The sequence below is a fragment of the Pinus tabuliformis genome, chromosome J (genome assembly GCF_031772625.1).
Source record: "Pinus tabuliformis cultivar Carrire ecotype Pingquan chromosome J, CPIR1, whole genome shotgun sequence".
Classification (NCBI taxonomy): Eukaryota; Viridiplantae; Streptophyta; class Pinopsida; order Pinales; family Pinaceae; genus Pinus; species Pinus tabuliformis.
Genome location: NC_142295.1, coordinates 524,140,367 through 524,284,545, shown reverse-complemented (window position 1 = coordinate 524,284,545; position 144,179 = coordinate 524,140,367).

Sequence of the window (144,179 nt, the reverse complement as noted above, 5' to 3'; positions counted from 1 at the left end):
AGTCGATGTCATTTTCATTGTAAACATAACAATTAATTATTATTCCTAATATCTCTGGTGGGTTTCCATCTATTGATCCAAATAGATACATATCAGGAAACATATTCATGGGAGCTTCTATTTAGATGTACCAATCTTGCACAAACTCATATTTATTATATGTATTGTATTTTTTAATCATTTCAAAAGTAGAAGTAGAAGGTGTTATTGATATTGCCTTTTGAGTTGAATAACTTTTCTTTTTCTTAAGTGATGGTTGTAACATTTCATTTGCTTTTGGACCAACCAATTCTACAAATAACAACAAAAAAATATTTGCATTAATCAAAATGAAAATATAATTTCAAATATTGTCACATAATTTTCTTATAGATATTGAAAAACCACCTAATCTAACCATTTCTAAGAGAGTGTAAATGAAATATAAAACCACCATACGAGTTGGAGGCAATGTTTGTATATCACCTTTTTTTGTTTCTTCTTCACTACTTTACTTCGAATTTCAGGCACACCAAATTCCGTAGTTTCTAGAAAAAAAATTATGGAATACATGAAATACCAAATATTATTAAACAACCTTATAATACACGATTTCTATTTACATGCACAATAATAAATGAGTACATATGCTATGCAAGTTTTACTATATGACACCAAAAGTTATCACGTGGGTAAAATTGCTAAGAAAAGAAACCACCGAATCCAACCATTTCTAAAAGAGTACATAAAATATAAAACCCCCATACCAGTTGAAGGGGGCATCATTTGTATATCACTTGTTTTTCTTTCTCTCTTTGCTACTTTACTTTGAATTTCACGCCCAACAATTTCCATGGTTTCTAGAAAGAAAAATATTATGGAAGACATGAAATAACAAATAGTATTAAACAACCTTATAATACATGATTTCCATTTACACGCACAATAATAAATGAGTACATATGTTATGCAAGTCTAGTATATGACACCAAAAGTTATCACATAGTTAAAATTTCTTGGAAAAAAAATACCCATGTTAGCATGGGTTATCCTCATTAAAGCCCCATAGGTTTTATTAATCAACAATGAGTTATTAACAAAATGTCTAACGATTGTAACAAAGCATAAACTAAAATTGTCATACCATTTAAAGAATTTGGTGTTGTGTTTCTTGAACTTCCTTTTTCCTTGGATGCTTCCTTTGAATTCTCACTAGCTTCATAGTCCATGGTATCTGAAAATAAAGTAAAAAATTGTTATCACAGTTTCGAATTATTGAAGAAAATATGAGTTTATAAATACTATAACTACTTGCATCATTATATGTGTAACAAAATGAACAAGAACAATAACAACTGTAGAACTCACAATAATAGCTAATCAAAGTTAGAAAAAGGGCACCCTCAAATAATTTATTATTTCCTTTTAATCGTGAATATAGGAAAGCAAATATCTACTAGGTTTCCTTCTAGCATGAGCATAAGAACATTTCCAAAAGACATTACATTGTGAATAAATAAAAACAATTGTAGAGACTACAAAAACATCATATATACACAAAATTTATTTCTTATAGTCATGTATTTTCTTAGTTTGCTTTAGAAAAAATAAAAGCAAAACACAATGAAAGAACATTAACTATGGCGATCATTATATTTTCTTCTAGATCTTCGTCTAGCACAAAGACAAACAGATAGCAACTTTGCAAGGTGAAAGAAATATAAATGTGATATAATTACTTCTAACATGAACAAAAGCATATTGCCAACAAGAATCTTGCAAAGCAATAGAAATATTCACATCCTAGATTTATTTCTATTACAAACGCATGGATATTGTTAAAAAAAAACATTGTAAGGTGAAAGAAATCTAGCACGTGCTAGAATTATTTTTAGTACAAACACATTCATATTTCCAAGAAAAACATTGCAAAACAAAATAAATATAGCACAAGCTAGATTTCCTTCTACAACAAACACAAACACATTGTCATTAAAAATATTGCAAGAAAAAGAAAATGTAACCCATGCTAGATTATATTCTATCGCATACAAGAAGATTGCCAACAACAACATTGTATTGTAAAGCAAATCTAGTGGATGTTAAATTTCCTTCTAGCAAAAACATAAACACAATGTCAATAAAAACATTGCAATAATAATATTTCCTGGGACATTTGACCTTGCCTTTTAGAGACGATGAGATTTTAGTCCATGCCTACATAGACTATTGATACAATATAAAAAATGTTAAACCCTAGAATGATTACAAGGCCCTTCATATGGAATATGTGGTCTAATAATGGGATAGTGTACAAAGATTTCCTCCTATAAAAAACACAAGAACGTTGCAAATAACAACATTACAAGGTGAAAGAAATATAATGCATACTATATTTCCTTCTAATGGAAACATAATCACATAACAACATTGTAGGGTGAGAAAATTTAGTCTGTGTTACATTTACTTATAACACAAACATATAAATATTTCCAATGACAACATTACACGACAAAAACAATCTAGCATAAGCTAGATTTCCTTTTAGCATAAACAGAAACATGTTAGCATTCACAACATTGCAATGTAAAATAAAATCTAACATGTGTTAGATTTCCTTTTAGCGCAAACTTGAGCACATAGAAACATTGTAGAGTGAGAAATCTATCAAGTGCTAGAATTATGTCTACCACAAATACAAGCATGTTGCCAACAACAACATTGTAAAGTATAAGAATTCTAGATTGTGTTAAATTTTCTTCCAACACAAACACAAGCACATTTTAATTTGAAAGAAATTTAACACATGTTATATTTCCGTTGAACAGAAACACAAGAACATCACAACATTGTTGGACTAAATAGGTTTAATGTGTGTTAGATTAACAACATTGCAATTTAAAATAAAATCTAACATGTGTTAGATTTCCTTTTAGCGCAAACTCGAGCACATAGAAACATTTTTAGAGTGAGAAATCTAACAAGTGTTATATTTATGTCTACCACAAGTACAAACACATTTCCAACAACAACATTGTAGAGTACAAGTAATCTAGCTTGTGTTAAATTTTCTTCTAACACAAACAGAAGCACATTTAAATTTGAAAGAAATCTAACACATGCTATATTTCCTTCTAACAAAAACACAAGAACATAACAACATTTTAGGACTAAATACATCTAGTGTGTGCCAGATTAACAACATTGCGATGTAAAAGAAAATATAACATGTGTTAGATTTACTTTTAGTGCAAACTCAAGCACATAGAAACATTGTAGAGTGAGAAATCTAGCAAGTGCTAGATTTATGTCTACCACAAATACAAGCATGTTGCCAACAACAACATTGTAGAGTATAAGAACTCTGGCTTGTGTTAAATTTTCTTCCAACACAAACACAAGCAAAATTAAATTTGAAATAAATATAACACATGTTATATTTCCTTCTAGCACAAACACAAGAACATAACAACATTTTAAGACTAAATAAGTCTAATGTCTGCTAGATTAACAACATTGCAATGTAAAAGAAAATCTAACATGTGTTAGATTTCCTTTTAGCGCAAACTCAAGCACATAGAAACATTCAAGAGTGAGAAATATAGCAACTGCTAGATTTATGTCTACCACCAATACAAGCACGTTTCCAACAACAACATTGTACAATATAAGAATTCTAGATTGTGTTAAATTTCTTCCAACACAAACACAAGCACATTTTAATTTGAAAGAAATCTAACACATGCTATATTTCCTTCTAGCACAGACACAACAACATAACAACATTGTAGGACTAAATAAGTCTAATGTGTGCTAGATTAACAACACTGCAATGTAAAAGAAAATCAAACATGTGTTAGATTTCCTTTTAGCTCAAAGTCAAGCACATAGAAACATTGTAGATTGAGAATTCTAGCAAGTGATAGATTTTTGTCTACCACAAATACAACATGTTGCCAACAACAACATTGTAGAGTATAAGAAATCTAACTTGTGTTAAATTTTCTTCCAACATAAAAACAAGCACATTTTAATTTGAAAGAAATCTAACACATGCTATATTTCCTTCTAACACAAACACAAGAACATAACAACATTTTAGGACTAAATAATTCTAATGTGTGCTAGTTTAACAACATTGCAATGTAAAAGAAAATCTAACATGTGTTAGATTTCCTTTTAGCGCAAAGTCAAGCACATAGAAACATTGTAGATTGAGAAATCTAGCAAGTGCTACATTTTTGTCTACCACAAATACAAGCACGTTGCCAACAACAACATTGTAGAGTATAAGAAATCTAGCTTGTGTTAAATTTTCTTCCAACACAAATCCAAGAAAATTTAAATTTGAAAGAAATTTATCACATGTTATATTTCCTTCTAGCACAAACACAAGAACATAATAACATTTTACGACTAAATAAGTCTAATGTGTGCTATATTAACAACATTGAATTGTAAAAGAAAATCTAACATGTGTTAGATTTCCTTTTAGTGCAAACTCGATCACATAGAAACATTGTAGAGTGAGAAATCTAGCAAGTGCTAGATTTATATCTACCACAAATACAAGCACGTTGCCAACAACAACATTGTAGAGTATAAGAAATCTAGCTTCTGTTAAATTTTCTTCCAACCCAAACACAAGCACATTTAAATTTGAAATAAATCTAACACATGCTATATTTTCTTCGAGCACAAACACAAGAACATAACAACATTGTAGGACTAAATAGGTCTAATGTGTGCTAGATTAACAACATTATAATGTAAAATAAAATCTAACATGTGTTAGATTTCTTTTTAGCGCAAATTCGAGCACATAGAAACATTGTAGAGCGAGAAATCTAGCAAGTACTAGATTTATGTCTACCACAAATACATGCATGTTGCCAACAACATTGTAGAGTATATGAAATCTAGCTTGTGTTAAATTTTCTTCCAACACAAACACAAGCATATTTAAATTTGAAAGAAATCTAACACATGCTATATTTCCTTCTATCACAAACACAAGAACTTAACAACATTTTAGGACTAAATAAGTCTAATGTGTGCTAGATTAACAACATTTGAATGTAAAAGAAAATCTAACATGTGTTATATTTCCTTTTAGCACAAACTCAAGCACATAAAAACATTGTAGAGTGAGAAACCTAACAAGTTGTGATGGATTTCTCACACAAAACAATCTCATACTCACCTCCATATCCCTCCACATGCTCCTTCCCATCTAGGAGATGCATATACATGTTTATAAACCACATCAAGTAAATTGTCTCTCTCACTCATGTGAAATCCTGGGTCTTTGTAAGATTTCCCAAACCATGCAAATAGAACAAACTCTAACATTATCATCAAGAAAAAAATTCCCTCTCTATGCTGGCTAAATCTAGAGTTGAGATGGATCTAAAAGAAAAGCTTGCACCTTGAGAAATTTGATCCCTTTGTAAGCTATCTAAATCTAGAGTTAAGATGAATCTAAAATGGTTTAATTATTAATAATTATAATTCTTATTTTATTTTATTTTATATTTATGTAATTTGACTAAATTAACAAGTTTAAATAACATTACATAACCTTAGAACATCTCATTCACTTTGGGCTAAAGTCTCCCATGTTATCATTCTTGATGGACTAAAGCCTCTCCATGCAATTATTTAAATTTGTAGATATTTATTTTTATCTTAATCAATAATATTTAATATAAAGTAGAAATTATAAACTTGGAAAAGCCCATAAATATTATAAATATCAAGTGAATTACAATGAAATTTGAACCATTTAAAATCATAATTTTATATTTTTATTTTGGAAAAATTTCAAACCATAAGATTGATAATAATAAAATTTTTATTAAATATATGGTTATTTTATTTAATTTTATAAATATCATATACAATAATACATGAAAAATGTAATATAATTTCAAAAATTGTAATTTATAATTTTAAAATCACTAATAAAAAATATTAACATACCAAACTCTTTGTTATTATTAAAATTTGTAGATATTTATTTTCATTTTAATGGATAATATTTAATATATGATGGAAAGTATAAATTTGGAAAGGGCTACCCATATTATAAATATTAAGTGCATTATAATGTAATCTGAACCATTTAAATTTATGATTTTATATTTTTAATTTAAAAATAAAATTAAATTAAAACATATAATTAATTAAATTTATGATTTTACATTTCTAATTAAAAAAAAAAAAAATCAAAACGTAGAATTGAAAATATATTGAAAAGAGTGTCCTCTGCATGGAGTTGGTAGAAATGTTCACTGCAAATGAGGTAAGGTGTCCTTGAAATCACATTATACACTTGTCTGATTCATCACTGCAATGAGCCAAGGTATACAAATTTTAGGGATACCCAAAGAGCAGCCAATAGCTAAAATTCTTTATGCCAACACGATGGAACTAGAGGGAAAGGATTCAATGGAGATCAAGACCTTGCGTTGTGTTTTGCTAAGTGGAAGAGGTCCCTATAAATTAAAATTTTCCTGGAGATAGGGACAAGCAACTAATAACAAGCGGAAGCACTAACAATGTATCAAGGAGTTAGGTTCCTCAAGGACATTGTGCAAAGGGATGTAGTTATTGTTGAGGACTCCAACATAATCACAAAATTTACTTCAAGGGAAATACCATTGTACTATGAGGAGCATACAAGAGTATGCTTACATATTACTACTATATTCAATGCTAACCCTAAAATTCATGAATGGTATATGTTGAACTAGTCTTATGATTTATTATCTATGTTGTTTATAATCAAGGTAATAATGAGAACCAACACCTTGCACAAAAAAGAACAATTATCATGAAGTATATGGAAAGTGAACCAAATGGTAGCATACCCTCCTAGTGGAATTATGTCTTTCATAGTTGAATATTACCTTGTAATTGAGTCACAAGTGTAATCACTCAATCAAATGTTGTAAACATACCAATGTCATTTTGGAACTAGATTGGTAAGCCTAATAATAAATGTTATGTTAATTTATAAATAAGATTAAATACTTGTTGAGTAGCAATGACATGGTACACTAATTAGAACCAATCTAGATCCATCTTAATTCTGAATTTATTAAATGCTAAGGGATCAAATTTTTTGGCATGCAAACATTTCTTCAGGTTTTGCACTAAAAAAGAGGTTTTCACTTCAAAAGATTTGACCTCTCTCAATAATTGATAAATGATTTAGGCTAATATGTTAAATGATTTAAATAGCTGAAATTCACATTGTATTAATATAAAAAGTTATTAAATCATTTATAATTCAACTTTATATTTCTTTTAATTTAAAATATATTGATAAATTATACTTGTTAAATAATTTATAATTAAATATATCATTTATATTAAATTTTAAATCTAATTTTTTTAGATTTAATGATAATTTTGTCTAACTTATATTAATTTCATTATTTTTATTAAATATTAAAATTTAATTATTTTTTAAAAAGTTTACTAAAATCACTATTGAAATTTCAAAACTTTAAAGATATTAACATTTATACACAATTCAATTAAAAAACTCAAACTTATATGACTTAGAAGGCTCTCTTATATATAATTTATTTAGTTAAAAAGCATTTAATTTAAACAATTTGTAAAATTATCTATCACTAATACCAATCTAGATCCATTTTAACTCTTTATCTACTCAAAAGGAATTAAATCACCATGGACGATACCATGGGTTCTCATAAACTCAGAGCTCAAAAATTGACTTGACCAAGTAAAATTTACCATAACTACCCAATAAAAATTAATTAAGAAAATAATAACTTTTTATTTTAATATAGGGTTATTTTTATTTTTATTTCAAATTGACCTTAACTACCCAACAAAAATTGATAAAATAAATAATAACTTAGAATTTTTATTTTAATGTTATTTTTATTTTATTTTAAGTAACCAAAATTATAATATAATATATCAAACATTTCACCCAAAAATAATGAAAAAAAATGTAATTAAATTAATTACATTTTACAACATTAATATTATTAAACATTTACCTAATCCATTAATATTATTAAACGTTTACCTAATTACATTGTACACCATTGAACATTTGAAAAAAACTAAGGAGAAAGAAGAGTATCAACATGAACATTAACGACCAGAGCCAACTCTAAATAAAGCCACTCCAGATTTAGTGACATATGTGCAGGTGTGTCGTAGATTTTATTACTCTGCCATATAGTGCATACATCTCGCTCAATGTTGGGAATTGATATGTAATTTGCAACCACCTTGTCTCTTTCATGATAAGCTCCGGGGCAGATATTGTCACAACAGTACAGTTTCCGACACATGAAAATATTAAAACACTCACTATAGTAAACAAATGGAAAAAAAATCTAAGTTATTTTACACTGGTTATTTTTATTTTAATTAGATTTCGAAACTATTTTAAAATTTGACGGACAAAATATTAAATAATTGACATCATTTTTATCAATCAAATTTAAAAATATTCTATATGCAAAAAAATGTACAATCACATTAAATTCAACCACTGTAAATACTTTGCAAGGGAAGTTTCGTTATTTGTTTAAACACTTATATTGGACTTTGATGGAATAAATGAGAACATAAGGAGTCACGATAGGTTCTATGGTGGATGTGCAATAACCATCAAAGTTGGCATCCTTTTCATTGTGCAATTTGTTTATCAAAAATCGAAGATGTTGTACAGCTTGATATCCATTGTTTAGGCATTGAACCATAGAGCTGTCTATTTGATTTCTATTGATGTTTTTAATAAACAGTTAGTTAATACACCATCAACTGCTAGAACAAAGATAAGGAGTGGTGAGATTTTTTTTATCAAATGAGTGAAAAAAGTACCTGGCCTCTTTCCTATTATTATACCTGCCCACTGCTAGGTATATAGCGAACATCGGTGAAAGCCTATTATTTTCTTTCGACTATTTCCAAATGGCTTGATTTAAGCCAATGTTTTCTAGAAATTTTTATTTAAAATTATTTTCATTTTTTTTTTTTTTTTATTGGACAAGCAACTTAGGAGTCTTATTGCAGTTTGTTACGAGCTTTTCACTTTTATATTGGGTTAAAGAGTCAAATTTAGATATAATATATAGAATATGATGGAAACATTTAATTTCAAAAAACTAATCCTAAGTCTCACGTAGCATTAATCTAATAAAAAAATTTGTCTGGAATTTTTTAGCCTAATTACATAGCTTAATATTACATAGCCATCTGGTTCTTTCGTGTTAGTGAGCACTAACTTTCTCTGTCCAACAAATTTCTTGTTTTAAGTCCTCTGCACCCAAACCTGGTCATGCACATTCTCTGTCCTGCAGACTTCCGGTTTTAAGTCCTCTACAAGGATACACATTCTCAATGAATTTCTATGTTTTGAGCACCCTAATTTGTCCCTGCTTCATACGCCTATGGCCTGCATAATGACTCGCCAAACACTAATTAATTAAGGCATAATTTTTCAAGTACTAGATCTTCAGGTACTAGATGACGATTATTACTATTTCGTTTGTTCAGTTCGTCAGTGATTCAAGCCTCGCACTATTCTTATTAAAACAACATATCAATGCTCTCTTCCTCTTCATACATGTTGGGGACATATAACAGGCTGCCCCATATACAATTTGATGGCATAGCTCTGTGGTTTCCTGACATTACCTCTTCGACAACTGGGGTTCAGAAAAGTAGTTTCATGTTCTAACTCTAGCCAGGACACTATGCTTTGCTAATCATAGCACTATGCTTTTATACACCTATAGGGTGTTATAATATATTCTTTAGGTTCTTTGGACTTCTATGGAGAGAAAACCCCGTCTAAAGCTCTTTAGTGCAGTGCGTTACTATCTCCGATCTACTCTCAACATACAGATGGAAACTTCCCTTCTGTAGATTTGCAACTTGAAGTCACATTGTTCTCCATTGTTCTTTATGGTTTTGAGGTGTGAGGGCCTTGCTTTTGAGACAAACTGTGCCAAGATATAGAGTGTAGAGACCCATATGCTTCCGCATGATCAAGAGAAGTAAAACAATTCCACATGCAATTGTTCAGGTAGAGTTTGTGACCCATTCACTCTGGCTTGAGACCATTTTTAGATTGGTCTAGCTGTTGCATCATATTTGCTATATCTTTGACACAATATTTAGTAGGGAGTGTCATCCATACTTCATTTTTTATGCCTATTAGGTCATAGCCTCGAATAGAGACCCATTGATTGGCTTCATCGTTGAAAGCAGACTCGAATAGACCCATTGATTGGCTTCATCATTGATGCTTTCAGAGGTTTCATACCATCGTCAGTCAATTGGCATCTTGGTGGATAGCTTCCACATATACAGGTAGGATGTGTAGGCCTGACTTGACCTACCAAGTAGGTTAAAGGCCAAAATGGCCTTTTTTGTAGAGATTTTTCCCTCATATGGTATGAGGTCTTCAACCTAGATTCTCGATGGATCTGTCAGTCATAGTGTATGGTCTTCCATTGGAGCTACAAGGTCTAGGTCTTTGTTCCGTTGGTAGCTCAAGGGCTGCCCTCCAAAGTTCGCCATGCCAAAAGGAAGCAGTCAGATAGTTTATGCCCCTTTTATTATCGTTTAAAATCCTTGAAGCATCTCTTAAGGGATTGTAGATTTTATAGATCATGCTGGATGTTGGTGCAGGACTGGCATTTTGTTCTGCTTCATGAGCAGCTTGATTCGTGCACACAGCTTCATTAGTATGGTCAACCTACAACATTTCTTTGAGGAGAGACATTGAACATTGCTATCATCCCATTGTATAGAAGTTACGCTGACATCACCCCTGATCAAGGCTCACTGTAAAAAGAGTTGTCTACATCAGCAATCAATGGATGTGTCACAACTACTAGTGCTAGTTACACATAATTGGTGGTCTTCCCTACAAATCTTAGCAGGTTGCCAATCTAGAGGCCACATTACCCCACAACACGACGTACTTTGCACTGATCATAGCGCAGCTACCAACTACCAAATGATCATGATCCATATCCATAATAGGTAGACCAGGAAGGAACTCTATGGTCATAACTCAATCTCAAGTTTTAACATACAAAGTGAAGTGGGTATGGTTTAAAGGCAAATGCAACATGTTGATGTATTGGCAAGAACCCATAACTAGTATAAATCCCTCACACAATCACAATGTGATTATCCGAGAGCCCCAACTCCATTACCAATGTTGACTAACTAAACCGTCTCTAGAATCTAACTTACGAGCCTTATGATTACAAAAGGATTAAATTCCCGCTAGTATGAAGGAATAGTGGCATATGCAACCATTGTTGTTTCCTTCCTAGTTCAAATTTGAAAAACATAAAATTAAAATGACTACAATGCAATACCTGCTGTTGTTTCCCAAGCTACTCTATCAACTTGTTTGCCTGCTTTCTCAGAGCATCCATTGTTTTCCTGTTATCAATCATAAAGAGCCCACATTTCAAAAATCTCTATACAAATCCACATCCATATCCAAGAGCAAACAATCCTTAAAAAATTTGGAATTTGAGGAACAATGTGCCTCTCAATAATTCAAAAATATTTTGGATTCAGATATTCACAGATCCACTATCAAACATGATCAGGTGGGTAAACACAACTAAATGTTGGTTTCAAATCAAGACCTTAATATTAGTCAAACCTTCTGGCTGAGATCCCCCAAGAGCCAATAATGCAATGCAAGTTGCGAAGGGGCTCCGTCAATCATTTAAAATGATTAAATGGATAACTGACATTTATGTTTCGATCACAACAAATCAATCGCAACAAAAGCCTAAAGGCAATTCACAATCTGCAAGGACATCAAATCCGCTCAGTTCTCTCAGAGCCAAGTGAAGGCCAGAAAGGATATGAATGAATAAAATGTCATGCAGGAAGTAAATCATTCAAACACGTAAGGAATTCAAAAGCCCAGATGCTTTTGTTTCATCCGTTGAACTCCCACGCCATTGTGCAAAACTTGGTATGCCCATAAAGAGCAGATAATCAAGAAGGAAACACTGCAATCACAAACTGGAAATCAGGGATGGTGATTATTTTATAACGACTGAATCCACCTTCTAATAAAATATTCTTCCATTCTTTCTCTGTTCTTTCCTTCCCACCAGAGCAGTGCGCCACCATTACCAGATCAAATCCACCCAACCACCCAAAATAACCCCAATTGACTCATATGCTGTGTTTAGTTAAGGGTTTTTTTTCAAATATTAATACATGAAAGTCCTTATATTTCATATGTTGTGTTTAGTTAAGGTTTTTCTTTCAAATATTAAAACATGAAAGGCCTTATATTTCATCAATATTATGTACTCGTGCCAAGAGCATATAAAGAATGTATTTCCATTCTTTCTACTGAATAGAAATTAAGATTTTTTCCATGGAAAAAGGAAAGTTTCATGTCGAAAAGTTTAACTAATGAAAACAATAAATTATGTATGGCAACTTCCCACTGAGAGTGCAGTGTGCACTACATAGCTGGGTATTAGAGAGAGAGAAACAATCATATGGCCACTGGCAAATCAACTTACAGACCATAGCAGAGGATTTTTAGTATCAATTTTTTTTTATTGAAGTAACCTAAACAATCTTGCTCTGGCATCTTACAAGTTATACTCAAAATATTTAAAGATTAAAGAAAATATTAATGAAAAAATTAATTGCAATATTCAAAAGGAGGCCATTCTCATGTCACCCAGTAGACACGATGTAAAGGAAGATAAGCATAGTCACCCGACAGTCATCAGCGAGGTAGACTCTGCCTATTCAAGGTAGACGTCCTCTGGAATTTGAATATAGCTAACGGGCAAAGAAATATTGAAACTAGCAGGTTCTTAGTCAATGAAGTTCACATTACAACGGAAAGTCTTGCTGAAAGACAAGGGGAAAAATGCCCATTTTTTACTCGATGGCTCCAAAACTCAATATAACATCAATTTCATTAGGTAAAGAGACCTGTCAATCCAGTAGTCAATAAAATGACTGGCAAATACTAAATAGAGATCATTGGTGCAAATTACACTGAATCATACATCACCTGGATGGCATAGACTCTAATACGAATAGCTCTCCATGCACTTGAGCTAGCTACAGTGCCTTTCTTGGTTATTTAGTGTAGTTGCTATAGTAAACTAAAGAGGATATGTAAAGTTCCTTTGCATCAATTATTATCCTCAAATCCCACATTTCTTTGAGGAGAGACATTGAACATTGCTATCATCCCATTGTATAGAAGTTATGTTGGCATCACCACTTATCAAGGCTTACTGTAAAAAGAGCTATCTACATCAGCAATCAATGGATGTGTCACAACTACTAGTGCTAGTTACACATAATTGGTGGTCTTCCCCACAAGTCTTAGCAGGCTGCCAATCTAGAGGCCACATTACCCCACAACACAACGTACTTTGCACTAATCATAAAGCAGCTAACAACTACCAAATGATCATGATCCATATACATAATAGGTAGACCAGGAAGGATCTCTATGTTCACAACTCAATCTCAAGTTTTAACATACAAAGTGAAGTGGGTATGGTTTGAAGGCAAATGAAACACGTTGATTTATTGGCAAGAACCCATAACTAATCTAAATCCCTCACACAATCACAAAGTGATTATCTGGGAGCCCTAGCTCCATTACCATTGTTGACTAACTAAATCGTCTCTAGAATCTAACCTAAGAGCCTTATAATTACAGAAGGATTAAATTCCCACTAGTATGAAGGAACAATGGTATATGCATCCATTGTTGTTTCCTTCCTAGTTCAAATTTGAAAAACATAAAATTAAAATGACTACAATGCAAAACCTACTGTTGTTTCTCAACCTGCTCTATCAACTTGTTTTCCTGCTTTCTCAGAGCATCCATTGCTTTCCTGTTATCAATCATAAAAAGCCCACATTTCAGAAATCTCTATACAAATCCACATCCATATCCAAGAGCAAACAATCCTTAAAAGATTGGGAATTTGAGGAACAGTGTGCCTCTCAATAATTCAAAAATATTGCAGATTCAGATATTCACAGGATCCACTGTCAAATATGATCAGGTGGGTAAACACAACTAAATGTTGGATTCAAATCAAGACCTTAATATTAGTCAGACCTTCCATCTGAGATCCCCTAAGAGCCAATAATGCAATGCAAGCTGCGAAGGGGCACCGTCAATCATTTAAAATGATTAAATGGATAACTAACATTTATGTTTCAATCACAGTAGGGAAATTAGGGATGGTGATTACTTTATAACGACTGAATCCACCTTCTAATAAAATCTTCTTCCATTCTTTCTCTGTTCTTTCCTTCCCACTAGAGCAGTGTGCCACCATTACGAGATCAAATCCACACAACCACCCAAAATAACCCCAATTGACTCATATGCTATGTTTAGTTAAGGTTTTTTTTTTTCAAATAATAAAACATGACAGGTCTTATATTTCATCTCATTATGTACTCATGCCAAGAGCATATAAAGAATGTATTTCCATTCTTTCTACTGAATAGAAATTAAGATTTTTTCCATGGAAAAAGGAAAGTTTCATGTCGAAAAGCTTAACTAATGAAAACAATAAATTATGTATGGCAACTTCCCACTGAGAGTGCAGTGTGCACTACATAGCTAGGTATTAGAGAGAGAGAAACAATCATATGGCCATTGGCAAATCAACTTACAGACCATAGCAGAGGATTTTTAGTATCAGAATTTTTTTTAGTGAAGTAACCTAAACAATATTGCTCTGGCATCTTGCAAGTTATACTCAAAATATTTAAAGAAAAAAGAAAATATTAACGAAAAAATTAATTGCAATATTCAAAAGGAGGCCATTCTCATGTCACCCAGTAGACACGATGTAAAGGAAGATAAGCATAGTCACCCGATAGTCATCAACGAGGTAGACTCTGCCTCTTCAAGATAGACGTCCTTTAGAATTTGAATATAGCTAATGGGCAAAGAAATATTGAAACTGGTAGGTTCTTAGTCAGTGATGTTCACATCACAAGGGAAAGTCTTGTTGAAAGACAAGGGGCAGAATGCCCATTTTTTACTCGACGGCTCCAAAACTCAATATAACATCAATTTCATCAGGTAAAGAGACATGTCAGTCCAGTAGTCAATAAAATGACTGGAAAATACTAAATAGAGATCATTGGTGCAAATTACACTGAATCATACATCAGCTGGATGGCATAGACTCTAATACGAATAGCTCTCCATGCACTTGAGCTAGCCACAAGGCCTTTCTTGGTTATTTAGTGTAGTTGTTATAGTAAACTAAAGAGGATACATAAAGTTCCTTTGCATCAATTATTATCCTCAAATCCCACATTTCTTTGAGGAGAGACATTGAACATTGCTATCATCCCATTGTATAGAAGTTACGCTAGCATCACTCCTGATCAAGGCTCATTGTAAAAAGAGTTGTCTACATCAGCAATCAATGGATGTGTCACAACTACTAGTGCTAGTTACACATAATTGGTGGTCTTACTTGCAAGTCTTAGCAGGCTGCCAATCTAAAGGCCACATTACCCCACAACACGACGTACTTTGCACTGATCATAGAGAAGCTGCCAACTACCAAATGATAATGATCCATATCCATAATAGGCAGATCAGGAAGGAACTCTATGGTCATTACTTAATCTCAAGTTTTAACATACAAAGTGAAGTGGGTATGGTTTAAAGGCAAATGCAACACGTTGATGTGTTGGAAAGAACCCATAAGTAATCTAAATCCCTCACACAATCACATCGTGATTATCCGGGAGCCCCAGCTCCATTACCTACGAGCCTTATAATTACAAAAGGATTAAATTCCCGCTAGTATGAAGGAACAGTGGCATATGCATCCATTGTTGTTTCCTTCCTAGTTCAAATTTGAAAAACATAAAATTAAAATGACTACAATGCAATGCCTGCTGCTGTTTCGCAACCTGCTCTATCAAATTGTTTGCCTGCTTTCTCAGAGTGTCCATTGTTTTCCTGTTATCAGTCATAAAGAGCCCACATTTCAGAAATCTCTATACAAATCCACATCCATATCTAAGAGCAAACAATCCTTATAAAATTGGGAATTTGAGGAACAATGTGCCTCTCAATAATTCAAAAATATTGTGGATTCAGATATTCACAGATCCACGAAACTGGAAGTAAGGTATAGCCTTTTTTTAAAAAACAAAGATTAAGGTTTCATAATTATAAGAAAAATATTATTAGGTCAAGCGAAGAAAAAAAAAAGAGATTGTAAAGTAGAGAACCTGCATGAACTTACTCAGTAGGGCTGAGGTTTTTCCATATATTTAAAATAGTAAAAAAAGATTCGATAACATAATTTTAAGAAAAATCGAATCAAAATATTTGGATTTTCACCCAAAACGATTACGGCTATACCAACATCAAAGATGATTTTTCTATTTGAACATTTCATGACCTACTCAAGTCCTATGCATTACTTTGCCTTATATTTATAGGAAATTTGTTATGGCATTATTAAAATATCAATCCATAGTCCAAGCATATTTTACCAAAAAGGGTAAAACATAAACAAAACAAGGGACATGACTACATGGTGAATAGAACAAGAAATAGGACTCAAAGTTTCTGGCGAATAATAAGCGTAAATCACCTCCGTGACAGCGTACATTACCACTATAAAATTGAGTTTTGGAGATACAAAACCTACTTTACTAGAAATAGGAAACATAAACATAACCAGAAACAAAACAAAACTAAAATCGTGACTATAGAATTTTGACAGATAAGCAACTTGAACCCACCCATCTCCCTGAATATATCATGCACATAAAAACTAGTGGTGTTGTAGAAGTGTAATCCCAACAAGGGAATGGAAATGGTAATAGGAACAAGAACTGAATGGAAAAGAGGTATACTAGTCACGCCTCTACTGACATTGATCTGAATAATGTTGCCTGTCATCAAATGGGTATGTAACACAGGGTAGAGAAGTACATCGGTCATGGGTAGATCTAATCTTCCATTCATTGCCCATCATAGTTTTAACAAAAATTTACTTGGGAATATCGACCTCCAACCTAAACCATTCTATTGAATGACATATGGCAAGCTATTAGTTATTTCAAAAGTCAAAATCTCTACATAAGCCACCAATAAGGCATTGGTTCACAAGTGAGGTCAGCAGAGTTTAACCCAACCACCATGCTTCACTATCACTTTTTTCCATGCCACCTAAATGGCATAACAGGAAAGCACCGAGGGATTTTGGTAGAAAAATTACCATCCAGACTTATCACCTAAACCAACGGAATTCACTCATGGACAAGTTTCTTGCATTAATTCTTATAATTAAACAATAAAAATAAAATGTAGTTACCTACCTCTTGAGTGGGTTTAGTATCCTCTAGAAACCTCTCCTCTGGCACAGAGCCTCGATCCTGCTTGTCTCAGTTCACATACATTTCCTCGGCATCTGATTTCATTGCTTCGTAACTCTTGGAACCCTGTGGTGCAGGCAAATCCGAGGCCTTTTTTGTGTCTCTGAAATTTATAGGGACAACTGGATCATCACAATCCACCTATGGCAGAGCATCTAGATGGTGACCTCCTACAGTCTTGGGACATTTTATTTCCTTGTCTTAATCAATGCATTTTTCTCTCTTTTCTGCTTAATTTCTTCACTGATTTCAGGGTCGGAAAGACAACTATCATCTTCTTTGGCACATAACCCATACCTTCGACTCCATCTTCCTCTGTGGAATCTTGTACATATAGCCTCTTGAGTGCCTCTTGCACTTGTCTAGAAGTGTTTTAGAGTTGCAAAGAGTGATGGAGGCTTGGGGATGGGCCATCGCATAGGAGTGTGGGCAACCTTGTGAAGATCCCTTCATAGAATGAAACCACCATGATTGGAGGCACCTAGAATCCAATTTCTTGTAGTCAAACAAATGTATCAAATCAAACCTACGACAACATGGCCGTGACCTTCCTCTTTCTTCCCTAGAAAAACCCTGCAACATGAGGAAAATGAATAGATTTTGATATTTGAGAAACAAAATGGGATGACATGGCGACCTTCCTCCCTGGAATGCGAGGGAAATGAACAAATTTTGATATTTGAAAAACCCTGGAACACGAGGGAAATGAACAAATTTTGATATTTGAAAAGCAGAAATGTCATGAAACTTTGAATGGAACTTAAACGAAATGATTTTGTGTTTTTCAATTGGAATTAAATTCCATTAAATGAAATGTGTAAGTGTTTTATTTGGTTTAATAGGGAGGTATTGCTTATGGTAAAGAATTATTAATCATATGAGGGGATTTTGGTTGATTTTTCAATGTAATCATGTTACATTAAAGGTGAATTATGGTGACATAAAAGTAAGTTGTGTGTGGTTAAAAAGTGTAGTGAAGTCGTAATGTTATAAGATTAATGATTATTTCTAATAAAATATTTGGTTTAGTAAGGCTAACTAATCTATGGTGATGCTCCAGTATTAAATAAGAAATTTCAGATAGAACAGAAAGCAAATGGAAATAAATAATTTGTCTAGAGAAGATCATATGGAAGAATCCAAGAGGAATTTCCATGGCAGTCTAACCCTAGGGTTTTTTCTAGTGTGAAGATGGGTTTTCACCTGCACCCGGGAGTGATAACAGTGTGAGGGAATGGTCACAACACTAGCCAACAAGGGTCAGTGCACCTGGTTTATATTTATCTGTGGATGTTTGGCAGCTTATGGTCTTGCGGGTTTTCTCGGTCAACTGGTAAGGGGATCGAACGGTGGAGGTGAATGTTTCGTTCAGTTGGGCCAATGTCTCTCAGAGGGTGCTGTGCACAACATCACATAGGGATAGTATAACGGAGTACATGTGAACATCATTTTGTATCGACGAGGAACTTGTGGATTATTCTTCTCATTCTATGGAGGCTTCCCAAATTTGGGTTGAGGGGCCACATCAACACCAAACTGGGGTTCCACCGGCAACACACCATGAACCGGAAGTCTAGGTCAACGCATTCACCTCAGAGATGGATGATGTGAAGGTTTCCCTAAATTCCCTAGGGTTTTCCCACCCGGGCTCGACGATAAATCCTAACTTTCTTCAACTACAGGAGACCAAGCTCAATTGGTCCTGAATATCCCATCACCATCGGAGTTACAGTACTAGGAACTCGAACAATAGGGTCTCGCGACAAATGTACAAGGCACGTCTTATGTGGCGATTGGGGGCACGAGCGTTCATGGGACTGATACATATGGCATCGTAAATACTGAGAATAATGTACCATGCTCATCAGGAGTAGACCCCCAAGGCTAGCGACTTGCTCATGCAGCTCGCACTTCAGGACATTTTGATGGCATCACTCGTCAGGAACCTGGTATTGAGGATATTAGAGCATCGGATTTGGATGAGTATGAGTCAGCAGAGGACAAACAACACCTGATAGACCACGCACAGAGAATGAGGGGGGGGAAGAAAAAAACAAAATGCACCAAGGTGCATGAGAAGGGGCGTCTGTTGGTATTCGGAGAAGGTATCAGTATGGCCCAAGATGCATTTACTGAGAGTATTGTGCTTGTTGGAAGGGTTCATGGTCGAAATTATACCCTTGGGCGATTGAAGCATTGGACTGTGGAAATTTGGGGACATTTATTGGACCAGTTGCTGGCGATTATTACCATGACAAGAAGTTGGTTTGCACTCATCTTCACGCAAGTAGACCAAGGAGGAACCATTTTGGTGGAACCTGGCCATAAAAGGGACATCTATATTTGCATAGGCTTTTTAGAGAAAATACACCTAGTGGATTATGATTGTAGGCACATCATTTTAGTATCTAGCCTGATGTGTAAACACTAACCAAAGGGTATTTAGCTAAACCCACAAAATTATAATAGGTGCTTCTAGAGAAGTAGGTGTTCTTGTGCTCTCATTAGTTAGGTATGGACAATGAAGGTAAAGTAAGTGAAGGACTTGGCCACTAGTCTTTCCTATAATTTTGGTCCAATTTTTCAACATCACAATTTTTAAGGTAGTTGTACATTTAGAATTGAGAAGGACAACGTGAAATTGAGATAAGCTTTGATGGATCCTTTTAGTTGAAAAATACGATTGGGAGGAGATATCAACATATTTCGGGAAGAGTATCTAGTAATGTGGCTAAGACGAGGGTTATGATTGCCTAAAGTAGCTATGTTGCACGTGTATATATTTCCCCATGGTTATTCTAGTTATCATTATGTGCAATTGTAATAAAAAATCCACAGGGATATTAGAGATCTACCTATGTATTCTAGTCCTACCATAATAAAGTTACACATGTAAAGGCTTCATAAAGAAAGTTACCTACTTGTGATCATCATAATCCAATATTTAGATAAGGGGAGTTATCATAGGTACAAGCCATACTTACTAGGTGAAAGTTTGATATGTGCCACGCGATTCAAATATTGGTCATAAGAGGAGGACATATATGAAGCATAGAACCCAACTCAACGATGAGTTGGAAGGCATGACCGAGGCATTTTTGTGTATCATCTTTTACTAAGTTTTGGCACAGAGAGAAGCTCAACAAAACTTGAAAAAATATGAATTTGTAGAAGTAAACATGTAGAAGGTTGAATATGTGGATTTATATAAGGAAAAGTACACAAGGCTAATGAGTCATCTCATATATTCTTTGCACCTACTTTTATGGATAATTTGTGTATCTCTCTAAAGAAATAAACTCTTTTGTACTCTTTTTTTTTTGTTAAGTGGCTTATGGTTGGTTGATTCTCTATTATAACTTTGAATCTTTTGCAGTTACTCTAGTTTCCTATATATATGAGGTTTGTAAGGTACTTAAATAGATTCAATATTAGGGATAATTTGTAAGAGGGGTTACATTTTTTTATCAATTTTTGGCGTTCACTCTACATTAGAGTTATGTACCATGCATGTTAGTAGTATAATGAAATACTATTCTACTGACGTGTTTGTATTTGTACTATATTTGGGTGATATATGCATGTTTTTATTCATTTGAATGATGTTAGTTATAATGGTTTAAATTGGCACCAATAATATCATAATGAATGTGATCCCCGCTAAAATATTTGACATTTTGCGCATTACTTAATGGGAATTATTATATGTGCCTCAAGTGAGACCTTCTTGCTCCTAGAAGATGGAATATTTTAGGAGATTAGCCAATAATAGGCCATGTTTGGAAAAATTCCATTAACCTTGAGTGTATCATAGAGCCAACATAAAATAATGGGAAATAATTGTCTAGAATCTTTGAACTATGGTAACTAAGTTAAATTAGGGTTTAGTGATCGAGGGGGTAGGATTAACCTACAAAATGGCTTCAAGTGATTTAAATGATTTTGACCATGGCCCTAAATTTCCCCTGATCTTATTTAAGGATGCTAAATTACTTGGAAATGGGTTGGGAAAGGTAGAAGGTGACTTTAGGGAGAGGTGCTTCAAGAAAAAATCTATTTTAATGGCTTTGGGAAAAAATCGAAATGAAATATTACTTCTAGGAAATTTTTTGGCTATGTTAGTCTACGGAAAAGATGATTTTTTGACTAAGCCATGATGGTAATTGGAGTAGTTAAAGACCTCAAGTATTGTCTAAGTGGATAGAGGAAGATATGGTGTACTTAGTCATAGTGGGGTACTAAGCTTGGCATTTTATTTTGAGATGAAGGTGGTGTTGTAAGCCAAATACCTTATAATTACAAAAGTATTAGCCTTACTTTGATATTAGAACAATTGATGACATTGTAGTGTAGAGTATATTGCTTGAGTGAATCTTTAGGGAGTTAAAACCCTATGTACTAATTGTAAAAAAATCATTTCTTGGATTGAATTGGTCGCTCGGGGTATGGGAGCTACTACAATGTAGTTGTCCAATCTGCCCAGTTACTTCCCAAACCTGCAAGTTCTTTGGTTGCTCGCAAAGTGTTTGAAGAAACACCTGAATGAGCTAAGTGGGGCAGCGCTTGGGGCATTTGGGATATGTTTGTCAAAATGTTTCGCCATGATGAAGATGGTAGGCATGAATCTATCCCTCACTTCTCATGGAAAAAAACTAGTAAAGCATGGATCTTCAAATTCATAACCACCCCTTTTCATAATATTTTTAAAACCTCTCTCACAAGGGATTTCCTGTATCATGATGTTAGTAGATAACTTGGTAGTCATGCTTGCTACCAAACTCCATGAATGTACAATAATTCCAGTTGCACTTTCGATGCTTATGTAGAAAGGTAGGATGCTACAAGAGGGATTCCGTCTAAGCAACTATGGCATTCAAAATGAGGCTTTAATCTCCCTCGTTGCAGAGATGAAAGGGGGAGCTAAGGGAGAGGAGGCTCCTTCTACCACCAAGTCAGAAAGGCTGCAAGCCTGGTCCCAACTCTTTAAATTTTAAGGATTATTCAGGCTTGGTCTTTGTGGTTGAGCACTCTCTAGCCACTCCTAGCCTGGAACTAATAGAGGTTGGCATCAATTTGAGGGCTGCATAGTAACTCAATCAAGCAATCATATGTCGTTTCAATGGTTTTTGACCCTCATCATCTACCCTTAGGGATTGGATCTATCAAAACTAGGCTTATAACCTAGAATTGATATTTTTCTCAAAGTTTTTTTTTGTGGTGATCTTCAAATGTCTTGAGGATAAGCAAAAAATCTTTGACCAAGGTCCATGGTTTTGGGGATGAGTTGGTCTTCCAATGAAGCCATGGTTTCCCAACTACAGTCTTCTCACTAAGTCGTCAATGACTACTCCAGTATGGGTAAGATTGCCTAGTTTTCCCATTCACTTTACCCATCCAGGTCTCTTAGAAAAAGTGGGCAATTTAATTGGAAGATTCGTCAAAGTAGACGGGGAAAGACTTTTGAAAGGATTTCAGCTATGTTTGCATATGTGTTTAGGTAGATCTCAATGAAGGTCTACCAGATAAAATAGAGCTCAAGTGGATGGGCATTGTGTATTCCCAACCCTTGGACTACGAAAATACAACTTTTTTGATGTAGGAATTACCAACAAGCTAGACACCTTCAAACTGTATGTCCCTCTCCGAAAGGGGCTTCCTCCTTACAGTCATCTAAGAACTCTAACCACAGTTGGAGGGATCTTAAGGAAAGAAGGGGATCCAAAAATTCAACTAGACAGGGAAGAGACAACCCACAACATCCTAATACATTGAACAATAAATCTTAATGCATTCAGAGCATATTCTTTTGGATTAAATATTCCTCTACACGTTTCACTATAGAAGTAGATATGTCCCTCTAAAGTTGATCGAGTGTCTACTAGTAGATCTGTGCTTAAGGTTGATTGCTACCTTGTTCTGTGAATTAGGATAAACTTTGGGTCCTTTTTTAGTAGACACTCAAGCAACTTTGGAGGGACATGTTTGCTTCTATAATGAAATTCATAGAGGAATCTTTAATCCAAAACAATATAATCCCAATGCATTAGGATTTATTTCTTAATGCATTTATCTATGCTCAATATCATCTTTCTATTCGTCGTGGTACTCACAACTTTGAGCCCAAGAATTAGCATGAGGATAGGGGATATCGGTTGAGCCATATATAGGGGATATTGGCCCACAACGTGGATAGCATAGGAGGAAGACACCTAGCTATTAGGTCAATTTTGAATAATGGTTTTGGCTTATGACCATTATTAGCTTAGTGAGAATAAATTAGATGATGTGGGAAATGTGTGGGTTAACCCAATGCATTGTGGGCACTAATAAGTCTTGATTATGGTTTGATGATTTGTCATCATGGTTAAGTAGAGATCTATGCTTAAACACAATTGTGGAGCTCAATGCTAGTGTATGAATTATGGTGCATGTACTAAAATAACTCTGGATAGAGAGATAGAAAGAGGGAGTGAGAGGGATAAGGATATGTATAGAGGGAGGGAGAGAGATAAAGATATAAAGAGAGAGTGGGCATGAAAGAGTAGGAGATAAAGAGAGAAGCAAAGGAAGAGATAGAGAGGGAGGAAGTGAGAAGGAGAGAGGGAGTGAGGGAGAGAGAGGGAGAGGGAGGTAGCGAGAAGTGGGAGAGAGAGGGAGAGTGAAAAGGATACGGTTCTCAGATATATTTGAGGTCATTACGTCATATTAGATATATCATATTCTTTAGGCCACTCACATAAGTGTACCTTCCATCTTTGTTTGGCCTCCAATACCTCCAATATACAACAATACCCTTTTCCAAAAGATCCGTGAGAGAATGACCATGGGTAGAAATATCACCGGTCATCCAACCCGTGAAGGGTAGATTTTTAATAACATTAAAATGAAAAAAAATAAAAAATTGATTGCTCGAATAAACTTTGAACCAAAGCCTTATTAATTCCAGCACAATACCCCTTTCCAACCCAAGAGAGAATGACCCTAGGTAGAAATCACCATAGTCATCCAACCCGTAAAGGATAGATTTTTAATAATGTTAAACTATAAAAAACTAAATTAATTGCTCTGATGAACTTTGAACGAAAGTGTTACTAGTTGCAGCAGGTGAACGCTTAATATCTTTTCATCGGTGAAAATCACAGAGTCTTAAAGAAACCACGAAAACAAACTCAAAGGCTTCTATAGATCGCTTACTCGACTTTTTCTCAGTCCGAGACATTGAAGCTTCATTACTATGGAAATTTGTTCAAGTCGTCGGGATTCGGCCATAGCTTTGAGCTAGCCTCCTTCTCCCCTATCTGTCGATCTTTATTTCGCTGGATTTGTTCACAATTTCACTGTCAAACCCTCAGCGTTAGGGTTTTTATTAAATATATTTTTCTTTCAATCCTGAGCTTTACCAGGCTTGTTAAGCTGAAGTGGGTATGCAAAGACCAAAAAATTATTATATTTAGTTATAAGTCGTTGTTCCCAGACCCCGTCTTGTTCGAGGTATCCAGTGATGTTTTTTCCTATGGGAGGAAGAGGGCAGCCACAACAGGGGGCTAGTAGCAATAATACTCATCGCAGTAATAGAAATCACAATGCGAAGGTGCATTAGTCCTGGGGATTTCATGGACCAAGCAATCGGTCCATCAGGCAGACATCCTCAAATATGGGGAGTGAGTGCATGGCCTAGATAGGGAAAAAATGGGACAACAACAAATTTTCTGGAATGGGAGGTAGTGGAAGCGGCCATAATTTTCATCTCAGAAGCCCCCACCAAGCGGCAGTCTCCAGGTAAGAAAAATTTAGAGCCTATCCACATTTGTTAGGATCTTATATGGCGTTCCATATATTTTTTATTTCAATATCTATTTATTTTTGGTTGTTACTAAGTGAATGAAATTTGCTGCCCAATTATTCAGATTTTGCTATATTGAAAGTTATTTTGATTGCTATATCAACGAGCATAATATATCAATTTATACAAAGGCGAGAATCAGTGTAAAACCCTTGAGAACCAACGGATAGAAGAGACATAACAGATAGAAGAGACCCAAAAGACGATCTGAACTATTGCTAACCTAAATATTGACCCTGGCCCAGCAAAAGATCTAAACAATAACTAGCCTAGTTTCTAGCCTTTTGAAAATTTGCAATCACCTAGCCCGCATTCTGTCAATGCAGTAAACAAGAAATTGTAATAGCGCTCTTATACATCCCCGCTGACAAGAAAATGTTGTTTATCAGCTAATAGGTAATAAATCATCAAGTGCCTCTAAGGTGAATGGTTGGCCTAGTGGTGCTCATCGCCAACATCAAGGTTTCTTGTTGGTGGCTAGTGTCCTACTTACTAATGTCTACTACCCAATTTGTGACATTTTGATAGGTTGATGTACCAACAACTAATACATTGCATTAGTGTTGGTTGACCTTGAGGTGTACTTGATACAATTAGCCCGAAATTTGACCTAGACTTGATGGACTATAGTCCCCAACCATGGAGTGAGAGTCCTTGAACCCCCTATCTAGATGAGCTAATGGATAATGTAGGATGATATGCTAATATCGAGGGCAAGTTTGACATGGCATGTAGGTTAGTTGGGGCTTTTTTCACAATTAGGTGATGGGGAGCACTATTTGCCATCATTATAAACCAAAGGAGTATAGATGTTGTATGGCTGTAAATGTGAGGATAATTTTGCCCCTGGACAAGGATGGCTTTGTTTGGGGCCTTGGACATCATCTAAGGAGAAACACCATTATCATCCCAGGGCATACGAGTGGTTTTGGTTGGTTTAGTAATAATAAAGACTATGCACATGGTACAAAACCAACTCCGAGTGCCTCTAAGGTGAATGGTTGGCCTAGTGGTACTCATTACCAACATCAAGGTTTCTTGTTGGTGGCTAGTGTCCTACTTACTAATGTCTACTAACCCATTATTGTGACATTTTGATAGGTAAATGTACCAACAACTAATACATTGCATTAGTTTTGGTTGACCTTGACGTGTCCTTGATACAATTAGCCTGAAATTTGACCTAGACTTGATGGACTAAAGTCCCCAACCATGGAGTGAGAGTCCTTAATCCCTCTATCTCGATGAGCTAATGGATAATGTAGGATGATATGCTAATATCTAGGACAAGCTTGAGATGGCATGTAGGTTAGTTGGGGATTTTTTCACAATTAAGTGATGGGGAGCACTATTTGCCATCATTATAAACCATAGGTATATAGATGTTGCATGGGTGTTAATGTGAGGATAATTTTGCCCCACAAGGATGGCTGTGTTTGGGGCCTTGGACATCATCTAAGGAGAAACACCATTATCATCCCAAGGCATATGTGTGGTTTTGGTTGGTTTAGTAATAAACCCAACACAACTTCCTAAGAATAGTAAATCCTCCTTACTACTGCTGCGTGGTGATCCAGGAAACAAGATCTGAGTTTTTATTGCTTTTTGGAGGGAAATAATTTCTCCACTCAAAGATTTTTCCTCCTATCCACTTGTACAAACAATAGGCTTGATTAGGATAATAGGATTAGAAGAAAATCATAGGAAAACATGTGAATAATACGAGAGGTTTAGATTCCAAGCATTTTTTGTAACTTTGTCATGTACAAAGTTACAAACAACATGTTTGTTAATCGAAGTGATATTTGATTTCAGCTCTTAGTTTAGCTTTCTTCTAAGGTTTTTAAGTTTCCTTGTGTTAACTTGGCCCATTGACCTAGGTGGTCAATATCCCTCTTGTATCATTTATGTTCACACATTTGTTTATGAGCATTTTTTTCTTACAGCTTATCTTAACATTTGTTGATTATAGTTGTAGCACTCTTACATTAGTTATATAGAATTTTTACTCTAAATTTAGTTCATTTCCATTACTATTTTTAATTTTTTGTTCATTATATGTTATTCATTGTTACTTACACTCTACTCTATTTTTCAATTACACTCTACTTTATTTTGCAACTACAAGAAACACTACAACCTTGCATTTGGGTAGATTAACCCTACCACAAGTTGTTTTAATGCATTGGATATGTTCACTTTCCAATTTTCCAACTTCTCATTAGCATCATTGCCATCCAATATCACATTTAGCATATTCACCTTCACATTAGACTGTTTCTTGTAGAAAAATAAGGACACCTATAGCAGTTTGCAACCCGACTTCTAAGCTTGCCCAAATTCACATGAAACACATGATAATCCGTGATTCAACAATTTGGGAAACTTTTGAACAGACAGATAATCATTGATCCGTGTACTTTGATAATCTGTGATCCGTGTGCTTTGAGGAGTGGATGCACACATTATCTCCAATATGGTCGGGGAGTATCCTGTAGCATTAACAGGTGAGGTGCATCTGTCAACAACCCTTTCGGATGGCCAAGACAGTTTTATAAGCTCTGCATTTGATACCATTTTTTTTTTCTGTGAGGCCGATCTTCCATAGTTTTTGCCTAAAACAGGTATCTGTTTAGGCTTTCTGTTTGTTTTATTAAAAAATAGCTCTTTGAATAAATTATTATCATATCATGTTGCTTGTTTAGATTGTTGGGGCTACCTTTAGATTATATCTTTTTGATTTTACAGACTTTAAACACATATCCAACCCATTTCCTTGTAAGCTCTACTAAGCATAGGATGATAATATGTTGCATTTTCTTGGATCGGATTCCAGCTTAGTTATTTCCTCTGCTTTTGGGCATATGTAAAGTTAAGTGCATTTTAATGGAATTTGATTACTTGTTTCTTTATGTTAAGATATTTGCAAATTTCCTTGCTAACACTCTGACATCAATGTAAGTTCATCCATATGGCACCAATAGGATGCTCATCAAACTGAGTCGAACATGGTCAACCCTTGATCCAATACAGCTCCCAAAAACACTGATAACTGCTTGCTGCACTAGCTGTAAGTGCTTTATGAGATATGGCGTCAACATTCAATCCTCTTCCTTCACACAGTTACCGATCCATGACTTAGAGGTGCAGCTCCACCATTATCACGCTTTAAAGTCAATACCTTTGCTACTAGCTATGGCCTGTGGTCTAGCCTAGCAGCAAGTTTGGCCTCTCATCTTCAGTCAACAAATAATATCAATGCAGTAGTATAATTCGTACAAGGACTTGACTCAATCTGAGTGTACTGATTTGAACTTTGGTCTAGGACAGATTTCATTAATATAATATGACTGTAGGTTACCAACCTTATAAACAATCCTCAGGAATAGTTTCAATCACAATGTTGTCATCATCATGTTGCCACTGAAATACTAAGACATGATAGGTCTATTTACTTTAACAACACCTATAACACATCCTTTAGGACTGTGTGTTGAGTCTCTTTCTTATTGTGGATTAGGGATTCATTTAGGCTCCCTTTGATTGTGTCTTAGCTGTGAATAGAAGACTGCAACTAGGGCTCTTTTGGAGCTTCCTTTGATAGCATATGGAAGCCTCCTTGCTGTGATGAAGAACCTTATTTTGGGACAGCGAAGGAGCCTTCATTCATTGTGATTTAGTCCCTGTGAGAGCACCTTTTCTAGGCCCCAAAATTTTCCCTCAGCATTGAATTCATGTGGATTTGTTAGAGGTTTGCTGTCTACATTTCCTTTTAAAAATCTAGTGTGTGAATGATTGTCCACATGTTCATCGAGAAGAGAACATATTTTCATTTGATGTGGTCCAGGGAGAAATTTTTTATTTGATCAAGCATGTAATCTTCATCAATGATTTTCTTAACATCGTTTTCATTCTCAGCACTGTAGTTGTATATGTCATTGAGGGTTTCATTACATGTTTAATCAATTTTTTGGGGTTGTCCAACTTTGTTATTGTCAACAATAAAGCTATCTATAGGTGGAAATGGATTTGTATGACTTAAAGCTTCAATAATTGCGTGTTTATAAAATACTCTTGGTTTGACTACCAAGGAATATCCATCACATATGTCAATAACTTTGTCTTCCAAATGAGTATTTACAGTAAAAGGATGAGACTTCCTTATCCTATCTGGCTTGAGGAATAAATTCAGATCGTAGGCATAAAAAATAGCAGGACTGTCGGATTCCATGATATAGGATCTTTTAGGATTGAACTATAAAATCTTTTAGGATTGAACTAGCAAATCTTCCCACAATCGTATTTAGGGAGTGCTAACCAAATCCATTTGAGTAGTGAATTTCCTTTAAAGCAGTCAAGGTAGTGATTGTACCGTGATTCAAAAAGTTGAAAGACATTTATTTATCATAAGATGTGAATGGAAATGCCTCAGAAATCACTGAAATAATACTATTATTCATGCTATCATAAAGGTGAATCCAATTTACCTCATTGGCCAAGAAAATAATTGTTCTTCTAACAACTAAGTTGAGCCATCTTCACCCAACCTTGTAAGGGCACAGTCTATGGATTCCTATACTTACAACCACGACATGAGCTTTGCATGAATCTGCACAATGAGAAGCAAGAGAGCCAACCAATCAGAGCACAACCAGTTACAAGTTACAACCATGACATGAGCTTTGCATGAATCTACACAATGAGAGCACAATGTCTTAAGAGAACTTTTTTGCAATCCAAGTTATATGATAGGAATAAAATAAATGTACAAGATTGAAAAATACAAGATACTTGACATATCATTCTGATAGGAATAAAATGAATTTACATTTTGTTGTTTCCATATCCCCGTCCTCTTTAAGATTGTTCCAGCTACTTGACATCATTTTGTCTTGCCTTGAAGATCTTTGAAGTACATTGATAAGCAAAAAAACCTTTATCCCTTCTGAAACATTTTCACCATGCACTTTTTGGGTAGAAATGTTAGTACGTCTTATTATTTTCAATGGCATATTACCACAAGAACACTTGAGATGAGGGATACCCAGATTACGTCCAGAAAAGATATAAATTGGTGTATTTTCAATGGCATATTACCACAAGAACGCTTGAGATGAGAGATACCCAGATTACGTCCAGAAAAGATACAAATTGATGGTTCTTTCAGTGACCTATCCATAGCCAGTTTCTCAACAATAACTTTCAGATTTTTCTCAGGAAGACTAATTTGAGAGGCTTCCATCTTTATACAAAACCCTCCTCTTTCTTTTTCATGAATAGAAGATTTTGATATCACTGGTCATGGACTATCTGTTGTAACAAGTCCCAACATAAGTCGTCAAAATGGTCATAGATTTTGTTCAATAGCACAATGCCTGACCTGAAAAACATAAACCTCATTTGTTAATAACATCTTGAGCATTAAAAAACACATTTTCCTTCACAATGAAGCAACATATAAACCCTCAAAATTGAAAATATCCATGCTTACAAGTAGTGGAAAGACTAAACTATAAGTCCCATCATAAGTCATCAAAATGGTCATAGATTTTGTTCAATAGCACAATGCCTGACCCGCAAAACATAAATCCCATTTGTTAATAACATCTGGAGCATTAAAAAACACATTTTCCTTCACAATGAAGCAATATATAAACCCTCAAAATTGAAAATATCCATGCTTACAAGTAGTGGAAGGGCTGAACTGTAAGTCCCATCATAAGTCATCAAAATGGTCATAGATTTTGTTCAATAGCACAATGCCTGACCTACAAAACATAAACCCCGTTTGTTAATAACATCTAGAGCATTAAAAAACACATTTTCTAACCCTCAAAATTGAAAATATCCATGTTTACAAGTAGTGGAAAGACTGACCTGTAAGTTGAAATTTAGTCTAATCATTCTTGGGAGGGCCATCATAATAGCATTTTTATCGACATCATGTTGAAATTGGGGTAGGGCTCACTATGAATTTATTGTTGCATTCTGACTTGCAAAAGTCATCTTGATCATGTGAATGTATTGACTTTGAATTATGAAGGCTTTTGTCAAGAAATTTCAGGCCCCGTCCCCTAGTTTCTTTGAAACAGTGTCTTTGTCAGTTCCACTTTTCATAGTTTGTCTCTATGACCATTGTAACTATCATGAGATAGACAAAGCTCAGCATCTGAGATACCCTTACTACCCTAGTTCTACACACAAACTCCATTTCCATTTACAAATCGAGACATAAGACTAGAATGAAAGAATTCACTGTGTCCTTGTTGTGAAGGTTAACTCAACCATAAGTCCAACATTTTGTTCTTGATGACCTGTTTAGTTGAGGCCACATAGCTTAGGAAAAAACTAACTAGTATTTTCGGAAATTGGACTATATGATGTTATTGATATAGAACAAAAATCCCCACAGCTTTTGTATGGAATACTCGTATGATCTGACTGATCAGGAAATAGAATGTTATTTTCTGTTGAACATGTTTGTATTGTAGGACTCTCTTTGAAGGCTATGATAGCTAATTTTAGGTGCCCATCCAGTAGTTGCATGAATAGTTAAAGAATTCCTCTTCCTCTTTGATCTGCTCCCTATTGATAGTCCATGAAACAATGATGCTGATCATTTAATTGTTGCAAGGTGGAAGAAACAAAATACCAAACCCAGGTAGTGGAATTACTTCCTTGCCATTCTAATTTTTTTCTTGGAGGCCTTTGAGAGATGACATGGTTCCTTTATTGAGAATATCGAAAGTAGAAGAGGTAGACTCTTCTTGACATCATTAACAACATGTGCTATCTATTTTCTAGACTGTAAGTTATCATAGACATTCTTTTGCCTCCCCTCTACCTCCTGGCCAGAAGGTTTTCTTGCTTCTCATAAAGAGACATACACATATAACTAGATAGACAAATAGTTTGAACAGAAACTGCCTCAATGTATTTTGTAAAGTTTAAAGCGAGTTTTCCCATATCTAGCCTTTAGTTTTTACTAGAGATGCATGAAGCATTAAATAAACACAATGCAATGTTTTGGGAAGTCCATTCAAATGTGGAACATTGCTATGGATGAAACAAAATCCCATAGCAATTTAGGAAGAAACAAAATCCATAGCAATTTAGGAAGAAACATATCCATGCTTAGAAGTAGTGGAAAGACTGAACTGTAAGTCCCATCATAAGTCGTCAAAATGGTCATATATTTTGTTCAATAGCACAATGCTTGACCTGCAAAACATAAACCCCGTTTGTTAATAAAATCTGGAGCATTAAAAGACACATTTTCCAACCCTCAAAATTGAAAATATTCGTGTTTCCAAGTAGTGGAAAGACTGAACTCTATGTTGAAATTCAGTCCAATCATTCTTGCCATCATAATAGCATTTTTATCGACATCATGTTGAAATTGGGGTAGGGATCACTGCGAAATTATTGTTGCATTCTAACTTGCAAAAGTCATCTTGATCATGTGAACGTATTGACTTTGAATTATGAAGGCTTTTGTCAAGAAATTTCAGGCCCCATCCTCGGGTTTCTTTCAAACAGTGTCTTCGTCAGTTCCACTGTTCATAGTTTGTCTTTATGACCATTGTAGCTATCTGAGATAGACAAAGCTCAGCATCTGAGATACCTTTACTACCCTAGTTCTCCACACAAATTGCATTTCCATCTACAAATCGAGACATAACACTGGAATGAAAGAATTCACTGTGTCTTTGTTGTGAAGGTTGATTCAACCATGAGTCCAACATTTTGTTCTTGATGACCTGTTTAGTTGAGGCCACATAGCTTAGGACAAAACTAAATAGTATTTTCAGCAATTTTACTAGACAATGTTATTGATATAGAACAAAAATTCCCAAAGTTTTTGTTTGGAATACTCGTATGGTCCGACTGATCAGGAAATAGAATGTTATTTTCTGTTGAACATGTTTGTCTTGTGGGACTCTCTTTGAAGGCTATCATAGCTAATTCTAGGTGCCCATGCAGTAGTTGCATGAATAGACATATGATAGGAATAAAATAAATGTACAGGATTGAAAAATATCCATGCTTACAAGTAGTGGAAAGACTGAACTGTAAGTCCCATCATAAGTCGTCAAAATGGTCATAGATTTTGTTCAATAACACAATGCCTGACCTGCAAAACATAAACCCTGTTTGTTAATAACATATGGAGCATTAAAAAACACATTTTCCAACCCTCAAAATTGAAAATATCCATGTTTACAAGTAGTGGAAAGACTGAACTGTAAGTTGAAATTCAGTCCAATCCTTCTTGGGAGGGCCATCATAATAGCATTTTTATCAACATCATGTTGAAATTGGGGTAGGGCTCACTGTGAAATTATTGTTGCATTCTGACTTGCAAAGGTCATCTTGATCATGTGAATGTATTGACTTTGAATTATGACGGATTTTGTCAAGAAATTTCAGGCCCTGTGCCCTGGTTTCTTTCAAATAGTGTCTTTGTCAGTTCCATCGTACATAGTTTGTCTCTGTGACCATTGTAGCTATCATGAGATAGACAAAGCTCAGCATCTGAGATACCCTTACTACCCTAGTTCTCCACACAAACTGCATTTCCATCTACAAATCGAGACATAAGACTGGAATGAAAGAATTCACTATGTCTTTGTTGTGAAGGTTGATTCAACCATAAGTCCAACATTTTGTTCTTGATGACCTATTTAGTTGAGGCCACATAGCTTAGATCAAAACTAACTAGTATTTTTGGCAATTGGACTAGATGATGTTATTGATAAAGAACAAAAATCCCCACAGTTTTTGTTTGGAATACTCATATGATCTGACTGATCAGGAAATAGAATGTTATTTTCTGTTGAGCATGTTTGTCTTGTAGGAATCTCTTTGAAGGCTATCATAGCTAATTCTAGGTGCCCACGTAGTAGTTGCATGAATAGTTAAAGAATTCCTCTTCCTCTTTGATCTACTCCCGATTGACAGTCCATGAAACAATGATGCTGATTATTTAATTGCTGCAAAGTGGAAGAAACAAAATACCAAACCTAGGTAGTGGAATCATTTCCTTTCCATTCTAATTTTTTTTCTTGGAGGCCTTTGAGAGATGACATGGTTCCTTTATTGAGACTACTGAATGCAGAAGAGGTAGACTCTTCTTGACATCATTAACAACATGTGGTATCTATTTTCTAGACTGTAAGTTATCATAGACATTCTCTTGTCTCCCCTCTACCTCTTGGCCAAAAGGTTTTCTTGCTTCTCATAAAGAGACATACACATATAACTAGATAAACAGATAGTTTGAACAAAAACTACCTTAATGTATTTTGTAAAGTTTAAAGCGAGTTTTCCCATATCTAGCCTTTAGGTTTTACTAGAGATGCATGAAACATTATATAAACACAATGCAATGTTTTGGGAATTCCATTCAAATGTGGAACATTTCTATGGAAGAAACAAAATCCCATAGCAATTTAGGAAGAAACAAAATCCATAGCAATTTAGGAAGAAACAAAATCCCATCTAAATCCCATCTTGAAAATTTAGGGTGCATCTTTATGTGCATTTGTGGCTTCTTCAGCACAAATGTACGGCACAGAGATGATTCAGTTTTGTGCTTGTGCTGAGGTGAGAAATGGCATTTTATGAACAATGTTGTTCAGTGTTCCTTGAACAAAGTTTATATTGTTATAATCCTTGTGCAATTCAATACTATTTTAGAGAATTAATGGCTATTTCATATTTGTACAGGTCATGCTTGGAGGCTATTTTGATTTGAAAAGAGTTGAATATCCATATACAGATTTATTGTATCCATTTCCATCTGGAATCAATAAACCATTAAAAAGCTTTTTCACCGCCTTTGGAAGTAATAAATACCCTATTGATATTCATTTTTATCTCTAGTATATCAACATTATTTATGGAGGAACAGAAAAAGGGACTGATGTAGTATGGTCGGATGTGTGCCAGCATTTGCTTAATTATAATTTATCATTTATATTCTGAGAATGATAGTCTGCAACTTGGTAAAACCCTGAAGTTGGATCTCTGAATTAATTAGGCTGGTGAATTGGGGTCTCTGAATTATTTTTGTTGTCTTCGGAAGCAATTAGCAATCTATTTATTTCGATATTTATCTCTATTATATGAACATCGTATATAGAAAGACAGAAAAATAGGACCCGTCTAATATGTTTGTGGCAGTTTTCAATTATAATTTAGTTTTCAGCATGGCACTACTACTGTGTGTAATTCAGTAATAGTTTGGAGAATTTATGGCTTGGACTTCCTTGATTGGATATGCTATGCCAATAGCAATTTGGCATGTTTTGTGATTATTAAGGTTAGATATATGAATTATTAATTAACCGTATTTCATGCCAAGAAAATCTTCCCACAATTGTATTTAGGGAGGGCTAACCAAATCCATTTGAGTAGTGAATTTCCTTTAAACCCGTCAAGGTAGTGATTGTACCGTGATTCAAATAGTTGAAAGTCATCTCTTTATCATAAGATGTGAATGGAAATGCCTCAGAAATCACTGAAATAATACTAGTATTCATGCTATCATAATGGTGAATCCAATTTACCTCATTGGCAGAGAAAATAATTGTTTTTCTGACAACCAAGTTGAGCCATCTTCACCCAGGCTTTTAAGGGCACAGTCTATGGATACCTATCATAGCTAATTCTAGGTGCCCATGTAGTAGTTGCATGAATAGTTAAAGAATTCCTCTTCCTATTTGATCTTCTCCCTATTGACAGTCCATGAAACAACGATGCTGATCATTTAATTGCTGCAAGGTGGAAGAAACAAAATACCAAACCCAGGTAATGGAATTACTTCCTTTCCATTCTCATTTTTTTCTTGGAGGCCTTTGAGAGATGACATGGTTCCTTTATTGAGACTACCAAATGCATAAGACGTAGACTCTTCTTGACATCATTAACAACATGTGCTATATATTTTCTAGACTCTAAGTCATCATAGACGTTCTCCTGTCTCCCCTCTACCTCCTGTCCAAAATGTTTTCTTGCTTCTCATAAAGAGACATACACATATAACTAGATAGACAAAGAGTTCGAACAGAAGTTGCCTTAATGTATTTTGTAAAGTTTAAAGTGAGTTTTCCCATATCTAGCCTTTAGTTTTTACTAGAGATGCATGAAGCATTATATAAACACAATGCAATGTTTTGGGAAGTCCATTCAAATGTGGAACATTTCTATGGAAGCCAAGTTAAGCATTGATTTTATATGTTGCATGCATATTTCATGGATTGTTGTAGTAGTGACATAAAAATAGACTAGGTCAGTTATATCACACATGTCAAAGATAGTTTAACTCAAAGAATGAAACTGCCTTTTAAGCTATAAACCTGACTAAATGGTCCAAACCTGAAACTGTGACCCTTCCTTGCAAATTGTATGTGCTACCAATTAATCATAGTTAAATGGTTTTAGATTCAATACGAGAGTAATCTTATGGAGGAGCTATTGGGTTTGGAAAGTCACCACAGAACAAAGGCCAGTGGGTTAATATCCTAAAACAAGGTGTTAAAATAGTCTGCTGAGATGTACATTTTTCATCAGGATATCCCCTAGACTGATATCTTTTTATGAGGAAGCAAAAACATGGAAAATGTTTGGTTAGGTAGGAATACAGCTTGTCAATTTGGTCTAGCTTGAGTGATTAAAAGAGAAGGTTGTTAGGCTCTCCACCATTTCATGGATTGATATAGAGATGAGACAAAGGAGGCTCTCTCTTGAGAATATATGAAATACACCATTCTTATCTATGCATTCATAAGCAACATCTGACAAACACATTTGGCAGCTAGCCTTTAGTTTTCACTAGAGATGCATGAAGCATTATATAAACAAAATGCAATGTTTTGGGAAGTCCATTCAAATGTGGAAAATTACTATGGAAGCCAAGTTAATCATTGATTCTAGACCTTGCATGCACATTTCATGGATTTTTGTAGTAGTGACATAAAAATAGACTAGATCAGTTATATCTTATATGTCAAAGATAGTTTAACTCAAAGAATGAAACTGCCATTTAAGCTATAAACCTTACTAAATGGTCCAAACCTGAAACTGTGACCCTTCCTTGCAAATTGTATGTGCTACCAATTAATCATAGTTAAATGGTTTTAGATTCAATACGAGAGTAATCTTATGGAGGAGCTATTGGGTTTGGAAAGTCACCATAGAACAAAGGCCAGTGGGTTAATCTCCTAAAACAAGGTGTTAAAATAGTCTGCTGAGATGTACATTTTGCATCAGGATATCCCCTAGACTGATATCTTTTCATGAGGAAGAAAAAACATAGAAAATGTTTGGTTAGGTAGGAATACAGCTTGTCAAACAAACACATTTGGCATCTAGCCTTTAGTTTTCACTAGAGATGCATGAAGCATTATATAAACACAATGCAATGTTTTAGGAAGTACATTCAAATTTGGAACATTACTATGGAAGCCAAGTTAAGCATTGATTTTAGACCTTGCATGCACATTTCATGGATTGTTTTAGTAGTGACATAAAAATAGACTAGGTCAGTTATATCATATATGTCAAAGATAGTTTAACTCAAAGAATGAAACTGCCATTTAAGCTATAAACCTGACTAAATGGTCGAAACCTAAAACTGTGACCCTTCCTTGCAAATTGTATGTGCTACCAATTAATCATAGTTAAATTGTTTTAGATTCAATACGAGAGTAATCTTATGGAGGAGCTATTGGGTTTGGAAAGTCACCACAGAAGAAAGGCCAACGGTTTAATCTCCTAAAACAAGGTGTTAAAATAGTCTGCTAAGATGTACATTTTGCATCAGGATATCCCATAGACTGATATCTTTTTATGAGGAAACAAAAACATGGAAGATGTTTGGTTAGGTAGGAATATAGCTTGTCAATTTGGTCTAGCTTGAGTGATTAAAAGAGAATGTATTTAGGCTCTCCACCATTTCATGGATTGATATAGAGATGAGACAAAAGAGGTCATCTCTTGAGACTTGACTAGGTTATTCATAACAGTTGTGGTGTTGGTGCCTTAATTTAGCCAGAAAATACCAAAACTCTATTGATGAACAAAATTTATTACTGAATCTACCTCAGAGTATTCCATAGTCACTGAATATGACATGCATGGTTTTACCAAGGAGGCCCTAAACTTTTGAACAATGAAACTTTACATTGGTATGGTCAACCTACATGGGGAGAAATGAAACTTTTTTTAATAAGATGCTAGCAAAACTTGGAAACTGCTGTGTGGGATTATTTCTTGGTACCTGTAGATTGCACAATGACCTTTGTTGGTTGAGCCAGCAGGAATTGATTTCTTCAAGTGGATCTTCCTGGTAGAAATGTTCCTTTCCTTGTAAGACCTTCATAGGGGTTTATAGATTCTTGTCAATAAAATGCATATTTGTCTGTATAGTTGTTTATTACATAATCATCTAAAGGAAAAATGATTACATGAATATGGGTTAGGCTGCCTCATAACTGTATAGTTGCTGAGGCTCAATTGTGAATACGTGATCTTGGAAGATTTTGAGAGTATATAAACTCTTCATGTATTATGATTTATCTGGTAATGTTCTCAAGGAAATTGTTCCAAAAATAACAAAAAAATATCTTTTTTCATTAAACAGAGATTGTTTTCCTTTAGAAACAGAGAGAGATTGTCTTTACGATACCTTCTTTTGTTTGTGGCATGTAAGGAGATCTTGAGAGTAATCTAGAATAGGAAAACTAGTTGGTCGACTTGTGATAAAGGTGAGTAACTACTTGGACACTAACTTTTGAGCCTGCCACATTCTTCTAAGAACATTGGATCTAGAAATCTCGAAGGCTTCAACTACATTAATTATGTCATAGAAGTTGGAAGAACTAGAGATGTCATGGATGTGTAACTGTTAACATTATGAAGATGATAGCACGCGTGTCTTTCAAGGTACATTACCAATCGTAGTGAAAACAACAAATTTTACCACTAATATAGTTCATCGATGTTAATTTAGGTATGTTCTATGCTTAGAGCAATTTATTTCAATTTTCACAGTTAGCTCAATGTCTTTTCCAGATTAGCAATCACATCAGCATTAAAGTAAACTACAGATAGAACATAAACATAAATCGCAGAAGACAAGCCAAGACAAGGGGACACAAGATGTGGTGCTAGCCAGTGACAAACCCCAATGTGGGGAAACCCTTGATCAATTCTTCTTATATGTTCTTCAATAGTTCAACGGAGAGAGAGATAGTACATTTACAAAAAGTCAACATTTTGACTTATCTAGATAAGTGCATATATCATCTCTAAGAAGATGATACATGAGATTAGTTGAAGACATGTTGCTTCAACTGATTCTCCAAGGTGACTCCTTCACCTATCGTTGTGTTGCATTTCGTCATCATGTTGCACCATGCTGCATCCATCATCACTATGCTGCATCTCATCATGCTTCCTTAATCATGACTGTACCCATCATTGTACAGCATTATGTGCCATTATTGCACCATGTTGCCATACTAACCTATGTGCTGGTTGCATCTTGCTTGCTTGTTGTCTCTAGCTTGCTTGTTGTCCTTAGCATGCTTGTTGTTGCATGCTAGCTGTCCCTTGCATGCTAGTTGTAACATTGTATGCTTGATGTATTTGCTGCTAAGTACCATACAACTATCCCAATGTTAGTTAGTTGTCCCTTGCATGCTGCTCTCCTTCGGAGATAGATGCTCTGGCTGTTCCGGTAGTTCCCGACAGTTCCAACAGTTCCTGGCAGTCCCGACAGTTCCGACTGTTCCCGATAGTTCTAGCGATTTCGGCTATTCCCAGCAGTCCCAACAGTTCTGACAAATTCGTTTGTTCTCGAGAGTTCCCGGCAGTTTCAGAAATTTCAGTTGTTCTCGGCAGTTCTGGCAATTCCAGCTATTCCCGGCAGTTTCAACATTTCCAACTTTTCCCGGCAGTTCTGACTTTTACCCTCTGTGTAAGCCTCCCGACTGTTTTGGTAGTTCCAGCTGTTCTCGATAGTTCCGACTATTCATGGTAGTTTCAGTAATTTCGACTATTCCCGTCAGTTTCAGCAGTTCCAACTTTTCTAGATATTCTCGGTAGTTCTGGCAATTCTTGATAATTCCAGCAATTCTGGTAGTTCCGGCAGTTCCGACAATTCTGGCTATTTCCGGTAGTTCTGGCAGTTCCAACCTTTCCGGCTTTTTTGGCTTTTCCAGACAATTCCGGCTTTTCCCGACAGTTCTGGCAGTTTCGGCTTTTGTCCTTTGCGTCAGCTTCCCGGCTATTCCAGCTGTTCTCAACAGTTTCGACTATTCCCGACAGTTTCAAGAGTTTCAGCAATTTCGGCTATTCCTGGCTATTTTGGCTATTCCAGAATTCTGGCAATTCCAATTCTTCTCGGCAATTTCGACTATTCTTGACAGTTCTGACTATTCCCAACAGTTCTGACAATTTTGGCTATTCCTGGTTGTTTCGGCAGTTCCGACTGTTTCTGACAATTCCGACTATTCACGGCAGTTCTGGTAGTTTCGGCTATTCCCGTCAGTTTTGATAGTTCCGACTTTTCTGGCTATTCCTGGCAGTTCTAGCAATTCCTGACAATTCTAGCAGTTCTGGTAGTTCCGACAATTCTGGCTATTTCCGGCTATTCCGACAGTTCTGACCTTTCCGACTTTTCTGGCTTTTCCTGATAGTTCTGACAGTTCCGGCTTTTCCCGGCAGTTCCGGCAGTTCCGTCTTCTGTCCTCTGCGTCATCTTCCCAATTGTTCCAACAGTTCCGGCTGTTCTCGACAATTCCGACTATTTCCGATATTCCTAACAGTTCCGACAATTCCGGCTATTCCCGACAGTTACGGCTTTTTCGGCTATTCCCGGTAGTTTTGGCTTCTGCCCTCTAGATTAGGGCAGCATTATCCCTTAGGATCTCTCCTCCTACTAAAACCCAAAGACAACTAGAGAGGAAGAGATCCCAAGTGTGTTAAAATGACTTGAAGGCCACTTCTATTTATACTAAAACTGAGCACAAGTGGGGTTTATTTGGTTGCTGGCCGACCTTGACGAATTGTCCCATAACACAAATAAATTCATATCTCCATGAATACTTATCGGAATTAGATGATCTTTAGATCAATCCTACACCTCTTGATGAGAGGGATCCAAGAAAAATATCAGCTCTCGACAGTTTCGGCAGTTCCGTGCAGTTCCGACAGTTCCGGCAATTCTGGCTGTTCCCGACAGTTCTGACAATTTCTGTTGTTCCCGACAGTTCCGATGATTCTAGCTTTTGCCCTCTACATTAACTTTCCTGCATGTTTCAACAGTTCCTAGTAGTTTCGGCAATTTCAGCTATTCCCAGCAGTTTCGGCAATTCTGGCTATTCCCGACAATTTTGGCAGTTCCAGCAGTTTTGACTTTTCCTGACAGTTCCAACTTCTGCCATCTGTGTCAGCTTCCTGGATGTTTTGGTAGTTCCCACCAGTAATCAAATTTGAACACGTCAGAGCCCTTCAAAGGGCCTCTGGCACAACGCAGAAGTAGGAAGAAAATTTTGCTATTCAAAAAAAAAAATTAAATTTGAATTTTTCCATTTAAAGAAAAATTAGAATAATATTATAAATTTTTTTAAGAAGGGTTGTTAAGTTGTCAACCTGTCCAATTTATTTTTTTAAATTTCATTTTTTTTCTAAAATCCAGATTTTGGGAATTCCAAATTCCAAACTGTCAGTGCACTGTGGGTCTATCACAAATTACAATGGTTGAACTTGTGAATTTCCTTTCTCAATTGATGTTAAATCCCATTTCAGAAACAATAGTTTCCAACTTCGGAGTTGCTCCCATTTCAAAAACAACAATTTCCTTTTGAATTGCTTTTTCTAATTGTAACTTGTGCATATGATGCAAGTTAGCGGTTGTGCCTGCAGGCTACCCGTAAAGCAAGGTTTGACGACGATTGGAGAGGATCGTAGATTCATCATTCAACAGACGCCTGTCAAGCAAGGTTTAAGCACGATTTATGATTGGAGAGGAGCGCATTCGAGAGACTTAATAAGTTCATAGCATACTAGATTTCACAGAACTTCACATTATGCTTCAATATATACATCTAGGTCCTGTTGTTTATGCGATGTGAAGGAGCAAGACTAAATACAAATAGATCTGTAAGTTACTCATTTTGCTTTGATATCTATATTTTTCACTTACCTCTAAGAATATGCAATTCAAACATCAAGACAAAAATTAAATTTAATGCCTTAATAGCATGAATGAATCAAATAGTAATAAGAATAAATTCCACTGTCTCACCAATACAATTTATAGTTCAATTGAATCAAATAGTAATAAGAATAAATTACATTTTCTCACCAATACAGTTTACAGTTCAATTGAATCAAATAGTAATAAGAATAAATTAAATTCCACTGTCTCACCAATACAGTTTATAGTTCAATTGATCTCTCATCATTAGAAACACCATCCAAATCAAAATCCTAACCAAAGCACGTTCAACTAATCCCTTGTTAGGCCAAAGTCATTAAGTCCCAACTATTTAATATCCAATGAATAAAAAATTAATGAAATATATGAGTAGCATAAGTCATAATTCATAATGTCCCAACAACCTAAATTATAAAAGGAAAGAAGACAAAGTCCTCCCAAGTTATCATGATAAGCAGGAATTGCTGAATAGTAAAGTTCACTCCCACTGCTACAAATTAAAGCATTGAATTCAAGAGGCAATATATTGCAAGAGTTCAACATCCCCAGAGTTTCATCAACTGTTAATGTAGTTGATAGTACAAGACTGAAAAATCTTGTTGTTGTTGCATCAGAACGCACAGCTTTGATTATCTCTTGAATTATTTCCAACATATGGGGATATACATTGCCACTGTAATCATAGCAGTCCACAGCTATAACAAAAAGCTTCTTCTTATTTCTCAGTGCAGGATACTTGTTTGAGACAATCAGGTTATTCGCTGGAGGCCTTGGCTTAGGTTCAGTTTCTTCAATGTTAAAAGATAGCGACACCCTTTTTAGTTTATCCAAAATAAGTTCTGGGTCGCCCTTTGGTGCCAGAAGTTTGTCAACTTTGGTAGAATTATCTAGAGAGCCATTGATGGAATATTTCTCGCCATCGACAGAAAGCTGAAGAGACATGTCCTTCAGGGAATCACCCATCGATTCCTCCCCCATAGTAGTATCCATTACAGTGATAGTCTGCCATTGAGGATGCCTCATCCCGCATATAGTTACCCAAGACAAATATTTTCTACAATGTTCAGGCCATGAGAAAAGGTGAATGTTTCTCAACCCATTACAGCGACATTCATTCCATGGGTTTTTAGCTCTAGCAATACATTTTCTATGGCCTTTTGATCATGGTGTTTGACTAATAGTCCATTGTTCAAAGTCTGCAAAATTTTCAGAAACAGAGAATTTTTTAGAGCTTTGATTTTTTTTCCACATGCTTAAACATCATATTTGAAACTGAAAAATTTTCCTAGAAACTTAGTTTACCCGTCAAAATTATTGCCAGAACCTAATTAACACAAGGTGGAAACTCAAACTAATTCTTTTTTGGATGTTCTTACACCAACCTCTACTTAATATGACAATAATTCAAGGAAAAAGACAGAAAACATAAGATTTGGCGAACATAAATGTTATGATCACAGTTGGCTTATCACGTGTCAGTTACAATGTGTATGAATTGTATGATAAATACTAGACTTGCAGCTGTGTTGGAAGGGGTTATGGTTCTTGATAAACTGAGGAATATTTCGCAGCTTGCAACATTGTAAAGACATCGATAACCAATAGTATGTTGTCTTGGAACTCACAACGTTAGTTCCAACCAAATAGTTACTGATTCACCATGTGTTAAAAAAAATGAAAGCTGAAAATAATTTACTGTTGTCTGTTGAATTTCATTTTTTTTTGTGCTTTTCATTATAGAAGGGTGACCTCAATGTGCGCCCTTCTAAAATAAATTAAGACCTGCCCTTCAAATTTGATCACTGGTTCCCATTGTTCCTGTCAGTTCCGACAATTCCTGGCAGTTCTGGATATTCGCGACAGTTCTGGCTTTTCCGGCAGTTTCGACAGTTCCTGGCGATTCCGCCAATTTTGGCTATTCCCGACAATTTCGGTAGTTTCGTCAATTCCGGCTATTCTCGACAGTTCCAACTTTTTCAGCTTTTCCAGCTATTCCCGGTAGTTCCGGCAGTCAGCCAGTTCCGACTTTTCTCGGCAGTTCGGGCTTCTGCCCTCTGCGTCAGCTTCCCAACTGTTCCGACTATTTCCGGCAATTCCGGATATTCCCGACACTTCTAGCTTTTCCGGCTATTCATGGCAGTTCTGGCAGTTCTCAGCAGTTGTGGCTTTTGCCCTCTAGATTAGGGCAGCATTATCCCTTAGGATCTCTCCTCCTACTAAAACCCAAAGACAAGTGGAGAGCAAGAGATCCCAAGTGTGTTAAAATGAATTGAAGGCCACCTCTATTTATCCTAAAACGTTGAGCACAAGTGGGGCTTATTTGGTTGTTAACTAACCTTGACAAATTGTCCCATAACACAAATAAATTCATATCTCCATGAATACTTATTGGAATCTGACAATCTTTAGATCAATCCTACACCTCTCGATGAGAGGGATCCAAGAAAAATATCATCTTCCATTAATAAGGTGACCTACATGGGTACTGTGATGTGTGGTTTGACGGTAAGTCTACTTGGGTGAAGCCTACGAGACTGCAGTTCAAATCTCATTGAGTACACTGACCTGCTGTGGTGGCGGCTCGAGGAGCAGATTCCCCACCCCCGCCTTGGCGGCGCGAGAGTCTTGTTCTTGCTAAAATCATAGGATCTTATTATGTCAACTTGCAGGTAGTTGGATGTACTCCTAGTGTTATAGAGGCAGCTTTGAGGATTGATCATGGGTCTCCCATAGATTAGGACTAACAGTTACTAATTCACCATGTAGTTAAAAGAAAAAAAGATGACCCACATGGAGTTTGGCCCTAGTTGCCAATTTTAACAATTAGGCATGGATATCAATCAAGACTAGTTAGCCTTACTTTCTTGGTAAGGAGATGAGGCTTCATGTTTTTCACCCTTTTTTCCCCAAAGAAATTTATTCTAGCAGGAAGAATTATTCATTACCTTCCCCTCTTACAAGCAAACACTCGGCAAAAAAAGGATTTCACACCTGGGAGTTTTTTGTAGGATAAAGGGAAAGGTGAGTGGCTATCCTGCAGTAGTTGCATTGGTCTTATTAGCATTACGCCACTTTTCATATGGGTCTTCACAACAGAGAATCACCATTACACTTTGTTGATTTGTTTTAAAAATAAACATAACATGCAATAGATTTCTTTTGGGATGCAATGTTGTTGTTGGTAGTATGATTGTATTTGTGCCACATGTAAAGCTAATATACATTAAATTTCTTTCACCTTGCAATATTTTTATTGGAAATGTGCTTGTGTTTGGGCTAGAAACTATGCTAGATTTCTTTTTCTTTGCAATAGTGTTGTTGTCAATTTGGTTGTTTATGATAAAAGGAAATCTAGCAAGTGTTAGATTTCCATCACTTTGGCAATGTTATTGGAAATGTTGTGCTTGTGTTTGGGCTAGAAGTTGTGCTAGATTTCTTTTGCTATGCAATATTGTTGTTTTCAATTTGGTTGTTTATTATAGAAGGAAATCTAACACGTGTTAGATCTCCTTCACCTTGTTAATGTGCTTTTGTTTGTGTTAGAAGGAAATATAGCATGCACTAGATTTCTTCTGGCATGAAATGTTGTTATTGGTAGTATGCTTGTATTTATGCTACATGTAAAGCTAGCATCTTTTAAATTTATTTTACCTTGCGACGTTGTTATTGGAAATGTGATTGTGTTTGTGATAGAAGTTGTTGGATTTTGTTGGCTTTTGTTTGCCTTACAATGTTATTGTTGGCAATGTGCTTTTGTTTGTGCTAGAAGTAAATCAAGCGTATGCTAGATATCTTTACAATGCAATGTTATTTTTGGCAATGTGATTGTGTTTGTGCTACAATAAACTCTAGAATGTGTAAGATTTATTTTACTTTGAAATGTTTTTGTGAGTAATATGCTTCTATTTATGTTAGAAGAAAGTTTAGCATGTGGTGGATTTCCTTCGCCTTAGAATATTGTTATTGGCAATGTGTTTTTGTTTGTGCTAGAAGGAAATCTAGCATGTGCTAGAATTATTTGACCATCTAATGTTGCTTCTAGCAATATGCTTATGTTTGTAGTAGAAGGAATGATATTGATTGTTAGCTTTCATTTGAGGAAACAATGTTTCATTACATACAACATGATTACCATTCGATTTTTATTTTTGCATCTATATTACTTTTTCATAAGTTGTGTGTTTTTGGGAAAATATAAAGTCGCACATTACACAATTCATTGTTTTAATTACAAGTTATGATGTAATTGTTGTTATAGAATTGATGCAAGCTACAATGGAAAATATAATTCTGGCAAAAGAGAACTATGTTGATCTCCTTATTAATGATCAAGTCATTGGGCTAGCAAGGGTTGAATCTACAAAGTCTGGAACTTATTATGTTGGAGAAAGGGTTAATGCTGGTTATGTTGCAATTTTGATAATTGATGTCATTCAACCACATTTGATTGATGATGATGTTAATGAAGGGGACATACATCCATGGAAGATTGTGGATTTGAGACACCACATAGGTAAATTAAAATATTGAAGCATGTGTTATATATTATTGATACTATAATAAATGTTTTTTTTTTAGTAAATACTAACATTATTTACATTTGTTTATAGGTACAGATGTTTCTTCTACATTTTCTATTGGAGACAAGTTAATCTTCTCCAACATGGAGTGAAGGTGGGCGAGGGCTCCATATTCAATACAGAGCTTGGGCATAAAGTGCATGGAAAGATGGTAAAGAAAGGATGCATAGTGGTTAAAATTGAAAAGGTGTTAAAACATAATGCTCCTCTACCACATCCAATAGGATTTGAGCATACACTTGCGGGTGCATTAGAATCTTATGAACTTTGGCCAGAATCAGATTTGGAGCCTCACTGTCATGATCATGCCATAAATATTCCCCGAGATAGGGTTAAATTCATATGTGCAAAGGTTTCTCTACACATGAATGCATGGGAACAAGCATGTGCATTGCCAAAGGAATGCTAGTTAATGTCCGCGAGGATGACATTGTTGAGGGTGAAACACTAGGTGAAATGGATTTTGGTGTTTTTCTAGAAGAGATAGATGGACATTGTGAGATATGCAAAATTGGTGATAATTCTATATAGTGTTTGGTTATAAGGCCAATAAATAAGTTGTGGACAACAAAGGTGTGATATTAAGGGTCAAGGAAAAGTTCAAGGAACCACCCAAAGAAATGGTGATATGGGATGTTATAGAGGACAAAAATCCCTTAAACAAATGGGATGGGTACCTTTTTAATGAAGAAGATAGAAACGCAATTGATATGAATGTAACAAGGCCATATAAAAGGATTAAACGAGTTATGGCTACAAAAAAAATTGCAAAATGTCAAACAAAAATAGATGAAGAGAAATAAATTCGACTTTTGGCAGCAGATGTATGTTGTAGAAAAGATTGTCTTCAACATGTTGATAGGAAGGCCATTGTAGGTGCTAGAAGGGGTATGAGACAAACAAATACAAATGGTATTAGAGAATTTGTCTTGAATTCACTCATGTCAAACACAGTCATGTCAAGCGCCCATGGCCTACCAGCTATTGCTAGAAATGTAAAGGACACGAGATTTAATGGGAATATTATTTCTAAGAAAGCATGGTATAACATACATAAAATTCCTCAAAGCACATTCTATAACTACCAACATTATTTCCAACATGGACAGATCAAAGCTATTCATGGTAACACTAACATATGCAAAGCACGAGCTCATATAGTGGCAGCCATAGAAATATTACACAAAATTGTAATGGATAATTCAAATTTTTCACCAAACCAAACACGTCAAATTTGAAGAAGATGGAACATCTACTCCTTTAAGACTGCTTCCTTCAACTTACACAGAAAATTATTTGTTAAAAGAGATCAATGAGGCTCTTCAAAATCTCAATTACCCATCAATATCACAGCCAACAATGAGCAAGATCTGGAATACTAAGTTTCAAGATGTGGCATTTTCAAATAACACCAACTTCAGTAAATGCAGTGAATGTATTGTGTTGAAAGCACAAATGAAGTCAGCAACTATAAAAGAGTTGGAAGAAAAGGCATGAGGTAGGTTGACAAAACATAACAAGATTGTTATGTGTGGAAGATATTGCTACTACGCCCATAGAATTATGTCAGAGCGGTTTCCAAAGGAGTATTTGAGCATTATCCATGATAAAATGGACAAAACAAAGACTTCAATCCCAAGGCTATGTGTCAAATCAAAATCTATTGTAGGAACAAATTTGGGTTTGTCATTGATAGATATGCTTACACATGGGCATAAGGCGAGAGGTTTTGTTCATTTCTCCTTACCATCTGTCCATATGGGATCGCAATTTACAATTACATCCCTTGCAAAGTGCTTAAGGGACCTTGAAGACCCACAAATGGATATGTATGGTGATCTACTTTATGAAAGTGGAATTTCAAGAAACCCACTTACAAATGCATTACTTGACACCTCCATTTACTCAAAATGTCAAGGGTACAAAGATGATTTTATATCTCATGGAAGTTCAAAAAGTCAAAATGTTGATTTTAAACCTCTTCCTCCACATTTGTTGTTACTGTTGGACAATGCAGCAAGTGATAATAAGAATCACTATCTTTTCATGTTTCTATCACTTTTAACTACACTTGGTGTCTTCATCATTATTGAGGTTGGGTTCTTGCGTGTGGGGTACACCCATGAAGACATAGATGAAACCTTTGGAAGAATGTATTCCAACCTAAAAAGTAAAGATATTTACTCTTTACCTGAAATGATGGATACATATCGCAGAATTGAAGAAAATATAGTGTTTCCACCTACACTTATTGACAAGGTCTATGACTTCAAAAGTTTCCTTAATGGATACATTAAGGAGGGAAAAAATGCACTAGTTGGACATCTTAATGTCCAATACTTCCAATTTCTTATACTCAATGATGTTCTAGTACTAAGGTATAAAGAATCAATTAGAGATATTGAGTGGTCAGAACCAGTTGAGTTATGGAATATAGATGATGAAGGTCGACCTATAATTCCCATAGGGAAGCCATCTTTCTTAGCTTCCAAATAGAATGATGTCTATTTAAAAGAACTAAAGAAGGGATAACATCATATATAAAAATGTGGAAAGACACTATTGGGAATGAGGATTCACCAATTGTTACAGAGGAATGGAAAAATAAAGTAATGTATTGGGAAAAAGTTCTTGATACATTAGATGGAATCTATAATGATCATAGAATAATAGATGGAAGTGATTCATCTTTTGAGGATTTCTGGCCCAAGACAAGGCACATTGTTGATGTTGATCGTAATGCACTCCAAGTAATCTCAAGTATTATGGATGGAGATTTTGATAATGCGATAAATGAACCAATATATGTTGGACCCAAATGCAACAAGCCAAAGCCAACATTCAATCTGATGACTGACGTTGAGAAAGGAAAGATGTTGTTAGTTAGATCAGGAAATGAGGATGCAGGTGAGATGATTTGGATGGCAAAATCCATCTCAGATATCTTCAGGGATACTGAAAGTGAGAATCTTCATGTAAAGGTTGACTGGTGGAAGCCTATGTCAGGGAAATACAATGGAAAATTTTTAGAGCAACATTGGGTACCAAATCCTGATGACAAAGAACTTGGCTCTATTCCAATAAATACCATAGTGTGGGCATGGATGCCAAAGAAATAGCATTGCAAGAAGACAGATAAATAAATATGGTGTAGAAGCCATTCTTGATCTACTGAGCGAATATCTTAAGAGTAGGTTTATATGATACATGAATGTAATTTTTTTTTGGAGGATCTATTAAGATACATTCAGACACACTTTTCCATATTTGTTGTATAAATATTCTCTTCATATTTTTTTTGAAGGAGTTTTATATTATTTAATATTTCAATGTAATCATGTGTTATACAAATTACATGGCAATGCCATAAAAGATTTAAGTTTTCAAAGCTTTATTTGACCAACATGACTTCTCACCATATCAAATATGCATAATCAAATTCATTAATGCACCTAAAAACATCTTCTAAACTTGGTATATTAAAACAACAGTGGAGTACCTAATTAGTATTCTATTTAATATAAACCATTTAAACACTTAATGAATAAATGCTACACTTGATATAATGTTTGAGGTGAGCTTTCCTTAATTTTCCTTATTATAATTGATATAAATCAAATTCTCTATTTTGTTGCACTCTAATTTATAAAAAAAATATTTTGATCATTGAACAACACAACTAGAATTATAAAATATATCCTCTCATATATTTTGAAGTGGTGCCAACATTATACTAGTATAATTAATTTGTACTCAACTTAGGAAAAGTAGTTATTGTCAATTTAAAATGGTCAATAATAGTAAGAAAAACAATATTAATATATTGTTAAATAACTTTATAGGTAAGATTTTTTTTACACAATCTAGTATTCACGAGTCAAATTTAATACATAAATATAAATGTTAATGATAATAGAAATAATGTAAGGAATCTAAGTTTTAGATGAATGTTAATATGTTCTTTTCAATATAATATCCTTAAACATTTCAGGGATAAAAACTAAACATTTGTAATAAATATCTTAATCATTTTTCTCTCTTTCTTGTTGTATTTGAAAATAATCAAATTGTACTACTTTGTTACTATTCTAATTCATGATTGATTTTGATCATTAAAATGATTAGTAATTGAGACGAGCTCATTTTACAACCCAATATGGGGGGATGTGTAAGTTTGTTTGTCCGTCTATGCCCTTTTAAAATAAAAATTATGTTCTAAATAGAAAAATATTAAAAAAGAATATTTTTTAAAGTAATTAGAAGTAAAAAAAATGTGTGAATTAGATGTTTAAATCTTATACTTTTCAAAAGTAACTATTTGAAGATTTATGTTAACTAATTTATGTCAATATCAACTTCATATATATATAAAAGTTTTTTATGGTTAAAATTATTATTTGTTCGTATATATACTCTATTTAGCATTCAAAAATATAGTTTCAACAATTAAAAATAACACATTGTATCTTTCACACTAAAAATGTTTGCACTTGAAGAAATTTGATCCCTACATCTGCACTTAAAATGGATCTATGATGGTATATATTGGACACATTACTATGATCATTTGTCATTGAATAACTTTATACTTAATATATAGCTTGCATATTAATCTATTATTCATTAAGCAAGCCTCAACCAACTTCGTTTTTTACATAAAAGTACAAATAATAAATAATAAATAAATTATATTCAACATTTATTTTGATCCTAAAAAAATATTTTCTCCTTAAATCTAAAATGGTGCAAACTTCCTACAATAGTATGTAATGATGATGGTGATAATGATGATTATCATCCAATAAGACCAAATATGGTATATAAGAAGGTAAAAAGATATTACTAAAAGTTATTTTGAATTTTATTGTTATGCTAAAAAAGCATTAAAATAAGTGCTTCAAGATCATCATAATTTTGTTTATGTAAACAATCAAGAAGGTTAGTAGCATCACAAATATTTTGAAATTTTATTCCAATATTTTAAATTGTGCCAACATTGTCTTAGTAATAATCGTAACTTAACATATACATGATATTTACTATACCGGATTATAATTAAATCAGTTAATAATAGTTACACACACATCATTATTTTCATAAAATAACCTTAACAAATTTACCTTTTTAATATAAACCATAAAGATATTAAAATAGATAATGTAAGGAATCCAAGATTAATATGTGAAATATTTTCTTTTTTCAAGTTTATATAAATTTGTTTTATAAAGTTTATCATGATAATTTTTACACAAAAAATGGTGAATATCTATATTAAAATTAGTGAACTAAGTGACTTTATAATTCCTCGTTTTGAAAAAATATAATCTAGTTAAGGTTCTAAATAATGCTATATATTGGACACATTACTAAAAATTTCATTTGTCATTAAATAACTTTATACTTAATATATATCTTTCATATTAATTTATTATTCATAAAGCGAGTCTCAATCAACTTCTTTATTAACATAAACGTACAACTAATAAATAAAAATAAATTATGCTACTACTCACATTCAACATTTAATTTGATCATAAATTTATTTTTCTCCTCAACTCTAAAATGGTGCAAACTTTCTACAATAGTATGTAATTATGATGGTGATAATGATGATTATCATCCACTAAGACCAACTATGGTAAATAAGAAGATAAAAAGATATTATTAAAAGTTATTTCGAATTTTATTGTTATGCCGAAAAAGCATTAAAAGAAGTGTTTCAAGATCATCATAATTTTGTTTAGTTAAACAATCAAGAAGGTTGGTAGCGTCACAAATATTTTGAAATTTAATTCCAATACGAGTATAAACTCGATGATCTTTGAGAGTTTTTTAATCTTCAACCATAATATAACTAGTGTTGCAAAGGTGATAGACTTTTAAATTGTGCCAACACTGCCTTAGTAATAATCATGACTTAACACATACATGATATTTACTATATCAGATTATAATTAAATGGATTAATAATAGTAACATACACATCATTATTTTCATAAAATAACCTTAACAAACTCATCTTTTACTATAAACCATAAAAAATATTAAAATAGATAATGTAAGGAATCCAAGATTAAAATGTGAAAGATTTTCTTTAGCAAGTTTATATAAATTTGTTTTATAAAGTTTATCATGATAATTTTTACACAAAAATGGTGAATATCTACATTAAAATTAGTGAACTAAGTGACTTTCTAATTCCTCATTTTGAAAAAACTTAATCTAGTTAAAGTTCTAAATTCTAGATCCACTGAATACTTCCATATTTAATGAAATATGTGTTCTATGCACTTTTTGTCAATTAATGTAATATAATGTGGAAGTCGAAGAGACCCACTTCTTGAAAAAAGAGTCATGTAAGTCGAAAGGTCATGGAAGTCAAATGGTCATGAGGGTAGTTGAGCAGCCACAAGGGTCAGTTTCACCCTTGGCTATAAATACCCCTTCATTTGTACATGGAAAAGACTTTTCACCTTAGTTCCTCCAACATAACCAAGAGCATATGTAATCTTTTCTTTGAGGAGTAAGTAGTGGCTCCAACACCCCGTACTCGGGGTTAGTGATGTATGGTGTAATGATGTGTCTTAGAACTTTCACTTAATTTAGAATATTGCTAACAAGCCAACACATTTTCACACATGTATTATATCTTATGTAAGACTGATCTTTAACACTTGTAATTCATGTTGCTTTAATATGTGTTCTACATCTCAACTGTTTTGTTTGTTTTAATGCATAATCTATTAATGGAAATGTGTTGTATATGCTATTAATGATGTCTCCCCCATATAGACTGCTCTCCTGAACATCAGACTGACAATTTACATGAAGCTTGTTGTAACAACCATTGCACCCATTCAGATTGATGCATGAGTGTTGTACATGTTATCTTACCTTGTATGTTGTGATTTTCACATCCGTGTGGACTACTCCATCAGAAGCTATGTGTGTCTTGTTGTGTTGTGTGTTCCTAGTAGTGTTGGGATTGCTCCCAATCAACCTGGAACTCACTCTCACCCTCTCCCTCGATAGTGAAAGAACCATTGACACAAGTGACACTCACACTCACCAGGCACACTGACCTCACTTCTCAAAGACAAAGCAAACCACTCTGTCGTGCTGAAAAGCAAGAGTTGAGGCAAATCGTTAAGACAATGGAAACCAGGCCATCATACCAGATGGGACTCTCACACCAAGTTGTGTGAGGTCTAATTGGGACTTCATATTGGGGTCATCCCCTAAATGTTGGCGGGTCCAACACCATAAACATTTCTGATGCTAGAATGAGGGCATCCAATTGTACATGGTTGAAATCCCCCTCACACTCACTCAGCAATCATCTGGTCAAGGCAGTAACTCACACTCCCTCTCATGCAACCCTGCAGTTGGTTACTCCTCACCTCCCAGAATTGAACACAACATTTCATATCAACACCTTCACTCCATCTGTCCCATCACTTGACAGTTCGTTAAAGAAGTCAAACTGATCCCAGGTGTACAACATCTTCCACACATATCTAGGAAGCCAAAAGCCACTCCCACAGGAGTTGTTGTATCATCGGTCAAAGAAGCAGTCCTTGCCATGCTTTAAGGTCTAGAGGAACTTATTGAAGATGGAGAAGAACCTCCAATCTTCCTTGAACACGAACAAGGAACTCTTGTGATCTTGGGATCGAACTCCAGTATAGGAGGTGGAGGGCAAGGCACTGGAGGAGGTGGAGATGAAGATGAACTAACAAACTCAGAGTTTAAACCATCAGAATCCAAAGGAGAGGAAGAAGACGAAAAAGACAAAGAGATGGCTGACCCAAATCTTGAATATATGACTCAGGGACCTTTGGCTCTCCCAGATGTTTTGCACAAGATGTCGAAGCAAGCACAGAGAATGAACATCAAGTTCAACCCTGACAATGCAGTGAAGGCACAAAACCACCTAGACAACTTCTACCTATAGCTATACACCCTTGAGGTACATTATGACGATGTAGCATGTAGACTGTTCCCATGTACCTTGGATGGCCACACAGTTGCTTGGTATCACAGTCTTCCACCCAATTCCATACAGAACTGTGGTTCTTTCAAATCTATGTTCCTTGAAAAGTTTGCTAATGACAATACCCCAGCCATGCTGATCAAGGAATTGGGAAGCCTCAGGATGGATAGAAGAGAGAAAGTGAAAGACTTCAATCAGAGGTTTATGCATATTTTGAACAAATTTGCAGTAGACACTAAACCTCATGACTCCATCGTGGTTGACTATTACACGTCTGCACTACTGACCACCATTGCATAGTTCATCAAGTGAGCTATAAAGCCAACACTTTTAGAAAGATGTGAAGAGGCTATTGTTGTTGAAAAATCACTGCATGCAATCGGAGTCATCAAGGATGACGAATCAATGAAAGACTCCAAGGATGCGAGTAGAAAGCCCCAAGAAATGATGAGCAATGGTAGAGACAAGGAAGCAGCTGATATTGAGACCCTCACTCGCCTTGTCAAGAACTTGACCACTGAAATGTCCAAACTCAAGCAACGGAAAATGAACGCATTCGCATGCAGTCATCTGCCCAGACAAAGACAGGGAAAAAATTCATCAAATGCCTCATCAAGCAAAAACTGGTTCACTTCCAAATTTGCGTAGTAGCCTCTATTCCAACTCGATCAATGCGCTAATCCTAACTTTTGTTCCTTCCATGAGGAGTTCCACCTAGAGATCTCTTGTTCAGATTGGAAGTGAGCCGTTACCTGTGTCTACAGTCATACACTTGATGCGGAAGTCGATATGCAGGAGAAGCTAGAAGACACTGATGATAACAAAGAGGTTTCACCTTATGAAACACCAAGTTCTGGGCATGTGGTAAACACGTATCAATTCTCGCAAGTAATCTCAAAGACAAACATCAAGAAGTAGCCCCAAAAGAAAAATGATCGTTACAATATTAGGAGTAAAGGGGCTCCCCTACACTTGGGGAAATGCAAGATAAAGTGAGACAGCTGGTAAAAGAAGGCCATTTCACCGACTATCTCAAAGCAACAAGCACAAAGAGTGTTCGGGATGACAGTAGCGGATAAGAGTACATCCATGAGCAGTAAGATGTAGAACACTCCCACGGATAGCACGAACATCCATTCCACCCTGAACACTCGGTGAATCTACCACCTCTATAGTACAACATAGTCAACGACATGAAGAAAACTTAGGCAAACATTAGTCTTTTCAATCTAGCCAAGGTCTAGAGTCAGCGAGATATCCTGCTACATGTGTTGGGACAAACAGCAGTGGACAATGTAGCCTCTACCATCAAGCTAGCATGCACACCTCCCGGATCACTATCTACTTTTCTCAATACACTCTAGATGGAAGAAGAAAACTCAGGTTACACTCCATTCCTACTTTCATTCAAAGTTTTCAGCTACAATGTTCACAATTGCTTGGTTGATTCTAGCGCGGCAGCCAACATCATGTCGCTCTCTATTGCTAAGAAGATCAATGAATGATGGAGTGAAACATCCACGAGAATCATCCAACTTGACAGAACTTCAATACCAGCCATTCATGAACATTAGGATGTGATCATCTGACTATCCCACGACAGTCAAGTCCACCAATGCATCAACATAGTTGTTGTGGACATATAGGAAACATATGGCCTGCTACTCAGCAGAGACTGTTCCAGCAAGCTAGATGGATATTTTTCTATAGACTGGTCTCACCCGTGGCTTCCATACAAGGGTAGATGAAACCAAATCTGGGTTTTATCTGAAAGGTATATGAAACATAATTTCACTCCCCTTAATGGTGAGAACAAACTATTGGCCTTCGTAGAACTCATGTTTGGCAGCTGCCTCTTGGAAAAGACATTGGAGTGTTATCCTGCATGGCCAACTCCAACCTCATCAGACAAGCAGTTGGGACTCCTTCCTCACCCAACTGATGATAATGAAACTTGTATAGTTTTTTTTTCTGGTAGTAGCTGTAGTAGAAATAATGGTAGTAGAAGCAGTACCAGCAAGCCAAACAATCCATATACAGACAAGTTGTGTGCCATGATTCTTGAAAAAACGGGAACACATGATGGCTCAAGGACCGAGTGTATCTCAGTCATCCAAAACAATGAACAATGCATGATTTCGAGCTTTTTGAAGTTTGAAGGCACAAACAACAATGTTGAGTATGAAGCACTCATGCTGAAATCACAAAGGACCAACACTACGAATGAACAAAGCAACTTGGGAACCTACCACGATCCAAAGATGGCCAATCTCAAAACAAGCTACACACTACAACAACGATAGATTGTTGACCACTTGATCAAAGAGTATCGAGATGAGTTTGCATGAGTAGATGATGACCTGAGTACACACTACACGCGATCAACCCAACATGATATTCCAGGTAAAGGAGGAGATAAGCCATTGTAGCAAGGAACAGGTAACACATACATGTTGTTTGCATTGCTTTCACCAAAAAGATTGACTAACATTTTAAGTGCTTGGATTACTTGCAAAGTTCATCATCATACTTTGCTTTGTAATTTAAATCATGCACATAAGAAATCTGGGAAAATCCTCTTATGCATTGACTTCAGAAACTTGAACCGTTCTTGGAATAAAAACAACTACCCCATGCCATCATTCGAGCCCATGTTGCACATAGTACCTGAAACCGTGGCGTTATCTTCACTTGAAGGTCTTCTCGAATGCTGACAGGTTCCAGTAGCGAAAATCGGTGGACTTGCACTAGTCCAAGAGAAGCTTGGCCAACACACGTATCATTTGCATTCACTGGGCAAGAGGATGGACAACCTCCCTGCCAATGGCCAAGATATCAAATGTTATTTTTGATAGGTTGGTCCATGTCTGTGCCTTGTACATAGTCTGCTTGTTGTTTGTTGTTTTTATCATGTTTTCTTTGCTTATTATCTTTGTCTTTTTTTTGTTTGTTCCTGCTTACTATTTTTATTCACATTCATTTTTTTTGCTTGATATATTACTATTTTTGTTTTTGGAAATAAGTGTTGCCGAATACTACGTTCCAGTTTTTGAATAGAGTATGTGGCTGAAATTGGAAGAAACATGTGGCACTACAACGCTTGGCCAGTCTTGTGTCCACCTTCTTTGTGCTTAGTTGTAACTTTTGGCCGATGAAGTCCTGACAGAAAATATTAATTGTCTCCAAGGGGAGTTTTTGACCAACCATGAACTTGTTTGCATACTTGGAAGAACCGTGCATGTACTCGACTTTCTGTTGTGTGTGTTCAAGCTCATCCAAATAGTAGAAACAAAGAAGGGGAAAATTTAAATGAGCAAACCTATGTCAGAGGTCTTACATGTTTCTCGAAATGAACAACCTCTTCTACTCTCAATAAGTTAGGATCCCACTTCCGCCATGAAAATAAATAAGTGCCTATGCACAGTCCTCTTGAAAAATACAAAGGTGAAACAAGAGAAAGGCTTCTTGCGTAGAGACGTGAAGCGTGTAACTCCATCGGGCCACTGACCAGGCTCGCAGGCAGTGGAGAAATGTATGTGTTCTGTGTGACTCCATCGTGGTACTAACCAAGCCTACTGGCAGTGAAGAAACACCAAAGATGAAAAATTATACTCGAAAAGTCTTCAACTCACGAGCTAAGCTATCCTTCTCGGATTGGAAACATTGAGATCTAAGCTATACTTTTGATTGTGTTTTATTGAATGGCAAAGGGTGAGCCATGTATGTCCATGGGGTAAGTGGGGAAACTGATGTAACCTGCACAATGATTCAATACTCCCCTAAAAGATCAAGGCCATGTGCTATCAATGAACTGAAATAGAGAAGCTGGAGTTCTACTAGTGTGTCACCAAGTGTTGTAGTCGCTACAACCACCCTCCAAAATTTTGGCCTACACCAATTTTGGAGCTTCCCTTTAAGGTTTTCACTTGATGACTGCACACACACTCAAGTTCACTCTGTCAGCTTGTGTGAGTCCCTACATCCACCATGCTTGTTCATTTCATTCAAGTCTCTGCATGCTAATGTCTAATTCATGCTTACAACCATGTTTTGGTTATGCTTAAAGTCTTCTCTTTAAATGTGCTTGGTGTTTTCACTATGAAATTATCCATTGCACCCACACATGGAGTCACATTAAGTGTCGTGCAAGCATCGTCTCAATCAATGAACGATCAATCATGAGTGTCGCGCTTTTCACTTGCATCGTCGGTCAATCATGTTGAACATGTGTGTCTAGATGGTTTGGTCATTTCATCGATGAGTCATGCGAATGTGTGTTCATATGATCACATATGCATCTTTCGATTGTTCACACACTTACCCATTTTTGCTAAAGTTCTGATGACTATACTCCCCTCTGACAGCCAGACCATCACCCTACCATTGACTTGATCGATTGTCAACTAGAATAGAGCAGAAGCACCAAGATAGTCTCTTCAAGCTGCGCTACCAACAAGAATTCAATCAACTCTCATGCTGGCCACTCAAACAAACAGACTTGGCAGTCACCCTGGGACTGACTACCCACAAAATTTGCGCAAAGGCAACTTACCTCACCCACTCCACTAACTAAGGAAATTGCATAGACATGTCGGACAGACATTAAGTCCCTGTCCCTGTCTCCCTGAAAAAATTGCGTAGTTCTCCCAGTCAGTCATCTCGATAGTCAACCAACTATTCATCTTAGAAATTACACAGTGTTCATGAGTAGGCCTTCCACTGTCCATCAGTCAGCTCAACTCAGAAATTGCTTAGAGATGATCAGTAGGCTGGCCTCCCCGCCTTAGTGTGCTTTTACTTGCTAGCATCCCCTAGCAACAGACTGCCAATTCCCTCTAGGAATTTCATAGTTTCTGCTACGAGTGACTCCAGCAGCCAATTGAAATTCCCTCTAGAAATTGTGCAATTTTGGCTACCAGTGACCCCAGTAGCCAACTAGTAGTTCCGTTTGGTAATTGTGCAGTTTTGGTTGCCAGTATCCCACGTAGTTCCCCCAAAAAACTGCACAATCCCTGTCTGCTAACCCTTCATGTAGCCTGACCCATTCCTCTGGAAAATTCCACAAATATGGCTATCCAGCCCCTCTTCCCATTTGTTATGAAAAAGCACAGAGCATGCCTTCCTTGCCTTCCAGTAACCCGGACTGTCCCTCCCAAAATTTGCGCAATTTTGCCTCCCAGCCGAGCCAAGCCTCATAAACAGTCACTGTCGACTCAGATTGCCCATCTCCATCACTCAGCGACTCTTGTGTAGATTTCATCAGCAGTGCCTGGAGCCATCATCCTACATCACAACCTTGCTACCTCTCCCGGTCACCTACATCCGAAATGGTAATGTTTCATGATATACTAGGAGGTTTTGGATTTGATGTCATCTCGTCATGAGTGATTGCAGGTACAGGTACACCAACAAACATGGCAAGACGATGAATGGGATGAATGAAGGGAGCACATGGAGAAGGAAAGGTTCAACAAAGGACAAATGTGACGAACATGCACCTTCGCAAACAGATGAACTTGTCAAGCCTTCCAGCATGCAAGCAAGGAATAACATTCTAAAGCTTCATCAAGTGAACCAAGGACCATCGAAGACTCTGTGCACTTGCAATGTGGAGGTGAAACATGATAAACCATGAAGACATCCATCACCTAGCAGTACTATAGCTCGACATGCACTCTAGTAGCAACACAAATGTACTAGCATTGGCATGTCAAGTCATGTCGAGTCACATCATCGGTCATGTCACCAACGTCTCCACTATCAGCTTGTTGTCAACCAATGTGATGTAACATGGAAGTCGAAGAGATCCATTTGTTGAAGAAAGAGTCATGTAAGTCAAAAAGTCATGGAAGTTAAAGGGTCATGAGGGTATTTGAATAGGCACAAGGGCTAGTTTCACCCTTCACTATAAATACACCATCATTTGTACATGGAAAAGAATTTTCACCTCAACTCCTTCCACGAAGCCAAGAGAGTCTATAATATTTTCTTTGAGGAGTAAGTAGTGGCTCCAACGCCCCACACTTAGGGTTAGTGATGTATGGTGTAATGATGTGTCTTGGAACTTTTGCTTAATTTAGAAGCCTGCTAATAGGCCGGCACATTTTCACACATGTATTGTATTTGTTGTAAGACTAATCTTTAACACTTGTAATGCATATTGCTTTAACCTATGTTCTACATCTAAATTGTTTTGTTTGTTCTAATGAATAATATATTAATGGAAATGTGTTGTATATGATGTTAATGATGTCTCACCCTTGTAGACTGCTCTTTCGAAAATCAGACAAAACATTCACATGAAGCTTGTTGTAACAACTGTTGCACTCGTTGGCACTGATCCGTTAGTGTTGTATTTGTTATCTTACGTTGTATGTTGTGACTGCCACATCCGTGTGGACTGGTCCGCCGGAAGCTGTGCATGTCCTATTGTCTTGTGTGTTCCTAGTAGTGTTCGGACTGCTCCCAATCGACCTGGAACTCACATTCACCCTCTCCCTCGACAGTGAAAGAACCATTTACACAAGTGGCACTTACACTCACTAAGCATGCAAGCCTCACTTCCTGAAGACAAATAAAACCATTCTCTTGTGCTGACAAGCAAGAGTTGAGGCATATCCTTAAGACAATCATAACAAGGCTATCATACTGGATGGGACTCCCACACCAAATGGTGTGAGGTCTATTGGGGACTTCATACCGGGTGATCCTCTGAATGTTGGCAGGTCTAGCACCATCAATAGAAGGCAAGCCAAAGAAAAATACTGGAGAGAAATTTGATAAAAATGTCTAAATAACAGGGTTACCCATCAAAAACTATAGAATTTTCATAAGGAAGGCTATTGTAGAAGGATGGTAGTTGGTCAAAAAAATTTTCTTTAATTTGCAGGATTAATGTCATCTTAAAAGGGATGAATTCTATCCTCCCTAGGTTTTTATAACAGTCCAATTAGTTATGTAATGGGAAGATTAATGTTTGTGAAGCAGAGAGGTTATATTAACAAAACAGATATACGGCGAGAATTTATGAGATAATATTCATTTGGTATTTCGTGAAATTTTTTTAACATTCAATGGGTATATGATGGTGAAGGCAGTGACGTTGCCAAATAGATGGTGGCAGTGGAGTGGCGAGGGGTAATGGGTATGTGGCGAGAGATGACTGGTGAAGGGGGAGACACATGGCAGGAGAGGAGTAATGGAATAGGAGACATATGGTGGGATAGAATTGGACAAGGGATGAGCCGTGGCAAAATATGGAGGCGGTATTTCGATGGGGGTGAGGGGGTGCAGGCAGTAAGCGGTATCAGGAGGGGACCCCCTTGTTACACAACATTTTGTCACTATCCCTGTACTCCCCATTCCTCGATCCTGTAGGACCTCTACAGTGACCCGCATATGTTTCCCTTCCATGAATAACATGTCCCTACATCCCTCTTCATCCACAAAACATTTCCCTCTTTCATCATTTCCCAAGAATCTTCTTTTAAACCTAATTTTCAAGAACGACGTTAGTGCTTAGTTCTTCCCCTATGCTGATTTGTAGAGTTTAAAACTAGGCGTAGCGCTAAACGGTACAACTGAGCCTTTCATCACCCGCACCAACCCTCTTTTGGCAAGTTTTTAAAAATGGAGTTGAAGCTTCTAGGTCTAGAAGCTTCGTGAATGGAAGTCTAGTAAATGGTTGAGCAAGATAGAGCCGAGAGAGACTATTTTGGCTCCTTTCCCCTATTAAAATGGAACAAACCAAAAGAGATAAGGCCTCTCCCACCATAATAGGATCCATTTCCCATCCATCAAAGCCATATAAACTCCCCATTTCACACCCTCAACTAGCTAATGAAAGGGCTGAAATTCTACAAATCGTGAACCTTAGCCTTCTAGTTTGTATGTGAAGGGGGAATAATCTTATTGTGTTTGGTTTGGAGCAAGAGGAAAGAGGCCTTGAACTTCCGTTGTTTTGATGGTGAATCATGAGATGCTTATAGTGGTGTTGGAACCTAGACATGCTAAAGGGAACCTGCAACGTGAAGGCACCGGTTGTACTTCTCTTTGAAGTTTTATTAATACAACTAATGGTTTATTTCCTATATCGTGTGTAATATTACATTTGATAGCTTAAAAACCCATGACATTTTAAGTATATTTAATTTTCTTTTATGTTATCATCTTTGTTGTTGTCTCTTGTATGTTTTGTTTAAGGGATTTGAATCAAAGGAGCAAAACGAAGCTAGAGCAAGGAGGCAAGATCAAGATCAAGTGGATTAGCAATATAAGAGATAGGCCCTCTTATTCGATTCTAATCTAAGGAAGTTTGAATTAGATTGTTCTGTTTATGGTTAGACCCTCTCTTGGGCTAGAGGGATCACCTTTGTCTGCAGAGGAGATTTACCTACTCCACAAATTGACGACTGCACTGGGGAGGCATCCCTCTCTTTGGATTGTTTTCATTTCTTGATTTTTGTTGACTTTTGTCATATCACTCTTTCTAAAAAATTTATTTTTTCCTTGGAATCGTCGATAAGCAATGTTTATTTTTTGGTAGTCACGTCGACCAACGTCATTTACTCTTAAACATTCGCATCGTACCCCCCTGTGGTGCTTGTTTTCAGTTAAGAACTCACGTCGATTCCTGTAGGTTAAGGTCAAGGTTTCTCTTGAATCATTACTAGTGTGTCCTGTCCTCATAAGTTCTGTGTCTTGGCTTGTTTCCCTGTATTCTCCCTGGCTAGAAAGCTTCGCTAGCTTGATTTGTTTGCTTGATTGGTTTGAGTTTCCCTTACCTGTTTTTTTTAGATTTTGGATGGTTTGTGTCCCTAGCGCATCTAGGTCATTGTCCATTCAGATGTTTGTCTACTCATCAAGTTAAGTTGTTGGTTAACTGCCCTATGCATTTCGTGTTTTAGTCCTTGTATTGCTTTCTTTTAGATTGAACAAGTAAAAATTTTGTTTGCTCTTCTCTTGATTGAACATCTCTTTTCAAGCATAGATTACATTGCTTGATTTTTTTGGTCGAGTCTTTTCATACTTGGTTTGAGATAAATTCTTCTTATCTTGGTTGGTATATGATTGATGCTCGTTGTTTGAAAAATTTTCATTGAAATGTTATGTGAAAGATTCATTTTATCATTCCATTGAAAAATACATCATTCTAGTTTGCTAAATTGATATGTTGCATTAAGTAGCATCATTGAAAGCTATAATTGCATCATCATGAGCTTTCGAAATGAAAGGAACTTCTTTTGTTATTAAAAGGATTAGTTGAGGTGCATTTAATAGGGAAGAATAGGAAGTGGAAGGAATTGTCGTTATTTTGTTTTGAAAAGCAAAGTAGTGAAGAGTATTCCTGCTTTCAATTGCTTGTTTGTTGCATTGATTGTTTTTATCTACTCTTAATTATTATAGAGATTCATCGAACTAAAATGGTTTTGTCTCATATAGCTGCATATAGGAGTTTTTCTAGTCATGTCGGTAGGGTCTAAAAACTGAGACATAATTTCAAGGTAAAATTTAAAATGTATTTAATTAACCTAAGGCGCATTTGAAACTAAACACTCACATTTAGAGATCTAGGCTAGAGACGTGTTCCGACGTCTTTAAACCTAGAAGTTGTCATTCGCTTCAGCACTAGACAACGCTAGTATGGACTTGTTCTCCCTGTACTGTCGTGTATATAAATGGAGACCCCACTAGGTTTGCAATCCTTTATCCGTAGGAAGCTGAGTCTGTTGCCTTGTAAACGTGATACACTGAACACAACATTCAAAGAGATTGTCTGCCCATACCTGTTGGTTCACCGAGAGGTATTCTACAGTTCAAAGTTACCTGGTAATCCCTTTTCCTAGATTATCCTGAGTAGTCATTTTGGTATTTTTGACTCTTTAAATTTAAAATAGCATCTAGCACTTGTCCTTTCGTGCTTGTTCAAACCGAATGTGACTAGAGTCATCTTTTCCTTTTTTTCAACTCTTAAAATGTGAAAAGGCATTAATCTGTTTCAGCATCTTAAAGAATTATTTTCCCATGATCACATCACATTCCTGATAGTCTTATTATCGACCACATCGTGAGTTTACCTTTAATATATTTTAAATAATCCCTGAAATTAATCTCTATTCTCTTGTTGTTTGATACAAAGTCATCATGGCAGAACCATCAAGTTTGCCTAGTTCCTCTTCCACTCCTCCATCTGGAAGATCATCTGAGGAGACTCTCCCTGAATTTTCGTAGTCACACGAGGATCAAGGTGTTGAACTTGGAATTGTTTTGAGTATTCAACCTTTGTCATCTCATCCTCCTCCATTAGATACTGGGTCACCTTATGAATCTATCCTGAAATCTCTAGATAATCCTCTCTAGAGTCCTGAGAGTCCGCCTACACCTGAAGTTCAGTAAGGACTTGTTGTTTACCCTCCAAATCCTTTGTTTGATCCTGTTGTGATATCATCATAGCGTCTGTATGATCGATTGGGTATTCCTTTGGAATTATCCCCTCGAACATCTTTGGTATTCCTTCGTCGTTTATTTCCACCCATGGAATGAGAAGGCGAGCTCCCAGTCTCCTCTCCGGGTCACTTAGAGGTTTCTGTTACACACATTCCTCACACAGTTGATGAACAGGGATATCCATTCCCTCCTGAAGGTTTCTCTTACACGGGAAACATTGCGACCAACGTTTACCATGAGTATAGTGGGCCTTCATTGTTGCATGGCTATACCTCTCTAGATTAGTTGGTTTCGTGCACTCCTAGTGCCTCATTTTTCTATCACAACCCTATCTAGTGGTCTGGTGCTATACCTACCTTAGGTCCATTAATTTAGAACCTGACCTCTCAATCGATTGTGCATACTGTAGTCACTTCTATTCCAGTGCAACCCACCATTCTGACTCGATTGGTTTCTTCATTTCAACTGACTCTTTCGGTTCAACTGATAGTCTCGAGTCAAGTCTCTATAAGTTCTTCAACCCCCTCTATTAAGTGGACAGGATGTACCACCACATGGGGGGAAGATGTGAATATCTACATGATGTCTGGAAAAACTAATGTGAGTGGCTCACAAAATCACATAGTTGGAATGAATCATCCCTCTTACGGTGTTATTCTAAACCCTGTTGATCCATCTAGGTAAAGTAACGTCCAGTACTAGCAGCCATATGTGGCTTAGGTTCCATTCCAGCCTCGTTATGTTCCATATGGTTCACAAGTGATAATAAATCTGCCTTACATCCCTCAAGCTGGGCCCTATGTTCTGCCAAGTCCATCCACTATGCCTGCTGGATATGGCCAAATCCAATTTGGGAACTTTCAATACCCTCAGGGTGTCACCCTGGGAACTATCTAGGTACCCTTGTAGTAGTAAGGGAAACCCTTGCAACAACAGGGGAAACCTTCGCGGCAACAAGGGTCATCCTTGCAGCAGCAAGGGTAGGTAGTGTAGTAGCAAGGACAACTGCAACAACCACAGGGGAAACGCTTGCAATAGTCACATCAAACTTTATAGTTGCAGACGTAGTTTGTTCACTCACCAATCATCCCAACCTATGTCTTCTCAAGGTCAACCTCTACAGCCTCAGGGGCAAATTTTACAGTAGCAAGGGCAACCCTTGCCACAACAAGGTCATCCCCGACAATAGTAACCATTGTATTCATACCAGAAAGTTCAGCATTAGTAAGGTCAAGGTCAAGTGTTGTAGTAGCAGGATGAAAACCCTTATGTCCAAGGGAAACACATTCAGAATCCTTATGTCCAGGGGCAGCAGGTGCAAAATTGTTATGTCCAAGGGAAGCAGGTTCAAAGCCCTTATGTCCAAGGGCAATAGGTTTAAAATTTGTGTGTCCAAGGCCAATAGGCTCAACAACCTTTTAACCCATATGATACTTATCAGCAACCTATGGCTGGACAGTATCAAGGCTACCCAGGCCAGAATCCTCCCTACTCACAAGGTCATCTACTGTGGGGGAAAAATCAGAAGCCACATGGACAAAATCCTCCATTATGGGGGAAAAATCCTTATCAACAAGGATGGGTTCTACAGTCCAGGCCCACTTAGAGGCCCCAAATGCCTTTTAATACTCAATTGCCATTCTTGGCCACATTGGAGCTGTCAGATGTTTCTAGATTTACAAATGATCCCATTCTTCATTCACCATGCTAGCCTCTAGTTCTGTCCAATATTTTGAGCGATTGTTCAATGTTTTAGGGAAAAGTGAAGGAGGATCCACAACCCCATGTGATGACATATCACTTCTAGTGATCCTTCAATTTGTACGTTGATGATCCATTCACCTTTGACTCTTTCAACAACTATCACAGGTGTAGAAGACAAATGGTACATCAAATTGCCTCGAGGTACCTACAACGAATTCAACACTCTTGTTATGGCTATCTTCACTCATTTCCAGTTGTTGGTTCGCTAGGAAACTGGCACCCATCTGCTTACGTCACTTAAGCAAGACATTGTGACCCATACCTCGGATCACATCCATGAATGGAGGCATCAGCATCACTTGATCAAGTTTGAAATTGTTGATCAGTTATTGACAAAATGGTTTACCAAATCATTCGTCAGCAAAATTGCTGAGGACATAGCCATGGGTGGGTTTGTTACTAAGGAGAAAGCCATCACTCGTGCCCAATATTTAGACCTCGTCTCCTCGCAATCTAGCACATTATATGATATGTTACCCGATGCTCCAAGACCATCATCTGATCCAACAACATCGAAGTCTCCGGCTACCCCCTGTTGATTGAGTGATTGGTTCCATGTCTCAGACCCCTGCAAAATCTTCTTCCAAGGAGAAGGTGGTCTCGAACACTGGTTCCAATGTTCCCTCAGAAAATTCACCTAGTCCTGGTAAAACCTCTCAGGTTCATACTATCCAGTCTACCGCAGCAGACAAATCCTCTAAAGGTAAAAAAAGTGCAAAGTCAATTCCAAAGACGATGCCCCAAAACAGGGCCCTCCTAAGTTGTCTGTTGGCGATGTTTCACAAATAAAGCCCAAGTATCCATACCTCATCTGTGAGGAGGATCACTATACTAAAGATTGTCCCCGATGATATGAAGTTAGTTGCTTGCCCAAAGGGACCCCGACTGTCCTGAAAGAGCCCTTTCCATCCCAACAAACTCAAATTGTATACCAACCTCAGTCTTTCGCTTCCACAGGTTTCCAAGTGCTTATGATTAATACAACTATGAATGTGGCTACCAGATCAAAAGATTATCAAACACCTAATCCAACGACAGGGAAAGAGAAAGAAGGTACCCCTTCCACCTCTATACCATCTACCTCTGGTCCTCTCCATATAGAGCGACCTAATCCTGATTCCGCTACCACCCTCTTGCGGTGTGCTATGAAATTCCTTGTATAATCCAAGAACTCAAGCCGCTCACCATTATAACATTGTTGACGATTTGGCTCAAGCTCCATTAGCTATGTCTACTCTCGAGTTCCTTCAAAATTTTCCTTCTAAGTAGAAAGCTTTCTTATTGGCTATTAGGTATTGATCCATCTAATCCTAATATCATTTGTTTTGATATGGAAAACCATGTTCCACGCTCACCTCATCAATTCACCTTTCTCATTCAGGTGATCATTAGTGAGAAGACAATTCATCGGACCATCATTAATGATGGTGCTTCCACCTCAATCATCTTTGTCTCTTGTTGGAAGTAAATTGGTTCTCCTACCTTGAACCACTCACCTACCATGTTGGAAGCCTTTGATGGATGCAACTCTCGACCATTCAGTGTCCTTCCTAATCTTGTCATTACCTTGGAAGGAAAGATAGTACATGTTGAAGTAGAAATTATGGATGGAAATCTTAACTATAACCTTCTACTTGGATGGAGTTGGACCCATGCTATGCATGCTATAGTGATCCAAGTCTGGGTGTGACAAAGGACCCTTCCAAGACCTTTTACTTTCATGATGTGTTAAATTGCATTTTTAAAAGAACATCAATCAATACATCTGCATGTTGTAAATAAGAGGAACATGACAATTATCAACACATGAGAACATAAGTCGTTGATAACAGAGTTTGTCCAGGAGGGACTACGTCTCCGGGATCGGGTGTTAAGATTGTGTAGGCCACTGCATTAAGTGTTGTCAATAGTGGTGATGTACATAAGAGATGATGTCCCTATCATACAAGGAAAATGCTCTCACACAGGAGTGGCTCCAAGAGATGTTCCGCTATAGGAAATCTTAGTCAAAAAGGACTCCTATCAGTATGCCACAAATTCATGCATGACAATAATGAGAATCTCACCAACTTGGCATAAGAGGGATCTCAGTTCTAACATACATGGCGACAACATGAGTATCCCATCAACATAAAACAATGGGATCTCAAATAAAACATGATGAATCATGACAACAAGTACATCTCACAAATGATTTCGTGTCACATCAAGCAGGAATCATGAAATCAAGTAAGAAATAGGATCCCACATCAAACATTAAACAGGGATCTGTGCAGTACAATGCATAGCAAAAATAAGTACATGAACACACTACATATACCTCACATCCAGGGGGGATCTGAAGAAAAGGATGTCAAGCTACTGAGGTTGTTCATTCCATCGATCTCACGGCATCAAATTGCATGGACTTGACTGCTCACACATGAAAGTTGACACCTACACTCCACTTAGAAAAGTTGCCGAAAAATGAAATGGGAAAATGGAAAATCTAAACACACCATCAAATTTGTGCGATCGAATAGTGCAAAATCGATTGTCAAATTTCTAAATTTTGAGAAAGTGAAAATCTAGGGCTTAAGGAATCTTTTAGATTCCCCCTAGATTCATTAAAGATTCCCTCCTCCAGGTCATCTGAAGATCTACTACTCAAATCAGCAAACCGAACTCGCCATTGATATCCTTGAAAAATTCTGAGAATAATGAGTATAAAGTTGGCTTCATTCTCAATTTGGGAAATTTTGGCCTCCAAGGAATCTAGAAGATTCCCTCAAGATTCTCAAAGATTCTCCTCCACTGGGAATATGAAAATTTGTTGCTGAAAAGGTGAATCTAACCTCGCCAATGCATTCCCTATGAAAATCTGAGAAAAACCACTGTAAACTTAGTTACATTCTGATAAAATGAATTTTTACCTCCGAGGGAATCTTAAAGATTCCTTAAAGAATCTGCATGAGAATATTCCCTAAAATATTCTCGGAATCTACCTTGAACTTACGTGCCCAGGGCGGACCCCTCTGCGCTACCACAAATCTGTTTCGACTCCATTTCTTCGTTCCTCCATGGTTCGTCCCCCACGTGAATGCATTTGAAAGGCTTATATAAATGTTTGGTGGCATTAGAATTAATGTTGGCCATTTGCACAATTGGCAAATATCAGCGCATTACTTGGCGGCAGGCTGGGTTCAAAACCCACCCAGCCTAATTTTACACACCGCATTATTTTTAACACAAAAAGGTTAATGGTATGTGACACTTGGCATTGAATGTGATGAGTTTTTGTTTTATGAAGTTAGTTTGGTAGGAAATTATATATATATATATATATCAACATAACTTATTAGCCATATATTTTCTTACCCACCATCCTTTAACTAATTCACCAAAGCTTTTGGAAATTCATTAGTTTGTATTTTTATAATTCAAACCAAATGTCCATTCTTTCAGCCTTTAGAAATTTCTTTATGGATTTTGTTTTGTTTGATATAAAACATATTTTTATATGGTTATGTTTTTTTTAATATAAATTTTTTTTTATATGGTTTTTTAATGCCATATTTTTTGTCTTTTGCAGGGTAAAGAAACTAATGAAAGGGTTCCATGTGTTAATGGTTGATGGGCTGCCATGTGGGTCTAACATGCTTATTGGGATGCCATGTGGCACACTGTGGGCCCCTCTTTTCCCCTGTCATGTCAAACTTTGAAGAGCTCTATTTTTCACATATGAGCTCGGTTTAATGAACCGTTTGCACCATTGTGATTAGGATGACAAGATCTACGCTTTGGTATTGGTTCCACAACATTATGATCATTTTGATTTTTGAGCTTCCATAAGCCGTCTTCGTCCTGTGTGTGTCCCTGGAGCTACTTGGATCAATCCTCCCCACAGAGGAGCTTCTGGTCCTCCAAAAGCATGAAAAATAATCTGCAACTTCTTTGTACCTTGTGTGCATCACAAGCGTCCTGAAAAGGTCTCGCTTCCATCTCGTTCACCATTGTTCTTCGGAGCCTTAAGCGATGAGCCGACACCTGCAACCTCTGCCACCTGTAGTACATTATTTTTGCAAATTACATGCTTGTATTACATGACCAACTAATGACCTAAGCATGTCATACTTGCCATGAGTTTATAACACATACTTGGTGGCCAAGTTTACATCAAGATGGACACAATACCCCAACTATGAAAACAAGGCCAACATATCATTGTTACTCCAACAACTGATGGAAAACACATCATCATTGTGACACATGATTTCCAACAATAAGGGAAAACACCATTTTGTTTTGACAAGTGATGGAAACACATCACTTTTAGAGTTTAAATGTGACTCAAAATAATACCAAACATCATTGTTTCTGAACAAATGATGGAAAACACATCATCACTTTTACATTTTAAAATGCAACAAATGATTTACAAAAGCACGACCATGAAATGCTAACATATCTAGAAACCGTTTTTCACTTATCAAGGTGAATGGGTCACCTCCTTGTGACGGTTTTGCTTGTCGAACAACTACTTCATCAGGTTCATGCACCGACACTTTTTCCTTCAGGCACTGCCCTGAATGGAGCCTCCAACATGTGGCTCTTTGATGACCACTTCTGTCACAATGACTGCAATAGGTCTTCTTCCTCCAGATTTGTTTAACATGTTTCTTTGCCTGTTATTGAGAGGGTCTTTCATGCCTCATCCTTCTGTCTGTTTCCATTCTCTTCCAACACTTAGAAAATGTATGGTTATGTAATCCACAAAAGGTACATGTTTTTCGATTCCATGTTTTACGTTCATCTTTAACAACATGACTTTAACCGCAATGAACATTTGAATATCAAAACTTGTTATAACTTTCCTTGTTGTCTCTGGTGTAAGCATGACAATGAGATCTTGCCTCAGAACTTTCCCTACAATGGTTACTGCCATGGAATGATGGGGATGTGTTCCCATAATTCTCTTTCCTTGATGATTTCAACAATGTCTTAGAAGCATATGAAACCTTTGAGCATTCTCCTTCGGTGTATCCAATTCCTGCAAATTGAGGCCTCTACACAACATCCAATGGTTGGTTTATTCCTTGGTTATTAATACCAAGTTCTTTTTCCTCCTCATGCCTCGTCTTGGTAATGAGACTCATGTTTATCCTTGTAATTGGGATCTCCAAATATCCAACAGAAATCATACTATGTGAAGATGAAACCGAAAGGAAATCAATATCTTTTACTTCCTTTGTCGATTTTGAAAGAACTAGTGAATGCCTCCCATCATCTGTTGTTTGTGGTTCGCTAGTTGTCTCGACACATTCCCCAAATTCTTTTCTGACATAACTAAGTCCTGCCTGATGGGTAATTCTTCTACTTTGATGGGGTTGACAATGCCTTGTCCATTAACACCCAATTCCTTTCCTTCATACGTCATTTTCCTCAACAATTTGGAGCCAATACATGTGGTATGATTTTCAAAAACAACGAAATCATCATAAGAACGTATACATGAATTCAGACAAATACATTTTACCTCGCATGGGTCACGCTGCAGATTTTTGAAGGCCTTATCCTTTTCTTACAGCTGTCATAGAAAACTACGTTTATCCTCTTTCTCTTCATATAGAAGCATCTCTAATCCAGCATTATCTGTTTGAAGACTTTGGTTGTTGTGCTTCAATTCTTCCAAGTCCTCTTTCGTGGCTCACAACTGAAGCTACAATTGCTCCTTTTCCTTTGTCTCTCTTTGTAGAGTTTCATACATTATTTCCACCATTTTGGAAATGTTGAGCATGGTCTCATACATCTCTTTTTCATCCTCTGTTGCTGCACATTCCATTGTTCACGCTTGCAATTCACATCCACGCAAATACCGCTCTGATACCACTTGATCCAGGTCCGGGTGTGACAAAGGACCCTTCCAAGACCTTTTACTTTTGTGACGTGTTGAATTTCATTTTTAAAAGAACATCAATGAATACATTTGCATGCTGTAGAGAAGAGGAACATGACAATCATCAACACATGAAAACATAAGCCATTGATAACGAAGTTCGTCCAGGATGGACTATGTCTCTGGGCCCCGGTGTCAAGATGGTGTAGGCCGCTGCATTAAGTGTTATCAATAGTGGTGATGTACATAAGAGGTGATGTCGCTATCAGACAAGGAAAATTCCCTCACGTAGGAGTGGTTCCATGAGATGTTCCTCTACATGAACTCTCAGTCAAAGAGGACTCCTATCCGTATGACACAAACTGATGCATGACGATAATGAGCATCCCGCCAACTTGGCATAAAAGGGATCTCAAAGCTAACATACATGGCGACAACATGAGTATCCCATCAACATACAACAAAGGGATCTCAAATAAAACATGATGAATCATGAAAACAAGTACATCCCACAAATGATTTCACGTCACATCAAGCAGGAATCATGAAAACAAGTAAGAAAAAAAATCTCACATCAAACATCAAACAGGGATCTGTGCAGCACAATGCATAGCAAGAAGAAGTACATCAACACACTACATATACCTCACATCGAGGGGCCATCTGAAGAAAAGGATGTCAAGCTGTTGAGGCTGTTCGTTCCATCGATCTCACTGCATCGAATCGCATGGAAATGACTGCTTGTACATGAATGCTGACACATGCACTCCACTTAGAAAAGTGGTCAAAAAATGAAATGAGCAAGTGGAAAATCTGAACACACCATCAGATTTGTGGCGTCAAATAATGAAAAATTGACTGTCAAATTTCTGAATTCTAAGAAAGTGAAAATCTGTTGCTTAAGGAATCTTTTAGATTCCCCCTAGATTCTTTAAAGATTCCCTCCTTCGGGTCATCTGAAGATCTGCTGCTCAAATCAGCAAATTGATCTCGCCATTGAGATCCTTGCAAAATTTTGAGAAGAATAATTTGGCTTCATTCTGAATCTAGGAAATTTTTCCCTCCAAGGAATCAGGAAGATTCTCTCAAGATTCTCAAAGATTCTCGTCCGCTGGAAATCTGCAAATCTACTGCTCAAAAGGTGAATCTGACCTCGCCAATGTGTTCCCTATAAAAATATGAGAAAAATCATTGTAAACTTGGTTACATTATGATAAAATGAATTTTTACCTCCGAGAGAATCTTAGAGATTCCTTAAAGAATTTGCATGAGAATATTCCTTGAAATATTCTGGGAATCTGCTTCAATTTCCATGCCCAGGGCAGACCCATTTGTGCTGCCACAAATCTGTTCTAACTTTGTTTCTCCATTCCTCCATGGTTCGTCCCACATCTGAATGCGTTTGAAAGGCTTAATTAAATGTTTGGTGGCATTAGAATTAATGTTGGCCATTTTCACAATTGGCAAATATCAGCGCATTACTTGGTGGCGGGCTGGGTTGAAAACCCACCCAACCTACTTTTACACACCGCATTATTTTTAACCAAAAAAGGTTAATGATATGCGACACTTGGCATTGAATGCGATGAGTTTTTGTTATATGAAGTTAGTTTGTTAGGAAATTATATATATATAGCAACATAATTTATTAACCATATATTTTCTTACCCACCATCCTTTAACTAATTCACCAAAGCTTTTGGAAATTCGTTGGTTTGTATTTTTTTAATTCAAACCAAATGTCCATTCTTTGAGCCTTTGGAATTTTCTTTATGGATTTTGTTTTGTTTGATATAAACCATATTTATATATGGTAACGTTTTTTTTTTTATATAAATTTGTTTTATATGGTTTTTTAATATCATATTTTTTTGTCTTTTGCAGGGTAAAGAAGCCAATGAAAGGGTGCCATGTGTTAATGGCTGATGGGCTGCCATGTGGGTCTCACATGCTTACTGTGGTTTTTAATATCATATTTTTTGTCTTTTGTAGGGTAAAGAAACCAGTGAAAGGGTGCCATGTGTTAATGGCTGATGGGTTTCCATGTGGGTCCCACATGCTTACTGGGAAGCCATCTAGCACATAGTGGGCCCCTCTTTTTCCCCTGTCATGTCAAACTTTGAAGAGATCTATTTTTCACATACGAGCTCAATTTGATGAACCATTTTCACCATTGCGATTAGAATGAAAAGATCTACACTATGGTCTTGGTCCAATAACATTCTGATCATTTTTTTTTTTGAGCTTCCATAAGACCTCTTTGTCCTGTGTGTGTCCCTGCAGCCACCTAGATCATGTAGCCTCTTCTCTATTTCGTGTGCTCCGTTTTCCTTATCAAGGGAAAATTGTCACAGTCGACCAATTGTCTTTCTTTTCTTCTTCTTCCTCGGATGGAAATGCTCCTTACGTGAAGCATACCGATGTTCTTTATGAGAGTGTGGGTGTTGTGCTTTTTTAAGATCCCTCCTTGATGGGTATTTTTCCTCTCCCACCTCCCCATGTTTCCTTAGTCAACATGATCTTGGTTAAATTTGATCCTTGGGTCATTCCCTCTCCTGATCTTGTTGATACATCAGGTGATGTCATGCTCTTAAGCCTTGTCGAGGTCAATTATGTGGAGATTGTTTCGATTTCATCTTCGGTACCTACTTATCATACTGCTTCGAGTATGTCGCTTGACGCGTATTCTCAATTCTCATGGCTTGTTTCTTTGGCTTCTCCTGATCCCTTAACTGAGACTTTTCCTTCTGACGGAAGTATCATGGAAATTATGTCTCTAGAGGAAGCACCATGGAATGATACTCATCATCGTTCCTCATTCTTGCTTGGCCTAACAATCATGTCTACTTGTTTTGAGAAGTTGTCCTCTCGTTTCCAAACCCAACCACTTCAGATGCCTATCATGACCCATGAAGTTTGGTTGGAAGGAAACATGGGTAATATTACCCAAATGATGCTTATTGACATTTCTGTTAAACCGGGTATCATTGAAAACATTCATATTGGGGTGACTTGTTCTCCTAATGAGATCAAGCTTTATACTCATCTTTTTCAAGAGTTTCAATATGTTTTTGCATGCTCGTATGAAGAAATTCCTGACATTGACTGAAGTATAGTCATGTAGGAAATTCTGATTTATCCTAACATGAAGCTTTTTCGTCAATGACTTCGTCCAGTGCACCCTAGAAAAGCAGCTGCCATTAAAGGGGAAGTTGAAAAACTTCTTAAAGCTAGATTTATTTATCCTATCCCTCTGATAGATTGGGTGTCACTTAGTGTACCAGTAACTAAGAAACAGGGAACCATTCAGGTCTATGTTGATTACTGTGCCCTTAATCGTGCATGTCCAAAGGATAACTACCCTACTCCTTTTATAGACCAAATCATCAATGAATGTGCTGGGAGTGATATTTTCTCCTTTATGGATGGTTTTTCTGGTTATAACCAGATAAACATTGCACCAGTCGATCAAGATAAGACTGCCTTTATCTATCCGTGGAGGACTTTTGCATATAAAAAGCTCCCTCTTGGAATTAAGAATGTTTGGGCTACTTTTCAAAGAGCAATATCCTATGCTTTCCATGACATTAAAAAGATCGTTCAACCTTATTTGGATGATCTTCCTACTCATTGATGTAAGTGCCCTGACCATTTCGATCATCTTCAACAAATCTTTCTTTGTTGTAGACACTATAACATTCAGCTAAATCCACATAAGTGTGTGTTCTGCGTTGAATCTAGATTATTCCTCAGTTTTGTTGTTTCGAAATACGGAATTTGTCTTGATCCTCTCAAATTTGAGGCTATTGTTAATCTACCCCTCCCTCTTCGTTATATCAATTATAGAGTGCAAGGGAAGGCAAATTTCCTTCGTCGCTTTGTGCCTAACTATGTTGAGTTAGCTTTAGGGTTCACTTAATTTCTTAAGCAAGGAATTCCATTCATTTGGGATGAGGCTGCCCAAAACTCCTTTGATGACTTGAAGGTTGTCCTAATTAATGCTCCTTTGTTGCATCCTTCAAACTATCATCACGGTTATTTCCTTTATCTAGCTACAACTTCTAGCACTATCACCATGGTGCTGGTGCAAGACGATGAATAAGGTCCTGATCATGTCATTTATTACCTCAGTCGCAACCTTCTTGATACTGAGACCCATTATGATCATGTCAAGAAGTTAGCTTTGGCTGTTGTTCAGGCTATTCATCACTTTCGGCATTATATTCTCCTCCGCACTACAATTGTGATTTCTGAGTGTAACCCCATGAATTACACTCTCAATCCCATTTACTTTGGGGAAAGTATTCTAAGTGGATTGTCATCCTTCAAGAATTCAGTTTGGTGTTCACTACTGCCAAATTCAAGAAATAACTTGTAATTGCTGATTTTATTTGCTCTCTTCCCTTTGCTTCTATTCCTACTGGTGCTAATGAGAAGCTCCCTGACTTGACTCTTTTTCTAATTAGCACTCTTGATCCTTGGTATGGTGATATTATCATGTATCTCCAAACTTATACCTTTAGGTCTGTGTTGACCAAGGATGACCTCTGATGCATTCGACATCGATCCCAACATTACCACATCATTGGGGATACTTTATACTGCGTTGGTGTTGATTCAATTATTTGCCGATGTTTAACTCTCGATGAGGTTGAAAGAGTCTTGAATGATTGCTATTCTAGCACATGTGGCATTCATCTGTCTGGCTATGCCGCTACTCAAAAGATCCTCCATGTTGGTTACTTCTGGCCCTCCATCTTCGAGGATTTCATCCTAGCTGTTCGCAAATGCCATGAGTGCCAGATTTATCAGCGCAAAATGTGTGCCCCACCTTATCTCCTTCACCCCATTATCATGGTTGGTCCCTTTTCCAAATGGGGCATTGATTTTATGACCTGTAACCCTCATTCGGCTGGGGGGTATGGTTATATTATCATTTCTGTGGATTACTTCACCAAATGGGCCGAAGAGATGCCTACATATTCAGTTGACGATAAAACAGTGGTGCACAAGCCATTGTCACTGACCATGGCTCCCATTTTCGTGATTACATGATGGTTGAGCTGACTTCTGTGTTGGGCTTGTGTCACGATGGCTCAACTCGATATTACCCTCAGGCCAATGACAAAGTTGAAGCTATAAACAAAGTGTTAGTCACTATGCTTCAGTGCACCATTGGGGTGCACAAATCCAATTGGCATCTCATGCTTTCTTCATCTTTGTGGGCCTACCAAACCTCAACTAAAGACATAACTGGATTCACACCTTTCCATCTTGTCTATAGTCTCGAAGCAACGTTACTGATTAAGTACAAAATTCCCCCACTCAAATTGGTTGTCGAACTACTCCTCGAAACCTTACCTCAAGAAGAGCATCTCCTTTATTTAGAACAACTGGATGATACTCGCCATCTCACTTCTTTAGTCATTGAAGCACAGAAAAAGTGGGTTAAATCCCATTTTGATCACTCAGTCTCTCCTCGTGCTTTTTCTAAGGGTGATCTGGTCTTGCTATATTACCAAGCTAATGATAACTTGGGGGCAGGTAAATTCAAACCCATGTGGCATGGACCATATATTGTAAAACGTGTTACAAAAAGGGGACTATGAGCTGATTTATTATGAGGGAAACCCCTTGGACAAGCCCCATAATAGGTTGTATCTCAAAAAGTACTATGCATGAGTCATCTCGCATGGTTACTTTTGTACATAAGTGTGTTATTAATTTTTGTGCAATTTGGTTTTGTGTGTTTTTCAAGCAAATTTCCTACTTATTATGTCCTCGCCTGCTTTGTAGATGTCTATGACTCCTTATGTTGGTTTTGTTGATCGTGCTTGCGTAGTACCCATAATTTATCCTCCACTGCATGGGATATTTACGCCCCTGATGGTGAGTTGATTGATCTTCAAGGTATTTTTTTGGGTCAAACAACTAATAACATTGTTGAATACAACATAGTTATCGAAATTTTGTGAGAAGCCATTTCTCTTGACATTCAAGAAATGGTTGTTAACCTCGATTCACAACTTGCTGTTCTTCAGCTCAATGGGCAATATTCTGTTAGAAACCCTCAAATATTGAGAATGTATTTTTATATTCATCTATTTGAAATAAATTTTGATTATATCACATATCATCATATTCCTAGGCATATGAATACATTAACAGCTGCATTAGCTAATTATGTGTTAGACATACATTTACGCAATATGTGAAAAAACGAAACATTGTATCATAGTAAATAGGAAATATATATATATATATATATATATATATATATATATATATATATATATATATATATATATATATATATATATATATATATATATATATATATATAGATATATATATATGTTGATAATGTTTGAGTGTCATACATAAAAACCCAAAAAATAATATATGTGTTTCGTACAACTATGGCTCATAGGCCTCAAAACTGTAAATGCTAAAACTACGGATGAATCAATATGGTGCTCATGATAGCATGTCACTTCTCGTACTACTCAAGTCAGTAATTGGTGAATTTGATCTAACACTCCCACTGTGTGTCACTGATATTGGCGTGGAATGTTTTCCATTCAAGCATACGTTGGGATGCCTCTGGTCTGGTTATCGAGATTCCGCACAATTTCTTCCTCATTATCAACTCCTTCATGATAAGGAGCGATCTCAAACTATCGAGAAATACATCTAGTGATCGGGGACATCCCGGATGGTCGCTCTGGTCCTACATCTATAATTACAAAACCAAAGTGTCACGAATGCATATACTTCAAAAACAATAAAAAATTAAAAATTAAAATTGTTTGCTTACCTCCATCATCAAAATTCTCCCCTTCTAGGAGCAACATGTCAGGATCGTCACGAAAGTCAGTACCACTATATGACCAATACCCTACCACAATTAGTTGATGCCTTAGCCATGCAAAGAAAGTGTGATTGTATGACATATGCTAGACCCCGCCAGTTCTGGGCATCAATTCACTCCATTAGACCATCTGTGGATATCGTGGCATTGGGGTACTTACCTCTACCAGTTGATAGTGGAACAACAAGATCCGTTCCAAGAATAGAGTCACCATAACGGAACCATCTCCAGACTGCCTTAAGTTCCCCGCCTTGCATTTTGATAATTGGTGTTGCATAAGACAGTAAGCGTTGTGTAGTCTATGGCATATTGGAATTTGGACTTGCTGGACTCATGCAATGCTTGAGCCCCGACAACTATGTTAATGGTCAAGAGCAGCACCTTCAGTAAAAGGTCATTTATGGTCATAATGTCAACCATGCCACTTTTATATTTCAGAGCTTCAGGACAATGTTTTGCAAGGATCATGTTCACACTCACCCCAATGGGCCTAGCCCCATACAATTGGATTGGTTCCCCTCTGCAGGACAGTCCAGTGATGAAATAAATGTTTGAAGTCTCTAGCTCAAGCTCTTGGTCACAAATCACAAAAACTTCCCAACCAACATCCCACAAATTGATCAAGTATTGTAATAGCGTACGTTGAGCCTGAAGGCCCATTGTAAGAAAGAATTTGAGGAACCCACAGTTCCTCAAAGCATCCAGGCAATTTCAATCTTCCAATGCTAATGAATCAATTGCTCCATGCTCACGTTCTTTCTAATCACCATTGTTTCACTGTAATTTTCCTGCAAACACCATGCATTCATGTCAACATCAGTCTTTGACAAAGAAATTGTGGATTTGAAGCAGTTAATTTCAGAGAAAATGAAAACTTTTCATCTCTTTGCGCTGACGCGACTGTTTTAAAAATAGTAGTGCTGACAATGAAAAGGCTTGTTATATTAACCCCCGATCAGCACAATCTCGTGCCTAGATCTCATGCTGACCGAGGGAATTTTTTTCAACAATACCCTAAAAAATATGGAAAAATGGTTAAAAGCAAGCAAAAAATGTATGAAAACAAAGCTTAGGTTCTCAACTCTTACCTGCAACTAACGGTTAGTCGATCGACCTCTTGGATCTGTCGTAATACGCCCCTGAATATTTAGGGCACAAGTGGGTAAAAATTGCTCCAAATGAGGTAAAAGAGGTAAATGGTAAAAAATCATTTTCTTTCCACCCTTTATAAACTTTTTATGGTATTTTAGGGTTTTAAAAGATTTTTTTCACCTATTTTACCTTAGGAATCAGATAATGCGTTTGCTTCTTGTGTAGTGACAGGTGATGTGATTGTTGATGATGGTACTCGAGTCATGTTTAGGCTCTTTTCTCGACTCGTAAAAACTTAGATGAAAAGATCGTTGAGTATTCTTCCCTTTTTGACTTGTTAAAGAAAATAAAATGGGGGGTCTACTTTCAGCGCTTTTCTAACTGTTACAACACGAAATGATTGTCGAGATCTTGTCATTTTGAACTCGTTAAAGGCTGCCAAACATCTTTTACCCAATATACATTTACCCCTTTTCTGGGCTAGGATAAAATATTTACAAAAAAGGTACTCCTTGGCTGACATGGTCAAGCGATTCTCTCAAGTATTGTTTTCTACCTTTTCGGGCTCGAGAAACACAACTGTACAAAAAGGGACCCTTTTGGAGTTTTCTTTTTAGTGTCATTTTCAACATCTATAAACATGTAAAATATGTTGAGTTACACCTTTTTCAAACTCGTTAAAATATTAAACAACATCAGATTTGTGGCCATGACAAACATGCGCTTCTCCTTCCTAGGGCTAATTAATATTACTAGGTCAGATTCATATGAAGGATGGACCTACAGTGCAAGCACATGCTATCCCCTTCAAGCTTTTAATAAACAATAATTGGGGTATCTTCCAGAAATGGTGGGGGCAATGGGAAATTTCTACCAGTTGTGTCAGCAGCTAGTCACTCTTGAACATGACACTCTTTTGCTTCGTGTCAGGTTCTTATATCCCCACTTCGTCATTGACCTTCCTAGGTTTGGGTTGCCTTTTTTTCCTTTCCATTTGATCTCTACCACGTCATCATGACCTCTGATCATACGGATCCCAAGCCGCCAAACACCGGAGTTGTGTTGTTGATATGATCAAGAGTTAATCCTTCTAAAGTTTACACTCATTCCTGATTCTCTGTATCATTCATAATCATTGCATCCGTTGTCTCATGTCGATGATGTGCGATACATCATGGCCCTCCTTTGACACAGTCACCTCCTATCGACTTCAGCTGATTATCTGGGAAGTTGGCCAAGAGACTCCCTTCAAGTACCTTAGATCTTGCATGCCCTAATGGCAAGTTCTTCGCACTCAACAACAAGTTCACATCATTGGCCTTCAATTGGGTGACTTAACAGGTGTTTGACTTCAGTTCCTTATTCACACTCTGTGAATTATGCTTCTGGTACCTTGAGAGCCATTTTCATTATTGGTGGTTTTTCTCGTGCTTGTTAACATTTCACATCATTGACTGGTAATCAAGCAATTTTCTAGCATGTTCGACATCATCACATCTATTTGCATGCTAGAATTTGTACTTTGGTCGGGTTATGTTGGAGTGGAAGACCCTGGGCTCTTATTACGTGAGTCCAGGTTTCAGGGTGATGTGACATGATCATGCTTACATATACATATCTCTTTTAGATGGATGGTTGCAACCATACCATGAGTTTGTTATATGTGATCCTTCTCATTATTGGATGACTTCGACCATACCTTGGGTTTTATATGATCCTTCTTATTAGATGGTTGCACCCATACCTTGGATCCATTTGCATGATCTTCTTCTGGATGGCTATGTCCATACCATGATTCATGTATCAAAGATTTAAGTGATGTATATGCATCTATGATTTCTTGCAAGCTTTCTAGCGATGACCTCTGGTTCCATGCATCTACTCGTAAAGCATTTCACCCCTCACTCTTGTTCAGCCTTCATGCTTTAGGGGGAATCTGTTACACAACATTTTTTCAGTATCCTTATACTCCCCATTCCTCGATCCTAGAGGACCTCTATAATGACCCTCATATGTTTCCCTACCATGAAGAACATGTCCCTGCATCCCTCCTCATCTGCAAAACATTTCCCTCTTTGGTCATTTCCCAATAATCTTCCTTCAAACCTAGTTCTCAAGGCCGACGCTAGTGCTCATTACTTCCCCTGCACTGATTTGTAGAGTTTAAAACTGGGCCTAGACTCGAACGGCGCAAGTGAGCCTTTCATCACCCGCGATGACCCTCTTTTGGCAAGTCTTTAAAAATGGAGTCAAAGATTCTAGGTCTAGAAGCTTCGTGAATGGAAGTCTTGTAAATGTTGCGCAAGATAGAGCCGAGAGAGACTGTTTGTGCTCCTTTACCCTATTAAAATGGAACAAACCAAAAGGGATAAGGCCCCTACCACCATAATAGGATCCATTTCCCCTCCATAAAAGCTATATAAACTCCCCATTTCACACCCTCGGCCAGCTAATGAAGGCGCTGAAATAATCTCCAAATCTTGAGAGCCATATTGAGAACCTTAGCCTTCTAGTTTGTGTGTGAACGGAGAATAAGCTTGTTGTGTTTGGTTTGGAGGAAAAGGAAAGAGGCCTTGAACTTCCATTGTTTTGAGGGTGAATCATGATATGCTTCTAGTGATGCTGGAACCCGAACATGCCAAAGGGAACCTACAATGTCAAGGCATCGATTGTATTTCTCTTTGAATTTTTATTAATAAAACTAATGGTTTATTTCCTATATCATCTGTAATATTACATTTTATGTCTTAAAACACCTTGACCTTTTAAGTAGATTGAATTCGATTCATGCTATCATCTTTGTTGTTGTCTCCTCTATGTTTTGTTTCAAGTATTTGAATGAATGGAGCAAAAGGAAGCTGGAGCAAGGAGGCAAGATCAACATCAAGTGCATTATTGCTATAACAGGTAGGCCCTCTTATTCGATTATAATCTAAGGAAGTTTGCATTAGATTGTTCTATTTGTAGCTAGACCCACTCTTAGGCTAGAGGGATCACCTCTGTCCTTAGAGGAGATTTACCTATCCACACCCCCAAAATGCCCTAGGCGTTGCCACGTTAGCCCAAGGGGTTTTGGTAGAAACAACTTCACCTCGCCCCCCTCGTGTTAACTATCGGTAGTGCGGGCGGGCATAAACACCCCTCTGTTGTAGATCAAGGCATATTCAATCACGACCATTGATTCTAGTGTGACCTTTATGTATACACAACAAAATAATTTTGTCGTTTTATTACATAGCATAAAATATAAAAACTGAATAAACATTAATAACCAAGGTTTAAAACCTTATAATTTGACATTTTTGGAATTTCGAAAGCAACATTTTGATTGGCTTGCTGTAGCGGCCCACATTTTCTTTATTTTTCTAATTTTTTATTCATTTTCTTTTCACATGTATATCATTTTTTCTTATATCCCCTATTTTATTTTTTCTTTTCTTTCTCTTTTCTTTTTCTATTTTCCCTTTTTCTTTTATATTTCCTCTTTTTCTTTGATGTTTTGAAAATAGTTTGTAGAATAAAATCATCATTTAGAACATCTCCTAGGAGAAAATCAACATAAAATCATCAATCAATCCTATAAATTATAAGACCCTAAAAGTGGCTCCAAAAGGGATGGAATCCACCCTGTGAGGTGTCCAGAACAATGTAGATCAGTAGCCTTATCCCTGGGAACCATATTCTTATTTTGTAGCTAGATTGACTAGCTATTATTATTATAAATATTGTTAGCAACTCATTAGAAGCTTAGGGCCTTCTCTGCAGGCTTCAATTCCTAATTCTAGCCACCCTCATTTGTAGTCAAATAATAAAATGATATTCACAATGACATGTATGAAAAACTTATCTATCCTTGAGTGAAATAGTGCTTGAGTAGTTTGCCATTCACAAATCCTCCTGACAGACCTTCTCTAGTCAAATCTTTCATTAAGAATGCATTGTTACCTAGAAAAGCTTCAATTTTGTAGGGTCCTTTCCATAGATTGTCAAATTTCCCATGCTTACCTTTCTCTTAATTTCTAGAGTCCCATCTTAGAACCAAGTCATTTAGTTGGATATCATTTTCTTTGGTCCTTATTTCATGAATCTTCTTGATTTTTTCTTGAATTATCTAAGTTTTGTTGTACACCTTCTCCTAGGTTTGTTCCAGTTGAATCATTTGATTTATCCTTCTTTGTAAATTATTAGGCCCCACTTGTGATTCCTGCTATAATTTTAGGACTGATATTCCGAGGGAAGTGGTAAAAGCTGAATCCACTCCATATACTAATTGGAAAGGAGGCCTTCCAATAGATTTCTTAGCACTATTTTTTTTGGCCCATGGAGCATTAATCAACTTCTTATGCCAGGATTTATTATTTTCCTACAACAATTTCTTTATAATTTTGAGTAAACTTTTATTATAAGATTCAACTAACCCATACCCTTGAGGATAGTAAGTGGTTGAGTGTCTTTAATTTACGTGATAATTGTGATATAAATCAATTATTTTCTTTGATTTGAAATTATCCACATTGTTAATAATTATTTTATGTGGACATTAAAATCTGGATAGAATATTACCTTCTAAGAACTAGATTATGGCAGAATTTGTAGGTTGTCTGGTTGGGATGGCTTCAATCCATTTAGTAAAGTAGTTAGTAGCTGTTAGGATTCATTTATGTTGAGTTAAAGATATTGGATGGATTTCACCAATAAAATCTAAACCTCATTGTTGAAAAGGAGCCTACATTGAAGTCTTCTTTAAAGGTAAGGGAAAATGTTTTCTCTTGCCTTCAAAGATTTGGCAATGATGGAATGTTGAAACTATCTTATGAACATTTGCAAATAAGGTAGATCAATAAAAACCAACCCTCATGATTTTATTGGTTGTGTCTTTCCAGTATAAATGTCCTCCATAGTCCCCTTAATGAAACTCTTCCATGACTTTGTCTGCTTCATCCTTCAATAAAACTTTTAGCAAAATACCTCCAGTATCCTTCCAATACACAACTTGATCTAAAATGCATAATTTCATAGCTTTTAAGTTGAGGAATCTAGCTTTGGTGTTTGTCAAACTAAGAAGAGATTGTAAATTTTCTAGAACATAGACAACATATGCATACCAAGGAGAGGTAGCACATACTTCTGATACCTCTAGAGTCTCCAACTCTTCATGTTCATCAAGTGCAACTATAAAATTTATGTCCAGTGCATGGAAAGCTAACTCAACCATTAGCTTAGCCAATCCCTAGCCTTTTATGAGTTTAGTAGGCCTTATCTCAATGTCTTATTTTAAAATTATTGCAATCCATTTGCCTCTTTTCCCATCTGGATCAGTCTGAGTGAGGATGTCTCTCACTACAACACTTAGAACAAATGCAATTATGTGGGAATGTAGAATGTACACTCTGAAGGATTTTAGTACCTTTACTAAAGAAAAGGATTGTTTTTACTTAATATTTTATTTTAAGGAGGCATCTCTTAAAGCCCTATGGAATAATCCTATAGGTTTTTCATGTCCCTCCTTGTTTTTCTGTAGAAAAACTGCTGAAATGGTGTGTTCTGATGCAAAAGAGAAAATCATGAAATATTTAGTAAAATCGGGGCTAATTAAAAGAGGAGTACATGCCAAATCTACCTTTACTTCACTGAAATATTTATTAGCCTCAATATTCAATTTTATTTCAGTATCTTTCTTTAGCATGTTTGTGATTTCTCTCAAGATATCAGCTAGGTTTAGAATGAATATTCTTAGGAAATTGATCGTACCAATGAAAGACTGAATTTCCTTTTTCTTCCTCGGAGGACCAATGTTAATTTTTGGTTCAAATCTACTCGGGTCTATTCTGATACCATATTTTGAAATAATGTGATCAAGTATCTTTGCTTCCTCTAAACCAAAAAGAGATTTTTTGGGGTTCAAGGAGATACCATATTTCCTACATTTTTAAGAAAACTTCATTAAGTGTAGTAGGTGATCTTCATATGTGTTGGAGCATACAGTAATGTGATCCAAATAAATTACAATAAATCTATCCCTCTCATCAGCGAAATAAATATCCATTTCTCTCTAGAAAGTGGCCCCTACATTCATAAAGCCAAAGGTCATCTTGACATACATAAATGTCCCCCAAGGTGATGTGAAAGTTGTTTTATGTTGATCATTAGGATGTACCAAAATTTGGTTATATCCTGAAAAACCATCCAGCAAAGAAATTATGTTGGAACCAACTACTTTATGTAAAATACAATCCATTTTAGGTAGACGCTAGTTATCTTTGAGAGAAACTTTGTTAAGATTCCTGAAATCCACAAAGAGCCTTATTTCTCCTACCTTCTTTTTGGTTGGCACAAGATTTGTCACCCATTTTGAAAATCTTAAAGACATAATGATTTTGGAATCAAAAGAATTTTTAGCTTCCTTTTCTATAAAAGGTAGAAGAACTGGATTTGCCTTCCTTAATTTCTGCTTGAAGGGTTTTTGTTCCTCTTTGATGTGGATGGTATGTTGTATTATACTTGTATCATATGCTTTAAGATCTTCATAGTTCCAAGAAAACACATTAGAAAACTATTTTAATAGATCTCTGTACTTTTTTTTCTTTAGGAGGCCAGGACTTGTACAGCTTCACAATCTTAGGATTTTCCTAAGTACCTATATTACAGTCTTCAACCTCAGCTTTTACAGGTTCTATCATTGGATTTTTGGCTACATCATTAAAATCAAACAATTATTCTAATGGTACCAAACCTATTGGTAGCACAATGTCTTTCAATTTTTGTTCATCCAGTTCTTTTGGAATGCCATCAATCTCATTTAAATCTATTTCATTTATATCATCATCTACATAGTTATTTGCATCAATATGTACATTCTCAAGCTCTTCTTTTAACTGCAAAAAACTTTCTATCTGCTCATCACTACCAAAAACCTGTCAATATCTAACATTATCTAGGACAACTAGCTTGTGTTTCACTTGAACCTCATATTTTCTATTGGGATGGAAAGAGATCTTACAAGCACTCGCTGAAGTAGCCAATTCATGAACAAAGATTTTTTCACCTCTAGAAACAAAGACAATTGATATTTTGGGAAACATTGTAGACAATATAAGAATGCATTTCTGTAGGCCCTTAGTCTAGGGTGTTTACCCGAGTACTCATCTTTAATTTGGTTAATGATAAGTTCAGAATCACCATGTATAGAAATCCTTTTAGCTCCCAACCTCTTCAAAATTTACAGCCCTAAAATTAGTGCTTCATATTCAACTATATTATTTGTACATTGGAAATTTAGCTTATAAGAATGTGAGCTTAAGATCCAAACACCTGCCCCTGCTCCTTCCTTGCCCACTGTCCCATGAAAATCCATTTTTCAAAGGGCTTCACCCTCTTCATCTTGTTTCCCAACATCTAATTTTTTTCCTCTATTTTTCTCAATTTATTGTGTAGGCCTGATACCTCTTTTTCTGCACATATATCATTATACAAGATGAAGGAATCCATATATGAATTCAAAGAATACAGGGGGTAATTATTTGGTTTATCTTGGCTACTAATCATATACTTCATTAATGTTTCCCTGTATAACCTCATCTGCAAACCAAAAATAGTAATGGTGGCATATGTCATGTCCATTTGAAAAGTACCTTGTAACTTTGCTCCCCATGATCTTGATAGCAACATTCCATACATGGGAGGCATGTATTCCACTACAATGTCCATTATAACACTCTTCGCTGGGATATGGGCCAAAGTAACACATAGATATTTGATGATACCTAAACATCTTACTTTTCTAGAATCAAAATAATATAAATCCTTGTAGGGCCTTGTTATGTCTAATCCTAGCTTTTCCATGATGGCTTTGGGCATAATATTGTGCAAAGCACTAGAATCAAGCATAGAATTGTGAAGAATCTCATCATGAATGTTCAAACTGATATAAAAGGGGGGCACACTACCATCCTGAAACTTCCCTTCAACTTCAGGCCCAAACAATAATTCAAGATGGTCATCAATTAGATTTACTATGTATGTTCCTTCTACTATCTTCAAAGCCTTCATAACTTGAGATATATATGAATTCTTATTAATCAATTATATCATAAGAATATAAATTTTCACCTTGGCTAATTCATTTAAATACTAAAATATGTTTGAGGTTTGTCTATTTATTTGACATTTACATGCTATTTTGGAGATGTTTCCATTTGAGAATCATCCATTGCCTAGCTAGTAGAAGGTGTGTATCCCTTTTTATAATCATCGGTCTCTACAGGGATGACTTCTAGCTATGATAAAAAAAATCTTGCTCCTCCTTAGTTAAGAAAATGTTGTCAATTTTTCCTTCCCAAAATATGTTTATTTGATTTTCTTCGGGATCCTTTCGTAATTCAGCTTCTTCATCTGCATAATTTTCTTGGAATGGAGGTCTAATCTGTTATTGATTAGTTGGGCCTATTTGTTCTCTTTGTTTGATTTGTGGTGGGTTTCTCATAAAATTAGGATCTCTAATTTGAAGATCCCCTTCATTTTCCCTTGGAGGAGCCTTGTTATTTATACTTATCCTATCCATAATTCCTTCCATGGTTTTAACTAAGGTGTCGAACTTAGCATCTAATGAAGAAGAAGCACGTTCTTCTTTAATAATAACTCTTCTCTCATCCTTTAACCTAGCTCTCTTTGAAAATAAATTTTCTTCCACACTAACTGCATTCCTTTGCGTCTCCTTTAGAGTAGCACAATTTCTCTCCCTTAGTTGGTAAGACATATATAGATCAAAACCATCTGGAAATTTGATCAGAGCTACTCCTAGTGGGGGTTATATTGCAACAACAATAGAATTGTAAATTTCATTGAATCTAGCACATTAGTCTTAGACTGTTTCACTAGGGGCTCTCTTTATACTCCCATATTCAACCAAGATTTGGACGGGATTCTTCTTTACTTCCCATCACGTGAGGAAAATTTGGTGAAATTGTGCGACATTTGGGATACTAGCTGTTGGCAATTCCCTGAACCATTTCTTAACTTCTCCTATCAAAATTTGTGAAAATAATCTCATTTTCACATCATCTTCATCAACTTCTTGCAAATCTGAATAATCATTCATTTTGTCTATGTGTTGTTGCGCTGTGATTGACCCTCTACTATCAAATTGAGGTATTCGGTTGTGATAATCCTTTGGCATGTCATTACGCTGTCCAGGCAAGACAAGGGGGGCATAACAAGCTTCCTTGACTAGTAAATGTGAAAGGAAAGAAGATGAGACTACAGTAGATCTGGATATTGAGGGTATTAAAGGAGGTGGGATTATACTTTGTTGAGTTGGTGTAGTAGTAGTAGGGATGGTAGATGAAATAGGGGGAGTGGTATTAAGAGAAGCTACTAGAGGGATTGTAATAATGGAAGAAACCACCAGTGGGGTTGGTGATGACATAGAAGAAGAAGAAGAATGAGTTGATTGATCAATAAAAATTTTATGCACAACCTAATCTAATTTAGTCACCAAAACTTCAAGCTTGTTAAATTGTTTTATAACATCTTCATCAAAATCTGGATTGACAAGTTGATGTTTTGGAATATAAGGTTTCAAAATATTTTCATCAAATATTGTCTCAGGAACAAAGATTTCCGACTTGGTACGAAAAAGGCTATGCTCAAAAGGTAATTCAAATTCAATATCCAATATAGTATTGAAACTTTTAGAGAGAGAATTAACTCCAGGTAGTGGATTTTTTCTTGCTTCACTCAGTAAAACTCTTTTTCATAACAAGTTTCTTAGGATTATCTACAATTTTAGGCAGTTTAGGATCTAGATGGGCTCTAGTGTAGATATTTTTAGGATCCATATCTTCAATATGTTATTTACAGAAAGAAATATGTACAAAATTTGGGTGGAAAAACAACCTTAATAACATCTATTTCACAGCCACACACTGGAAATAACTTTGAGCTATGAAAGAAATATTTACGAGGGAAAAACAAAAATTATATCAGAGTTGTTCTAATGTACCAAGTATGGTTGCCATAATGTTGTCAATCCATAATTTCCCAAGGCTATCAAGAGAAACCTAGAGGTAACCACAGAATCTCTTGCAAAGGTGGGATCTAGCCAGCCAGTGTCAGAGAGGGATTTCTCTATATGATTTAAGATTTATGTTTTGAGATATTAAGAGAGTTATTGAGTTCCGAGTTTGGTTTTTTCAAATATTTGGTTGAAAACTATAGGAAGAGGCCATTGGGCATGGAGTCATAATACTTGGGGTAGCAAGTATAAAAATTACAGAACATGTGTAACAAGGCAAGGTAGGAAAGCTTTCGGATCTTTAGAGAATTTGTATAGTGAATGAGATGAAAATATTTATATTCAATTAAATATAGAGATTTATAGGATGAATTCTATACTTAATATTAGAGCTAAAACATAACTATTATTTATAAGCTAGAGGAAAGTGTATTTAAACAAATTCAACCCTTAATCTTCTTTAAACAATAGAGACAAAAAAACATATAGAAAACTGGGAAAATAACAATTTCGCATGAGAGGAGACATCACCAATTTCCTAACATAGGAATCCTAGAACAAACGTTTTGTATTAATGAAATTGATCACTTCAGTACATGCACAACTTACATCAAAATTCCTGCTTTCTTCGTACAAGTTCCAACATTTTCTAAGTCTTATTTCTAAATATTTATAGAAAACTATTATATCTGAGATCAAATTTCAAAAATAAAATATATTTATAAATAATATATGTTAAAGACACATATATTTTAGATATATAAGAAGGAAAATAGGGAAACTATGCTAAAAATTGTTGCATTGTTGAGGCTATGTAGGAAATGGGTGATGATTGTATCTATTTCACTACATGTCTTGTTCCTCTTATGCTAAAAATTATGTGCTTCGGTTACACATCACTCGATCAACTCCAGCAACTGGTTCTACCTTTCTTCACTTGGGATATAAAATTTAACCATATTTCTGAACCTTTCATCCACCTGGGTGTGTGTCAAAAGTTGTCTTATTAACAAAACGGTGGTGGATTTCATGTTGAATATTCAAATCAAATTGTAATCCCTGTATGAATGTTTCTCCACTAATAATTCCTTTGGCCTTTACAAATTTGGAAGCATAAACACCTATATTACACAACTATTCTTGGTAATTTTCTAATGGGATCAATTTTCCATTAGAATGTCTCAGAAAAGGTAAACCCTTTTCTTGTAGTAGTGTGACTTTTCTGTTGAATCTCCTGGCCTACAACTCAAGGTCTTTGCATTTATTCTCCAACTGTATCATCAAATTATTTTTTGTTAAGACCCTCTTAACCTCCATGACTGTAGTTGTCCTGTTTGGAATGTTCAGGTCTTCTATTTCCTCCTTGGTATTAGAATTTTACAACTTGATGATCTTTTGTGCCTCTTCGGGTCTATGCTCCAAATCTACCTTTGTGTTGTGTATTGTAGTTTTGACTTTTTGCACAAGTTCTTCCTGCTCAAAAGTAATCTAAATTGAAGGCCACATATCTGTTATGTTGGCATTTATATTCTTCCAAATATTGTTCTTAGCCTATGCAAACATTTGAATGACAAAGGACTGGTCCTCATATTTCTGTAACTACTCGATGAGGTTGTAATTATTCTGCATTTATGGCAAATATGCATTGTTAGTTTTAATCTTATTTTCTTCCATCTTAGTCAATGATGCTGAGAATTTTTCTTTCTCAGCATGAACTACTGATAATTCATCCACGTCTTTGGTAAGCTCTTCTGTAGAGTCTGAAGTTGTAGTATTTACTGAAGTTTCTAATATTGTACCTGTGAATGATGTAGATGCTCCTGTTGCTTCCCATTGTTCTTTTTTTTTAAATAGTGCTTCCATGCCCTACTCCATATTTTGTATTTGTGCATTCTCCTCAACCACTATAGTAAATCATTTTTATTTCTCCATTTCTATATTGGCAACTTCTTTAGCTTGAAGATGTTTTGTGGAAGGTAGATTTTGTTGCTTCCTCAATGCTTGAATGCCTACCTCCTTTCTCTTTTTGAGATATTCAACTGATTTGATATCCTTACAGTCGTGTCATAGCTTTATGATCAGATGTTCTCAATATTTTATCATGTTGTCCTTAGCAAATGATGACACCTTCTCAATCTTTAACTGAGAATTCATGTTATTGAAAGATGAATGTAATTTGGAAGTAGTCACGGCTGAATTGGTAAGTGTTGAGAAATTGGCTCCCCTGTTTCCTTTTGCAAATTGTTTTGATAAATTTCATGTATCTTGCTGGTATCAATTGAGAAAATGGATGCTTTTTAGTCTTCAACACTCCCGGGGACTAGTACTAAAGGTTCCATGAAGGCCACTCGGAACTGCCCTTTCTCTGAATCAAATGCAGAGAGTACCTATGTTGTGTTTGTAGGAATTTACAGGGTAAGTTCCTCAGACAGAACACCAAAGGACACCGCTCACAAATAGATCATAGATCAATACACCAGTATTTTTGATGTGGTTAAAAACCTCAAAGAGGGAAACATTCCATGGCATGTGTTAGCACTCAAATCTGCCTCAGGCTGAGGAAGGAAAAGCTCAAGGCCACATCAAACCAAGCTCAGCATCGTAGCTAGCCCTACGAGGACAGGAGAGGGCTTTCTCCGGGTCTATCTCGGCAAAAGGTTTTCAAAGGGGCTAAGATGACTTAAAATGGGAACTGATTTTAGGCTAGTAAATTGAAAACAGGGGTTTTTTGATAAATGATTGGGTTTTATGGGCTGTGTGGGGCAAAGATAGCGAGAGCAGAGATTAAATGAAAAACGTAGATTTTCGCCTGAGGCAAGATAAGCATGAAGTTTAACAATCAAATTGGAATTATATGGAGTGAAAGACCGCTGCGAAGTTGACAAGGGAAATAGTTGAATCCTTATCAAACTGAAGAAAACATAGAAAATGAATACCTCCTAAGGCAGAGCAGTAAACTGGATTCTGCCTTTCTCATTTAAAAGTATTCAACAGAAAATGATTATGAAATGAAATGTAAAACATTACAAGCTACATATGAAACATAAAAAAAAAACAAACTGCTAAATCCACACCACAAGAATCTCAGGAGTGAGAGCTGTATTTTGCCATTAAATCCCTGTCAAAAATTGTACAATAAAGCTCTGTCTTTTTTCTCCTACACCAGCTTTCATAATTCTCCCTCTCTACCTTTACAAATGGTTTTTTCAATACATTAAATAAACTCTGCTAGGGGAAAACAAATCGACCCCAAGACAAGGGATTTGTTTTATCATTATTAATAAATAAAACTAAAAAAAAAACAATCAGCTCTTCTGAAGATAGAATAGCGCTCCTTCTTCTACTCGAATCTGTTGATAACTGATGAAGAGGTGGAATTTATAGGTGTCAATCCCATTACTGAAGATAAACATAGGCAATCGAATCTTGTTCTCTGCTGTGGAAAGTATCTACGTTTCAAATTTAGCTTTGACTTTGACTTTTTACTTTACGTTTGCCTTTTGAAAAAACATTTTTAATAAAAAATAGTTTTGAACAAAAATTACGCCCTCTGATCAAGAAGAACAGAATTCCGTTTGATGCACCATCCAAAAAACCAAAAATTATAACAGGTGTATACTGCCCTGGACGTTGTAACAGAGCAAGTGCAGGAGATTTCTGAAAATCTATGTTATGAGCAGACATGTAAGGCCCCATTCCCATGTAATAACTTCCTAATTGTTGGTCTGCAGTTACCAATACATTGGTCGTCTGGCCTGGTATGATCATCAAGTGCTCTGTAACAAAGGGCTTAGTATACTCTCCATCCACTTCAACTACTGTCATCTTGTGATTGGCTATGGTGAAAAAGTGTTCCATGTTAAGGGCTGCATTGATGATTCTCAGAAGATATGTCTTTCCAGGAATTGCACGTATGGTGTACATATCATGCTCTGAGCAGTTATAAAGAGGACCTGGATGACCATTTATAACATAAGCATTTGCAGAAGGAGGACCTCCACCACTTTCCACAACCTCTCTTTCAAGTTCTTGAGTATCCATCAACCAATACTCTCCAAGGACAATAACATGTTCCTCATATGGAAATTGAAATGGATAAGGAATGCCAGTCATGGGATAGATCACAATAGGTCCATGAACTGTTGCCCTTAGCCATGATATGTGGGCATGCCAGAGCATTGTTCCCTTCTGCTGCACCAGCGTGAACTCGTATGTAAATGTCTATCCTTCTTGAATTGGTCATTGAGTGATGTATGCAGGCCCATCAGACCCACATGTGAGTCGCTACCTGACTAAACGCCAATGAATAGTGGTATTGTAGGGAGTCTGGTTAGTGACTTTGACAATGATTCTATCATCTTCCTGTGCATAGATAATGGGGCCAGGGTACATCTCATTAATTGTGGACTATAGTCAAAGGTTTACATAATTTCGTAACAGTCTTTGTTTGCACCTTTAAAACAGTAAGGTAACCAGAAATAAAACTAATTCGGAAGCAAAATCCTCTCGCACAAGATATGCAGAAGGAAAATGGACATCGCACAACTGAGACACCATGTTTATTGTTTGATGCGAAATGATTGACAGTCACTGTTCACCTGCCTCGAGATCACTCCATAGATATGTGAGGATTGCATACTCCGTCCCCATCTTCACTGGATATCTGTTGTAAGATTATCCCTTTTAGCTCTTTGCAAATTGAAGGAGTCGATTTGATACGAGACTGGGCACAAGAAATTTTTTTTAGCTCTGTCACTATATGAGTAGCACCCCTACCCAATGGGTACCGCGGCTCAAGTGGGTAGCGCCTATTTATTTTTACACTAGCCAGTGAGGCCCAATGCATAGCGCCCACCTCAGTGCGTAGCGCACACCTCTAATGCGTAGCGCACACCTCCAACGCTGTCCACGGTTATGAAAACACGGCTTCGCCCTTTAAACTCTCCGTTTCAATCTTTGCCATCTGAATCATACCAACATCATTTGAACCATCACCAATAGCTAAACAAATTTTATGGCCATCATGGCGTACAAGTTCTGTCACGAGTGCTTTCTGCTTTGGAGAAACCCGACAACAAACCACTGAAGAGCTGATGTTAAAAACATTTGTTTAAGGTTGTTGTCCAAAAAAAACAAGCCCAAGCGACATTCCATCAACAATAATTGCATGTGAATTTTCTATGGCTGCATCCAGAAAACGGCAAACTGTACAAGCAACTGCAATTTCTCAAAGCGTTTCATTACTAACAGAAGAGCAAATGCAAGGACTGTAATAATGGGCATGATATGGCTGCAATACAAACTCCTGGATCTCCAATACAACAGCTACAGCTTCCTTGATAAAATGTGTCTCATCCAATATTATTCGATTCCATTTGACTGAATATAGAATAGAGGAGCTGTCCTGCTGAAGACTTGAACTCAAGCGGTGCGAATTGACTGCTGGAATTTGAGGAGCTGGAGAATTTGAAACATTTTGACAAATTAGATATTCTAAAAAAAACACATTTAATGATTTCTTCTTCAAAACAGGGTTTTGAAGAAGAATCAATCTCACATTATTGACGATGACATCCCTGAAAAACTTACTGAACCTTCCTCAAGAATTAAAATGGCTCTTTTCTGGACCACAGTAACATCAGTGACTGCGCATAACAAGGAATGATCTTTGGAGAATTTGACTGCAGTGGGCTGACAAGGAGCCTAACATTGGCTCCAATGGGGATGGCAGCTACTGCTTCTTGGAGGTGCTAAGAACTGCAGATCTTTGGGAGAGCAGACAGTGCCTCTGTCCATTGGGCGATGGAGTCATTATTTCAACAGACAACACGAGACTTCCAACTCATTTATGGGCTGAAACTTGACTGAAATGCTTAAAAAAATGACTCGGAAAACTTCACACTAAAACTGTAATGAAACTCAGAACGAAATGCTGCCTTATGGCTGCTTATTTATTTACAAAATCTACCCTATTTTTCTGTAAAAACAGTAGATCAGGTAATACTGAAATGCCAGATCAACCATTCAAGTAAACCTGAGAATGATGCTGCTTGAGAATGCTTCCACCAAGACACAGATGTAACTGCTGGCAGCCCTTCATGCACGTACGAGCCTGGTCATGTAAAAGATAGTTTGATTTGTCAGTCAAACTGAAAAACATTTCCATGTACATCGCAATAGGATCGCGAAAGCCAGACTCTATTTTTTGCCCCAACTCTGCAATACATACATCCAGTTGTACACTGTCAATGCAAACATCTGTAGGCAACTCTATTGTTTCTTGGTTTGAAGGAGGGAGCGTTTCCAAGAACTTTTTAGGGTCTCGGAAATCATATGACTGGATCTGCTCATTCAAATACTGAATCTCCTTCTCAAGTTTTTCCACAACTAACTCACAGAAACCAGTTTTAGCTTCAAGAGGTAGCTTTGGAGATTTCAAACATTGAAGCAAGGCATTGAAAAAAATTCATTAATTTCAAAATCCGCTAACTGATTTCTTACTTCTTTTACAGCTTCACACAGTGCAGGGTTTGCCACATACCCTACCATTGCATGAGTGGATCAGCGAGCACTGGAATGTATGGATCGAGTTGGAGTCGCCAGGTGAATATTTCAGCCTTCATATGTGTCTGACTGTTGTCCACCATCAGCATCAGATCTGCAACTTGATTTCATGTACTGGGGCAAGACAATCTTCAAATCGAATGTCACATCAACCGCAAACCATCTCTCCCCGGTATGGTCGCCACTTTGTTAGCGCTGAAATCTGCCTCAGGCTGAGGAAGGCAAAACTCAAGGCCACATCAAACCAAGCTCAGCCTCGTAGCTAGCCCTACGAGGAAAGGAGAGGGCTCTCTCCGGGTCTATCTCGGCAAAAGGTTTTCAAAGGGGCTGAGATGACTTAAAATGGGAACTGATTTTAGGCTAGTAAATTGATAAAAAGGGGTTTTTTGATAAATGATTGGGTTTTCTGGGCTGTGTGGGGCAAACACAGCAAGAGCAGAGATTAAATGAAAAATGTAGATTATCGCCTGAGGTAAGATAAGCATGAAGTTTAACAATCAAATTGGAATTATATGGAGTGAAAGACCGCTGCGAGGTTGACAAGGGCAATAGTTGAATCCTTATCAAACTGAAGAAAACATAGAAAATGAATACCTCCCAAGGTAGAGCAGTAAACTGGATTCTGCCTTTCTCATTTAAAAGTATTCAACAGAAAATGATTATGAAATGAAATGTAAAACATTACAAGCTACATATGAAACATAAAAAAAAAAAAATTGCCAAATCCACACCACAAGAATCTCAGGTGTTAGAGTTGTATTTTGCCATTAAATCCCTGTCAAAAACTATAAAACAAAGCTTTGTCTTTTTTCTCCTACACCAGCTTTCAGAATTCTCCCTCTCTACCTTTACAAACGGTTTTTTCAATACATTAAATAAACTCTGCTAGGGGAAAACAAATCGACCCCAAGACAAAGGATTTGTTTTATCATTATTAATAAATAAAACTAAAAAAAAAACAATCAGCTCTTCTGAAGATACAATAGCGCTCCTTCTTCTACTCGAATCTGTTGATAACTGATGAAGAGGTGGCATTTATAGGTGTCAATCCCATTACTAAAGATAAACATAGGCAATTGAATCTTGTTCTCTGCTGTGGCAAGTATCTATGTTTCAAATTTAGCTTTGACTTTGAGTTTTTACTTTATGTTTGCCTTTTGAAAAAACATTTTTAATAAAAAATAGTTTTGAACAAAAATTACGCCCTCTGATCAAGAAGAACAGAATTATGTTTGATGCACCATCCAAAAAACCAAAAATTATAACAGGTGTATACTGCCTTGGATGTTGTAACAGAGCAAGCGCAGGAGATTTTTGAAAGTCTATGTTATGAGCAGACATGTAAGGCCCCATTCCCATGTAATAACTTCCTAATTGCTGGTCTGCAGTTACCAATACATTGGTCATCTGGCCTGGTATGATCATCAAGTGCTCTGTAACGAAGGGCTTAGTATACTCTCCATCCACTTCAACTACTGTCATCTTGTGATTGGCTATGGTTAAAAAGTGTTCCATGTTAGGGGCTGCATTGATGATTCTCAGAAGATATGTCTTTCGAGGAATTGCACGTATGGTGTACATATCATGCTCTTAGCAGTTATAAAGAGCACCTGGATGACCATTTATAACATAAGAATTTGCAGAAGGAGGACCTCCACCACTTTCCGCAACCTCTCTTTCAAGTTTTTGAGTATCCATCAACCAATACTCTCGAAGGACAATAACATGTTCCTCATACGGGAATTGAAATGGATAAGGAACGCCAGTCTTGGGATAGATCACAATAGGTCCATGAACTGTTGCCCTTAGCGATGAGATGTGGGCATGCCAGAGCATTGTTCCCTTCTGCTGCACCAGCGTGAACTCGTATGTAAATTTCTATCCTGCTTGAATTGGTCATTGAGTGATGTATGCAGGCCCATCAGACCCACATGTGAGTCACTACCTGACTCCACGCCAATGAATAGTGGTATTGTAGGGAGTCTGGTTAGTGACTTTGACAATTATTCTATCATCTTCCTGTGCATAAATAATGGGGCCGGGGTACACCTCATTAATTGTGGACTATAGTCAAAGGTTTACATAATTTCGTAACAGTCTTTGTTTGCACCTTTAAAACAATAAGGTAACCAGAAATAAAACTAATTCGGAAGCAAAATCCTCTCGCACAAGATATGCAGAAGGAAAATGGACATCGCACAATTGAGACACCATGTTTATTGTTTGATGTGAAATGATTGAGAGTCACTGTTCACCTGCCTCGAGATCACTCCATAGATATGTGAGGATTGCATACTCCGTCCCCATCTTCACTGGATATCTGTTGTAAGATTATCCCTTTTAGCTCTTTGCAAATTGAAGGATTCGATTTGATACGAGACTGGGCACAAGAATTTTTTTTTAGCTTTGTCGCTATATGAGTAGCGCCCCTGCCCAATGGGTAGCGCGCCTCAAGTGGGTAGCGCCTGTGTATTTTTACACTGGCCAGTGAGGCCCAATGCGTAGCGCCCACCTCAGTGTTGTAGCACACACCTCCAATGCGTAGCACACACCTCCAATGCTATCCATGGTTATGAAAACACAGCTTCGCCTTTCAACTCTCCATTTCAATCTTTGCTTTCTGAATCATACCAACATCATTTGAACCATCACCAATAGTTAAACAAATTTTATGGCCATCATGGCATACAAGTTCTGTCACGAGTGCTTTCTGTTTTGGAGAAACCCGACAACAAACCACTGAAGAGCTGATGTTAAAAACATTTGTTTAAGGTTGTTGTCCAAATAAAACAAGCCCAAGCAACATTCCATCAACAATAATTGCATGTGAATTTTCTATGGCTACATCCAGAAAACAGTAAACTGTACAAGCAACTGCAATTTCTCAAAACGTTTCATTACTAACAGAAGCGCAAATGCAAGGACTGTAATAATGGGCATGATATGGCTGCAATAAAAACTCCTGGATCTCCAATACAACAGCTACAGCTCCCTTGATAAAATGTGTCTCATCCAATATTATTCGATTCCATTTGACTGGATATAGAATAGAGGAGCTGTCCTGCTGAAGACTTGAACTCAAGCAGTGAGAATTGATTGCTGGCATTTGAAGAGCTGGAGAATTTGAAACATTTTGACAAATTACATATTCTAAAAAAAACACGTTTAATGATTTCTTCTTCAAAACAGGGTTTTGAAGAAGAATCAATCTCACATTATTGACGATGACATCCCTGAAAAACTTACTGAACCTTCCTCAAGAATTAAAATGACTCTTTTCTAGACCACAGTAACAGTAGTGACTGCGCATAACAAGGAATGATCTTTGGAGAATTTGACTGCAGCGGGCTGAGAAGACAGAGTATAACAGCCTGAGCCAACGCAAACACTTTAGGAAATTTATTAATAAAAGAATGAAAATTTACATAAGCTTCTCTCATGAATGGTTACCCTACAAATGACCCTCCATGCTCTTTAAATAGAGATCAAGGACCAAACAGGTGTTAATCCACAGATCAAGTGTCAGTAATACAGAGGAGAGAATGAACCGTCGGATCACTACATATCATGACCGTCAGATTGTAAGTTACAAAAGTACATAGTAGAGAAACAAACTTTACCTAACTCTACACTAGACCAAGTTATACTTAACTATTTCTTATGTGTCAGAATATCCTAACATTCCCCCTTAAGAACAACTTGGGATAGGATTGAAGGATGTACAAACATGACACAATAGGATAAGGAAGGAGGCATTAGTGCTTATCCCCCCTTAGTGACAACTTCTTGAACTCCAACCATAAATCGAAGTTTAATAAACATCACCTCTATGAGAGCCTTTGTAAAGATGTTTGCAACTTGATCATCTGTTGAAAAGTATAGAACTTCAAGAACATGGTCATGAATGAGCTTTCTGATGAAGTTCATGTGCAGTTCAATGTGTTTTTTGTGCTGATGTTGGACTAGATATTTGCATAGTTGAATGGAAGTTTGATTATCACACCAAAGTGTAATCGGATGCTGCTGCTAAAAGCCAAACTCTGACAAGATCTGACGAAGACATAGGGCTTCCTTACTAGCTTCTATGGCACCATGATACTTTGCTTCTATTGAAGAAAGAGAAATGGAACTTTGTTTCTTGCAAGCCCATGTAATAGGTCATGAACCAAGAGTGAACACACAACCTGCAATAGACTTTCGATCATCAGGGTCACTAGCGCAATCGGAATCAGTGAAACCAACCAATAGAGGAGATGCTTCTGCACTGTAATGAATCCCAAAATGAACTATACCTCGAACATAACGAAGTATTCTTTTAGCTTCTTTCCAATGACATTCATGTGGGTTTTGCATAAACTGAGCAATAAGGCCAATTGTAAAGGAAAGGTCAACACAAGTATGGGTCAGATACAAAATGTTTCCTACAAGTTGATGGTATAAGGTAGCATCAACTTCAAGGGAAGTACAAGTGACTAAAATTTTGGCTCCAGACTGAAAGGGAGAAGGGGTTAGCTTATAGTCTTCCATGTGAAAATGGCATAGAAGATCACAAGCATACTTGGACTGGGAAAGGGAAATACCTTCCTTGAATTGCAAGACTTGAAGACCAAGAAAATAATGTAAGTGTCCTAAGTCTACCATTTCAAACATCTTTTTAAGGTTGGACTTCACATGGTTTATAAGGTTGGGATTACTACCAGTAAGGATAATATCATAAACATAAAGAACAAGAATGATAAGAGAATTTCCCATTTTCTTGTTGTAGACAGTATTGTCAGAATGACACCTCGAAAAGCTAGTTTCTAAAAGAAATCTATCCATTTTGGCATATCAAGCTTGAGGGCCTTTCTTGAGACCATAAAGGGACTTCTTAAGCCGACATACAAGACTAGAGTCTGTTTGTATAAAGCCAGTAGGTTGTTCCATATACATTTCTTCATGTAAGTCCCCATGCAAGATGGAAGATTTAACATCCATCTGAAGGACTTCCCATTTCAAAGAGGCAGTAAGGGAAAGAAGAAGGCGGATAGAGTTCATTTTGGCAATAGGGGAGAAGGTTTTAGTATATTCAATGCCTTCAACATGTGAAAAACCCTTAGCAACAAGACGAGATTTATGTTTATCAACTTTTCCATGTGGTCCATACTTGGTTCTGTAAACCCATTTACATATAACAAGTTTTCGTCCCTTTGGAAGAGGAACAAGATCCCATGTATCATTTGCCTAAAATGAACAATATTCTTCATTCATAGTTGCATCCCAATCTGGATGGCGTGAAGATTTTGCAAAGGTGTCAGGATCATAATTTGCTGAAGCTTGAGCCAGTAAGGAAGAGGCTCTATCGAACTTAGAATGTGTATGTCGTTGATCTGTAGGATCACCGACAAGAACACCTGCTATATCTTGAGTAGAACGGACCCATTTTGGAAGTTGAGGAGCTGAAGGAGGATCTTGAGAAGGTGGGGGAGGATTTTCATCCTTACTGTAATCATCCTAAGAAGAAATATTTTAAGAAGCAGAAGCGATAGAGGGAGGTGGCACATCCGCCAAACTAGGCTTGTAGGCCAATATATTTTTAGAAAAATTTAGATCTCTTCTAATGATAACATTTTTTGACTTAAGTGGAATAAGTCTATATCCTTTGACATCTTCAGAATATCCAACAAAAATAATTTTTTCACTCTTAGGTTCTAAAGCTTTATGTCTCTCATTTCGAATATGGGCCCATGCTTCACTTCCAAAAACAAGAAAGTGACTTACATCTGGTTTAATTGAGCTCCATGCTTCTTCTACAGTGATATTCTTTAAAACCTTAGTAGGAGTGTGATTTACTATGTAATTTGACAGTTAATTACTTCTGCCCAAAAATTAAGACTAAGTCCTTTAGATTGAAGCATACAATTATCCATTTCCTTTAAGGTGCGATTCTTCCTTTCAGCTACACCATTTCGTTGTGGAGTATATGGAACAATATGTTGCATTTGAATTCCATTCTCAGTGCAAAAGTTGATGAATTTGTTGTTAACATATTCTCCTCCAATATCAGATCTTAGCTTAAGAATTTGATGTCCAGATTGTTTTTCAACAAAAGCCTTAAAGGCCAAGAACATGTTAAATACTTCACTCTTGAGTTTTAAGACGTATACCCAAGTGCATCTAGAGAAATCATCAATGAAATTTAAGAAATACTTGTAGCCAGAGAATGAAACAACTGGAAGTGGACCACATAAATCACTATGCACAAGCTGTAAATGGGTTGAGGCGTGCCAAGAGTCACGTTTTTCAAACCTATCCTGATGATGTTTTTCGAGTACACATCTAGAATAAACACCATCTCTGCAAGATGCCATTGGAAGACCTGTCACCATATTTTATTTACATAGATTCTGAAGGGAGTGATATTTAAGTGACCAAATCACTCATGCCAAAGTTTTCTCACTTCATCATTATGAGCAACAAATACCGAGGGAAGATTTGATGACCCAAATTTGTTAAACTTATACAACCTTGTAGAATCATTAGCAATGTTTGTAGCTAAAATTTGTCTAGGCTCTCTTAGGTTCTTAATTACAACATCGTGAGGTGAAAATTCAATGATTTTACCTTCACCTGAATGAGTTATCTGATATACAGATAGAAGGTTGTAGGATAAGCTTGGAACACATAATACATCATTAAATTGACCATTGTCTAGATGAATATTTCTAGTGCCTACAACACTAAGAGATCTATCATCACCAACATATATATTTTTGGTGTTACAATCATTTAAAGAAGAAAACATGGCTTTATTTTTGGCCATGTGATAAGAAGATCTAGAATCAATGAGCCACTCATGAGAATGAGAAGAAGGAGATACATTTAGTGCATAATCAAACCAAGATTCTTGACAACCAGATGCATAAAGTGTTATTCCTAGAGATGAAGTTGAAGTTGAAGAGTGCTCCAAATGGATGTTATGCTTCTTCGTTGTTTCTTCCAAGGCTTCCATCTTTTTAAAGCATTTAGATTCTAAGTGGCCATCTCGATTACAAAAGTGCCAATGTCTATCAGTCTTCTTCCCTTGTTTTTTATTTTCCTTGTCATTTTTTTGGAATGATTTTTCATTTTGAGGCTAAAATTTCTTAGGATCCTTTCTTGGTTTAGGACCATTCTTTTTAGGATACTGCTTCTTAGGATTCTTTAAATTTGGTTGCTGTTGGGCAGCTAAGGCTTTCTTAGAAGAGTTTCCAAGATTAAGAAGACTAATATATAAGATCTTTTCTTGCTCTCTTATTAAAGAATCACAGAAGGCATCAAAAGAGGGGGACTTGTAGTCTTGTCCTTGAGAAATAAAGGCTTCTCTAGTAGAATGGAAGGTGGAAACAAACATAGAGTATGCTAGTCCCAACTTAGTAAGAATGGAATAGATAAGGCTACCATCTTCTTTCTTAACCTTAACACCTTCTAAGAGAAGTCTAAGGGTCTTGAACTTGGACAAAAAATCTTCAATGGAAGAAAAATTATTGGGGTCCAATGTAAGCAACTCATTTTCGAGTTGATGGGCTCTAATTTCATTTTGACTTCCAAAAGCTTTAGTGAGTTGTTTCGTTGCTTCATTAGGAGTATCAAGTTTTGTGATATGGAATCTAAGGTCTGGAGAAATAGGCATCCCTATCAAACGACATGCTTGGTCTTGCCTATTTTCCCATTTGGTTGCCTTATCTTCATCTTGAGGTTTGGTTTCTTGGCCTGAGACTATTCTGTAAAGACTTTTACTTCTAAGTAAATCCACAATGTAGGACCACCATTGGAAGTAGTTGGTGTTGTCAAGAATAACTTGGAATGGAATTTCCATTTTAACTTAAACTAAAGTTGTATATGCTCAAACTAAGTGCTCCAATGGAAAGATCTCGAAAAATTAGGCTGATTAAAAAAAATTGCTCTGAAACTGGCTTCCGGATGAAGAATTTATGGCTTTTTGAAGAAAAGTTGTTGAAGATGCCAATGAAGTGCGTGAATGTGTGGAAATGAATGATAATGTTATATTTTAAAAAAATCCCCCCCTTTCCAAACATAAATCTAATTAGCTCACTTTTAAAAAAAAATCATGTGACTCACTTTTATAAATAAGTGAAAGTCACTTTTACAATGGTACTTTATGAGCTACCCACTAAATTGTAACTTAAATAAAAGATAAAGAAACTTTAGAATTATAAGTGACTCACTTTTTATAATGAATGAGAACACTTTTACATAAAGTAACTTTAAAACATAAGCTACATGTTCTTTTTGAAAAAGTCACTAAACAAAAAGAAAGACTTGAACCCAAGACCTCTATTCTCATAAAGTAACTTTGGACCAAGTGAGCTAATTTAAAAGGTTAGTAATTTTTGGAAAAGAGGAAGGGGTTTTTCCTTTTTTTTTAGTCACTGAAGCTTTGGGGCGCATGCTTACTTGAGAAATCTCTTTTTTTTCCTACAAAAAAAAAACCACAAAACCCAACATGGACATACAAAAAAAAAAAAACTTATGGTTTGAAGTTAGCTTTACTACCCAGAAACTAAGGCGTGGCGGAAAAGAGCATACACATGAGAAAAATCCTTCCTTTCTGTTTCTGATTCGCTTAGATCGTACAGAGTTGCGGGGCAAAGAGCATATGCAACAATGAAAGGTATAGATTCGGTAATAAAAAACAAAGAGATAAATACACTGAAATAAACAGAGAAAAAATAACTAAAAATTGCAAATAAACACTGTATACCTGCAAATCTTGAAAATGATGTAACTAGGGCTACCAGAAACCTTGTCGCGTGAAACAAAAGGGGTTCCTCACTGGAACAAATTCTCCTAACACAATAGAGCATTCCTCTCGGCCCGAAAGCAATAAGTAACAGTAGATCTAGGAAACGACATTCGGATGCAGTTCTACCGGCTTTAGATTTGGATCACCAACGGATACGACCCTCAAATAGCTCTGATACCATGTAGGATTTTACATGGTAAGTTCCTCAGACAAAACACCAAAGGACACCACTCACAAACAGATCACAGATCAATACACCAGTATTATTGACATGGTTAAAACCCTCAAAGAGGGAAATAGTCCACGACCTGAGCTAACTTGGCCACTTCAGGCAATTTATTAATAAAAGAATGAAAATTTACATAAGCTTATCTCATGAATGGTTACCCTAAAAGTGACCCTCCATGCTCTTTAAATAGAGATCATGGACCAATCGGGTGTTAAGCCACAGATCAAGTGTTGGTGATACCGAGGAGAGAATGAACCGTTAGATCAGTACATATCGTGACCGTCAGATTGTAAGTTACAAAAGTACATAGTAAAGAAAAACACTTTACCTAACTCTACACTAGAGCAAGTTATACTTGATTGTTTCCTATGTGTCGGAATATCCTAACAGTGTCTTAGTTGTCTGCTTCCAAAATTCAAAGTAGGTGGAAGCCTTAAAAGATTCATTGCTCAATTTTATCGCCATGTATCTTGAAAATATACTCTGCTGAGTTGAAATTTGGGAACTGGATGATACTGGAGATTGGACTATTGTTTTTGTAGTAGGTGACTGTACTGTTTCTTCTATTTGAGTAGAAGAAGCAATAGGAGTTCCTAACAAAATCACTATTGTTGTTTGTTGTGTGTGCCTTTCCTCTGGAGTTTCATCTTCAATAACAACTACTTGAGGCTTAAACAAAGGATTTATTTGAGAATACGACTTTAGTAGTTGGGTCCTCCTTTTTCCTTTTAAAAATAATAAACTAAATATCTTGATTTTTAGAATCAGTAGGCAACATGACTTCCCTTTCCCTTTCCCCTCCTTTTCCTTGGAAATAGTTGTTTTCATAGATGACTGAATAACAAGTTGTTCTTTAGCTTCTTGTAAACTACCCTCTTCCCATTCCTCCTAGTTAGCATATTGTTCAATTTCAGGCCTTGGTGTGTGTGCATACGAGTTACTCTTTTGTTCCAATCGGAGCTTAGAAATGATACCTAGGAGATCATAAGAACAAGAGAAACTAAGCTTGAATTTCATCTGAGTCAAAATAAAATCCACTTACTTTAATGTAGCTCTGGTGTTGATAATATATGGCCCTATATGAGCCTTCAGCTTGAACAATTCTTTATTCTTTTAGGATACAAACTGCAACTCATCCATGTTTAGCATTTGCCTAGTGTATTCTAATGAAAATATGCTAACTGGTACAAACACTAGCAAAATGTAAGGAGCCAATTATGATCCATAAACTCTAATATCAGTGTAGTTTTGGTACTAATACCAGTCTCCAACTTTCGATTTCTCTGATAAGTGTAAAAAATTATTTATTTCTGGTGAAATCCTTGGGATCAGATCACTGCTAAGGAAACATAGTGAGGTATGTAAATTTTTTTTATCAAAATCAATGTAAGAATATTCCTCTGAGTTATTTCTAACTATAGAAGTCCAATGAATCACTGACCAAGGGCTTCTGTCTGTATTTGTCTTCTATAAAGGGAACTTAAATTTTTCTAACTGTGAATATAGCATAAGGTAAACTAGCATTGACTAATACATAAAGACACCTTTAGCTTTCAAATTGACAAACTGGTCATCGATTGAGTTGGCCAAAAAACTATTTGTAATTGAAAATGATTCATGGTTGTTTTCCAACTACAAAAATAGATAAAAATCCTAACACTATCTGATCTGCCAATTAATCATTATGGTACCCTAGCAGTCAAGTTACCATAGCAATTACCTGCTTGGACATCAGGGAAAAATGAGACTGGATATGCGGGATTGGTCTAGGTTAATTTAACATTTCTTGAAAGAAAACACTCAAAATTTTTGGCTCCCTAAGGGAATTTCAATTTTGTATACCATTCCATTAAGACCTGAGTAGAAAAGGGATGATGGGAGGCCTAGTATTCAATTTGCAAGGCCTCGAAGATACTTTCAAGGGAAATGGAGAAAATGACTTCATTGTTATGGGAAATGACATCCCTTTGAATTGGAAAACATTTGAGATGAAACCAGACAGAGAAATCATGGAAAAATTGAGTTTGGGGGAAGATAAACTGAGGGAGAACGGATTCCCAAAACACTCAGTTGATCACTTTCATCCATGAACTTTTTCTTTCCCTAGTTGTGGAGCTTGTACACGTCAAATTCGAACTGGGTCTCAGTAATATTATAGTAGGTGTCTATAACGGGAGATTTTTCAAAATTTGGGACTAGGGGAATGAGGGGATTTTACTTTGTAACCTTTACCTTTCCTTTACGGTTTGACATTGTGAAAATGAAAAAGGAGAGCAAAAGAACAATACTGGAGAAAAAATTGATAGAAAAAGGTCGAAAGAACAAGGTTAACCATGGAAAATTATCGATTGTGTGCAGGGAAGGCTGTTGTAGAAGGTTGGTTGTTGGTGGAAATTCATTTATTTAATCTGCAGGATCAATGTCGTGTTAAAAGGGATGAATATTAACCTCCCTCGGTTTTTATAACAGTCCAATTAGTTATGTAACAAGAATATTAACATTTGTTGACTGGAGAGGCTTTATTAACAAAACAGATATATGATGGGAATTTATGAGATAACATTCATTTGGTATTTTACGGTAATTCTTGAACATTCAATAAGTATATGATGTGGAGGGGAGTGACGTGGTCAGACATATGGAAACAACTGAGTGGCGGGGGGTAACAGGCTTGTGCTAGGAGATAAGTGGTGAAGAGGGAGACACATGGCAGGAGAGGACTGGCGGAAGATGAGATGAATGGTAGGATAGCACTAGCGGAGGGATGAATTGTGCGAAATATGGAGGTGGTATTTCAGGGGGGCGTAGGTATTAAGCAGTATCGGGAGGGGACCCCATGAAATTCCCTAGGCGCAGCCATGTTAGCTCAGGGAGTTTTGGAGGAAACAAATTTTCGGCCCCCTCTCGTGTTAACTGTCAGAAGTGTGGGGTCAGGGGTGGTGAAAACACCCATTCGCTGTAGATTAGGGCATAGTCGATCACGACCATTGATTCCAACACGATATCTATTTATACACAACAAAATAATTTTGTTGTTTTATTACATATCATTAAACATAAAACTGAATAAACGATAATAACCAATGTTTAAAACCTTATAATTTGACGTCTTTGTAATTTTGAAAGAGACATTTTGATTCACTCGTTGTAGGGGCCCAAATTTTTTTTATTTTTCTAATTTTTTATTCATTTTTTTTTCACATATATATCATTTTTTTCTATATCCCCTATCTTATTTTTTATTTTCTTTCTCTTTTCCTTTTCTATTTTTCTTTTTTATTTTATTTTTCCTCTTTTTATTTTATTTTTCCTCTTTTTATTTGAAGTTTTGAAAATATCTTGTAGAATAAAATCATTATTTACAACATTTCCTATGATAAAATCAACAAATAATCATCAATTGATCCTATAAATTATAGGACCCTAATAGTGGCTCCAATGGGGATGGCATCATCCCTGTGAGGTGTCATGAACACTATAGATTAGTAGCCTTATCCATTGAACACCCTATTCTTATTTTGTAGTTGAATTGACTAGTTGTTGTTATTATAAATACTGCCAACAACTCATTAGAAGCTTAGGTCCTTCTCCATGGGCCTCAATTCCTGATGTTAGCCACCCTCACTTGCAATAGAATAATAAAATTATATTCACAATGAAATGTATGAAAAACTTATCTATACGTGAGTGAAATAGTGCTTGAGTAGTCTGCCATTGACAGGTATTCCTAGCAATCCTTCTCCAGTCAAATCATTCAACAAGAGTGCATTGTTAACTCAAAAAAATTCAATTTTATAGGGTCCTTTTCATATATTGTAAAACTTCCCATGGTTACCTTTCTCTTCATTTCTGGAGTCCCATCTGAGAACCAACTCATTTAGTTGGAAATCATCTACTTGGGTCCTTCTGTTAGGAATCTTCTTGATTTGTCTTGAATTATCTGATTTTTGTTGTTGACCTCCTCCTTGATTTGCTCCAACTGAATCATTTGATTTATCCTTTTTTGTACATCATTTGGCTTCACTTGCGATTCCTGCAATAATTTTAGCACTGAAATTCCCAAGGAAGTTGGAAAAATTGCATCCACTCCATATATTAATTGGAAAGGAAACATTCTAGAATAGATTTCTTAATGCTAACTCTGTAAGTCCATAGAGCATCAATCAACTTCTTATGCCAAGATTTCTTATTTTCTTGCAATAGTTTCTTTATAATGTTGACTAAAGGTTTATTAGAAGATTCATCTAACCCATTCCCTTGAGGATAATAAGCGGTAGAGTGTCCTAAATTATGTGATACTTGTGACATAAATCAATTATTTTCTTTGATTTCAAAGCAGACGCATTATTAGTAATGTGTTTATGTGGACATCCAAATATGGATATAATATTACCTTCTAACAAGTGAAATATGACAAAATATGTAGCTTGTCTAGTTGGGATGGCTTCAATCCATTTGGTGAGGTAGTCAGTACCTGTGAGGATCTATCTATGTTGAGCTGAAGATCTAGGATGGATTTTTCCAATAAAATTTAAACCCCATTGTTGAAAAGGAACCTCCACTGGAATGGACATTAAAAGTAAGGGAAAATGTTTTCTCTTTCCTTCAAATATCTGGCACTGATGGAATGTTGAAACTATCTTATGAACATCTACAAATAAGGTAGGCCAGTAAAAACTAGTCCTCAAGATTTTGTTGGTTGTGTCTTTCTAGTATAAATATCCTCCACAGTCCCCTTCATGAAACTCTTCCATGAATTTATCTCATTTATCCTTCGATAAGCAATTTAACAGAATACCTCAAGTATCTTTCCAATACATAGCTTGATCTAGAATGTAGAAATTCATATCTTTTAACTTGAGGAATTTATCTTTGGTCTTTCTCAAACCAGGAGGAGCTTGTAAATTTTGTAAAACATTGACAATATATGCATACCAAGGATCAATTTATGTCTAGTGCATGGAAATTTGAGTCAGCCATTAGTCTAGCCAATCCATCACCTTTGATGAGTTTAGTAGGCCTTATCTCAATGTTGTATTCTAAAATTACTACAATCCATTTTCCTCTTTTCCCATTTGGATCAGCATGAGTGAGGATATCTTTCACTACAACACTTGGAACAAATGCATTTATGTGGGAATGTAGAATGTAAACTCTGAAGTCTTTTAGTTCCTTTACTAAAGAAAAGGCTTATTTCCTCATAATACTGTGCTTTAAGGAGGCATATCTTAAAGCTATGCTGAAGAATGATATAGGTTGTTCATGTCCCTCCTTATTTTTCTACAAAAAAACTGCTACAATAGTGTGTTCTAATGTGAAAGGGAAAGTCATGAAATATTTGGTAAAATCAGGGCTCATTAAAATAGGAGCACATGTCAAAGCTACCTTTACTTCAGCGAAATATTTCTTAGCCTCATTATTCCATTTTATCTCAATATCTTTCTTCAGCATGTTTTTGATTTCTCTCAAGATATCACTGAGGTTTGGAATTAATCTTCTGAGGAAATTGATCCTACCAATGAAAGACTAAATTTCCTTTTTGTTGCTTGGAGGATCAACCTTAATTATGTCTTCAACTCTAGTGGGGTCTATTCTGATACCATATTTTGAAATAATGTGATTAAGTAGATTTCCTTCCTCTAAACCAAAAATATATTTTTGGGTGTCCAAGGAAATGCCATATTTCTAAGATTTTTCAAAAACCTTACCTAAGTGCAGCAGGTAATTTTCATCTATTTTAGAAAATACAGTAATGTCATCCAAATAAATTACAGTAAATCCGTCCTTCTCATCAACGAAAGCAATATCCATTTCTCTCTAGAAAGTGGCCCCTACATTCATAAGGCCAAAGGGCATCTTGGCATACATAAATGTCCCCCAAAGTTTTGAGAAAGTTGTTTTATGTTGATCATAAGGATGTACCTAAAATTTCGTTATATCCTTAAAAACCATCCAAAAATGAAATTTTTTTGGAACTAACTACTTTATGTAAAATATGATCCATTTTCAGGAGAGGGTAGTTATCCTTGAGAGGAACTTTGTTCAGATTCTTGAAATCCATACAGAGAGTTATTTCTCATGTCTTCTTTCTGGTTGGCACTAGATTTGACACCCATTTTAAAAATGTTAAAGGCGCAGTGATTTTGGCATCAAAAAAAGCTCTAACTTATTTTTCAAATAGAGGTAGTAGAATTGGACTTACCCTCCTTAATTTCCTCTTGAAGGGTTTTTGGTCCTCTTTGATGGGGATGGTATGTTGTCTTATACTTGTATCATATGATTTTAGATCCTCATAATTCCAAGAAAATGCATAACAAAACTCTCTTAATACATCTATGTACTTTTTTTTTTCTTTGAGAGGCAAGGACTTGGATAGCTTCACAATCTTAGGATTTTCCTCATTACCTATATTGCAGTCTTCAACCTCAGCTCCTATAGGTTCTATCTTTGGATTTTTGGCTACTTCATTAAAATGAAAAAACTCTTCTAATGGCACCAAAAGTCTTGGTAACACATTGTGTTTCAATTGTAGTACGTCAAGTTCTTCTAGAATGTTATCAATCTCATTTAATACTATTTCATTTAGGTATTCATCTACATAGTTATCTACATCAATATGCACATTCTCAAACTTTCTTTTATCTGCAAATCTTTTTTTATCTTCTCATCGCTACCAAAAACCTGACAATATCTAACATTATCTAGGATAGCTGGCTTGTGTTTCACTTCAACCTCATAGTTTATTTTGGGATGGAAAGGCATCTTACAACTACTAAATAAAGTAGTGAATGCATCAATGAATATGTTTTTACCTCTGGGAATTAGAGACAATTGATAGTCTCGAAAACGCTACAAAATATCTAAGACTGCATTTATGTAGGTCATCCGTCTAGGGTGTTTAGCTAAGTACTCACCTTTAATTTGGTTAATTATGAGTTTAGAATCACCATGTCAATAAACCATTTTAGCTCCCAACCTCTTCAAAAGTTTCAGTCCTAAAAGTAGTGCTTCATATTAAATTATATTATTTGTACATTGGAAATTTAGCTTATAAGAATGTCTGTTTCCTATAGCCATTTGTGAGTTTAAGATTCAAACACCTGCCCAAACTCCTTCCTTACTCACTGCCCCATCAAAGTCCATTTTCTAAAGGGATTTACCATCTTCATCTTGTTTCCCGACATCTAATTTTATTTCGTTTCTTTTTCTTAATTTAGTGTGTAGGTGTGATACCTATTTTTCTACACATATATCATTATAATGGATGAAGGAATCCATATCTGAATTCACATAATACAGGGGGTAATTATTTGGTTTGTCTTGGCTACAAACCATATACTTCATTAATGTTTCCTTGTATAACCTCCCCAGTGGACCAAAAATAGGAATGGTGGCATATGTCATGTCCATCTACAAAGTACCCTATAACATTTCTCCCCATGATCCTAATAGCAACATTCCATACGTGGGAGGTATGTCTGGTACTACAATTTCGATTACCACAATCTTTGCTAGGATTTGGGCCAGAGTAGCACATAAATCTTTGATGAGACCTAGACATCTTACTTTGCTAGAATCAAAATAATATAAATCCTTATAGGGTCTTGTTATATCTAATCCTATCTTTTCTATGATGGATCTCGACATAAGATAGTGCGAAGCACCAGAATCAAGCATAGAATTGTGAATAATTTTGCCACAAATGTTCAAACTAATATAGAAGGGTGGAACACTAGCAATTTGAGATTTCCCTTCAACTTCAAGCCCAAACAATAATTCAGATTGGTCATTAGTTAGTTTTACTGTGTTTTCTCCTTTTCCTATCTTTAAACTTGAGATCTATATGCATTCTTACTAATCAATTATGTTAGAATAATAGAAATTTTCACGTTAGATAATTCATTTTCAATAGTAAAATATGTTTGAGGTTTGTCTATTTATTTGACAATTACATCCTTCTTTGGAGAATTTTCCTTTTGAGAATCATCCTTTTCCTGGCTGGTAGGAGGTGTGTCACTTTGAATTTTCTTGGGAGGATTTCCTACAGTCCTTTTATTTGTCAAATTGTACTACCTGTGCACCTCCATGATAGCATTTTGGTATCCCTTTTTATAATCATATGTTTCTCTAGGGATGGCTTTTTCCCATGATAAAAAAAAATAGATCTTTCCCCTCCTTAGTTAAGAAAACATTTTCAATTTATCCTTCCTCGAATAAGTTTATTTGATTTTCTTTGGGATCCTCTAGTAATTCATCTTCCTCATCTGCAAAATTTTTTGGGAATGGAGGTTTAATTTGCTGCTAATCAGCTGGGCCTCTTTGCTCTCTTTGTTTGATTTGGCGTGGGTTTCTCCTAAAATTAGGATTTATAATTTGAGGAGCCCCTTAATTTTCCCTTGTAGGAGCCTTGTTAGTTATACTTATCCTATCCATCATTCTTTCCATGGCTTTAACTAAAGCAAGTTGTTCTTTAATAATAGCTCTTCTCTCAACATTTAACCTAGCTCTATTTTCCAAAAAATTGGCTTCCACATTCATTGCATTCCTTTGCATTTCCAATAGGGTAGCATTATTTCTCTCCCTAAGTTAGTAAGATATATCTAGATCAAAACCATCTGAAAGTTTGATCAGAGCTAGTATTAGTGGGTGTTTTATCGCAGCTGGAATAGAATTGTAAATGTTATTGAATCTAGTGTAGTAGTCTTGGACTATTTCACTAGGGGATCTCTTTATACTCTCATATTTATCCAAGATTTCGAGAGGATTCATCTTTACTTCCCATCGAGTGAGGAAAATTTGGTGAAATTGTGTGAGATCTAGGATACTAGCTGTTGGCAATGCCTTAAACCATTTCTTAACTTCTCCTATCAAATTTTGTGAAAATAGTCTAATTTTCACATAATCTTCATCAAGTTCTTGCACATCTGAATAATCTTTGATTATGTCTATGTGTTGTGATTATCCCCATGCCATCAAATTGAGGTATTCGGCTCTGATAATCTTGTGGCATGGTATTAAGTTGTCCATGCAAGACAAAGGGGGCATAACTAGCTACCGTGACTAGTAAATGTGAATGGGAAGAAGATGAAACTACAGTAGATGTGGCTATTTAGGGTATTAAAGGAGGTGGGATTATACTTTTTTGATTTGGTGTAATAGGAGTAGGGATGGCAGATGAAATAAGGGTAGTGATATTAAGATAAACTACTCGAGGGAATGCAATAATGGAAGAAACCATTGGTGGGGTTGGTGACGAGGAAAAACAAGAAGAAGAATGAGTTGATTGATTGGGAAAAGTTTTCTGCACAAACTGATTCATTTCAGTCACCAAAAATTCAAGCTTGTCAAATGGTTTTATAATATCTTCATAAGAATCTGTATTTAGAGGTTGATGTTTCAGGATATAAGGTTTCAAAAATATTTTCATCAAATAATATCTCAAGGACAAAGTTTTATGGTTTCGTATGAAAAAGGATATGGTTAAAAGGTAAATCAATTTCAATATCCTCTACAGTAATGAAACTTTTAGGGAGAGAATCAACTCTGGTAGTGGATTATTGCTTGCTTGACTCTTAGTAAAACTCTTTTTCCTCACAAGTTTCTCAGGATTATATACAATTTTAGGTGGTCTAAGATCTATATGTGCTCTAGTGTACACATTTCTAGGATCCATATCTCCAATATATCATTTACAGATAGAAATATGTACATAATTTGGGTAGAAAAATAGCCTTAATAACATCTATTTCACAACCACACACTGGAAATAGGTATGAGCTTTGAAAGAAATATTTACCAGGGAAAAACACAATTTATATCAGATTTGTTCCATTGTCACCAGTATGGTCGCCAGAATTTTGTCACTCCATAATTTCACAAGTATGTGGAAAGAAACCCAAAGGTAACCATAAAACCACTTGAAAATCTCGGATCTAGCCCTTCCAACTTCAGAGAGGGATCTCTCTACATGATTTAATAATTATGTTTTGAGATATTAGGCTAGTTATTGAGTTTTGAATTTTGTTTTTTCAAAGATTTTTTTGAAAAATGCAGGAAAAGTCCATTAGGCATGGAGTCATGAGCCTTGGGGTGATCAAATACAAAAATGATAGAACAAATGTGACAACACAAGGTAGGCAAGCTTTTGGATCTTTAGAGCATTTGTTGAGTGAATGGGATGAAAAGATTTAGATTCAATTAAATATAGAGCATGCTAACATGAATTCAATACTTAATATTAGAGTGAAAACATAAATATTGTTTATAAGCCAAAGCATAATGTATTTAAACAAATTTAGCCCTTAATCCTCTTTAAACAATAGAGACAGAAAAATGCATGGAAAACTCGGAAAATAACAATTTCATATGAGAGGAGACATCATCAATTGCTTGACACAAGAATCCTGGAATAAACTTTCTGTATTAAGGAAATTCATCACTTCAGTACATGCACATCTTACATCAAAATGTCACTTTCTTCATACAAGTTCCAACCTTTTCTAAGTCTTATTTCTAAATATTTATAGAAAACTATTACATCTCAAATCATATTTCAAAAATAAAATATATTTACAAATAATAGATGTTAAAGACACAGATATTTTAGATATAGAAGAATGAAAATAGGGAAAATATGCTGAAATTTGTTGCGTTGTTGAGGCTATGTAGGAATTTGGTGATGACTGTATCTATTCTTCTACAAATGTTATTCCTTTGATGTGATCTTTAGTTACACTTCACTCGATCAACTCTAGCAACCGGTCCCACCTTTCCTCACTTGGGATAGAAAAGCTAACCATATTTATGAACCTTTCATCCACCTTGGTGTAAGTGTAAACTGTTGGCTTATTGACAAAAAGGTGGTGGATTGCATGTTGAATATTCAAATAACATTGTATTCCCTATATGCATGATTCTCCACTAATAATTCCTTTTCTCTTTACAAGTTTGGAAGCATCAACACCTATTTTACATAGTTGTTCTTGGTAGTTTTCTAATGGGATCAATTTGACATTAGAATGTCTTAGAGTAGGTAAATCCTTTTCTTGTAGCATTGTGAATTTTTTGTTAAACCTCTTGACCTACAACTCAAGGTCTTTGATTTATTCTCTAGCTATATCATCAAATTATTTTTTGTTAAGACATTCTTAACCTCCATTGCTCCGAAAACACATAATTGAATATTTGCTCAATTTCAGCAAATATTAACTAAGGTTTCTTTTATGTGAATAGTGAGAGAAAATTGATTTTTAAGTGCCTTTAAACTTAAACTTGAAATTTGAAAATGAGCATGAACAACAGAAAGAAAAGAAACAAACACATAAAACTTTTATGATGGAGTTCGTCCCTCCTGGACTACATCTCCAGATCTGCTTCCAAGTGGGCGTTTGTTGTATTATGAGTTCTCAAAAAGTATCCTTACATTAACTTTTCCATTCTAGAATGCGCACAATGTATGGCTCTCATAATTCTTTTTCTTGTAAATGGGTGAACAATGTATGTATGACCTAATGGATAAAATGGAAGCCAATGTGTTGAGGCATCAATGCTTCTTAGCGGTTCTTAGCTAAATGTGAGACCCCTATGGTTGGATCTATTATTTACACCTGTAGATTACATATTCATGATATGTCTGAAAAAATTTGTGTCATGGCTAGTAGGGGTCTAGTCAAGGGATTTTTCAAGTATTTGCATTTGCCTCATTGTTTCCTTGTTATCTCCCTGTTATGAAGGTGTCATTCAATTCTGGGCAATGGCTTGGGCACTAGGCCTTAAAAAGTTGCTCAAATCCCAGGGACACTGACACAACATTAACTAAAATAGTCCCTAGACACTAGCATGCCTGTTCATGAGAGCGTCTAGAGCCACATGGACACTGTCAGACCCATAGCATGGGAGTGTCTCGGGGTCAAGTCGTCTCAAACCTTAATGGGACCTAGGGACGTGTTACCAAAAATGTTGGGATGGTCCTTAGGGATATTATAGTTGATTTTAAATGTTTGTATGGTGGGTTTCCATTAGTTCCACTTCCTTAAAATGAATTAGTAGGTCATATCATATCATAGTGATCTCTCATCGCATGTTTACCTCAGTCAATCAATTACTTGGGTAGATGTGGGAGGAGGGTGTTGTAGAATACCATAAAATGTTACATGATATGAAAAATCACTAGTTAGGACAAATAAGGAGTAGAAAAATATACATTGGATGTGATCCATATCATTTGTCACACACGATGGGTAAAGGTGTAAAAAATGATCTATTATTATTGTTGATATACTATACGAGTGTTGTTAACTCTTTGGGTGCAAGATGAGGATACTTCGCTGGAATGCATGAAGGAAAATGGAAATCACCTATTTATCATGTATCAAAACATGCTAGAGAAGGAGCGTGAAATAAAGAAAAGAGTATGTTTTACTCTAGAACCGAGCCATCACTCAAAATGAAGTGAAATGGAAACACTTTAGTACTGAAGAGACTATAGTGAAAATTAAAGAAGAAATGAAAGAGACATTTCCTATCCATCTCTAGAAATGATAGAATTGAGGAAACACTGAGGATGGTGTTTACTTCAAGGGGGAAAAAGTGTAACTTTGCCTTTTTTTTTCAAACATGACTATTTTTAGACTTATTAAATTATTGTGGACTTAATGGCCATGGAAGCCGATATGAAAATTAGGTGATGATGTAATAATATTTTATTTTATTAAATTAATAAATGACATTTCTTGTGAATATTCAGGAAATAGCACTAGAGCAATAAATATTTTTTGCCAAATTATGGAAAAAATAGTTGAAAAGTGGTTAAAGTCAACATGGTGGATCTTCCCTAAAAGTTTCTCAAAAATCCCTATGAGAAAACAATTAAAAAAAAATATTAACATAAAGGGAAAGAAAAATTATGTTAGTCACTTAGTTGGAGAGAAATACTAAGAGGGATGGAATAAAGTACAATGAGGGAGAAAGGGGTGCTTTAAAGAAAAATAAAAGAACAATTTTTTCGAAAAACTAAAAGAGAAAGGCCTAGGAAAAACGATGGAAGACCTTAAAGCAAGTTGCTACTAAAAATATTCTAGGAATAAATCTATAAAATAAAGCACTTACGAATCAAAGAGGTTGTTGATTCTTGAGGTAAATAGGGTCTTAGTTTGGGGGGAACTACCAGTGGCAGTTCATGGTTGGGTAGCACCTGCTCAGTTATTGAATATTCCCTAAATATTTATTACAAGTATATTAAATTTTGTCAATTGTTATTACTCATTATTATGATTTCATGAAATTATGTTCATATGTTCTGATTGTTTTTGAAATGTTTAATGATATGTAATGACAAAATGAAAGAAATAATGTTTATCTATACTTCATGATATTTATTATAGACTGCATGTATACTCTAATTGTTATTTTATATGTTATTGTTTTTTGTGCACAAATTATATATGCATGCATGGGAAATAAAAATGAGTAAAAGATATGGTACAAACTGGTACTCAACATACATGCTTAGGATTCTACATGTAAGTATGTGCTCCTTTATAGGATAATGTTACCTATCAACAATTTCGGTATGCATGCATGTAGAACACCCATGTCGAAGAAAATTGCTTACAATGAAAATAGTTATATAAGTAACTTGTAAATAATACTTGAACTAAGAATCAAGATTAATAATGCATATATAGCTCAATCTAATGGTATTAGAGTTATCCATTATCAGCTACAATTGTACATAATTACAAATAACTTATGAATTCAATTATGATTACAATCTTAGATGCTGAAGAATATGGGTTGTGGTTTATAGTTTATGGGTATTAAGATAATGATTGAAAATGAAATTCTCCCTAGTGATTTAAGTAAAATTGATTGAAAATTTACATATATGATTGAAACAATTTTCTGACGTGATGATTAATGAACCTTGCTAACATTTTAAAAGGTAAATGAATACACTAGGGTAGTATATGTTTCATTGATCTAGATTCTGTCAGAGTCAAACATGTGATCAACAAAAAAATAGGTATATACAGGGTGGGATAAATTCTTTTTGGAAAACAAAACTTGGAGATTCCAAGTTTTTCTCACTAGATAGATGATACATTTTCGTTTGCAAGTTTAGCTAGAAGGTTCCATAAAGAATAAAGTAATTTTTGTATACAAAATGTATGGATAAAAAGTATGTATCCTAATAACTTTAGAATCCCATGATTTCAAGCTATACTAGAAGTAATTATATAAGAAAATGGAACAAAATTTTAGAAAATTAGGGGTCAGCACAAGGAAAATTAACACAATATGATAGAGACAATACAATAATAATTTTAATACATTGGTAAAGCCTAGAAGGTCCTTTACGGTATATTATGTATGATTGGACACACTATACATATTAGTAAGAAAGGTGACCCAAGAATGGTTATAGGTAAAGTAACATGGAAATTACCCATTATTAGTACTAAATCTATATGTCAAGCAGTTATTTCTTGTTCTCCAGTAATGGAGGAATTACAGAGAATATCTCTAAACTATAGTTTGACAATAATGTATACAATAATTATTTACCCAACGTGATTAAATGCCAATTATAATGTTAACAGAAATACTATAATAGCCCTAGAGTAAAGGCTTGTCATGCTCTAACTGACATAGGTTAAACAACACTGGAGTGTAGAGTGTCATTACCCATAGAACAATTAATTACATGATTATGTTGATGGGTAACTTAAATTAATATCAAGGTAAATTGGAAAAAGAATTTGAATAATATAAAAATATGAAAAGATAAGATGTAATAAATGATAATAGGAAAAAAAAAGGGGGCATAGAAATCAATTCTCATATACCGAGATACTTACATCAACTCTATATAATTCTCTTGCAACCATATTGTATATATATTAAGGAAGCAAGGAGGTGCCAGCCAAACAAATGCAATACTGGAATGATTAAATTCAATAATAATATAAATTTATGCAACCAACTCACAAAATAGAAGAAAAGATAGATCAACGACTTGAGAAATAGCCTCATCGAGGGGGAAACATCCTTTACATCACATAAATGAATAATTATTGGATGATACAAATGAAAGGACCTCCTTTGTATATATGGGAGTCTAAGGGGTCACAATATAATCAAAGCCTACATAAAAATAATAACAATAGTGGGCTTCTATGGGGCACAACAATAACAATATGGGGCCTACTTAGGAACAAAATAACAATAAGGGGCTACACTAACAAAAAAATAAGGAGGCTACACTAGTATTATAGAGACCTAACATGCCCATCTCCTTAAAAAAGGTGTTTTCATCAACGCTTGAGTAGTTTTGGATTCTTCTGTATAATATTCTCATCCTCCCAAGTGGAATCTTCAGTAGGTAAATTCTTCCACTTAATGAGATTCTCTAAAACTGATCGATTCCATAGCTATTGGGTTCATGTTTCCGTGACTACTTCTGGATGCAATATGTTTCTTCCTTATTTGTCAAGTTTTGGAAATACTATTTCAACTGAAATCTTGTCACCGATAACCTCATTTAAGCATGAAACATGGAAATATGGGTGTACTCGGGAAGATGCACAAAGCTCCAATTTGTATGCCATAGTACCAATATTTTGCAACACCTTGTAAGGACCATAGTACTTGTGTGATACTTTATTATCCCTTTTAGCTTTCTTAAGGGAAATTTGTTTATATGGTTGTAACCATAAAAATACCCATTCACCTACATCATAAATTTTGTCACTGAGATGTTGATATTCATATTGTTTCATTTAATTCTACGCTAGAGTGAGGTTATCCTTTAACATTTGGAGAACTTGTTGTTGATGATAAATGTGATATTCCATTGCTTTAAACTTATAATTTTCTCTTGAAAATGATGTGATGGGTGATGGATGATATCCATAAACTGCCATAAATGGGGTCATTTTCTCTGCAGTATGGAAGGAAGTATTATACGACCATATAGCTAGAGGTAACCACTTGACCCATTAAGTTTATTTATTCGATACAAATCAACAAAGATATCCTTCCAAACATTTTTTCACTATCTCAATTTTCCCATCATATTCAGGATGATAAGATAACTATGAACGAATTCAGTACGAAGACAATAAAATAATTATGTCCAAAAAATTGCAGTGAAAATGGGATTTCTGTCACTTACAATAATATTTGGGTTTCCATGTAGCTTTTGAATTATTTCCATAAATGCAATAGAAACTGTATTGGCTTTAAAATGATGAGATAATGCATAAAAGTGTGCATACTTCATAAGCCTATCAACTACCCCCATCATGACATGCTTTCCTTCGGACTTGGTTAAACCTGTGATAAAATCCATTGAGACCTCCTCCCAATGCTGACTTGGAATGGCTAAAGGCTATAACAGACCTGGGGTATTAATTTTCTCAAATTTCTTTTGTTGGAAAACCAAACATTTTTCCACAAACGTTTTAATATCATATTTAATGTCATCCCAAAAAAATCCTTCTTCACCCTCTGGTAATTTTTTAAAAACCCTGATTTCCCTCCTATGTGGGAGGTGTGCAATTCCAAAAGAATCTCTTATTTTAGTTGGGAATTCTTATAGAGATATAAGTGATCTTTCTACCATAATGAATAATCTTTCCAAATAATTGTATCAAATGCAGTTGGATCTTATTGCAACTCTTGACTGAGTGTCCACACCTCTTCATCATTATTCCATTCATCCCTTGCTTTAGTTATCCAATTAGGTTGGATAACAGAAATAGCAAAGAGAAATGCTTCCATATCCTCATCCTTTCTTGAGAGTGCATCTGCAACAACATTTTACTTCCTTTTTTTGTAGATGATTTCAAAGTCATAACCCAACAACTTTGTGATCCATTTTTCATGCTATTTAACACCGTCATGACCTATTTTTACCTTGAAGTGTCTTCCCATTAGGTAAGGTTTCCATTTCTTTAGTGCATGTATTATTTACCACATTTCCTTCTCACAAATAGGTTTGTGTAAATAAATTCTCTTGATTGGATAACTTTCAAAAGAAATGGATCTTCCTTCATCCATTAATACAGCACCAATCCTTTTCCTAAGGCATCCCATTCCACAATAATGGTTTTTGGAATGTTTGGTGTAGATAAGACCGGTGCTTGGCACATTTCCTCTTTAAGATGTTCAAAGGCCTTAGTTTATTTTGAAGTCCACAAAAATGAATCTTTCTTCGGTAATGTTTTTAAAGTTGTTGCTATTCTCCCATAATTCTTAGAAAACATGTAATAATACCTTGTCAACCTGAGAAATCCTCAATGATGATTTAGGGTTGTTGGGATTTTCCATTCCTTAATAGTTTTAATCTTTTTAGTGTCTACTTTAACGACCTCATGAGACACAATATGACCCAAATATTCCACCTCCTATACTCCAAATAAACATTTGCATATTTTTGCATATAATTGTTTCTACTCCAATAGTTTGAGCACCGTATCAACTTGTTGAACACGATCCTTCCAACACTTGTTATAGACTAGTATATCATCAAAAAATATTAACACAAATTTTCTATCGAAGGGTTTGAAAATGGAATTCATCAAACCTTGAAATGTGGAAGGTGCATTAACAAGGCCAAAATGCATGACCAAAAATTCATAATGACCTTCATGAGTCTTGAATGGTGTTTTCATAATGTCTTCAATATTCATTCTAATTTGATGATATCCTAAATGAATATCTATCTTGTTGAAGTAAATTTCAACATGTAATTCATCCAATAATTCATCAATTACATGAATGGTAAATTTACCTTTAATAGTGAAGTTGTTGAGATCCCTATAATCTGGACACATACACCATCATCCATCCTTCTTGTGCACCAATACTACTAAAGCAGAGAAAGAACAATGACTAGGTTGAATTATACCAACCTCTAGCATTTCTGCAACCATATGTTCAATTTCACTCTTTTGTGCATAGGGATATATGTAAGGCTTGATGTTTAGAGGAGCACTTACTAGAATCAAATGAATAGTGTGATCATGATCACAAATATGTGGGAGGCCTTTGGGAGTCTCAAATACCTTCAAATGATTGTCCAAGATTCTTTCGAGACATGGATAAACAAATGATTTTGATGTTTGAACATCTAGTGAGCATAATTGTGCAATTATACCATGTTGTTGTCTCGTCAAAATATTTTTCATTGCACTAGATTTTATTATCTTCCCTAGTTTCTATATGATACCCCTTAACTCAATTTCCTTTCATTCCCAAAAATTCGAGAATTTTTTTACAAAATTAAAGGCTATCATCCCAAATGGTAATCATTGGACTATTCAATACATATCCCCACATGGTTAACCTGACGTTATGGCACTTTCTAGAGAAATTTATAGTTCCTTCATTTGCAACCATCACTTGACACTCTGGTGCTGGATGTATGAAGAAATTTAATTCCTTAGCTATCCTACAATGAATAAAATTATGGGTAATACCTAAATCAATCAACACCATTTCTCTTTTCTTCTTGATATATCCTTATATACTGAGATTTTGACGAGTGGTAATTCCCGCCAATGCATTGGAATATATGGTCAGATTCATTTCTTCTTTTTCTGGCATTATTTCCTTGTCTGTATCCTCTTCTTTTGATGTTCCTTGTTACTTTTCTTACTCCTGTTCACAATCTAGGTAAAACAATTTATTCTCTGCACACTTATGACCTTTAGTTTATTTTCTATCATAACTGTAACAAAGCCCTTTTTCTCTTTCTTCCTTTAATTATTTTGGTGTCAACCTTCTAGGTTGTGGAAGGCTATGAGAAACAACACTTCCATCTTTATAGCTGTGAGTGGTAGACTTCCTTGTTGCCACAATTTTGCTATCATTTTTTCTTGAAACCTTGAATGCCTTCTCCAACGATACAAGTTCCCAAAGGAGAAGCACATTTTGTATGTTATACTTTAAAGTTCCTATGAAGACATCAATCCTATGCTCGTTTGGAATATCATTTACCTTGAAATTCAATCTTTATAATTCTTCATTGTGCTCCATCATTGAACCCTTTTGTTTGAGATTTATCAAGTGGCTAAAGAAGGTGTTTCTCTTTATATCCTCATAATGTTCTACCAATTCTTCCAAAAAAAATTCCAAGTGACAATTGAATTACAAGAACAAAGCTACCAATACCACACAAAATATTTTTGTTCTAAACATAAATATGTGATGCATACCTTTTGTGTGTGTGGAACATCATGTAGATCAAAAAATTGGTCCATCCATAATATCCATGTTACTGGATGCTTTCCATCAAACTTCCCCATATCAATATTGGGAATGTGGTGGGTATTAAACCCAATGTTGGAGTCTATAAAATAATATTTCATATTATGTTTTTCCTCCTCCTTATTTTCATGGAGTACCTTGTCCCCACTAGGAATAACTTCTTGTAACAATTTTGTAAGACTTTCCTTCAAACCTTCCATGTCTGCTTCCAAACCATCCATCTTACATTCCATGCCATCCTTCAAACATCCCTTGTCTTATTTTAAACCATTCCTCAAACCATCCATCTTAGCTTCCATTTCATTTATGGTTAGTCTTTGCAAGAGCGAAATTTGTTGCACTTGGCTCATAATTTTGATATATCATGCCGCATTTCTTCGACTTCTTCATGCATCATAGTAGATTTTTCTGGTTGCTACTAGGTGTTTCTATTTTATTCCTTCAAGTAACTTTTTAATAAAACAAGTATATTTATTCCTTACTATGACCCTTGAATGATTTCAAATGAATCTTTTAAACAAAACTTATGCAAAATTTAAAAAAAATACACATTGTTTTCTTGCCTTTTAGGAGCTCGATATTCTAGTTGTTGTATTTGTGTAATTTTTGATCTCCAAGGTCTGAATTTTTTTCCTCTGGTGTCCCTCTAAGTTTTATTTCTAGCCATGAAAGTTAGACTGAGATTGTATTATTCAAGCAATATTTATTTTGAATCTCCCATGATGACCTAATTATAGTCTGGTTCAGTAGAGGGAACTTGTATTAAATTCCATGTGTCACTGTTTCGAGATTTGTCTCTGAAAATTATATAAAAAAACTAAATTTCATTCAATTTTAGTCACTTTTTACAAAATTCAAACCCGATTCTCAAAGAGAAAGTGACGACGCTTTTCCTTAGGTCACATGTTTGAGATTGAAATCTATAGCCTGCAAAAGCCCTTAATTCCTCACACCGTATCTCTAAAAATATAACAAAACAAGATCTAAATTTTTTACATGAAGTTCCTCAATATTTATGTTCCATGTGGCCAAAATTTAAGCTTTTAAAGCCTTTTATAAAAATAATTATAGTGAAAATTCCAAGATGACCAGTTTGAAGAAGGGAAACCCTACAATACAAGCTTTGGTACCAAATGTTATGCAGCCAACTCCAAAAAAAGAAGAAAATATAGATCAACGACTTGAGAAATAGACTCTTTGAGGGACAAACATCCTTTATATCACATAAATTAACAATTCTTGGATGATACAAATGACAAGACCTCCTTGTATAGATAGGACTCTAAGGGGTCACAATATAATCAGAGCCTACATAACAATAATAACAATAGTGGGATTTTATGGGGTATAAAAATAACAATATAGGGGCTACATGAGCACAAAATTGACAATAGGGGGCTACACTAATGATAAAAATCAGGGGGATATAGTAGAATTATAGGGACCTAACATCAATTCTATATAATTCATGCACAACCATATTGTATATATATTAAGAAAGAAGAGAGGTGTGAGCTAGACAAACATAATACTAGAATGATTAAATTCAATAATAAAAGAAATCTACCATTTTCAAGGACCCAACACATAATAACCAATTATACTAATGATTCATTGGTAGCCTCTTGCATCGAACCCTTGTAGGGTTTGAAGAAGAAACATTTTTTTAAAATGGGAATCGTGTATTGGGCTTCGAAAACCATAAATAGACGTTAATTCCAAGTCTTGACCTAAATTCTACAAGTATGAGTAATGGAAAAGGTCTCGACCTTTAGACCAAGAGGTTGGAACAAAAGTGTTGAATACATAATGGAGTTCATAAGAAAAGGCTATAAACTTTCATGACACTAAAATTATAGTTTTAAACATGAGAAATATCAAATGGTCAACTTAGGGTCCCATAATTATAAGAAATTAACTGATAAATAATCATAGGAAGGAGGGAATCCATAAAGAATTATTACCTTGGAAGGGATCTGACCAAATTCTTTTTTCCCACTGCAATAAAAAAGAAAAGAATTAAATTAATAAGGTACATTGTTTTTTTTTTTTCTACATAAGACTGAGCTATTATATTACAGCAAGAGCAAAAATTACATCAGCAGTATTACAACAGAGCCGAGGCCCTGTAAAACCTGTCGTAGGACAGACAGTGGACTCAGGAGTATTCATTTCCAGGATTACAAAAGATTGAAACCAGATCGACATTCATGAAACCGACAAATGGACTGAAGCACATGGAGACTGAAACAACAGAAACACATGGAGTCTGAAACAACTGTAGATAACCGACACTGTAACAGAGGAGAACAGAGATACATAATGACAAAGTGCAGACACATATAAGATAGCGGAGGGAGCAGACAAAGAGAAAATTCCTTGTTGAGAAACTTGGAGCGCGAGCTGGGCGTACTATTCATCATCAGTGGTTTGCGGGTCGTCCTCCATCTTGCAACGGGGAGGCTGGTGGATGGCCTTTCCAACGTTGCGCTGCATAGGTTCGCTCGGGCCTGCTCCAGGATCTGGGGAGAGGCTGTCTTGAACAGGGCACAGAATGTCAATGGCGGGTAGTTGCATGTCAACTGTGGATGCCATCCCAGGAATCCGCAGAGGGCTGGCACAAGGAGCCTCATCTTCACCCCATGGATTGCTGCAGTGCTCCACCGAAACCGTTACAAAGAAAGTGGAATTGGACAAAGTACATGGAATGCGGTATCTTACCATTGGGTGCTCTGAGTGCCCACATTCCATTCGCTCTTGAAATTCCGCCGCTCTTCCTCTGCCCGGAGGCCTTCCCCTGGTTCGTCTGTGCTCAGAAGAAACTTCAATTGAGGAAGAGGGAGATGGGGCATGCCTCTGAGACGGGGCTCTGCCACTATAACTACCACGCCGACTGATTCCTCGTTGGCGTTCTCGCTGCATGCTGGAAATGTGCGGGTGGCAAGTATGCTCACGTGTAGTGTCCCTCTGAACCAGACTCCCAATCCTCAAACTAGATTGCGGGTAGAAAGTATGCAACACCGCCAAGCTCCCAGTCTCTTTACCAGACTGCGGGTATGCCCCCAAATTGCCCGAATCTAAGGCCTCTAAACCATCACAGTCGCTCTCAGAACCTGAATAGGAACCGAAACAGTGAGCCTCCGCCACCTCCCTCAAGACCAGAGCAGGAGCAAACATGAAATGCGGGAGAATGTCCGAGAACCTCTGGCTTTTAAGCGCCATGTTCCGGCTATCAAGGCGAGCAGTTAATGTCGAAGGGACGCTTCTGCCATGAGCCATATCCCTCCTCCTTAAATGATGCGTACTGTAACATTTAGGGCGAGTCCTCCTGGTGTACGTGGCTTGTCCGGGCGGACACTTGCCCTGCTGACAAGCCATAAGCCTTTTATAACTAACAACCACCCGCATCCGGGGAATAAGGTACATTGTTAAGTGTATGGAACATTGAATTATAATATAAGTATCTAGAAAAATAAAACACCAAATAGTATTCATTATTGCTTAAGGTCATAAAAACAATAGAAAGGACAAAATCCCTAATCTGGAGGGGGCCTATGAGTCCTATGAAAGATATGGTACTGAAAAATTGGGAAATAAAATTTACTTACTAATAATCCTTATCTCTTCCACACCAAAAGAAAAACTAGATCCATTTCCCTAACAAATTCTGCAAGATCGTCCCTAAAAACTGTTACAACCACTAAAGTATCGAACATGTTTGGTAGAGAACCTGTACAAGGAAACATAGAAGTCAAAAAGGGTAAGAACAATAACACTAATAATGTACATAGTAGAAAAAAGGGCTAAATAAACTCTGACAAAAATCTTTGTAATACAAGAAAAAAATCTACCTGATAAGTGTGGCCCTCTCGTTGGATGCTAGAATCGATAATGCAAAAATAATGCTAGTTCCAGCAAACACAAAATGATAGAGGAACTACGACAAAATGCCATATAACCAAAGAGAATCTACGATTTCTAAGAAAAGAATTTAATGAAACAATGAACTGTAAACAAAAAGCGTAGAGTTAGTCAATCAACAACTGTAAGTCCCTTCAGTCATTGGATTGCAATAGTAAATCTTGACTGTAGAAAGTGTGACAGTTAGAATGCCATGTGAAGTCCACATGGTCCTTTCTGGCATGGAAATTTCTCTACATTTCCATGTGGAAAATAAATTATCACTACAGCAAAATAGGTCATTGGTGAGGGTCATGCATGTCACAGACCTTTAAGGTCCATCACCAATGTCGCATATGGTGATGGTCCTTAAAAAAACATTGTTGCAAGTGTATATAGTGATGGTCCTTTAAGGTTTTTCACCAAAGCCATTTTCAATGACACTTTCAGTTAAATTCGTTAAAGTCTCATCACTAATTCTCTCTTTGGTGACACTTCTAGTGACAATACTTTATTGACCCTCACTAATGCTCTTTTTGGTTACTTTTGGTGACGTTCAAAAAATGTTCATCATCATTGATCATTCTGATGACCTTTTGATGAGGCTATGTTCCTCTTACTAATTTTTTTGTCAAAATTTAATGATTTAAGACCATTATTATGGAGTCTTTTTCATTATGTGTCCAAGCCCATAGTGGTTAGAGTCAGTCAATTTGCTAAGAAATAATTGGTGTGTATCATCTCCCTTAAGTAATGAGAATAGAGTTTTCCTATGAGCCAACGCATGATTCATCTCTTTTAGGTTTATTATATAGAAAATTCCTTTAGATAAAGTTCCACTTATGTGTGTAGGAAATATGTTATTTAATACATAATCAATCGCTATCAATTCTATTAAAAAGAGAGACCTAACACTCCTCAACAATCCTGACAACCTTAAAATTCTTTGACACACACTAACATTTCTTAGCACCTTGCATGTCTTGGAAGATCTTTGTACCTAGAAAATATTTCCATGACTAGGATGCCCAAGCGCATGTTGGCATTCCCTAGCACAACATAATACTCTCCTAGCATGTGTTGGCATGCCTGCAGTCCCTAGCATTCCGCAGAACATCTTGGCATTCATTGACATACATTAGCATCACTTGGAAGACATTGGAACTTGTCATGTATTGGAACCTATTATTAGTGTGCCTATCATAACCCTTTCGAAAAAGATAAAGTCATAACTTATTACCCCTCTTATGTGTTAATTTCCTTTCATTTTAGATTGGTTCTTCCTTTTTTTGCCTTGACACTCCTTGACACATATGGACATACCCTAGCACCCTGCATATCCTAGCATGCCCTAGCACTTGGCATGTGTTGGCATACCTTGGCACTATTTGGCACATGTTATCACACCTTGGAACTCCCTAACAAACTTTGTAACATCTTGACATGCCCTAATATCGCCTCACATGCCTTATGAGTGCTTAACATACCTTGTCACTCCCTCCTTGGCATGATAGCTAGCACTCATTGACACTCCTTGGCACACCCTCATATTCATTCACTTATTTTAATTTTGTCCTAGTTCTCCCTTGTGTTGTCCTAGTACTCCCTAAAACTTCTCAACATGCACTAGCACTCTCTAGCACACCTTATTACTCTTCAACATGCACTGCCACTTCATATCATGCATAAGAATCTCTGACACATATTGGCACTTGGCAAGTATTAGAATGTGTTAAGATGCCTTGGTATGATTTGGAATGGTTTAATATTATATTTGTTTGAGATCAATTATTTGAAAGTAGATGAGAAGCAATAGAGGAAGGTTTGGCACATAGAATTCACTAAGACTTAGCACTTGGTAGGTATTAGCACCTAGTGTTGGTGTGTCTAGAATGCCCCTCTTGGAAAAGGTAAATTAATGACCTATTAACCGTATTATGTGTTGATTTCCTTGTCGATTAATGTGTTTCTCCCTTTTGTCACAATGACAATCTTTGGCACGCATTGTCACACCCTTGCACATCTTAGCATGCCTTAGCACTTGGAACATCTTACCATGTTTGACATGCCTTCACACTATCTATCACATGTTAGCATTCCATAGCACGCATTGGGACTCATTCCCTCACAGCTAGCCTTACATTTTTTCATGACTTGGGAACCCAATCAAGTCCTTGGATATTGTAGTTCATGTGAAATTGGCCTGCTTCAACTGCAACAACTTAACTAATTGCACCTGGTTACTGCAGTTCATGTGAAATTGGCCTGCTTCAACCACAACAACTTGACTAATTGCACCTACTAAAAGTAGATTGTGACTTTTTCACCTAAGAACTTCCTATAAATCATCTTAGGCCACTCATGTTGAAGATCATTTTGTTCCACTTAACTAGTTGCCAAGATAAGGATAACATCTAGCCATGGCCATAAAACAACTAAGCAACATATCTTACACAAGGAATATTTCACATGTATGTTTAGTTCATATAAATAGTAGAGAATTAATTGATACTTTGCAAGAACCATGAGATGCACAAGACGCACAAGATATAAGTTATCACAAGCTGAGTGCCCCAAAACTTATACACAACAATGTACAGTATGCAATTATCTATAATAGTTTAAAACATGAGCATGCAACAAAAGTGTGCCACATCTCATATAAAAATAATAGCTAAAGGAAACACAATGTTGTGCCTAGCACAAAGTCTCCCTTTGTCTAAAAATTCTATGTCAAGCCCCTTATCACAACCATAGGCTTGCCTCTTGTAAATCCTATTCTGAACTTCTCCTAACATACTTTGTCCTTAACACACTTGAATTCGTTGACACTCCTTGGCACACACTCTTATTTGTTCCTTTCCATGTATTTTGACCTAGTTCTTGCTTGTGATGCATTGACACTCCCTAACACTCCTCAAAATTCATTGACATTGTCCAACATGTGTTGGCATGCCTTTTCGTTCCATGGCATGCCCTGACCCTCCCTAACTATCATGCCCTCATAACTACCCTTAATTAATTTGCAACTTGGGAATCCAACCAATTCCTCACTTGACTATAAGAGCTTGACCAAGCTATGGTTACCATAACTAGACTATTTTGTTCAATTTTGTAGCATGGAAGGTACTCCACAAGCCTAATGAGATGGGTTTGTTTGAGTTTGGTCACAAAAGGCTTTATGGGGAAAAAACCCAAGTGAAGGGTTTTTGGAACTAAGATGGGGTTTAAAATATAAAATAAAAATAAAAAGGAAAATTAATATTTCCTAAGATCTAAGTGGATAAAAACCATAAGTTTTAGATGGTTCCTAAGAGGTATAGGAGAAACTATTGAGGATGCCTTAGGATGAAGGAAATAAAATCAAGTGAGAAGGAGCTCATTTGATGAAGGACTAGGCCAAGAGAGATGTAGTCCTAAAGTAGGTCGAGTTAGAGGGTCAAGTAAGGGTTACTAGAGGGAGGCCATGATCACCCACCAAGAGACATATCACCATTTGAGGGTTCACAAGAATGTTGCATACCTTAATGGGTTAACAAGATTGTTGCATACCATAATGGATTGACATGAAGATGAGTTTATTTTGGTGGACTATCTATAGATTTTTAGACGGAGATCTCAAGCAACCTATAAAAATTTAGTCAGTGGACTCTTACTTCCTAATTTGTGACCCTAGTATAGTCATCTACATATTGTTACAAGGATGATAAGAGGATTAGTTCATATTTGTTCATAGATTGGACAAAAAATAAATTTCTATACAAGAACAATGATTTTGAGAGGAGTCAAATCATTGTTATGTGGTAGATTTTAATAACTATAGATGAGGGAAATATTGTGGGCCCTAGATCAGTAAAAAAATTGACTCTGGTTGGGCATATTGATGGTAGTCCAAGTACAATTAGAGGGTTTTTAGGTGATTGTAAAAGATGATCCATAAGTCTTGTACTTATGAAGGACAGCAAGGTTGGTAGAAGGGTAGGTGTATAGGGACTAAGGATGCGCAAACTTTGAAGGACTAAAGTAGCAGTCAAGTGAGATAGCCAAATAGCCCTAGTTCATTCTATTACAGAGGATTGATTCAGTGAGAAGAAGGGCAGCTACCATATCCCTAGACTTGTCATATTGTAGCCGTAGTATTGAGAAAGTGGGTAGACCAAATAGTTGTTCACAAATGAAGTTGTGAACATTTGATCGATGAATCCAAATGTTGTAGACCTTGAAAGATGGAGGAGGTAGCTAGAGGGTAGAGTTTGTTGAGTTGAGTTCAGTATCTTAAAGGAGATGATCTCATTGATAAAGGAATATTTAGGAGTTGTAGAATGGGAGGCAAGAGGATCTACCATATGTGTTCATGATAGATGGATTGAAAGGGTTGTGTGTGGCCACCATCAACAAGTAGGTCAATTGTTGTCTAGTTCAGTATAGATTTGTTGTCAAAGGAATAACAGCAGAGCATAGTTGTATTCCTTGTATCAGTGTGAACAACGTAAATTTTGAAACGGGAACTGATACTGTTACCTGTTTCATAGAGATAGCAAAAAATTGACCCAATTTTGAAAAGGGGTGATGCAAAACACACATATTTTTTTTAGAGCATAGTTTTGGCACTTTAAATAACTAATATGATTACCCATTTCATAGGGGTAGTAAAAACATGACCCGATTTTGAAAAGTGGTGATGCAGAATACATTTTTTTTTCTTCAAACCATATTTTTGACACTTTAAATTTTTTTATGTATCAAATATAATATTTTTTTTAAAATGTTAGTGATTTTCATGTTGATTTTGAAACGCATTGATGTAACATACCTTCTTTTTAGAGGACTTATTTTTCACACTTTAAAATTTATTATGTCCAATTTTTATTGAAATTATGATTACTTATTGAATTTTTCAGTTGTTTTATGTTTCTTTTTTTAAATGTTGATTACTTAAAAAAACAAATATAAAAATATATATAAAAAAGACAAAAAAGTGTAAAAAAAAAAAAGAAAAATTATCTCATAAACCATAAAATAATTTGGAAAAAAAACAAAATTTAAAAAAAAAGAATATGAAATTAAGTAAGTAAAAATAGCAAAAAAAAAAAACCATTAACAAAAACTAGAAAAAAAATTTAAAAACAAACTAGATTTAAAAAGAAAAATAGAAAATTAACAAAAAAAAAATTAAAACTAGTAAAATTAATATTACTAAAAAAACAAAAAAAAACTGAAATTATAAAAATTAAATTCAAAAAAAAATAAAGTTTAAAAAGAAACATGTATTTTTTATTTTTATTTTTTTTATATTTTTTATTAAGCCCTACCTTTTTTATTTAAAAAAAATAAAAAATAAAATTAAAAAAATTCCCCCCACTGCCCAAGATATTATTTATAACTCATCTTAGGCTAGTCATGTCCAATCTCAACTCATCCCACTTAACACATTACGAAGACAAGGCTCACATCCAACAATGGTAGTAAGACAACTAAGAAATATTGTTTACATAGTGACATGCCACATATCCTAGCATATCTTATAATTCCTTGGAATTATGTGGCACATGTTAGCATCCCCTGCATTCCTCGGAATTCTTTGGCACTCTCTAGCACACACTACCACTCCCTGACATGCTCTGGAACTCTAGCATGCCTTATAACTTCCTGGCATACAACCTTGTCTCTCCCTCCTTAGCACACCTAAAACTCACTAACACTCCCTATCACACACTCTTATTCATTCATTTCGATGAATTTTGAACTAGTTCTCCCTTTTATTTCCATGACATTGCCTAATACTCCCTGAGGAACATTAACACACCCTAGCACTTGTCACATCTTGGCATGTCTGCCTGAAACTCTAGCATTCCTTGGCACTACCTAAAATAACTTGTCACTCCCTCCTTCGCACACCTAGAAATCATTGACACTCCTTGTCACACAATCTTATTCATTCATTTCGATGCATTTGAGACTAGTTCTCCCTTGTTTTTCCCTACCACTCCCGAACACTTCATGATATGCATTGGCACACCTTGCCAACTGGCACATATTGGCATGTTTCCTTGGCCTCTAACATGCCTTAAAAATTCCTATAATACCTTGCCACTCCCTCCTTAGCACACCCAAATATCATTGACACTTCTTGTCACAAAATCATATTGATTCATTTCAATGCATTAATTTGACCTAGTTCTCCCTTCTGTTTCCCTGGAACTCCCTAACACTTCCTAGCATGCATTGGAACACCTTGGCACGTCGCACATATTTGTCGCATGCTTCCTTGATACTATAGCATGCCTTAGCACTGCCTATCATACCATGTCACTGCCTCCTTAGCACACCTAGAACTCACTGACACTCCCCGTGACACATTCTTATTCATTCATTTCCATGAATTTTGACCTAGTCCTCCCTTGCATTTCCATAGAACTTACTAATAGTCCTTAGCACACATTAGCACACCTTGGAACTTGGTACATCTTTGCATGCTTCCCTAGCACTCTCGCATTCCTTGTCAGCGCCTTGTATACCTTGCCACTGCCTCCTTAGCACATTAGAACTCGCCAACACTCCCTATCACACACTCTTATCCATTCATTTCCATGAAATTGAAACTAGTGCTCCCTTGTGTTTCCCTGGTCCTCCCTAACACTCCCTAGCATGCGTTGGTGCCACACCCTAGCACCTTGCACAACTTGGAATCATGCCTTAGCAAATGTTATGTTTTGGCATGCTTAAGATACCTTGGAAATATATAGCATGTGTTAACAATTCTTGGCATTCCCTGACAGTACACCTTGGAACACCCTAGTTTTCATGCCCTTATAAATATCCTTACTTTTTTTGCAACCTGAGAACCCAAACAAGTCATTGAAAAAACAGTGTTGTGCCTAGCACAACATCTCCCTTTTTCTGAAACTACGTTGTCCAACCCCTTATCGAAATTGTAGGCTTGCCTCGTGCAAGTCATATTCTAAAATTCTCCTAACACACTCTTATTCATTCATTTCCATGCATTTTTACCTAGTTCTCCCTAGTGTTTCCCTCGCGCTCCCTAACACTTGCTAGCACATGTTGCCACAATACATTAGCACAATTTGGATGCATGCAGCCCTGGCACTCTAGCATGACTTAGTGTTGCCTATCATACTATGTCACTCCCTTCTTAGCACACCTAGTACTTGTTGAAATTCCCTATCACACACTCTTATTCATTCATTTCGATGCATTTTGACCTAGTGCTCCATTGTGCTTCCCTGGCACTCCCTAACACTCCTTAGCATGCATTGGCACATCTTGGCATCATTCCCTAGCACTCTTAACATGCCTTAGTACTTGCTAGTAGACCTTGATATTGCCTCCTTAGCACCCATGGAACTCACGAACACTTCATTTCCATTCATTTGAAACTAGTGCTCCCATGTATTTCCCTGGCACTTTGCCCTCACACTCACTAGCATGCGCTTGTACCACACCCTAACACATAACACATCTTGGCATGCCTTATAAATTGGATTGCCTTGGCATGCTTATCATGCCTTGGAACTATATAGCATTTGTTAGTACTTCCTGGCATTCCCTTGCACACCTCCGTACACCCTAGTTGTCATGCCATCATAGATAGCCTTATTTTTTTTGCGACTTTATAACCCAACCAAGTCATTGAAAAAATAATCTTGCACACAACCCAAAGTCTTCCTTTGTCTAAAATTTCTTTATCCAACCCCTTATTGTAATGATAAACATGCCTCCTACATGTTTTATTATGACCTTCTCCTAACACACATTATCCTTGAGACACCTAAAATTCGTTGACAATCCTTGGCACACACTCTTATTTGTTCATTTCCATGAGTTTTGACATAGTTCTCCCTTGTGATGTTCTAGAACTCCATAGAAATCCTTGACATGCATTAACATTGTCTGACATGTGTTATCACACCTTTTCATTGCCTCAACTACAACAACTTGACCAAGTTATGGTTACTACAACTAGATTGTGTCGTGTTTACCCAAGAAACGACTATAACTCATCGTAGGCTACTCATGTCCAATTTCAACTTATCCCACTTAGCAAGTTACAAGTTACCAAGTCAAGGCTCACGTCCAACCATGTCCATAAACTAACTAAGAAACATATTTTACATCTTAACAAGTCATAGCACCTAACATGTCTAAAAATCCCATGGCACACTATGGCACGTGTTAGTAGTAGCATCCCCTACATTCCTTGGCATGCTTTGGCACTCCCTAACACACACTACCACTCCCTAACATGCCCTAGCACTCTAGCATGCCTTAGCACTGTCTAGTAGATAACCTTGTCACACCCTCCTTAGAAAACCAGAAACTCACTGAAACTCCCTATCACACACTCTTATTCATTAATTTCCATTCATTTTGAACTAGTTCTCCCTTGTGTTTCCATGCCACTCTCTAACAGTCCCTAGTATGCATTGACATGCCTTGACAATTGGCACGTCTTGCAATGCCACCTTGGCACTCTAACATTCCTTGGCACTACCTATAATACCTTATCACTCCCTCCTTAACACATCTAGAACACGCTGACACTCCCTGTCAGACACTATTATTCATTCATTTCCATGCATTTGAGACTAGTGCTCCTTTATTTTTCCCTCGCACTCCCAAACACTCCCTGGCATGCATTGGCACACCCTGACACCTGGCACATATTTGCATGTTTCCCTAGCCTCTAGAATGCCTTAACATTTCTTAGCATACCTTGACACTGCTTCATTAACACACTTGAAACTCATTGACACTTCTTATCATAAAATCTTATTCATTTATTTCCAATAATTAATTTGACCTAGTTCTCCCTTGTGTTTCCCTAAAACTCCCTAACACTTCCTAGCATGTATTGGCACACCCTGGTACCTAGTACCTGGCACATATTGGCCGCATACTTCCCTAACACTCTAGTTTGCGTTAGTACTTACGAGGATACCATGTCACTCCCTCCTTAGCACACTTGGAACTCGCTGACACTCCGTGTCACACACTCTTATTCATTCCTTTCTATGCATTTTGATCTAGTGCTCATGCTCCCTTGAGTTTACCTAAAACTTAGTAACAATCCTTAACACACATTGGCACACCTTGGAACTTGAGGCATCTTGGCATGCTTCCCTAACACTATATCATGCCTTTCCACTCTCTACCATACCTTGTCACTTCCTTCTTAGCACATTGGAACTCGCTAACACTCCCTATCACACACTCTTATTCATTCATTTCCATGTAATTGAAACTAGTTCTCTCATGTGTTTCCTTGGCACTCCCTAACACTCCCTAGCATGCATTGGTGCCACACCCTAGAACCTTTCATATATTAGAATCATGCCTTAGCAATTGGAATGTTTTGGCATGCCCAACATGCCTAGGAATAATCTAGCATGTGTTAGCACTTCTTGGAATTCCCTGACAGTACACCTTGGCACTCCCTAGTTGTCATGTCCTTATCGAAATGAAACTTGATCTCTTTGAATAGTAATAGATGGCTTAGTTTTCTTACTATCCTTCATATGAACATACAAGCTCATTGAAGGGAAGGATTATTCACATGAGTGGATGCGTTTCGTGTGCCTAAATTTTACTCTATAGTATAACATTGGGAAGTGGCCCAATTGGGTCTTGGGATATTTTTAAAAGTACCAACCCCTATATCTTATGGAGAAGTGAATCTAGCTCTAGACCACTAGATATTTGGATTACATGAATACCCTTGTATTTAGACTTATGGAGATACATATTTGTTGTGAAGTCATCTCCAACTCACTTCTACCATGGAACTAGAATCAACTCTTAGTTATATATCTACTACCAATCAAATCCAAGTAAACTACAATTGTGGGGGAGAACCTGAGGCACTCATTCTCAAAGATAAGTTATAGAGTTGGGAAATAAAGTAATTACAAATCCTAGGATAGTAGTGAATATTCTTCAAATTTTAAATATTTAGGCAAAATACATTGATTGCAAGACACATTCTAGATCCAACCCAAAGGATATATTAGAGAAGGGGATTAGGGGCACCATTATTAGAACCCATAAAACCTTAACCCATAGATACAAAATTCTTTATCCCCTTAAATGCGAAGACATAAATCCTTAAGTCCTTAACACCATCTTCATTTCAATCATCAATTCATCATATGTTTTTTCTCCTCATGATCATTGTCATTGTCAACTCCAAGTTTATTACACAATTATAACATCATTGACGTCACTTTTATTGTCATTGTAATAGTCATCTTCGTTCTCATTATATTAAGACAAAGTTTCAACCAACAAGTTTGTCATTCCTAAATCATCCTTATCATAACTTTCCTCAAATGTGGGACTTTCAACACATAACCCAATATTATCGTCATCGTTTTTGTTTTTAATCATGTCATGAACCCTTGTGATTCTTTTCTCGTTAATTATTTCCCAACTAACATATATGGATATATATATAATTCATGGATGTATCATTGGTTTGATGACACCTTTCCTTGCCCATTTAGGACACAAGGTGTAGGAAGAGGTTATAATTTAATTAGTTTCCTGAGTGTTGTATTGATATTATTGTTCTTAAAGATAAACTACAAATTGTTGGTGGTTGGATGGTCTTTCCTCCTTGTGATACCTAATTAAATCCTTGCAAGTCTTGTGATTTTTCCTAGTCGCATAAAAACTCATTCAGTTTAAATATAAATTGTGCCCTCTTTAGCCTTTCTAGATGGAGGATAAGGGAGATGTGGAAGGAGGGCTTGCATCAATCCTTGGAAAACCCTTATCTATAGTGTGAAAATTTAATATGTCTACCCATGTCGAAGGCATGGAAAAAAGTTATCGAGAGTAAGTAGATGACCATTAACAAGATACTCACAAAAAACAAATGCCCCCCACAAGGCGGTGTAATGATATTTCTTTCACTAAGTGTGAGATTAATTGGGGTGCCCAAAATGCCAATCAAAAATTGTGTGAGGTATATAATAGTTTATCAACTACCATGGATAGATCACTCCGTAATTGGTATTTCTTGTATATTATGTTTTCTCTTCGAGGGGAATATATCTTTCCCCAATTCTTGTATATGATAATTGGTGGTCATTAAATCATTGGTATTTGCAAAATTTCAAGTTTGACAACATAAGGTATAAAAGAATCCCCTGTGTCATTTATACAAGAAGTAAAGCAAGGTTAGACCAATTATACTGCACGTTGGATTATGGTAATGGTTTGATTATTTAAACTAAATATCTGCCTAAAATTTCTTAGTGGTGGTTTCTTTGTTAGCAGTGGTTCTTTGCAATTATCTTAGAAGTGTTGTAATAAAAAAGTATAGCAAGAAATTGTATTATTTTCATTTTCCATAATTTTTTTTGAACAAAAAGAATGATTGGGTGTGCATTGTCACATGAATTTTTGGTATTGAAGCAAGATTTTCACATTCAAAGCTTGGCTTTCACATACCCATACCTTACAAAACACTAGGGTTGTCATGAATTACTTCCATATGTGTAGTGGTGATCATTAATCTCGAAGCAAAGTATCTTCAAAACTTCCATGAAAAACCTAGAGATGGCCTTCAAGAGTTTATTCAAATCTATTTTATGAGTACAACGTTTTGATTGTGAGAACTTGCAACAAAAACCTCTCACTTTGGAATCAATCTTGCAAAGTGTCACAAGCTATAGATATACCATAAAAAAAATTGAAATACACATTCAAATAGTTAAGGGTCCATATCACTCTTGTTGGCATACATGGTCAGCAAAAATCGCATTTAGGGGGCTTGTATGTGGCATTCCAATGTAATTTCCTATTTGACATCATATTTTCAATTTTATACTTCAAGTGGATGCCCCAGGAAAAAAAAGACGTGTTAATTTTATTTGATCTAAGTCCACAAGATGGTTAGCTAGCTCTTCTTCTCTTAGATAATAATATTCCTCATGACAAGCTTAAAGGGAAATCACATTATCTTATACCATAGATGAATGTGGTATATCTACCTCTTATTGCTTTTTCTCTCTTAAAAGCACATGTGGAGGCCTTCTAAACTATGGCTACCTTCTAATAGGGTATTTTTGAGCTCTAAGTTAAGTTCCCTGAAAATAATGGGCTTCCTACAACTACTTGAGTTTATCGATAACATTATTCATAGATTTGAGCTATTTTTCACCTCCTTAGGGGTTGATGGATATTTCCCTTATGTGTAAACCTCATGTCCCCTTTCTCTTTTTATATCAACATAATTTCTTGTATTAGGGACATATTCTATAGTTTTTATTAATTCCCTTAGGATGATATTATCACTCTCTAGGACTTTAACATCATTAAATATAACCTCTATGTCAAGTGACCTCCATTTTCTGAACTGGAAAGATCCATGGACCTATCAAGACCATGGAAGAGATGTTGTAATGACATGAATTTTACGTTATGTAAAAATCTTGATTAGGTCAAATTACGTACAAATAATAATAAAAATTACAATTATAATTAATAATTAAATGAGTCTAAATTCATCTTAACTTTGTATCTACCAAGTGTCCTGACAGATCAAATATCTTGGGGTGAAAACCTTGTTTACAATGAAAACATATTTGATCCCTTTCAATACTTAATAAATCAAAAGATAAAATAAATCTAAATTGGTTAATTAATAATAATACTCTTATTTTCCCAACAATGTTAATAATAATTATAAACCCTATTTCATTTTAATCATCAGGATAACCATAAATCATGATTAACCTCTCCTCAAGATCGTCTCCTACTTAACTCCCCATCCCCTTCAGAAAAAGAAACCTAAATGGAAAAAGAGTCAACCAACGTATTTTCAGCATCTCACTTTACACTGTTTTGGATCTCCACATGTCAAATGCAGGAAGAAATATATTGAAATTCATTTGTCACTTAGTATCTACAAATGGGGTCTCAATCATGTCATCAGAATGGATGAACTAGTGTATGCCTCATTCGCTGTAGCGATGATTGAATCACTTATCCATGGGAAAAAATACATAAAAGAGCATATAAGTTCAAACAGAGAGCTATAAGAAACTTGACACAATTGAATGAAACAAAAACTTACAAAATAATTGTTTATTCCATTCATTGAAATGTTCTAAGGTGACAGTGGGAGAAATTGCTGACTACCAATGTCTCGTATTCTACCATTTTAATCCTCAGTCTTTTGCTTTCCTATGAGTACATTTTTTACAGATCCCTTACTTTTTGTTATATTTTTTCCAAAATTTAAGGGTTTTGAGACCATTTGTTATGATGGTTAACTCTTGTGTTTCAAACTTTTTGCATGGCCAATTGGTAGAGTAATGGTCACTAGTTTAAACTTTGATTCCCTTAGTCTTAGTATTAGATAACATGTCACAATTTCAATGATTATTTTATGTTTGTTGAGATTTTTTTCTTAGTTTCTTGCAGAAAAGGTTGCAGGAGTTGAAGACCATCTCAAGATACTACAAGACACTTATCTTTACACCAAAACATACGAATATGCCACTAAACTCTTTCCTTGCTTTTTTGGGTCATGTTTATAAACCTATTATACCTTTATTGAAGGTGAAAATTATATCTTCAAATAAATGTTTGCTTAAGCTCCTCGTGAAATTAAGGTCTAGGGTCCTATTGCATTTTACAACATGCACACACAGCAGAGGCCAATTACAATGTTTATTTGAAGGCCAATGATTATGCAAGTTGCTTTCACCTTAAAGCCTAAGATTTGGAAAGAGTCCAAAACAAAACCAATAGTATATAGGTGGAAGTGTCTATCCTAGGTTCAACTTCCAAATATTCCTTTAAAACTCAAACTGGGAAATCTACATTTCAAGAGAAAATATCCTGAGCTAGCTGAATATCTTCTCAAAAGAAGTCACATATCAAGTCTCTCAATAATTTTTTTTATTTTTCTTTTATCTATATTTTTACGTTGGCTTGCATCTATTTGAAGGACAAAACAAAATGAAAGAAAAGAAAAAAAATGGTGATATTAAACAAGCTATATTATATATTTTTGGCTGAAGTTTCTATTCGATATTTTCTTATATGATGAACTATATTCGTTTTTCATCTTTTCACATTGTTTGAAATAATAGTTGTAGCCCAAAAATTAAACTTAAACATCAGAAACCAACCTACTAGGTCGTTGACTACATAGCCTCTATGATTCACCTAAGAATTGAAGAAGTTGCAGTGGTATTGATTCCTTCTGTTGGAAATAATACTGAGAGGGGGGGTTGAATCAGTATTAGCAATTCATTAA